This window comes from Cibotium barometz, chromosome 9 (genome assembly GCF_041138505.1).
Source record: "Cibotium barometz isolate CiBa-2024 chromosome 9, ASM4113850v1, whole genome shotgun sequence".
NCBI classification, from domain to species: Eukaryota; Viridiplantae; Streptophyta; class Polypodiopsida; order Cyatheales; family Cibotiaceae; genus Cibotium; species Cibotium barometz.
In genome coordinates this window covers 59,709,021-59,831,606 of record NC_141054.1, presented here as the reverse complement: position 1 = coordinate 59,831,606, position 122,586 = coordinate 59,709,021, and the positions used below count along the sequence as shown (strand labels likewise).

Here is a 122,586-nt window from a genome sequence, read left to right as displayed (position 1 = left end):
GTGGGGTTGTCCTTAATCCTGTATAGATAGAGAAGAGATGAGAATATGGTCTTTACCCGTGTGTGTGGTCTGAAATGTTGACATTTATGAAAATATATCTATATATCTCATGAAAAATGGGGTTAAATGCAACTAAAATGCTGATAATTTTACAGGTTTTGAAATTCAATGAAAACACAAACTTAGGCTTGGTTCAGGCACCATTGGTAGAAACCTATACATATACATCATGTGGATACCTTTTTACCATTCATTCACTTGAGCATAGTTGGGTCTTAATCTATTCTACGTACGTGTCATTTAGTTTCTGATTCACCGTTTCGATTATTTTCATAATCCATACTTTCTTCTAGATTAAATAAAATTTAAAAAATATTTCATTAATATATTTCTTAATGATGTACAGTATGGATAACGAGGGGGAAATTGTGAGGTGTTCCATGGACGTTCAGGATAGAGGCCATTGTGCAGAGTATTCAAGACCTCAACAATCTGAGGTAAGAGAAGATAATGAGAAGACTCAACGAATAATGCATGCTTTTAAGCAATGCCAGAGGAAACTAAAAACCTCTACTAAGTGGGTGCGACGTAACCATGGTAAGAAGACTCGAAATGGAAAGAAGACAATAAATGTAACATCAGAGAATATACTCCATTTGGTCAACGACACAAACTCCCATGTGTTAAATGTGGAGAGCTTGATTGCTGGTCTTGGTCAGTGCATAAGAAATCATGGAAGTGGGGAGAGCAGTTCAACTCGAGAATCAGTTTCTGCCATTATAAGTAACAATCACGAGATTAAGGATATTGTCGAAGCTACCTACCTCCGCGTAATGGATACATGTGGTGCTTTTGGAGCACACCTATGTGATATTGGTTGTCGAAAGACAATTGATGCTATAAAAGAGCAACAAGACAAGTTAAGTGCCCATGTTGATAGGCTTGGAATGGAAGTATCAAGCCTTAAAGTAACATTGAATAGGTTTGGGGCTTTGCTTACCCAAATGAGTTGTAGATTGCAAACACGTGGAATGTAATTACTCAATTGGTTCACCAATTAGGAGTTGATCTTATGATCCTTTTGTAACACTTATGACACTATTATTTTTTTGTAAGTTTGGGCTCTAAGTACTCTAATGATAATGATGGTCGTTTACTTACCAAAATGAGTTATAGATTGTAAACAGGTGGAATGTAATTATTCATTTGGTTCACCGATAAGAAGTTTTTGTTATGATCCTTTTGTAATGCTTATGACAGTATTTTCTTTTTGTAACTTTGGGCTCTAAGTACTCGAATGATAATGATGGTTCTTTTTGTCTCTCAGATATCATTGAGAGAGAGAGAGAGAGAGAGAGAGAGAGAGAGATTGATTTATATATGTGGATATAATCTCTTAGTATTTATATGGAGATTATAGAGAATGTCTCTTTTAATGGTTTTTTATAGAAAATTCTCTTTTTATGGCTTTTTGTCTCTTATATGTACATGGGGGGAAGAGAGAGAGAGAGAGAGAGAGAGAGAGAGAGAGAGAGAGAGAGAGAGAGAGATTTCTAAGCTTGGTTTGGTCATTGGAAGACATTGGATGTTGATTTTATAATGTTTTTGTAATATTTGTGACATTGTTATTATCTTTTTATAAGTATATATGTAATGTTTTATGATTATAGATTTTGTCTGTTATTTTTATAAATGTAAGTTTAAAGGAAAACTCTGAAATGAAGTTAAGGGGATGGAAAGAGCTCTCATCTGTTCTACTTTGTGGATCAATGTAGGTACATTAGCTTTTCATAGGACTGCCATATTGTTGATTTGTCATATAGTTTGGGTCTTCCTTAGTCTTTTGAGGTAAGCTGCCAAAACTTTACTTTATTTTTGTTTTTCTTCTTAATTCTATGTTTATTTTTAGAATTTATGATTTTTAAATACGAATAGCTCGATATAGTTTGATAAGAGCATAAGGATTTTAATGCTCATGAGAAAAGATGAAACTTGGCAAAGATCAAATAAGTTTATGACATTTATTTACCTACATATAAGCACAATCTAGCTTGAGTCAAAGGGATGGATATATATATATATATATATATATATATATATACATGTATATATATATATGCATATATATATATATATATATATATATATATATATATATATATATATATACATGTATATATATATATATATATGCATGTATATATATATATATGCATGTATATATATATATGCATATATATATATATATATGCATATATATATATATATGTATATATATATATATATATTCATGTATATACATGTATATATTCATGTATATACATATATATATATACATGTATATATAGATGTATATATATACATGTATATACACATGAATATATAGATGTATATATATATATGTATATATATGTGTGTGTGTGTGTGTATATATATATATACATGTATATATATATATATGTATAGATATATATATACATGTATATATATATGTATAGATATATATACACATGAATATATAGATGTATATATATATATATATATATATATATATATGTATATATATATGTGTGTGTGTATATATATATATATGTATATACATGTATATATATACACATGTATATATGTATAGATATATATATATATATATATATATATATATATATATATATATATATATATACATGTATATATATATATACATGTATATATATATATATATATATATATATATATACATGTATATATATATATATATATATATATATATACATGTATATATATATATATATATATATATATATATATCTATACATATATATATACATGTATATATATACATGGATATACATCTATATATACACGTATATATATATATACACGTATATATATATTCATGTATATACATGTATATACACATGTATATATAGATGTGTATATATACATATATATATATCTATCTATACATGTGTATATACATGTATATATATATATCTGTATATACATGAATATATATATATATATATATATATATATATATATATACATATATATATGTATGGTGTGTGTGTGTATATATATATATATACATATACATGTGTATATACCCACTTGAGACTAGACCGCTTAACGTCGACTTAGAGGGTTATTTCTACCCAATCGATGGGGAGACTTGAACCCAGGTGGGTAAATGTCATCCCGAGAGAGAGAGAGAGAGAGAGAGAGAGAGAGAGAGAGAGAGAGAGAGCTTTTTAATCTTTTAGTATGTATGTGAAGATTGGAGAAAATCTCATAAGGGATTGTATATTATGTGTATACACAAATATTATAGAAAAAAAATTGCTATTTTTATTCAATGTTTACTATTTTATAATAAAGAAACTGACTTTACTATTTTATAATAAAGAAACTGACTTTACTATTTTATGATGGAATTAGGTTTATAGCAAGAATGGTAGAGACACGTAGTTTGAGGCGTCCTCTTCAGACCATTTCCTTGAATGCTCCAAGGAAAAGAAGAAGAAATGAAAAAATAAAATGTGCACAGGAGTCAAGGGATAGTGAACCTCATTGTTGTGATGCAAGGATGCATAATGTTAGCTGTAATACCGGTGATGTATTGATGCAAGAGACTCATAGGATTCTTGCAGAAAACGATACCTTTTGTGCACAAAGACAAGTAGCAAAAGAAACTTTGATGTGTTTACCTCAATCTAGCACTAAGAGGTCTCAGGTGGAGATAAAAGGATATCTAACAAGAGTGCTAGAAGTGTTCGCCGTGAAATTGCTAGGAATAGGACTCTTTTGAAAGAAATAACAAGGGAAATGGCAAGTGGAGTTTATTCAGGGATATCACTGGTTGAAAGTTTGAGACTTACAAGAAGGTACCGTCGCTTCATCGCTAGAAATAGGACCTCTTATAATGCAGCTAGAAGAGTAAATGAGGGTAATGCAATTACAATGTGTTCCTTTTTTGCCCATGAAGAGAGAGAAGTAGAATTTGCTAATACAATAAGAAGGGAGAGTATCGAAGAAATTCCCTCTTATGTATTTGAAAAAAGAAAGGGAGGGATTTTGTCTATCCTCCATGAACTCCCGCCCGTACAAGGTACACATGCAGCTACTTGGCCTTTGGTATATTCGTGCACTTTAAGTCACTCATTAGGAGAGATGACACATGAGTGTCGGTTTTGTGGAGCACAGTTATGGGCAAGTGAAAAGAAGATGAGTTGTGGACAGGTTCTTGGCAAATATTGTTGTAAACATGGGCGTGTGTCTGTTCCTTCACTTGCTGAACCACCTGAGCCATTAAGATCTCTTTTGATTGGTAGTGACACTACAAGTAAAAAATTTCGAGAAAACATCAGGGCTTATAATAGTGTGTTGGCTTTTTCATCATTGGGTGCACAAATAGATGACTCTCTCTTTCACAATAGTAGTGTCTATACTTTCAAGGTGCATGGGACTGTTTATCATCGGATTGGGTCCTTGGTCCCCAATAATATGTACAATCCTAAGCCACAGTTTGCACAGTTGTATGTGTTTGATACTGAGCACGAATTACAAAATCGACTAGGTGTCATGAATGATTGGAATCCACAACCCTAGAAGCACTTCAATCGATGATGCACACTTCTAATCCATTTGCACAAGCTTTTAAGTATGTGGGAAGAATGTTGAGTGACAATCCAAGTTTGGATTTGAAAATGACTATATGTGAGACGAAATCCACATCTAGGCAGTACTCAATGCCAGCAGCTTCCGAGATTGCTGGTATCATGATTGGTCAAGGTGATGATCATAATGTTGGTCGTCGTGATATTTTATTGCATACTCGAGAAGGCACATGCAAACACATCTCTAATTTGCATAGGTGCTATATGCCTCTTTTGTACGTCATGTTATTTCCAAGAGGGGAGGATGGATGGCACTTGAGAATCCCTTATGCTGATGCACAAGTGAGTGCATTGAGAAATGGTCATTGTGTGACTCAACGACGATACTATGCTTATCGATTGCAAATTCGCCCAGATACAAATGCATGCTTGCTACCTGGTGGAAGGTTGTTGCAACAGTTTATGGTTGATGCCTATTGCAGTGTTGAAGAGTCACGATTATCTTGGCTACGCCATAATCAAAAAAGTTTGCGTTCAGAGGTTTATAGTGGTTTAGCAGACATGCTTCATGTGGAAGGAAGTGGAAGTGGTATTGCAGGAAGGACAGTGGGAAGTAGAATAGTGTTACCTTCCAGTTTTACTGGTGGGCCACGACAAATGTATCAACTTTATCAGGATGCCATGGCAATTGTTCGTTCAAAGGGCAAGCCCGATTTATTCATTACTTTCACCTGTAACCCAAAGTGGCCAGAGGTATTAGATGCTTTACTCCGGGGGCAAAGTGCATGTGACCGGCCTGATTTGACTACTAGAGTATTTCACCAAAAACATTCAGATATGATGAAAAATATCGTGAAGAAGGACCTCTTTGGTAAGGTGATTGGATATGTGAGTGTCATTGAGTTCCAAAAAAGAGGATTGCCTCATTCACACACGTTATTGATCTTGGATAGTGCCCATAAACCTAAGACTCTCCAAGACTATGACAGATTAGTATGTGCCGAATTGCCTGACAAGCAAATGTTTCCTGCTCCGCATGATGTCGTGTTGCATTGCAATATCCATGGGCCCTGTGGGCCATTCAATCCAAGTGCAATTTGTATGGATAAAGGGAAATGCACAAGGAACTATCCACGAGCTTTTGCACAAGAGACTACTGTGGATGAGAGTGGTTACCCCGTGTATATGCGTCAAAATGATGGAAGAACTGTGGCATTGAAAAAGTGTAATGTTGATAATAGATGGGTTGTGCCATATAACCCTTATCTTTCAATCACATATAATGCTCATGTAAATGTGGAAATATGCTCAACAATATCAGCAGTGAAATATCTTTACAAGTACATATACAAGGGGCATGACAGAGCAACAATAAGATTTAGCACTGTACAAGGTGGGGATGTTAATGCTGCTTGCGTAGTCGATGAGATTCAGAGGTATTTGGATGCACGTTACGTCTCTGCATCAGAGGCATGTTGGAGACTCTTTGAGTATGATTTACACAATGAGAAGCCTGATGTGCAACGGTTGCAGGTACACTTAGATGGGGGTCATAATGTTATCTTCAGAGATGATGATAATATTGCAGATGTTTTTCAGAGGGAAAATGTAGGCAAGACTACTATGACTGAATGGTTCACCTGTAATCAACAACATCCTGAAGCAAACAATACATTGTATAGTGATTTCCCTCAACAATGGGTTTGGAACTCCAGGTTGAAGAAATGGACCAAAAGAAAGATTGGAAACACTATAGGGCGCATGTACTTTGTAGCTCCTTTGGCAGGTGAGGCATACTATGTTCGCCTACTTCTTACAATATGTAAAGGATCTAAGTCATTTGAAGATTTGCGTTCGCTCAATGGTCACATCTATCCTTCTTTCAAGGCAGCTTGCATTGCCAGAGGGATACTGGAAGATGATTCTGAATGGGTTGCATGTATGGAGGAAGCATCATCTATGCAAAATGCCTTGCAGTTGAGATGTCTTTTTGGTACTATATTGCTATTTTGTGAGCCTTCCTGTCCAGGAATATTGTGGAAGAGATTTCGAGAAGAAATGATAGAAGATTTTCTATACCAGTTATCGAGAAGCAGGGGTCAGTTTATTGGTATTGAAAAATTAGCTGAAACTCATGCACTACTACATTTGGAAGAAATTCTTCGTGCTCAAAGACGGACATTGGCAGATTTTGAAGGGATGCCTGAACTAAACAGAACTGATTTGGAAGTCTTGGGTGAAAATACATTGCTTTTGGAAGAGAGATCTTTTGATACTGTGGAACAATATAACCTGTCAAGTGCTATGGAGTCAACTTTAACAGATAGCCAGCGTTTGCTTTCGATGCTGTAATGCATGCAATTGCGACAGATGCAGGTGACATTTTTTTCCTGGATGGTCCCGGGGGGATCGGGCAAGACCTATTTGTATAATTGCTTGCTTGCGCGAGTACGTGGACAAGGGTATGTTGCTTTGGCCACTGCATCGTCAGGTATTGCTTCTCTACTCTTGGCGAATGGACGTACTGCACATTCTAGATTCAAGATACCTCTGGAGCTAAACAATTCTTCAACTTGCAAAATCCCTGTACATGGACAACTTGCTGAGGTTTTGAGAGTTTGTAAGCTCATTATTTGGGATGAGGCTCCAATGATTCATCGTTATGCTTTTGAAGCATTGGATAGGAGCTTACAAGATGTATTATTCTCAGATAAGCCATTTGGTGGAAAGGTTGTATTAATGGGAGGAGATTTTAGACAAATCTTGCCTGTTATTATGAAGGGAAGACGTGAGGATATTGTTAATGCAGCATTGTGTCCTTCCTTTCTATGGAACTCTATCAAAGTTCTAAAGTTAGCTGGAAATATGCGTATTCAATCAAGCAATACTAATGGATGCAATGAGTTTAAACAGTGGGTCATGAATATTGGGAATGGAGTGGATTGTAGCAATGATAATACGATGGTGACACTACCAAGTAATATGGTCTTGCAAAGATCGAGTCTTAAAGACTTGGTACATTGGGTATACTCTGAATTGGCTATCACTACGACATATGCTTCATACTTTAGTGAGCGTGCTATTCTTGCTCTGATAAACAGTCAAGTGGATATTGTGAATAAGACAGCTTTGGATGCAATGCCTGGTGAGCCTAAGGAATATTTCAGTGCAGATTCAATTCTTGAAAATGATGAAAATTCATTCCTGTATTCCACAGAATTTTTGAACACAATCGACCTTCGGGGCGGATATCCACCTCACTGCTTGGTTTTAAAGTTAGAAGCTCCTGTTATTTTGCTTCGTAACTTGGATCCAAGACGTGGACTCTGTAATGGTACGCGGACGATATGTAAGGCCTTTCACTCTAAAGTCTTGGAGACTGAAATCATCACTGGTACTAAAGTTGGTGAAAGAGTATTTCTTCCACGGATTACCTTTATATGCAGTGAGGCCCAACTACCATTCACCATGAGGAGGAGACAGTTTCCCGTGCGGCTGGCATTTGGCATGTCAATAAACAAATCACAAGGCCAAACCCTAAATGTCTTGGGGTTGTATTTGGTGACTCCAGTGTTTACTCATGGACAACTGTATGTTGCGTTGTCACGAGCACGGTCTCCTCATGCTGTTAAGGTGTTACTTGAGGATAACGCTAATGTGGAGTGTTCATTTGATGATCTTCAAAGTTATACACCTACAACAAACAATATTGTTTATAAGGAGATCTTAATGACTTCAGAGTGACAAGTCAGGTTTCTTATTTAAGTTCTACAATTTGATTAATTTTGTTGTGATTTCTTTTTTTATACATATTTGTCCATGGTAAAAGTACCTATTTTTGTTGTTTATGTTTTGACAGACATGTCTAAGATTACCTTTACATTGGACATGCCTTTGTCGAGGATAGTACGTGAGTTTTTCTCTATATTTGCTTAACTTTTCTTGATTACAAAGTATGGAACATGACATTCTATACTAATGTCTATCTGTATACAGAGCCACCGCTATGGTCAGCTCCTATTACTGCAGGTCACGTAGCAGGGATTATGATTGATGCTTATAGGGATGGGTAAGTATAAGTGTAATTGTTAGGCATTGTATGAATATTTTTTGAACCTATATATAAATAATTGTATAACCTATTTGTTATGCTTTGATTTTAGGATATTACATGACATTGATACGTTTATGGTAAGAGTTGTCGACGAAGGCATCGAGATGTACGGGATTGGTGTTCCTGATGAGGAGTGGGGTGTGTATTTGTTTTGGAGAGAGATGGACAGATGCTTTGCATCATTTGAGGGGTATTCAGTACCCGATGAGTGGTTGTTTCTTACATCCATCATGGCCATTGGTATTCGTTATGCGTTTTATACTAGAGCTCCTCATGTACCATCGACTCGATGTTCTATTGTACGAGGTAATTTTGATTATGTTTTTCTATTATAAGATTTTTTTGAGATTTTATTTATCGATGTGTCGTTATGTGCAGATTTGATTTATCATTGTTTCGTTTGTGCAGGTCCTTTGCATTCATCGATAGTAGAGCATGTGCGGGATGGATCACCGCTTTACAATAGAGAGCGTATTGTGATGAGGAGACAATTGAATGATCCTTCTCACAAGAGAAGAATTCAATTTGTTGATTCTGACATTACTGACTAAGAATACGTATTTTGTGGTGCATTTTGAGAATATGTAATATTGGTCCTTTTTTGCATCTTTGTATGCTACATTACTATGATATTTTTGTTTTCGCCATAAATCTACGAGACATGGATGTTATTTTGAGATATGTATATATAAAGTCACTTGAAATAATGTATTGTGTTTACTTAAAACATGACCTAAATTGGAGAAACTGAGTTTATTTTTTCTAGAACTCTACCTGTCGGCCGCAGCAACGCGCGGGTCCAATACTAGTATTATCTTAAGGAAGAGTTTCACAAAGCTACCACGTGGCAAGAATTTGGAGGTTCTAGAAGAGGAAGAGGAGGTTTGGGTAGCATTTGATTTTGGAAGCTTCAAAAGAAGTGAGAAGCACAGATTCCGATGTATATTGTCATAATAGTTGTGGGGGTGGCAAGTACTATCTGCGAGGGGTCTTAAATGAAGCCTAGGGGGTGGCAACATTTCAAACCACATGTTGGGAGAGCGTAAAGACCATATTCAAAAATAGGTAGAACACGGGGTTCTGTGCATTCAATGAATTTGGGGCTTTTACGCAAGGGACAAGTTAATTAGGGTTCCTTGGCAACTCCTTCAAGTGCAACGCAATTAACGGTTCAAAACTACCAAACGTCCCCTACCTCTCTTGAGCGCCCTCTTTTCATCACGTTTTCGGAACCCAGAAACCCGATTGTGCTCTTCTGATGGGAAATCTTGCTCGGCAGGCCTTTAATGCATGGCAAATCCATCGCCGCTTCAATTTGATGTGAGGTAAGCTCATATCCCCTCCTTCAAACAGCTCATGATCATGAAGGCTTTTGATCCTGGTGGAGTTCCCGGACAACTTTCCGGCCAGTTTCCCGGCGAGTTTAGCTCGGTGCAGGTGTGGTCTCAAAGAAAATTGTTTTGTTTGAGAGGTTTGAAAGAAGAAATTCTCCTGGAAATTTTGGAGAAGAGGGTTTTGCATTCTACTTGCAGGGCCACCCACCACTTCATTGCCAGAGCAGCACCCCCTCTACCCCTCAAGGATCAAACAGAAAGAACCCACTTCTCCCATGTGATTAACAAAGCAGAGCATGTGAACTATTCAGGAAAAAATCTCAACTTGCCACATGGGTCGCTCTGCTCTCAAGAAAATGATGATAGTAGCATTGAGCAGCTTGGGGCAATACTGGTCGAACCCTCATGTATGAAGAATGATTTGGACAACATTCAATCCAACACGAGCCCTAGCTCTAATGAGCCTGTTATGTTAAGAAGTCGTCATCAAGAGGCCTCTTTTCCGTTTTCAAGCAAATCGATGCCAGATCACCATGAACCCACAACATCAAATTCTAGCACAACACGTGTAATCCTGGGACCATCCGAACTGCGTCCTCATGAAGACCTTGAAGCTCCTTCTACTCCAGATCTGCAACCAGAAGTTAGGTTTTGGGATTGTGAGCTCCCTTGCAGTAGTCATGCTGATGAAATGCCTCCTTCCATCAGCCTTCTCCCGGAAGAAGAGGACATCATGGCTACGTGCTTGATCCAATGTCCAAGGAATCCACCTCAAATGCCTGAAGCTATTATTTCTGCCCAAGAGGAGGGATCCCATGTTTTGATGAAGCAAGGTGAATGTACTGGCCAACATGCTGAACGGCCATCTCAATTATCATATTCTTGCCATGTTTACGGGGGGGACATAAACAGCAAACACCTTTTGCACTCTGCAATGAAGTTAAACCCCACTCGTTGCAGGCGGCGGATGGTTCAGAAAATGGTTTATTCATTGAAAATTTTTGCTCTAAAGATTCGTGCAGCAACCAAGAAGAAGCAACTACATTCACAATCCATGCATCTACTGCGGGCCAGGCCAGTGGTGCAGAGACTCCTTAGGATGGTAGAATCAAAAAGGTGTAATTTGCAGGGTGAGGGCCTAAGGGAGCAGGCATGGGCAGGCATCCAAGCTTACCTGCAGAGTTATAAAGCAAGGTTCATGCTGGAGCAAGGGCACAGGGTAGCTGCAAAGATACAGGTTAGCTCCGCCGCAGGTTTTCTAAGACGATTAGAATGTAGAAAAGTGTATGCAGTAAAGAAGGCATGTACTGAGAAAAAATGTGTTTCTGAGAAGGTGAACATAGAAATGAGTATGCAAGCGCAAGCAGCAATTGTACTTCAGGCATTCACACGAGGGTACCTTGCAAGGAAAAGTTTTTCATGCAGAGGGCATTCTCTGTCTAAAAGCCATTCCATTGAGCATTCTGATCTAAGAACTTGCAAATATGATCAATGTAGCAGTGTAGTATCTTCATTGGGGGATGTTAATGCTGCCTTAGAGTTGCCTGGGCCATTGGAAAACAAAGATGGTGAGTTGCTAGACAGTGCAGAGCCATTGAACAAGGTCATAGAGGATTTGGAAGAGGTTTTTACCAAGTCACATGGGCCATTGAACAAGGTCATAGAGGATTTGGAAGAGGTTTTTACCAAGTCACAAGGGCCTCTGCCTTGGAAAGAACAAACTCATCCAATTAGCAGTGAAAGAAAGGTGGACGATTGGAATAACATACCAATTGATCACGTGGATGAATGTCTTGACACCTGCCTGCTGCGTTTATGTCCTCTTCCGCCCTCTTTCCCTTCTGAATCTACTGCAGAGCCCATGCTTTTAGACCTTGCCGTGAATAATTCTATGAGAGAGCATTGCAAGATTTCAAACATGACATGTTCCAACAGTAACCGAATCAATGAAGGTCGCCAAGATTATTTTGATGTGCACATCAATAGAAATAGAAATGAAGCAGTTCATATGCCAACGTCTGCAGCACATGGGCAGACTAAAGTAGACTACAATCATGCTCCATCTCAAAGTGTTTCAGAAGCTCATCCAGCATGCTTGAGCATTGGAATTGAGGTAAGGTTGTGACCATTTAAAAGTTATGCCGAAAGCTCGTGTGTTGCTGTATGAGTTTGTAATGGTACTCAATGGTTTTAATACTTCACTGATTGGCAACCTGATTGGTGTGTAGGAGCTTAGGCCTTCCACGGTAATTGGAAGGGTGCATGAGAGGCAAAGCAAAGAAAAACTTGAACACTTTTCAGAGGTTTTCTTACTGCGGCGCCACATTGCACAGCAGCAGCGAAAGGCTCAACAGGCTCCTCCGTACCCCTCTCAAGTGTTGATCAAGCCTGCTGGTGATGGTGAAGGTTCAGGCACCAAAGTGGTTGCAGATGTGGAAGCTATCCCATGCACATGCTCACCAATGGAGTCAAGCATGAAGAACATCAAGCATGCAAATCATGAGCCTTCCCTGAACTCTAGCTCTCCTGTAACTGAGGTGTCTGAGTCGTCATCAAACAGATGCGATTACAGTCGTTTAGTTGGTGCTGATGTGGTAGTTGATGTTGTAGGACTGCTGAAATATGTGGATATACATTCTAGCCAGGTGGGAACATTCATAGATGCAGCTGCAAAATCAGACGGCTGTACACGCATGCCCACTACACGTGGGCAATTAGTCTCTCTAAATGTTACTGCTGTAATAGTTACCATTGTTGCAATGGTGGTTTATACAAGGATCCTTTGCCAAGGGGCTTTGGCCTGGGTAGGAGCACGGCCACACAGCAAAGAAAAAGACTAAGGGCCGTTACAGATGATCCCCAACCCATCATACGGATGGGGACTAGGTTAGAGGAGATTGGCTGTTGAAGCTCTACAGGTGGTCAAAACTCCCATATATGACAGGTGGAAAGGGTAATCTGAAAAATTCCCTAATCTGTTCAAAGATGTACTGGGAGTCTTCAAGGGTATCAATGTAAATCACCAAAGAGCTTATCTAAAGTAAGATAGATGAGCATGGTTTCTAATTCACTGCAACTGGCCCTGGTGAAGATATATATTGTGTTTCCTAATTCAATGTGTAGGCGTGCTGTGAAAAACGTGTTATGATATACTGAATATCAATCACAAAAAGACTTGATGTTTGACTGGTTCTGAAGTCATGTACTTGGGAAATGCAAAGGTACTTGATGATTGGCTGTGTAAACTGTTGCAGGTGTAGGTGTGTCGGAACAAGCAACCATCTACGTTGTCTCGGAAGTTCTACTTGAATATGTCAAAAAAGAGAAGGAAACCCTAGAGTTAGTACTGTCTCTTGTGACGAGGAAAATTATCATCCATCAAAGGTTGACAAGGTTACAAATTCGTTTGACAATCTCCCATGGAGGCCCAATGATGTCCTTTGTGTTGGTGGGCTTTGATCGGGATATTTGATAGTGTGTCTCTCGAGGATCTCATATAAGGAGTTTTAGTTGCACCTAGAGGTAACAATGTATTGGATGTCACAATGAATGTGCCTTGTGGTCTTTGCGCTTGCTCTACTCATGAGCAAATTTATGGTTTATCCTCATTCTCCTCATGTGTCTCGCTAACATTGAGTTGACAAGTTGAGAAAGGAGGTGAGATGTGTAGGAGTTTAATCTCTTGCTCCGCTAGTAAGTCTCGTGAGTTCGTCTCCATGTCTTTGTAGTTCATGCAAATGCATCTTCAATCCTCGTACTCCATGACTTATTGAGGACCAAATCTCTCTTGGAATGACAAATTCCTTGAATCTCTAGCCTCTCAACCTATGAAGAAGACAAAATTAGCAAGATTTTGACTCCAAGGATGTACTATTGAAACACCATAGAGAAAATTTTATTCTCTACTCAAACTATAGGTAGAGACATGGTACTAGTGGCTAGGTTGTAGAAATCGCACCTAAAAGAAAGCCCCTTAAAACCTATTGCTTCAACCAAGCTATCATCACTATCATAGCACTCTTAGAGAGAACAAAGAAGTTATTCCTTAAAAGAGAAAAGTGATTGTTTCATTCTTGGCAGTCATAGCAATAGCCACAAGCTAGTGGTGTTGACGGGCACATCAATTTTGACTTCTCTTCGTGGGCTCATTTCCACAATGTTCTCTTTGGATTTTCTCTATGCTAGATCCAATGGCAAGTGATAATTGTGATATTGTGGCTCTTTTACCCCATGGCAATAGTAGAGTATCAATCATTGCTATTTCATGCATATGATTGATATGCTTGGTCTATGTGTATCTATACAACTCTACCATGACATCTTTTCTTTATTCAAACTCTGCCATCTAACTAAAACATTAAAGTCTCCATGGGCCACTTACTTGGACACCCAAGTGTGTGGATCAATCTTTATTGTCCTTTGTTTTTTTATAATTGCACCTTTATTTCTCCCCAATCTTGCAACACTCTTCCTAGTATAGCAACAAAAGAGGGTGGGTTTTATGACTTTGGTAAGATTAGTAGCACGGTTGTATATCTTAGGTATGTAGTACAAATTGACACACAAAAACCACTTACATAAAGGTTACATCCTTTTCTGGCTCATGGTCAAGAGACTCTTTGCTCATATTGGCGGCACGTACAAAGGTTACAATTTTTTGGTGAAAAGATTGGTCGATGATGATCGAGCAAATTAAAGACCGCGTTTGTGATGCCCAATCAAATGATGTCCACGTGAATGAGAATCTCACTTTTGGAAGCCCATGAAGTACCCATGGTAGAATAAATGCACATTTTTGTCGGAATTAGAGGAGGTTTGATATGCATTAGGTATGGATGTTTGTGAAAACATGTGTAAGGCCATGCACTCAACGGAGGTCTCTAGGGTCTTCTTTTCATCATGCATGGAAAGCAAAAAGCTTCCTTGGCCATATTTTATAACTTTTGTCGTGGTACACCCCCTACTAATAGTTTTAGGTGTTGGTTGGTCTTAGCTTGGAATTGTCAAAATCCATCCAGAATACATATACTTGTAAATCATAACTACTAGAAGGTCTTCATACAATCATACTAGAATTTGATGATATACCAAAATTTTCTGAAGTTGTTGGGTGAACTTTTGGGTTTTTGAGCCAAGGTTTACAAATTTGTGTCAAGAGGTCACTTTTAGCCTTCAAAAAATAATGCATATGATGTCAAAAATACTTTGATAGTACGCATGAAGTCTAGATATCATCATGGAACCCTTGTATGAGAGCATGTAGGAAATTAACCCTTATAGATTCCTTTTTGAAGCAGGCATCGAAAGAAAAAACCCTAGCTCACCACACTGGGCCCTCGAACCTACCCTCTACTACCTAAACTATTATTTAATTAGTCGTACTGGATTTGAATTGGACAAAAACTAATTTAGGGCTGATTCACTATTGGAAGAAGACTCCTACAAAAGTATGCTATGAATTGATAAGCCCTTCTTCAGACCTGGCTCAAAAATTCTTAGTTTTCTATGTCCACTTTTGATGATCTTTGCTGGGTTGCCACTTTGAGCGGTCTAATGACCTCGAATTTGTCTTAGGTTTGATCCACACCAAGAGGTAAAATTTGACTTGCATATGACTCTATGCATAGCAAACATAGGCTAGGAGGCCCCCCCTTTTTAGTAGGCATGGAAAAGAAAATGCCCAGATGTGCTTTTGAAATTGCTCTTTTTCCAGTGCATAGAATCTTTAATCAGCCCATTGTGGTTGGAAATAGCTAATATTACATACACCTAATTTTTATGATATGTAGACTGTATCCATGAAAGAATATGGTGCACACATCAACTCTTCCAGAGCAATAGAAACCTTCTTATTGTTACTCTGAATTTTGATTGTCCCCCCCCACATTGGCCTACCTAGTGCACAACCTTCTTCTACTATTCCTTTTAAGTTCAAACTTGGTAAGCTTCAAGATCCTGACGTGTTTAACATGTATGAAAAGCCTTGCCAAATTTTTCCTTCAGTAGGGCCTACACTGGTATGCCGGGATACACATGGGGAATATATAGGGTACTCCATGTGCCCTTACCACCACCAATATTACCCCACCACAACCTGCCCTACCACTCGATGTGCCCTTTCTACCATCTTTCCTACCCCACCATAACACCTCCACCAAATATTGCACCAATCAATCAAGTCTTAATCGAAGAGCCACTGGAAGAAAGTGAATGCCAGTGTGAGTCTGAACTAAATCATGACTATGAGGAGCCACACGATATTATGCCTAACTTTTATGTTATAGAAGGAGCGATGCTAGTTCCCTATTTCAAAACTTCTATCCAATGGAAGGGGAGAGACATGAATGCAAAAACTCAAAGGCCCCCAATATTGAAATTTTCAATTAGGTCCTCGGGCTCACTCAGCCACTCTAGCTTGTGCAAACACCTATTCCACAAATAGTACTCTTTAACTAAGATCCCGTGGTGCACCTTTAATAGATAAGCGGTGAGCACACACATAAAATATACAATGCATGGCTTTCAAGTGAATTTCAGCCATTCTAGTGCCTATGGTGTGGCTGAAAGGAGGTAAAATTGATGTACGGTGGTCGGCATCTATGCCATAGAGGTCTCTAGCAAGGGTTAACATACCCCCCTTCCCGATGCAAATCATGTCCTGAGTGTATGTCGATGAATATGCATGGAGGTTGTATGTTGGATACATATTGGCGTTGTAAATGCCGGAGGTCTTGTCAGGTCTACAAGGCAACATGGTATAACTAGTAAGGTGTTCCTGTGGAAAATAATTGAAATTTAAGTACAATGTAAGCAGTGAGGAAATTCTCTTATGATGGCTAGACAAATGTTTCTAGTTAAGACAAGGGTAATATTAAGTTTGGTCCATATGCAATCTAAACCAAGAAGAAGCAAAGAACATGCCTTGGGTTATGACCCTAGTCTCTACACACTATCACTTTTGTGAAACCATCTCTAGCTATTATCTACGGAACGATGCAAGCAAGCACTCAAATAAACATTGAATGGAAAATTTATTTAAAAATTTTAAAATTGAAAATAAATTCAACAGTTGAGGATGGGTTTGGAATACACCTAGTTAGTGGTATGGTTGGGAAGTTGTCCTTGTAGAAATGTAGTTGTAATGTTGAGAACTTCCATTATTGCTTCTTATGAACCTTTTTAAAAAATATTCAAAATCATCGCAAAACAGGTCGTCATCACATAGCCACAACTAATACACTGGGTCAAAATCAGTGCCACTAAGCTCGTCATCCTCACAGTTTGATTCTAATAGAAATGCCTCCTTTGGTGTACGAGGCAATGGTCTAAATGCATCATCGCTGTGACATGGCATGGGTACTACAGGTAAGTGAGCTAAGTAGATACCGCTAGCTAAGCTATCTAGAAAATTTCCCACCATGCTGCTCCAGAAGGGACAAGGAGTCATTATTTCATAGAATGATGGTGTAAGTGTGCAAGCTCTTGCCCTCCTCCCTTTCTCTACAAGTTGTTCCTATGTATTCCTTACTTGATAGGGTCCTCCACTAGGTAAAGTACACTCACGTCATCATGTCGTTGTGGTGTCTCTCCTACTATAGACTGCAAGATTCCTATCCCATATCACCTAAAATAAGTTCTACAGTGCCAACATAAGTAGGATGTGCGGAAAACTTGCAATGCTCACACCGCTAAGACATAGTGCAACGGGATGAAACTATAGGTAGAACGGGCCCACAAAGGTGGCTCCACAACATCGCTCCCCTAATGGTGCATAAAAGTATCGAGAGTGGGTTTGAAAAGGAGGAATAATTAGCTTCCCTTGATAGTACCAAGCCAAATAATCTAGTTCCAAGATAGGGTCACTCGTATCAATCCACAAAATTCCATGGTCATGACCTGTAGTAACAGTTGAGTCTCACGTAAAGTCCATGGTCATGTCCTGTAGTAATACTCTCTATGAGTCACAAATGGTTGCATCCTCTGTAATTAATGCATCACCCATGGCATCTTGATCAAAGTGTGGCTGATTTGGAGTAAAGCTGCTAAATGAGCTCATTGTCAGCAGTGGAAGACTGATTTGGAGCCAAAGGAGGCTTACACGGATTTAGCACACCGATACCAAATAATGGCATGAATATGTAAGCACCATGGACAATGTGCTATGGGAAAATTTCCAATAGCAATGCAGAAGCTATCAAGAGCCAATGAATGCCAATAGACATCAATAAAGAAACCTTAGTCAATGGTCAAGCCGACGAGGTGATAATCAGCAATGGGAATGGGATGATATGTAACAAATTTTCAGCATTGTTAAGTGGGCTGAAAATACTAAAAATAAAGGGAGATAGTAATCCCAAATGAAAGAATCTGGCAAGTGGGGGCAACAAGGCATACATCTAGCCATTACTATGAGAGTATAAAGCAACCTCTTAGTAACACCATGTGTGGTGGTGTGTATGGAAAAATAAAAGAGATGTGTAATCCCATACAGATTAATGTAAAGAAACCCTGAATTATGCAGTGACAAGGCAACAAAGCTGAAAACAATGTAACAATTTGACACCAGCGGCATCCATGTAAATGAGCTGCAGAGGGGAGGCAACTCGAACAAGAATCTAGGAAAGAAAGTAGTACATCTCGGCAAGTAAACAGTACTACATAAAGGTATGTCTCAAAGGCTAAGAGGTCAAATGCATAAGTGACCAAGGACATCACCAATAGCAATACAAAACATGTGGCCCCCCTCAAATGCAACAGCCATAGAGAAGACTCAGGTGACAAGTGCTATAAAGCATAATCATCAGAGTATGGATGATCACTAGAATCTATGACTGGTAGGGCAACATCATGCAATTAAGATGTAGTGACTCAGGCACAATCATCCTGAGCCCAATTAGTCTTCCTTTGCATCAAATGAACCAACCCGACCGATTGCTGCTGAATGCTAAAAGAAGCTGACTTCTGAATGCGAAAGCTGTAGTCGAATGTTGAATGTTTGAATGCTGAATGTGGAAAGCCAACTATTGAATAGCTAACTGGGCAACGCCGATGGATGTAGCTGATGGCTGACCATGCAAAATAGACAAGCACAGAAGTCCGATGCTGAAAGCTGAAAGCCGAATGTTAAGTGACTGACCGACAAAACTGATGAACGTAGCTAAATGGCTGACTAGACAAAATCGACGATCAGGGGATGCAAAAGTTGACAATTAGTACTTAAACAGTAGTAGCAATAGCAAAACCTTTAGAAATCGAAGGACACGGAAGTTCGACGCGCGTCGCAAAGCTTCTTACTTGGACTAAGTGTAGTGTGAGGGCATGTCTAGAATGTATGGTAGCATAAATGAATGACACCAATGTATAGAAGGGGGTAGAAACCCTAAAACTATATAAAGTGCAAGATTTGAGAGTGTATCTAGGATGTACGATGATGACAACTAATGACACCATAGCAATGTAGAGAAGGAGGTAGAAATCCTAGATCTGTGTGAGAAGTGCGAGAGCTTACCCAGGATGTATGGTGGCCTAAAATAATGATACTATTGTACCACTTGCTTTGCCACTTCAGAGAATAATGGTGTGGAGCTATTGGCTCTAAAAACAAGCTCTGAAACCAGGCTCTTATACCAATGTTGGATGAGGGAGTAGATGCTCTGCACACACGCACACATAGTCACACACACAGCCGTATCAAGCTCAAAGAGAAAGAGAGACAAGATGTGATAGCTGGAAGTACTTGATACAATGATGAGAAATGAGTGGAGCACAAGATACTTGTAGTCCTAGGGCTAACGTGCCCAACACACTAGAGTGTGTTCACATGAGGAAAAACCCATATTTAGCACAGGGTAAAAAGTGCTCGTGAGTAAGATTGTTCACACCAGGACTTCTCGAAGGCTAGAGGCTTACAAAAAGGATAACCAAAGTGGGTAATGATATTCTCATAAAGAAACTTAGTTGTAGCCACAACATCCACTTTTCATGAAGCTCTTACTTTAGCACATTTTGTGACATAGTTTGTAGCTATTAAAATGTACCTTGCTTGGGTGCTACCTGCAGTCGGACTGATGGGTCCCACAAAATCAATTCCCCATTTCATAAAGGGTTTTAGAACTTTAAGAGGATGCAAGGGCATCATCTCCTTCTTTTGTGTTTTAGCACATCATTGGCACTCGTCACATCTCATAAACCTTTGGACTCCCTTGTAGTTTGTTGGTGGGGGTAATTCCAAGATAATTTTTATTTTACTCTCATATGTGGAAATCCCATTTTTGGACACTATATGTCCTAAGACAACTCCGTGTTTAACCCAAAATTGGCATTTGAATGAGTTTAAAGATATGGGATAAAATCTACATCATTCAAATACCTTTTGCAGGATAAATGCTCCTTCCATGACAAATGAATGCACAAATCATCTAAGAAAGCTTCATAGAACATCTCTAAAGACACTGTTCATAAGCCATTGGAATGTGGCTGGTGCATTTGTCAATCCAAATGGCATAACTCTATAAACATAAACTCCGTGTTCTATAACAAAATCAGTTTTTGCTTGATCCTCTGCAGCAGCAATGGAAATTTGATTATATCCTAAATACCCATCTAAGAAGTTGTATGCTTCCTTGCCAGCCACTCGTTTGAGTACGTGTTCTGAATACAGCAAGGGGTAATGATCTCATCTTGTTATTGCATCATTGATCTTTTTGAGATCAACACATACTCGTAATTTTTTATTCTTTTTCGGCACAACCACAATGGGTGAAACCTAGTCTGAATGTTCAATCTCATAGATGAATCCACATTCGATGAGGTTATCTATATCTTCTTTAACAATTTTACAATACTTTGGATTCATTGGATAAGACCACCAATGGATAGGTTTAGCATTTGGTTCCATGGGAATTGTGTGTTGCACAACCTCAGCAGAGGTACTCCCTTTATATCATGGTAAGTCCATGCAAAGCAATCCTTATATTCCTAAGGAGATCAATGAGTTCAGCTTCTTGATTCAGGGTGAGGTATTTTGCTATGAAGATTGACTTAGGATTTTCCCTAGGTTCAACCAAGTCTACTTATTTTAGTTCAGCATGACCATCATAGACTCCTTTTGCCTCACTTCAGTGTTGGTTTTTGTGTGGCATTATCAAACACTAACTTGTGGTCCCCAATTGTAAAATATTTATAGTGCTTTGGGGCGGCAGGGTGCAAGTTAGGTGTTGGCTCTCCTGATTTTCTTCAGCTGGCCTTAGCTAATAGCTTTCGCTTCCTTCTCTTTTTGGGCCAACTCTTTGTTCTTCTTCTGCTTTGTAGAACGATTAAACTCTGGTTCATTTTTGCGACATCAATTTTGGCTATCAACTCAATTGGAGGAGGTTACAACACATAACCTTTTGTAATTTCTCTCCCCAGTTGTCAATAAACTTGCGATGCGAATGCACCAACATATTGTAGCCATTGGGCAGTAGTTATCCTCTCTTGTAGCCTTCTATGATAATTGGTCGCATAGCATTTACATCTCTGCCATTTTCAGAGATGCTCCTTGTGGTGGTCAATCTAACGGACAAGATAGTCATTGGTTGAAAATAGAACTATCAATGCTTAAGCCCAATGGGTTTGGAACTCACAGAGTGATCAGATAACATAAAAAGACATAGATATCCACTCTCTCACTCACTCAAACGATACACAATGAACATAGCTGGCACTAGCCACCAAAGAGAAAGAACCAGCACAACAACTGGAGCCCATCAAGAAAATAATAGTTGCCATCTACTATTGGTCTGCGTTCGAAGGCCAGTTCCTTAGGTCCCACTAGTCCGTAGCTTCCATCAGATAGTCAACACCTAGTAGCTTGGTGGCTCTACACCTGCAAAGGCTGATCAGAAAGATTTATGGATGGGGGTGGGGGGTGGCATAGTGCTGTCTGACTAAAGCCACTCTTTATTCTTTTGCCTGTGCCTTTCTGGTATTTGGGGATCACATCCTAAGCCTGCTTTATTATCATGGGGCTATATTGTATTAAAAATCCTCTTTGCATCATGTGTGGCTTGATAATTCAAAGAACAAAAGAATAATTTGGCAGATATTTATATCTGCCTATTGCATTCTAACTGTTGTAGTATATCTTTATATTCATCTTGGATGTTTGATTCAGCTTTGAATGAATCTTGTCCTACAACAGTTGCGCAATGTCATTTTGGATCCGATGATGAGGATCCATGGATTTGGGATGTTTATTTTTCCTCTGGTTTATATTTATGAAATTCATCCAGCTTGTAGGGGTTTACAGGCAGGTCCCATCCCTATTCATCATGCTGATGTTTGAGTTTAGAAAGGGTGTAGGGAGCATACTCCAAATTTTTTGCTCTTGCCTTCAGCTATTCTGCTGCATGTGTTTACTATCTCTGCTTGGCCTCTTGTAGATTCACCAGCTGCCTAGTGGAGGATTTTGACTTAATTGCTTGTAGTAGCAGAGCTGGCGGAGTTGATGATCTTATCTAGTGCTTGACTGCTACCTAAATTTCTCTATGTAATTCTACTAGTGTTTTTTGAACTGACTCCATCAGCTGTTCTAGTTTTTCTTGTTGTGGTTTTCCGGCTTTTTCCTTGATGGCTGTCAGCTCCTATTGGGTTTTTTGCAAATAAATGGGAGGTCAGCTTAGAGTTTTCTTCTTTTAATCTACGCATCTGCTGCAATTTCTTTGCAGTGATGGTCTCCTACTACATTGTTGCCGTGTTTGTCATCTTGCATTGGGACCTTGTCTTTGGGGAGGTTTTCTTTTCCGTGTGGCTGTTCTAGCTAAATCAGCTTGGCTTTTTGTTTATCTAGCTTTGCATAATCCTTTGTGAGTGCCTTGTCCGTGGTTTTGAACTCTTCCTTGAGCTCCTGTATGGCTATCTGTCTGGCCTTGTTTTCATCTTATTGTATAGCCATTTGTTGTTCTACGATAAGGATTTGTTCTTTCATCTGAGTTGGTGTCATCTAATCCATGGCATATGTAGTCCCAACTTTTATTTTCTTGATGGGCTCTAGCTGTTGTGCAGGTTCTTTCTCTTTGGCTAGTGCCTGTTCATTTCTACTCATTTTCCAACTGCCTCTTTTGAGTGTGGCTATCTACTTTTGTTGGTCCAACAACAGGTGTGTTGATCTGCTAAGCCTTCCCCTGTAGTGCCTTTGGGACTGACAGCAGCTGTTTTTCTAGTAATTCTATCTTGATTTCTAGCTCCTTTTTCTCATTCAGCTGCTCTATTAGCTTTTGTATTTTTTTTGCATCTCTGACTTGTCTCTACATTGCCTCCAGTGCTAGTGACTACTGTTGAGATGGTGGTGGTTGCTGCAGTTTAGCTTTGTTGCGACTGTGTGGCTGCTAACCCTCCAGCTCCACCTTGGTCATGGGGTGGAATTGGTAGGAGAGGCAGACGGCATGTGGGAGTTGGCAGCACGATGCATTCTTTCATCAACTATAAATTGTCCTCCCCAACATGCTTTATGAATTGTTGTCAATTCCTCTTCCCACTTCTCCATCACTTCCAGACTACAAGGAGTTCTTCATCAGCTTCTATGGCCTCCTGTATCTACAGCTTGCCCTTCGTGAGGAGTAATTCCTTGCAGTCTTTTTTCGCCTGCTATACCAACTCCACATTATAGAAGCATCTGGGTGGCATGGTCCACAATGCGGGCAACTTTATTAGCAGCTCAGTCTCAGCAATTTTATCAGTTGTGCGCTGTGAACTGAGCATCTTTATTAATGGCTTAGTCAGCAGCTTTATCAACTATGCTGTTGAACTGAGCCACCTATTCCGCCTACTGATGCAGCTTGCTTTGGATCTCATTGTTTGTTGCTCTGAGCTCAGAGCCCACCATTTCCAATTCATCTTCTTTTCTCTGCAGTCTTGTTGCTTCCTCTTGTAATCTGCTAATGGTGTCGTGCTTTTGCTGCTGCCTTAGGAAGTCCTATGCAAGCATCTTGTTGATGCTGTTGCAAGACTGGAGCTGATAGCTTCTGGATGATCTACCCTGGCCATTTTATCTTCATTCTCCAGCTTTTCCACCACACAATTTGCTATGTTTTCCAATGTTGTGAGAGTATTCTCAATGGCCAAGTTAGTTCTTTGCATCATTCTATTCAGCCTATCACTCAATTTTGATGGTGGTGGTGATTGTTGGATTTCCTTGTGTTGTCTCTTCTATTGGTTCTTCCCTAATAGGAGATAATCCTGTTGCCATATATATAGGCAGTGATGTGTGTGAACACACTTAGGACCGTCGGGGCGCTTTTTCCCTCTTTAGGAGGTTTTTTTCCCCAGCTTGTATATACGCCCATTATTCTAGGACTAACTTATCTTTTGTACATTGACACAATCTAATACACTTTGTGTTGTGTGCATTCTTGCTTCTTCTTCTCCAAGCTTTGTGTGCTTTCCTGCAACCCTAATTCCAACAATTGGTATTAGAGTAAGCATCGGCTCCCAGGGCTACGCCGTCGGCACCCTCCGACTCACATTCTCCGATTGAGGTGAGCTTTCATGAGCACTTGCAGGTCCCTATACTCTGCAAATAAGCATCTGAGGTCGTTTCGGGCTTTGTTTTTGCATTTCAAGTTTTGCACAGGTGTTTTCGTCATTTTGTGCAGAAATTTTGACAGTGCAGTTTTCTGCAAAACAGGCATACGTATTCTATTGTGGACCGTGCTACATAGCACAAGTTGTTTTCTGTTCAGTCTTTGCTTCATTACAGGTAGCTTTTGCATCAATTTCAGTCAGTGGCCATGGCTGATAACAGCAATGATGTATTTCGCATGTTGTCTGCTGATGACAAACTGGATGGAGACAACAACTACCCACTTTGGGCATCCATGATGCAGCATGTTTTGGTTGCAAAAGGAGTGTGGAACATTGTGCAGGGTATGGATGTACGTCTAGGTTCTGTGGATGTAGGATCTGTTGAGGATGTTGCAAGTTCTAGCAACTCTACTATTGCTGCTGTTTTACCCACTACTGAACAAGCTCGTTGGGATGGTAAAGATACACAAGCTCATGCCTTGATTGCACTTTCGGTCAAACATAACATCATCCCACATATTTGTTCAGCTAAAACAGCAAAATAGGCTTGGGATATTCTAGCTGGTTTGTATGCAGGTCGTAACGAGGTAAAAATCTCTTACCTGCGTAAAGAGCTAGAATCAAAGATTATGCAGGAAGATGATGACATGAATGTTTTTCTTGCTGAGATTAAAGATCTCAAGGAACATTTGATTTCTGCAGGTGAGATTATTCCTGATCATTCTCTTGTGCAGACTGTTCTTGATGCTTTACCTGAGTCATATCAGACTTTTACTTCCATGTGGAGACTTGTTACTGAGGACAGACCTGATGTTGTCAAGTATGATAATTTAGTCAACAAGCTCTTGCAAGAAGTGCAATCCAGGCAAAACAGGGCTAGGCAGCGTGCAGTTGATCAGGCATTTATTGCTGCCCAGCAGAGAAGAAGTGGTAAGGCAGCCCCTTCCACTGTTTCTTCTCCTATTAATAGGTCTGCAACTTCTTCTCCTTCCACAGGTAGCAACAATAAGTCTGAGAAGGCTCTTGATGATAAAGGCAAGAAAAAGATCAGGTGCAACTATTGTAAGGCAAATGATCATGTCATTAAGAATTGCCCTAAGCTAAAGGCTAAAGAGGCAAAGAAGAAAGAGTCAAATGCAGCCACAATAGCGGATGCTTCTACAAATGCAGATTCTGCAAATGTTTTGCAGGATACAGAATGGGCGTTTAGCGTGTATTGCCAATATGACCCATCTGTACATGATGCATGTTTGGCAGTTTCTGTTGACTCTCATGTATGGTATTTTGACAGTGGTGTTACAAAGCACATTACCTCGCATCGTGATATGTTCACTTGTCTTGAGGCTGTCTCCCTAATGGGAATACTGTCACATGTGCCAATAATGCTTCTTACCCAGTGAAGGGCATTGGTAAAATCATGCTTACTGCTATAAATGGCAGCGCTTTCACACTTTCAGATGCTTTGTATATGCCAGGGATAAAGAAGAATCTATTGTCTATCTCTGCGCCGCTTGCTAGACTTGGACTTGTAGTCAAATTTGTGGATGACAGATGTACTGTTCATGATTTGACTTCTGGTGATACGATTATTGTATCTGGCACCTTGTTTCGTGGGCTGTATAGGCTCAATTCTTATGACAAGTGTGTGGAAGATTCAGCAAATGCAGTTTCTGATGAAAAGGCAGTTTTAGATGCAAAACTATGGCATGCTCGTTTTGGTCATCTAAACTTTGCTAGTTTGCTGCGTTTGCAGAAATTTGATATGGTTGCTTCATTGCCCCCTCTTGAGGCACCATTGAAACATGTTTGTGAAGGCTGTATTTTGGGCAAAATGCAGCATTCTGCGTTTTCAAAGGATGGTTCTGTGCGGGCCACTCGCAAATTGCAACTTGTACATAGTGATGTATGTGGGGCTATGCAAACTCCGTCATTTGGTAAACACTTGTACTTCGTGACTTTCATTGATGATTACTCAAGGCATGCATGGGTATATCCACTGAAGGCAAAGTCCGAAGTGTTTTTGTGCTTCAAACAGTTTTTGCTTATGGTTGAAAATGTATCCAATTGTAATGTGGGCACCCTCCGTTCTAATCGAGGGGGGGGTACATGTCTAAAGAGTTTGATGCATTTCTGGCTAGTCATGGGATAAAACACCAATGTACATTGCCGTATACCCCTCAGCAAAATGGTGTTGCTGAGAGAAAAAACAGGTCACTTATGGAGATGGCACGATGTATGGTCAAGAGCCAAGCTTTACCACATGCATTTTGGCTTGAGGCTGTCATGTGTGCTGCATATGTACTCAACAGGTGTCCCACTAAGGCCTTGCAGTCTGTTACTCCATACGAAGCTTGGCATGGGGGCAGGAAGCCTTCTATTGGTCACTTGCGTGTCTTTGGTTGCTTGGCCTATGCTTTAGTGCCTATGCAACAACGCAGAAAATTGGATGATAAGACTGTCAAATGCATTTTTGTTGGTTACAGTGCTGAGAGCAAGGGTTACAGATTGTATCATCCGCAGTCAAAGCGTATCTTGATTAGTCGAGATGTTGTTTTTGTGGAAGATGTTGTGCAGCCTTTGTTATCATGTACCAAAGAGACAGGTGTGAGCTCACGGGATGTATTTGATACGTTGTTGCCTCTATTTACAGGTGGGAATTCAAATGTAAGTCCTAATGAGGCAAATACTCAGCCTATGCAGATTTCAAACGACATCATAGATCGGCCTATTTCTGATGCAGATTTACAGGATGTAATCTATGAGGATAGGGCTGAAAATGAGTAGGCTAGAGGTATGCCTAAATGGCTGGTGCAAACCTTGCGTGATAGTAAAATTGATGCACCTATGTCTAGTCGTACTCGTTCAGGTTTTCAGCATGCCTCTTATGCATCAGATTGTTATGCTTTGGCTGTGTCTAGTATGTGTGAAGAGGAAGAACCTCTTTCATTTGATGAGGCACAAAAATCAGAAAATTGGTTGGCTGTAATGCAAAGTGAATATGATGCTATAATGAAGAATGGTACATGGTCTTTGTGTGATTTGCCTATTGGTAAAAAGGCCATTGGATGTAAGTGGGTTTTTAAGTTGAAACAAAAGCCAGATGGCAGTGTTGATCGCCATAAAGCTAGACTTGTTGCAAAGGGTTATGCTCAAGAAAAGGGCATTGATTTCGATGAGATCTTTGCTCCCACTTGTTGTATGACTACCATTCGTAGCATTTGTGCATTGGCAGCTCATAATGGTTGGAATGTACATCAGTTGGACATAAAGACTACGTTCTTGAATGGCGATTTGCATGAGGAGGTGTATCTATCGCAGCCTCGTGGTTTTGTTCAAAGAGGGCAGGAAACAAAGTGTGCAGGTTGAAAAAGGCTTTATATGGTTTAAAGCAAGCTCCATGAGCTTGGTATGAAAAGATACATGCATATTTGACAGCACATGGTTTTCAGAATAGTCCAACAGAAAGCACTTTGTATGCTAAACGTGTGGATGATGTACATCTAATCATTGCTCTCTATGTCGATGACATACTGCTCATAGGACCAAATGAGAGTCATATTTCTGATTTTAAGGCTGATTTGAATGCCTCTTTTGAGATGTCAGATTTGGGGCATTTGCATCATTATTTGGGGATACAGTTTAAGCAGTGTGATGGAGGTATTGCTTTGTGTCAAACAAAGTATATTGAGACATTGTTGCGGAGATTCGGCCTTGAAGACTGCAAGCCTATTGCTACTCCAATGGAGACAGGTTTGAAGTTGAGTCTTCATGATGCTGGAGATCACTTTGATGTCACACTCTATCAGACAACTATTGGTTGCCTCATCTATGTATGCATTACGAGGCCGGACAATCAGTTTGCAGTCTCACAGGTGAGCAGGTTTATGCATAGCCTAGGGTCTCAGCATTGCAAGGCAGTTAAACGCATCTTTCGCTACTTGAGTGGCACCATACATCTTGGGTTGTTTTATCCCAAGGGGGGATCGTTGCCGCCAAATTTGCATGCTTTTTCGGACTCAGATTGGGCTGGTTGCTATGACACAAGAGTGTCCACAAGTGGTTTTTGTTTCATGCTCGGTAGCTCATGCATATCTTGGTTGAGCAAGAAGCAACCTATTGTGGCCACTTCGAGTTGTGAAGCTGAGTACAGGGCAGCTTTCACAGCTACGATTGAGTGTGTGTGGCTCAGACGGCTTATGGCTGACGGGTGTTGGACAGGAGTCTGCCACCTCTATCTTCACTGACAGTCAGAGCGCATTGGCAATTTGCGAGAAACCCAATTTTTCATGCTCGTACAAAGCACATTGAGGTGCATTATCACTATGTCAGGGAGAGACTCTCAGCAAGAGAGATCAACTTGGCCTATGTGCTAACACAGGACAACCTCGCCGATCTTTTCACAAAGGCGCTTCCTCGTGAGAAGCTCGAAGCTTTCCGCAAAGCTTTGGGCTTGCTCCCCTTTGTGGATTGATCTACTTCGGGCATGGCACTCCCCTATACATGAGTGCCAGCTCTCGTTCACACCATCACTCCCAGGGAAGATTTGTTGCCATATATATAGGCAGTGATGTGTGTGAAGACACTTAGGACCGCTGGGGCACTTTTTCCCTCTTTAGGAGGTTTTTTTCCCCGACTTGTATATACGCCCATTATTCTAGGGCTAACTTATCTTTTGTACATTGACACAATCTAATACACTTTGTGTTGTGTGCATTCTTGCTTCTTCTTCTCCAAGCTTTGTGTGCTTTCCTGCAACCCTAATTCCAACAAATCCTCTTATGACCAACGTGTTACCTATGTCTTTAAGTTTCTGCTTCTTTTGTTCTTTTTTTGCTTTGGCCTCCATCTTTTTTACTTTGACAGTGGTGATGTGCTGAGACCAATCAAACTTTCTTTTGATCGAGACTGCTTCCCGAGCCTTCTGTACTGATTTTGCTTTACACTTGTTTGCCTCCTCTAGTTCTCCTCTGTCTCTTTTCTAACACGAGCATCTTCATGTTTAGTAGATTCGGCTTCAAGGAAATTTCTCTCTGCCTCCTCTACTAGCTTTTGTTGATTTTGCCTCTTGGACTCATCCTCTTGTATCTTCTTGGATGCTTCCTCTTCCTATTGCTTTTCCAATCTCTCTTGTTCCTTAGTGGAGTCATCATTCTCCAAATCACCTAGCTGTGCCAAATCTCTTAAGTGACCTACCATCTTTGTGTGACCTCCTGATAGTGTAAGCTTCTAAGCTTGTTGCATGTTCTTGGTTACCACTACTGCGTAATTCACCTTTTGTTCGTGTTTTGCTAATACCAACATCTTGTAGTTGGTTTTGCTAATGTTGGTGTTCTTGGCGAACAAACAGAACATGTCTAGATAAAATTTGAATTGCCTTTGCCTATTTGCATCAAAGCAAGTGGAGACATAATATTCTTTACCAACTTTGGAGAGATCCTCTTCAATGTCAGCATTATAAGAGTTGGCGTTGATGATGCCTTCAACAGGAAGGTTGAATGCTTTGGCAATATTATGTGGTGTTGTCGGCATTGCCTTGTTCCCTTTCATCTTCATTGTGTTGTTCTTTGTCAAATCTGCTAGCTGCACCTCTCCTTCTAGGTTTGCTTGCAGATTTTTCCAGTTCATTAATGAGGCATACATTCCGACCTTCTACATCCATTCTTGCTAAAATAGAGGGTCCAACATTGTGTAGTTGGGGTCAAACTCCACTTGCTAGCCACGGCTAATTTTGATTGTTGGGGTTTGCAAGAAGGAGGAAAGGCAGGAGATAGCAAGAGAGCGAGGCACAAATAATTCCACGAGAGTGAGGGTAGCATGTGTAGGATTCTACGGTTTTAGGTTTTCTTGATTAGGGTTGTAATTTTGAGGCTCTTGCTCCTTTCCATGATTATTTTCCCAAAAGCGAGGTAACCGCCTTAAAATGTCATGATTCCTACGTGTTTACATTGTTTTGCATGTCATGTTTACACCCCCTTTCTCATCATCATGCCTTTTCTCTCCATTTTGATGTTTTCGGTTGGAGTGCTCCACACGTCTTCATTTGGTTGGACTATGTAGATGGGGATCATTACCACCATGCAATGTTCCACTATCTCTGCCTCTGTGTCTGCCTGACTTGTTATTTGTTGTCCTATGTCATTTCCTTCTTTGTAGGGCCTAAATCGAAATCTATTTAGAGGCTTCGGAGTTTTACACCACCTACTAATGTTTGCAGCTTGAATGTGCCTAAGCTTAATGGTTTTGCTATATCTGATATAGGGACCCATCCAACAGATTTTGAGCTTACTTGGGTGTGGTCCGAGCTTTGAATTGAATACCAGCACTTTGTCTCCTTCCTTAAAGATTTTATATTTATTGTTCCTGTCTACCCATTGCTTTCTTCTTTTTTGAGTAATGTCTACCACCCATGCACTATGTAGCCTGCTTTCTTCCAGCTGCATGTAATGTTGCATCCGCTGGTTGACTAATTCTTCTGGGCTGAGCCTTTCAATCAGGGATATTTTGAGGATGGGACAACATATTCCATCGGCACTACTGCCTCTAAACCATAGACCCTATGCTTACCTTGTGTGCTGTAAGGAATGCCTAGAGTGTGGAACACAGCTTTTCATCCTAGTCTGCTCTGTTCTAATTGATTGTCTTTTGGAGGATCCACCGCTTTAGCGCCTGATTTGTTGATTCTACCTAACCATTTGCTTGTGGATACTAGATAATCGATTTCTTGTACACGATCATGCTACTGAGTCAGCTTCTGAATCACTTTATTAATGAAGTGTCCTCCTTGATCACTTATACCAGCTCCAACGGACATACAAACCTTGTCAATGATATTCTCATACAAGAATTTGGCTACTGATGCAGAGCTAAATTATCCTTGAGGGCTTTTGCCTCGACCCATTTAGTGCAGTAGTTTGTTGCTATGTAGATATATTTATTATTAGTTCTCCTTGCTGAGGGGTTAAATGGTTTGACAAAATCTAATCCCCACTTTTGAGGACTCTAGTGGGAGGACTGGCTGCTCTGCTGATGAGGCATCTAACCAAAGAATGGCTGCTGATGACAGATCCTCTGATCACATTGCTTTGCATGATTCCATGCATTTTGTATTGCGGGCCACCATATGCAGGACATTAGTACTTTTCTGCCTATTGTTTCACCAGAGTAGTGTCTGCCTGACACTCCCTTTCTGCTGATGTGTTTCTGTCAGCACAGTTTTTTATTCATGGTTTGGCACACAATGGCGAACGAGTTGGTCGATGCCTTCTTTGTACAGAGCCTTTGTAATTTCGAGGAAACTCTTCCTTTTGAGAGTTGGTCTTTCCTCTGATCTCTTCTCATTCCATCAGGTAATGTCCCTTTTGTGATGAGTTATAACATATCAAAGTACCAATTTCTTTCCACTGGTATACAGAGAACTGAACAGCAAACAGGCGTACATCCAAGAACTGATCAGCTATCCCTGTAGGCTTCTCTCCTCCCTCAATTTTGCTGAGGAAATCCACTATTGCATTCTGATTGTTGGGAGTGTGCACAATGGTGAAATGAAATTCTTGTAATAATAATATAAAAGCATCCACCTTGCTAACTTCCCTGTCAATCTGGCTTATTTACCAAACACAATAGTGCCTGATGATCTACATGAAACAAAAATTGATCTCCCAAAACAGATAATGATGAAATTTGTTGATTGAGTAAATCAGTCATAGAGCTTCCCTTTCAGTGTGGTGTTGTAATTCTTTTCAGCATTCAACTAGCTTAGTACATTCGTATGTACCACCCTTCTTCTGTCTACTGCATGAGTACAATTTTGATGGCTATGTCTGATGAGTCCACAAACACATGGAACTTCTTGTCCCATTATGGTGGTTGAATTATTGGTGCACTAGAGAGCATTTTGGAATTATTGGTGCTCTTGGAAGCATTTTCTTTAGATTTTGGAATGCCCCCCTACGTTCTTCTCTGACTAGAGGAATTCCATCCCCTTCTTTGTGAAACTATATACTGGTTGTGCCACATCAGCAAGATATCTGAGAAATCTCTTATACCATTTTATTTGACTGAGGAATCTGTTGAGCTCCTTCAGGTTTTGAGGTGGACCTAGCTTGACTATCGTCCTAACCTTTACCGATTCCATCTTTGGACACCATGTGTCCGAGTAGTGATCTGCTCCCCTGAGAGCAAATGCACATTTCATCGGGTTCAACTTCATGTTGGTTTGTCTACATCTTTCCAAGAATAGGAGTAGCTGATGTAGATGCTCCATGCTGCATTTCCCAAAGACACTAAAGGCATCCACAAACACACACATGAATTTTGTTAAGCGGCTGCGAGGCTTGGCGAGAGATGCTCCCAGTGGAAAACTCGTAGAAATATAGTAGGAGCTACAACGAAGGAACACGGCAAACTTTACTGGAGTCCGAAGGTCATGACATTTAAAGCGAATGCTCCCCATTCTATGATGAATGCAATTCTTTCCTTGTCCTCAGGTGCCATCCTCACCTGATTGTTATCCATTGAATCCATCTATGAAAGAATACATCTCATGGCCGGCTACAACATCTAGCATTGAGTTTGTGAAAGGCAATGGAAATGGATTTGGTATGGCAGCTATATTCAGCTTTCTATAATCTACAGAGACTCTTAGCTTCCCATTTTTCTTTGGCATAATCACTATTGGGCACAGCCAAGTTGCTTTCTCAATTGGGTGGATGAATCCTACTATGCCAACAATTTGTCAATCTTCTCCTTGACTTGCTTGGCATAGTTGGGATTCATTATGTACCTTTGCTGCCTGATTGGAACTGCATCTTCCTTCAGATTTATCTTGTGTTGGTAGAAACTTGGGTCAATGATAGGCATATCTGTATAGCTCCAAGCAAAGACATCTTTGTATTGGGTTAGCTATTCTTGAAGTTTATTTTTCATTGTCTCTTCTAGCTCCCATTTGAGGGTGCTCCTTAGTTCCCAAATTGAGCTTCATGAGCTCCTCCTCTTGCACTATGATGCATTGATGCTACCCCCTATCTCCCTCCATTCTCTTCGTAGCGCATTTCCTCCCTTGATTCTCTTATCCCTTTGGCTGATTGGTCTTCTTCTTCATTCTCTGAGAGTCAGCTTTTTATATCTGCTCCTCCAATATTCCTTCTATGTTTGTTCCAACACAGTTGAGGTCTCTCCCTCTCTTTGTTGCAGCATGGCTTCAAACAAAGAGGTATAGTCTATGGCTACAGGGTTGCCTTGGATATCCATATGAATCTTAATGCTCATATAACTCATAGTTCTCATATTCTAAACTCTTTGAGGCCATTAGTGATGTCATTGATTATTGTTGTATTCGTGTGATTCTAAGAGAAACCAATTAGGGTGGTAATAATAAAGGTGGGTGTGTGACATTGGTGTGGTAGTCTGTACATACCTCTTAGTGTAGGGTTCTAATAAATGGTTGTTGGATTATGCGCCAAGGGTTGAGAAGCATTTTGTATGGGTAGTAGGGCTTTGGTGTTGAGAGCATAGATTCTCGTGTCGAGTTTCCCTGGTACCAACATAGATTGTGTAGTACCAAACTATATCTCTTTGTGGAAATAGGTGTGTGTGTCCTGTTTGAGGTGACAGCTAGCCCTGCCACACTACTAGTCTAAATGGTTTAACACATTTTTTTCCAACTCATCCATGCTCATGTCCTTGACTAGGACTCTAGCTGGTGCTAGTGGGGAACCCTTAGCCGTTGACTATTTGGATGATGCATCTCCTATCTCTCTTGGTAGGTGGACAACTTCGACATCTTTATTTATAGATTATCTACTAGGTCTATTGGCTCACACAACCACATTCATCGACCTATAGTAGAGATGGTTGTGAAGCCTCTTGCTCTTAAGACCGATCATTAATTGATCGATGAGCAATAAGGCATCTTTCCCAAGGGTTGCCTATGTAGAGATACTTGGTTCTAGATATGTAGTTCTTAGACCTATAGACATGGTTGTGAAGCCTCTTATTCTTAAGACCAATCATGAATTGATTGATCAAATGTAGTGCTTAGATCTGTAGAGGTGGTCGTGAAGCCTCTTACTCTTAAGACCGATCATGAATTGATCGATGTGAGTGATAAGTCATCTAGTCTTTCCTGGGACTACATATGTGGAGATTCTTGGTTCTATAGCAATGTAGTCACACATTGTTTCACCCTCCTCTCACTTGAGGTATAGATATGTGCGATGAGGCTCCATCTACCTCTACTGGGCAAGAATCTCACAATGACTACGTGTCTCAAAACCTCATAGTAACCTTTTCATTTGGGTTAAGAGACCTAAACCACTTGCATGCTTTGACCTCATGGTAAAGTTCAAACAAATAGATCTTGGTGGGATCATCAATCCTTCCCATGGCCTCACAAGTTTGATCAAACTTCTCTAAAAACTTAATGGGAAATTCGGTCATCATCCTTGAGATGTGGATTGTCTCTATTTTGCCCATCTCTGAGCCTATGGGCGGCTATCATGTTTATGGCAACCTCTCTTCCCATTTCAAACGCTATCCTAAGTATATCTTCTTCATATTCACGTGGCAATGGAACGTAAGGGAGTGGTTGCACAAAACCCTCTATTTTAGGCTTTTGGATTTCTTGCCCCATGTGATTGGGCTCTACAGTTTCCTTTCCCCATGGGGTTGGGCTCTACAGTTTTCAATGGCATTAGCTATTTACCCTTTCATGTGTTCTGTTCCTCGTTCAAACGTCCGAACAAAGTAGAACTCAAACTTGGTTTCATGGTAAAGATTCTTTGGTAATGAGCTCCAAATGGAAAGTGGGATTCTTGATTACATTAGGTGTGCTTACTGCTGCTGTGTGTTTTGAGGAACACTTATTTCTAATGATATAGCAAAGAATACATGTCTCAATTTTCATAAATCGTGTTGTTGAGTTGCTTGGTGGTTAGTTTCGGAGAATCCCAGTTTAAGATCGAGACCAAATGTTTAAAGCATTATGGCATCCGACATGTTTTGACCACTTCTTGAGGGAGCGAACCTCGAGGTTCCTAGTCCTTCTCTCGCTCCTTTAGTAGAGCTTCGCCCAAAAATAGGGTGGATTAATGCTCTTTTCATGAAGTCTATGGGTGTGGCGATGTTTACAGAGCCAAATGGTGAATCTAGGACTCGAAGGACCATGGCGGATCCTGCTTCTAGGTGTTTTGTTATTTCTTTGTTAATGTTTACATTTCATTGGCTCATTTTGTCCTAAAGCTTCTCGCTTGAGGTGGATCTAAACAAGTTTTACCTTCTTAACAAAGCAGCGCTCTATTAAGTGTTGATCATTTTGTTGGGATCAAAGGCTGAGTTGGTTTGATAAAGTGTGATTTGATGCACTATAATTGAATTTATCACAATTTATAACAAGTAGTCCACATTGGGTTCGTATCAGCATCAAAGGTTGCACTCTAATGAAACAATCTCTAATGAAATGGTCTCTAGCACTCTATTGAGTCCTGATCATTTGCTCAAACCAAAGGCTAGGTAGATTTGAGGAGGTTTTGCTTTATGCACTATAGTCAATTGTATTGTCATTTCCAATTGTTCGTCTAGATCGAATTTGCATCAAAGGTTTCACTTTGGTGAAGCGGTCTTTACTTCCTAAAGCAGGTCTAAAATTGTTTTTCTCAAGCTACAAAAATACATTTTTCAATTAAAAATTTTATAAGTTTAAAGATTTTTTGGTTTTTTATTTATATTTTTAGATTCACGTGACTCATGCCTCCAAACTCATGTTTCTAGGCTCACGTTTGTAGGTTCGCACTTTTTTTGTAGGCTTAGGTACTTTATTTTTATAAAATAGGCCTACCTAAGGTACAAAATTTTATGTACTAGGTGTATGACAGGGTTAGTGATCAGTTATTAGAGTAATAATTATACTCTAATACCCTAATAATTACAAAGGACAAGAATTTTCCTTGGAAATTATAGCTGGTACTACAGATTGTATGACAAGAAAATCTTCAAAGGACATGAGTAGTATGTCCTTTAAAGTTTTTTAAGGCACTAATAATTGGTTTATAGGACATGAGTAGGTATGTCCTTTAAAGTCTTTTAAGGCACTAATAATTGGTTTATACTATTAGGTATACCTACCTCTATACTCACGTCTAGTTGACTTACGTATGTTCACACGGCTCACATGTCGAAACTCACGGCTCATGGCTCACATGTGTTGACTTGTGTTTGACCCCCGTCTTTTTTTGCAGGACTATGGACTCATGTCTACTAACCCGAGAGCTTGTTTGGCCTAGTTTTTTAAGGTGTTTTAAACTTGATGAGGAGTAATTAAGAGTCTTCATCACTCTTAGTTAATGAGCAATGATTAAGAGTCTTAATCACTCTTAGTTAATGAGGAGTGTTTTAAACTTGATGAGGATAGATTGAGAGTCTTAATCCTAGTTAATAGTTGTTATATAAGTAATTAAGTATTTTTTATTATTTTTTTAATTATTTTCATTGATTTTGCATGCTTCTAAGCTACTAATTCAAACAATGCATGATAAAAATTAACTATCCCACTCCAATCCACACCTAATAGAGTTAATGCTCATGTTTTGGGAGTGGATTCCACTCTTAATCACAATTGCTAAGCTATTCCTTGGCTCACTGTAATGAAATCTAAGCCTCTTGGGCTCCAAAATCATGCGAATCACTAAGAAACCAGGGTTTTTTCCTTCCAATAGATGAAAATAGAATGCCTTAATGCAAATAAAGCAAAAAACAAACACATCTAATGGCTCATAATTTGTATGATGAGTGTGAACTCCTAATTAACACTAGGTAATATATGGTAATCCCAATCTCTTGGAACGGATGGATAAAGAAAGTTAAGGCCTAGGCTAGTCTTTAGGAGCGAGCGCAGCAAATATGTTCAAGTCAAGATCTTACCTTAGCCTTGCCGAAGCATGTGCTGTTGGGCCTACACTAGCTCGTCCATCATCACATCCTCACTCCGTTGTCAAACCGAAATACTCCTTGTTGCTGATGAGGAGAAGGGAGAGCTCTCTTCACCATGATGGAGGCAAATAGAGATGGTCCTTTTTGCAATGCTTCTCTCTCACAAAATGCAGTGGAAGAAGAAGCTAATGGAAGTGGGAAACCTACAAGCAAACCTATTCAAGCAAGAATCCATCTAGTATGCATGAATCCAATAGCATACAAGCAAGAAAGTGTAGAGAAGAGAAGAGATTACAAGTACTCTATTGCAAGGAAATGATTGTGTATTGCTTATTGTTAAAAATAACATAAACAAGTGACTAGTTTTCACACTAGGCCGACAAAACTTAAAAATGATCCGACCTCTATTACTAGTCTTAAGCACCCTATTTGACACTAAGCACATGGTGGTAAGGCCACTTTATATGTTCCAGCACCACCTTACAAAAAAGATAAGTGCACATTTAAGTAGGTAAGATGTCCAAGCATCATACTGTAGGTCGGGCGAGTGAAACCATGTTAACCTAGGGAATGGTTAACTTCTCAGAGAATTCCTCTTTTGTGCTTCAATGTTTCTCAACCAGTGAACATCAATTGGTTTTCTCTATAGAGTGTCATTGCACCTATCTCTATAGCACTTTTTTTCAACCATTTCGTGAGATACGAATCTTTCAGGTGCTTCTCATTGTTAGCGCTATTTTTGCTCAAATGAAACACTTTCAGAGTCATTACCGAAGGTTCTAACACACCTTACATGAATTCCGAAGTCGAGGTTAAGGACTAGGTAGAAGAGGTACTCCTTCATAACCAAGAGGTCATCAAGAAAGAGATGTACCGCAATATAACAATGAAGGCGTAGCCTACTCCAATCAAGGAAGAATGGTAGTGTTCCGAGCTATATATAAATCTGTGGTAAATCAACTAGCTTGCTATTACACAAGTCTTGAGACTAATGCCATCATTCCAATCCACCATGAACGGATCCAATCGTAAAAATGGTAGATGGAATATCAACAAGACCCATGGGGGTTTTGTAAAAGCTAAGGATGCAAGCCTTCAAGCTCCATTACTATCATACATTTGTGGTAATTAAATTCTTGTCCCATCCATATTTATATGATGTTATTCTGGGCAGACCTTACATGAGGGAAGCCAACTTGGTGCAGGATTGAGTGTTGGACTACATTTCTTTGAGAAAAGATACCCAAGTTCTAAAGGTAAACCTGCAAACCTAGAAAACACATCCAATGGATGGCAACTTGTTCAGCAAAAAATCTGATTAGTAGTCTATAATGTATGTGATTTTGGTGAGAATTGGATGCATGTGCTAGTAGCCACACCATTGATGTGCTAACTACAAGAGGAGCAAAGTACAGCAAGAATACTTTGCCAATGACCCTATTGGCATGTTAAGCTGTGATGATAGGAACGACATAAGAGTAGCCATATCCATTGGCCACTTCGCAATTTTGTTGTTACATGGTGGGGTTTTTAATGTAATCTGAAACAAGGATCTTGAAGAGAAAATTTCATCTTCATTCACAAATATCCATGCCATGAGATCATCACCTAAGTCATGGTCATAGCTAAGCTCTTCCGCCCTTTGTTCAATCAAGAATGGGCTTAGGTACATTTAATCATCTTCCTTTGGCATCGATATAATGTGTTCAGTGCCTTGTTATCCCTTAATTTCTCCTCAAATATCATTTGACAATTTCCTACTAAGGCTTTAGTTGTTTCCACCACCTAAATTTCTTCTTCATCGTTGATTTGTTAATCTTTCATTAGGTTGTCTATTCCATACTTGGACCTTGTATAAGCTTGTGATTAAGCTCGCAGAGGTGGCTACGATGGTAAAACCCGACGGTGAGATAGGCAACTTGGGTACTCTATACATACCCCTAGGACAAGTTTGCACATTTTGTAGGGAGCTAGTAACCACATTAGCATGAACAGGTGACGCTAGTAAACCCAAAAGTGTTGGCTATCGACTCAACTTTCCTTAGCTCATTAGTGTGATTTCATATATTCTTAGTTAACAAATCAATCATTGCTTTGAATTTAATCCATTGTAAGGCATACTTGCAAGACATAGGCAATCAAGATAACTTAACGTCCAAGGTAATATATTGACACATATTTGCACCTTTTCATTGAGACGAAATATTTTTAAAAGTTGGAGAGAGAGAGAGAGAGAGAGAGAGAGAGAGAGAGAGAGAGAGGATCCACTCATGCAGTAAGATTTTTCTAATTTTAAGAGCATTGGCTTATCCCAAATTCCACTACATACACCTTATACACCTTTTGCAAAGGCAAGCAAAAGAGAGCAAATATGGGTGCCAAATTTTCCATGGCATTAATTAATTACTCGAGAGAAGAGAATCTTAGAAAAAAAACTAGAGTGGATATGGGGGCCAAAACCTTAGAAATTAGAGTGAATATTGGTTGGACGTGTGGCAGTGAGCAAATTTTCTCAAATGAATTGCAAAACATGTAGGAAAGGGAGAAAGAGAGACGTGAATTTTCAGAGAGGGGAGATGAGCGCGAGGCTAAGAGAGAGGGAGGAGCGAGCTCGCGTGTAAGCCTGAGACAAAGGGACAGCGCACGCAAACTTGAGATGCTGGGAGAGATGTTGTGCGAGCTTGAGACGGGTAGTTGAGAGAAAAGAGAGCATGGAGAGAGGGTAGGTGAGCCAGACAGGCGCGCCTGAGAGAGAGGGGGAGAGACGGCGGCCAACGTGCCTGAGAGAGGGGGAGTGAAGACGCGCGAAGAGTGCCTGAATCTTGCCTTCAACAAAGGCAAGCGAAAAAACTATGCAATCCCAAACCAAGTTTTCATTCTATGTACACTTATGCACATTCATTCAACTCCACATTCATAGACCTACTTTCGGTAACAGATTCATAGTCGCAGGCAGGAGTTGGTGAACTGGAGGATGCCCACACATTTTGCAAGTGCCAATATATATCTGAGTCCTCATTGTCAATAATCTTGTTTGTTCTAATCCACACATCAAACAACCACCGCCTATCCTACTTCAACCCCTAAAATCTTCCCACAAACTTCAACAAGCTTGCTCCAGTATAAGTTCAGGCAGACCCCCCCTTAAGTTCCCATTGTCGGCAAGACCAAACCCATACACAACCGGATCCGAACAGAAGCTGAAGTCTACTCAAACCCCTGATCGCATCCATTAAAAAGCTGCAAGGGTTGTAGACTACTGCACGAGTTCCTTAAACTCGTGTACAGCAAAGTACTCATCATGATAAGGTACAGTAGTGCACTTTCTTTTCAATGAAAAAGTAGTAGTACAAGTATGCTCCATCACATGGGTGCAGGCTGCACAGAAAAGCATACAGGCTGCATAGAGGTAAATAAGGTCCAAGGTGAACCAAGCCTCAAAACTTGTATAGAAGCTTTTGCACCAAGATATCACAAAATTTGTCACCTTTCAGCAAGAGCAAATAGGGTTTATTTCTCTGGAGGCAAGGAACAATGCTGTTATACAAAAGTAACAGCATCATCTCTTTTCACCCACAGGCTGCCCACTTATGTGTAAAGGCTTGACATTATTCTCACTATCAAAAAATATCATGCCACCAATTGCATAGCCGCCAAGACCTCATTTTCTCATTTCGTCTTCACAGTAATACCCTCAGTACCTGCAATAATGACAGCAGTTGCCATATCAAGAAACAATCCGTGGTCCACTACCCCCTGGAGTGACGAGATGGCCTTTGCAGCTGCTCTGGCATCCTTGATTGGTGTCTGTTTCAAAAAGCTTAAAAAGCATTAGTAAAGATGAAACTTGACTCCATAATCTGTTTTTGAGCACTGAGCATTCCTTGGGCAGCCGCCCTGGTGAACCTTGGACGACAGCCTGGGTGAAAGGAGAGGAGTGAGAGCTCTCTTCCTTGCTGAAACAAGATTAGGCCAAGAGTAGACCTTAAAGTAGAGATCCACGATGTAGTTCGAATTGTCCGTAACATAAGGTTTGTCACCGTCCAACCGCAATTTAGCCTGCATGGTTACCGAGACCCAGTTTGAAGATTACAAAAACAGCAGCAAGAACTCCATAAAATCACTGTACTCACAACAAACTTTGCTCACCTCACAACCAGCTACCTCTGGTAGGTTCTTCAGTCGCTCCGCATTGTACTTCCAGCAAAACTGCACTATTTCAACCGGCATTGCAAGCTGGCTGCCACCTAGACCATCAACCAACTGCTTTCACAAAACTCATAAGTCTGGATACCAAAAATATGAGACGTTTTGCTTCAGCTGCAAAAAATTGTTTTACAAATCACCTTGGTCTCATCGACGACTACGACGAACTTTGCTGATGCCGCTTCCACCATCTAGCACATACAAGCTAGGATTTCAAAAATGACAAACCGTTTTTGGACTTGCACCAAACCATGAATGAAGAGAAGAAATAAAAAGGTATCCTTGTCTAAGACCATGAAAACTGGAGGGCAGGCTATGGACAGCCTTGATCACACGTCCATGATAAGTGCCCCCCCGCCAGGGGGGAAAATCCGTCCAATGACAATAGGGACAAGAGGGGTGTGTAAGGGGCCTTGGTAGAAGCCTCTCCTGTGACCCATACTTACTGAAAAAAGAAAGATTACCTCATCTCCAAAAAGCACCCAAACAGTATAATATTCAGCACGGTGGATATGATACGAGCATATAAATCAGCGTAACTAACCTTCTCGCGTAGAAGAGCTCCTCCCCTCCCCTTCACCAGATTAAGATCTGGATCTACTTCATCAGCACCATCAATGGAAAGATCAATCTATTACCAGAAGTTTAATAAAGGTTTGTTAGATATTCCACAACACATGGCCTAAGACGAGCAACTAGCTTTAGATTATTCAAAATATAGTTGTCAAAATGTCCCAACCTAATGAAAACAGAAACCCTCTAAATGTTGAAAACAGAACACAAACAAATTTCAACACCACATTGGCATGCCATGACATAATAGGATACATTTCATCTGTCTTTGTAAGGAAAATAAATGCACTTTCAATACAACATTTCAAGAACTGCATAAGGTTATTATCTAGATGCACTTCTAAAGAAAGCAAAGACTAGTGTCAAATGCATTCCAAGGCTTGCGCAGAGCTTTTTTTTCACATTTTCTTGGATTTCAGGAGAACTCTTGCAAGTTGCATGCTAACGGCCTTGGGAACTATTGGGAACACCCTTGACAACAGGAAGTTGTCTTGTGATCAGCCTTGGGACAACAAATACGGGCTGTTTTGACAACTATATAAACCAATGAAAAATTCCAGTTCTCTCCCAAACTTAACAAAACCCTATGGTGCATTGTTTCCTATTCGGCTCTCTCCCACTCATGCATCACACACATCTAAAGGCTTATCCATAACTTCTTGTGCTCCAACCGAAGGGCAACATGTCCGTGACAACTCACTCCCGAAGGGTGTCCGCTAACCACATGGGTACTCAAACAGAACATGGAGCCTCCTGCTGCTGCGGGGGCTCATCTCCAGCTGCGGGCTCAACCTCCTGAACTGACTGAGATTGTCCAGCTGGAACAATAGACTGGGAATCATCATCAGAATCCTCTGGGTCTCCAAGACGTGGCGGTTCATTGACAGTGGAAACCAAAACATGCTCATCAAAGACCACATCCCTGCTAACAACAACCTCGTTCCTCTCTGGATCATATAACCTGTATCCCTTGGAAAGAGAGTTATATCCCACAAAGATAAGCTTTTGGGACTTTGAGTCGAGCTTCTCCCTCTGCTTCTTCAGAATGTGAACATATGCATCGCTCCCAAACACACGGAAATAGGAGACATCAAGTTTCCTGCCAAAATATGCCTCAAAGGGAGTCATGTTCAGTACTGAAGTCGTCGGAGACTGGTTGAGGATATGGGCAGCCATAGCCACAGCCTCTCCCCAAAGTGGACGAGGAAGATCACAATGCTCCAGCATCGTCCTCGCCATCTCCACCACAGTCCTGTTCTTTCATTCTACTACTCCATTCTCTGACGGCGCACCTGTATTGGCCAGCTCCCTCTTGATGCCATGTTCCGCACAAAATTTAACGAAAGCATTAGAAGAAAATTCACCTCCTTTGTCAGCCCGGAGAGTCTTCACCTGCAAGCCAGACTCTTTCTCCACCATCACATGTCACTCCTTGAACCGAGCAAAAGCTTGGTCCTTCTGAGAAAGAAAATAAACCCATGTGAATCTGGAACAATCATCAAGCAGCATGAAGTACAAAGAACCTCCCAAGGATGCTGTCTGCATAGGTCCACACAAGTCGGTGTGTACCAACTCCAATGGTTTCGAAGCCCACCTAGAAGCCTGCTTCGGAAAGGATTCCCTGTGCTACTTACCACGTACGCGAGAACTGAAGCGTCCTTGCCTACTGCCAACATCTGGCAAGCCAACCACCATCTGGTCGCGTGAAACCGATCCCGTCAAGTGGGAATAGACTCCGTTGGACACCCACACGCGTAATAGCACAACTTAATACCACAATTTGAAATGGACAACTTAATAATAACTTGAAATTGAAATGAAATGAAATGAGATAGATGGACACCAGCACTGGGGCCGGAACAGGCCGACCCCCCCCCTCTCAATATATGATATATTTATTGGGAGTATTTAACAAATACAATGCTCCATGGGTTCCAAGAACCAGATGACGTCCATGTACAAATGAATACAGTACCAAACAAAAAAAACTCGAAGTAGAAATTCGAAGTAGAACGACCACTAGCGTGGCCCAATCTCTACGGTCCTGTGCTCTCACTGGACTCCGTGGAGAGCGCTCCACTGGTGTTCCAAGACCACGCACAAACAGGCGCTCTCGTACTAACGCCTGGCTCTCCCGATCTCAGCACCTTTGGACCGTGGTTCTCCAATAGCTTGGACTACCCGGCACTGAACGCGTGTTGCCGTGGAGAGAGTCCCTTGTCAGATTTATCACAAAATACTTTACTTAAATCTGAAATTCACTTACTTGTGGATGGTAGTTGGAAGACCAAAATTTATGGTGTCAGTACGCAGTTACTTGAGAGAAACACCATGATGCAACATGTCGAGAGGAGTAGCTGCCTGAAAAAAGGTATGGCCTCTTGGCTGCAGAAGCACAGCCACGTAGCCCGCACAGTCTGTATGGAGGATGGAACATAGCCTAAGGGGAAAGGCCGCCTGCTGTAGAGTGAACAGTCGCCCAAATGAGAACTAGTGTAGCCGCCTAAGCCAGTACAACCGCCTGCAGAGGGTACAGAAGCACAGGCTGATGAAAGGAAGAGGCGCAGCAGTACTGAAGTGGAGGAGGCGTCAGTATGCAGAACACAGCCCCATACAAAGGCCACAGCCGCCTGCTGTGAGAGGAGGAGCACCCACTTGCAAGGGAGAAGACGCCTGGCTGCAGCCTGAAGAGGCGTGGAGGAACCGACTGGTTGTATGAGCAGCCGCCTGTAGATAGTGGGCAGCCCTGCTGAATAGCCAGCGCAGCCACCAGCCGTCTGAAACAGAGGCGCCTCGCTGCAGTCTGATTGGAACAGAAACGTGGCCTTCCGCCTGCTGAAGAGAGAGCAGTCTGTGCAGCCTATAGGGAAGAGCACATAGCCACTTGTGGGGTTGCAGCCGACCTGAGCATGCACCAGAGATGGTCGCCGGCTTGTTTTCTCTTACGAAAGGATGTTGGAAGCGATTGCCGGTGGTCTACGATGGAGGTGGTGGCTTCTTTTTATAAAAATTAGAGTGGAGTTTAAACTATTGTGTTTGGCTGGTCCCCATGTTTGCATGTGGGCGGCCAGTTCCATGGGGGTGTGGGTAGGTGACCATGCACCCACCCCCACACACACACAAGTCAAGTGTGGCTCCCCACCTTGGCCCCTAAGTGGGTGCCCACTTTCAAGTGTATGTGAACATACAACCTTATAAATCAAAAGGTTAGAGATTAAAGTATTAAACTAACATGTGCAATATACTTACCACCTGTTCACATGCACCGAAACTCGTCAGAAGACAGAGCAAACTTCACGACTCACTGGCAAGCGTCCCCGCTCGGTAAGTGACGCGTCAAGCAGGCAAACACAAAAATACAAGTCATGCGAAAACAATTTCAAACATGCAGAACATGAGTGCATGTGCAAATAGTATCACCCGTTCATGGAACAAGTACAAAATATTTGTCGGCACAAAAATGGCACGACGTAAAACATAAATCCTGGTCTTCCTATGGAGTGACAGTCCCATAGGTAAGACACAGTTCCAGGCACGAGCCTCCCTATGGAGTGACAATCCCATAGGCAAGACACGGCACGAATACTGGCTCTTCCATGGCGTGACAATCCCATGGATCGAACACAGTCCAGGGCATACACGGGTGGCACCAGTCTGGCTCCCATCCATACAACACCATCCTGCTAACACACGGGTGGCACCAGTCTGACTCCCGTCCATGTTAGCAAAATACTGGCCTCTTCACATGAGACATCGGCCTGGCCTCAAGTGAACGAGACACAAAAACTGGAGATGGACCAAATGGTTGGCTAATTGGTGACATCCCCCCGGGCTTCTAATGAGTTGTCCTCAACTGAAAAGCCTCAAGATATGCCTGCAACAACTGTGGGTAGTCAACAAAATAGTCCTCATTTACTCATTTTGCATCAATAGGCAAATAATTCTTTGTCATGTGCATCACAGATGCCATGGACATTTCTAGGGCTAAATCCAGAAGGGGCAAGCAGATAAAGATTATGAACCCAGTAGAAGAACCAGGATGATGGAGCACAGAGCACAGAGCACCTCTGCAGTGTAGACTGAAGCAAGGCTTGAAGAAGAACCAAAGGGGATGCTGTCGGCTGCTCACAGAAACAGTCGGCTGAGTCAGAGGACATGGGCAGCATCAGGCGCATCATAAACCAAGCAGCAGATCTAGTCGGGCAGGTTTGATCATCAGTCGGGCAGCGCTGCATATATGTATGGACATGGAACTGGCCGACCAGCAGTCGGCCAGCATAAAGGGGGTCAAAGACCCATATAAAAAGGGACAAGTGCTCATGATTTCAATCATTCAACCCACTAGGGGTTTGAGTCAGTAGGATCCTAGTCTAGGGCAGATTTTAGGTGTGTTATCACCTTTTCAAGGAGGCAGCCAAGGGCTGCAAAGACATGTACCTTTTTGTACCATAGTATATACTGAAATTCCAGCACTTCTCACGCTCTCTCTCTACTCTCTCTCTACCTGCGTTTTTGCATCAGATGGTGCGTTTTTGCATCAGAAGGTTTCCAAGAGTGTTTAGGGCTGAAAGAAGACTACCAAGAGCTTCCGCGCGTTACATTGGTATCAGAGCATCAGGCTCAGCAAAGCAGAGGGGGATGTCATGTGCATCACAGATGCCATGGACATTTCTAGGGCTAAATCCAGAAGGGGCAAGCAGATAAAGATTATGAACCCAGTAGAAGAACCAAGATGATGGAGCACAGAGCACAGAGCACCTCTGCAGTGTAGACTGAAGCAAGGCTTGGAGAAGAACCAAAGGGGATGCTGTCGGCTGCTCACAGAAACAGTCAGCTGAGTCAGAGGACATGGGCAGCATCAGGCGCATCATAAACCAAGCAGCAGATCTAGTCGGGCAGGTTTGATCATCAATCGGGCAGCGCTGCATATATGTATGGACATGGAACTGGCCGACCAGCAGTCGGCCAGCATAAAGGGGGTCAAAGACCCATATAAAAAGGGACAAGTGCTCATGATTTCAATCATTCAACCCACTAGGGGTTTGAGTCAGTAGGATCCTAGTCTAGGGCAGATTTTAGGTGTGTTATCACCTTTTCAAGGAGGCAGCCAAGGGCTGCAAAGACATGTACCTTTTTGTACCATAGTATATACTGAAATTCCAGCACTTCTCACTCTCTCTCTCTACTCTCTCTCTACCTGCGTTTTTGCATCAGATGGTGCGTTTTTGCATCACAAGGTTTCCAAGAGTGTTTAGGGCTGAAAGAAGACTACCAAGAGCTTCCGCGTGTTACATTGGTATCAGAGCATCAGGCTCAGCAAAGCTAAACACCGATTCAGTCCCAGATGATGGTGTACAGGTCCAAGGTACAGGAAAGTACACGGATTCGAAGCCCAAGGCGGGAACACAGATTGGGAAGAACTCCCAGGAGGTTTGTTGGTGGTGTTCCACAGTGCCAGATGGGGATGGCAGTTCCGTGAGCCAGATAGGTTCTAAGGGAACGGTCCCAAGGGAGGTTGATCCTCCAAGGGTGATGTGAGAGTGCCAGACTCAGTTCCAAGAACGAAGACCAAGACGGTGTTCAGAGTCAGGGCAGGAATGGATTGTGGACTAGAGGAAGACCAGATGCATAGATCTTCATCAGAGACAGAGTGGTTTGGAGAACAGATCGGATTTTCAGAGAAAAAGGTTTGCCAGGGATGGAAGATGACAGAGGGACTTCGGAACAGGATGGGGATGATGACAGTCATCCAAGAGCAGGTTGGATTCCCGTCATCAAGTTTAGCAGAGGAGAATGTCATGTGCATCACAGATGCCATGGACATTTCTAGGGCTAAATCCAGAAGGGGCAAGCAGATAAAGATTATGAACCCAGTAGAAGAACCAGGATGATGGAGCACAGAGCACAGAGCACCTCTGCAGTGTAGACTGAAGCAAGGCTTGGAGAAGAACCAAAGGGGATGCTGTCAGCTGCTCACAGAAACAGTCGGCTGAGTCAGAGGACATGGGCAGCATCAGGCGCATCATAAACCAAGCAGCAAATCTAGTCGGGCAGGTTTGATCATCAGTCGGGCAGCGCTGCATATATGTATGGACATGGAACTGGCCGACCAGCAGTCGGCCAGTATAAAGGGGGTCAAAGACCCATATAAAAAGGGACAAGTGCTCATGATTTCAATCATTCAACCCACTAGGGGTTTGAGTCAGTAGGATCCTAGTCTAGGGCAGATTTTAGGTGTGTTATCACCTTTTCAAGGAGGCAGCCAAGGGCTGCAAAGACATGTACCTTTTTGTACCATAGTATATACTGAAATTCCAACACTTCTCACTCTCTCTCTCTACTCTCTCTCTACCTGCGTTTTTGCATCAGATGGTGCGTTTTTGCATTAGAAGGTTTCCAAGAGTGTTTAGGGCTGAAAGAAGACTACCAAGAGCTTCCGCGCGTTACATTCTTAAACTTCACAAGGTATCTCCTGGAAAGCTTTCCTGCAGGTAGCTTTCTCTCCTTGTGAAAAACAATCTGTTCTGGCTGGAGGATCTCCTCAAGCTCATCAATCTCTAGCGGATTTTCTGTGACAGGCTCATCAGGATGATCTGGCCCCACATATTTCCGAAATAGACTCACATGAAAAGCATTGTGAATCTTCCAGTGACTAGGTAAAGCAAGCCTGTAGGACACTTCATTGATCTTCTGAATCACCTTGAAGGGTCCATAATAGCGAGGAGAAAACTTAGGATATAATCCTTCTCGTCCTAACCTCTTCCGAAGCCTAGCCTTCTCAAATTTCAACAAAACCTAATCACCTTCTTTGACTTGCTTGTCCCTTCTATGCTTGTCAGCAACCATTTTATGCTTATCTTGTGACCTTGCAATGGCTGTCCGCACCTGACCAAAGGCTACATCCAAATCACGAACATATTCATCAGGTGCAAAAATCTCATCCTTTGTACGAAGGATGGGTGGCAATACCACTCTGCCATAGATAATCTCAAACGGAGCCTTTCCAGTGGAGGCATGGATTGTATTGTTGTAGGCAAACTTAATAAGTGGAAGATACTTCTCCCCTGCAGTCTTTTGTTCTGCCACATAACATTTCAACAAATCCAACACAGCTAAATTTGCAGCTTCACTTTGGCCATCAGTTTGGGGATGATAAGCTGATGAAAACTTAAGTTTAGTATCCATATTATCAAATAAAGCCCTCCAAAAGAGGCTTGTAGTCCTAGGATCTCTATCCCCAACAATGGATTTAGGCATACCATGATGCTTGAAAATATTAGCAAGAAAAAGCTTTACCGTATGATCAGCTTTAATGGTTTTCTTGACGGGCAAGAAATGAGCTTGCTTGCTAAACCTGTCCACAATGGTCCAAATAGCATCATTCTCATGCTGGGATCGAGGCAAATCCATAGTAATACTTTCCCAAGGTTGCGAGGGAATAGGCAATGGTTGAAGCAAACTTGGAGGTTTTTGCCTGTCAAATTTCACCTTTTGGCAAGTAATACATGCACGCACATAAGCCTCAATGTCTTTACGCATGGTTGGCCAAAAGAAATATCTCTGAATCATGCGTGTAGTAGGCATGATACCTCTATGACCAGCATAAGGTGGAGCGTGACATTCGTCCATAACCTTTGAACGCAAATCCTTCACCACACATAGGCAATTATCCTTCATAAGATAACCCTCGTCGATAACATAATCTCCATAAGAGGCTACTGAGACTGCAGCTACATAAGGTCTCCTGGAAAATGCATCGGCCACCACATTTTTCTTTCCTGGAGTATGCACAATCTGAAAATGAAACATGGAAAGAAAGTTTGCCATTCTCATCTGCTTCTCCGAAAGCTTTGTTTGAGATAGAAAGTATCTCAAGCTTTGATGATCTGTCTGTTAGAAGTCATCTCCTATCTAGTTTTATACACCAGGGCCTTTGTTGTGGGTGTGCCCGCCCTTATGAGGTGTTTTATCATTTTTCCCCACTCTCCGCATTTTTCCCTTATTTTTCCCATTTTTTCTGTGGCTTGGGAGACAGCCCTGAGTTGACAGGAGGATCCATTTGCTGGCCGACTACATCAGATGTGTGTACTGGAGCTGGCCGACTGTACTTGATGCAGTCGTGGACCCTCAGTGCTGGCCGACTGGCTGCATGGTGCTGGCCGACTGATGATGCAATCGTGGAGCCTTTTTCAGCAGGCCGACTGCTCATGTGGGGGCATATATATAGGCCCTCAGCCCCCATACCACTTGTGTATCATACCCGGGATCTTCTTGTGTATATAGAGCAGAGTTATACGCCTACATCTCTCTCTCTCTTGTGCTGTATTTTTCTGCATGCATTTTTGCTCTTGTGTTCCCAGATCTGGTCATCATCTCCGCTGCGTATTCTGACATGGTATCAGAGCCTAGGCTCTAGATAGTTTTTTTGGGATTTGTGTGAGCAAGAGGGGGACTGTTTTGTGGCTGATTGGTGGACTGTTTTGGACTGTTCGGGAAGAGGAGAAGCAACAGGACGGCGGGCTGATTTGCTGGACAGCCACTTGCAGATATTAGTTCTTCTTTGTTCCGACCCACCCACCCTTTTCAGAGGACATCCCCGCAATGGCAGATCTATTTGAGATGGCCGAGGCCCGAGAGGCATGTGAAGATCCCGACACTCCCCACATTCCCAGTGGACCGTCAGTTGGACAGGAGCAACTACGGCATATGGAAGGTTATGATGGAATCTGTTCTGGAGTCTTACGACCTCGCAGATTTCGTCGTTGTTGGTGTTTCACGGCCGGAAGTAGAGGAAGGGGAGTTACCGTCAACCCGAAAGGACCGGGAGGCTCAGACACAGATGTGGGATCGTGTCAACACCAAGGTCCGTTTGTTAATTTTCATCAACTGCACACCACAGGTAATCAATCATGTAAAGCATATGACATTGGCCAGAGGTATATCGCAGCATTTGGCTTCTCTTTACAACAAGGTATCGCCCATGAAGAGGATTTCCTTGGAAGTACAGATGCGGGTTATGAGCCCTGCAAAGTAATCGACGATGCGGGAGCATATTAACAAGCTGCAGGCTCTTCAGCAGGAAGTTCTTCAGGCTAGGAAGGAGATATCGTCAAAGGACATGGCCATAACGTTGCTGTCACATTTGCCCTCTTCGTACTCAGCATTTTACTCGTCTTTGATTACCAGTGGCAGGCTCAGCACCATCACGTGGGAGGAGCTTGTGCCCATGGTCCTGGACCAGGAGGAACGATTCACGAACCCTCCTCAGGGTGGAGGTTCGGAGGCCTTAACTGGCCAACGGTCGAAAGGCCATAACTCGGGCAAAGGAAAGGCTTCATCGGAGAAGTCTTCTGAGAAGAAGTCCGACGCTGACCGCGAGAAACTAAAGGCAGAGAGGACCTGGAATGATTGTGGCGAGAAAGACCACTATTGGAGGCAGTGTCCCAAGCGGAAGACCGAGAAGGGTGAAGATTCCTCAGCAGCAATCATGAAGACTCCGGCTTTTGGGCACCTGGAGGTGATGGACACCGATGTTTCATTTTCTTCAGACAGGGAGGAGATTGGAGGACTCTCCGCAATGGATACTCGGGAGTGGATTCTAGATAGTGGTACTTCCAGGCACATGACTCCTTCCCAGTCCGGTTTACAGGATCTCTGCAGGCTTTCTGGTCACATTCTTACTGGGGATACGTCCACTATCCCAGTTCACAGTGAGGGCAGGATGGAGATAGTTCCCGATGGCAGAGGAGGGAAGCATTCCTCCCAGGTGTTGTATGTTCCGTCACTTGGTTTTCATCTGTTGTCAGTGCATCAGGTTTGCAAGACTAGCGTACGGGTGGAGTTTGATGAGCATTTTGTTGCTCTCCGGGACAAAGCAATAGACCAAGTGGTTTGGGAAGGTGGAGTGGAGAATGGAGTTTACAGGCTTTCAGCACTCTATCTCCCAGGTCCTCAGGTTTGTGATGAGTGGCAGTCTGGTGATGGCCACTCAAGCGTGGATACGCTGCAGGTACAGGCTTTCCGGGACCAGATGGTGGATAGCTTACCAGTAGATGGCAGCAGTTGGCAAGAACTTTCCAGTACTGATGTTGGTAGTTCTTGTGTTCGTCAGTCAAAGGAAACTGAACATGTAACTTATGCTCTGATGTCTCGTAGTATTCGGGACAACGAACCTCCAGTAGATGAGAATGTTCTTTCCACGGGGACCTTTCGGAAAGCCAGGCAGGTGGCAGGTGATTACTTGCAGAAGGAGGTGGTTTCTCCAGGCTTTGTGGTTCCGGATTCAGAGGGGGTGGTTGACAGGTTTCAGAAGGCCTTGCGTGGTCTTCAGGAGGTTTCCAGGACTTGTTTTTGCACCGTAACAGGTGTTGATTCTTGTGAGCAGTGTGATGCCTTTTTGACTCAGAAGCAGTACGGTTCATGGATCTGGTTGATGGACAGGAGCTTCCTGATGAGGCGGTTGAGCTCATGGTTGCAGATGACTCTTTGGGAGGCAGGATTGCCCTTCCTGTGGTTTCTGCGGCATGCGAAGGATCACGGACTCTTGTACACAGGAGGGGGATTGTTGGATGGAGTCCGACTCCACAGTTGAAGTGACTCAGTTTGGGGAGGAGATCCGGACACGAGGCGATCTACTTCAGGCCTAGGAGCAGTTTTATGGAGCAGTAAGAAGCAGTCATCTTTTGCCTTGTCGAGCACAGAGGCAGAGTACCAGGCTGCTTGTGAGGTGGTGAGGATGCAGAGGTTGCATTGCAGGTTTGGGCTTCCACTGGAGGAACCCATGGTCATCCAGAGGCATTTTGTTCGTAAACAGATCGTTGCTGATGACATCGTGCTAGAGTTCTGTTCGACGGAGGACAGTACGGTGGACCGCTTCACGAAGTCGCTCTCTCAGGATTTGCTCAGGCGGCACCCCAGCTCCCTGTGGTTGGTTTCACAGCCAGGAGCTGAGAGGGGGTGTTAGAAGTCATCTCCAGTCTAGTTTTATACACCAAGACCTTTGTTGTGGGTGTGCCCGCCCTTATGAGGTGTTTTATCATTTTTCCCCACTCTCCGCATTTTTCCCTTATTTTTCCCATTTTTTTTGTGGCTTGGGAGGCAGCCCTGAGTTCGCAAGAGGATCCATTTGCTGGCCGACTACATCAGATGTGTGTACTACAGCTGGCCGACTCTACTTGATACAGTCGTGGACCCTCAGTGTTGGCCGACTGGCTGCATGGTGCTGGCCGACTGATGATGCAATCGTGGAGCCTTTTTCAGCAAGCCGACTGCTCATGTGGGGGCATATATATAGGCCCCCAGCCCCCATACCACTTGTGTACCATACCCGGGATCTTCTTGTGTATATAGAGCAGAGTTACACGCCTACATCTCTCTCTCTCTTGTGCTGTATTTTTCTGCATGCGTTTTTGCTCTTGTGTTCCCAGATCTGGTCATCATCTCCGCTCCGTATTCTGACACTGTCTTGACTACAAATTCAGCCCCAAGAAGATAATGTTTCCATATCTTTAAAGCATGAATTACAACCAAGAGCTCTTTCTCATAGATGTCCATATGAAGCTCAGCATCATGCAAACGACGGCTCTCGTATGCAACTGCATGCCCTTCTTGATTTAGGACAGCTCCTATACAATCACCACAAGCATCACATTCAACTACGAATGACTTGTGTAAGTCAGGAACAATCAATACTGGACCACATATGATAGCATGCTTGAGCTGCAAGAAAGCATCCTGTTCTTTTGAAGTCCATTTGAAAGTGATTTTCTTCTTTGTGAGATCATGTAGAGGAGTGGCAATCATAGCAAAATGCCTTATGAAACGCCTGTAATACGAACATAATCCCAGAAAACTACGTATTTGATGTACGTTTTGCAATTCGGGCCAATTCCGAATGGTCTCTATCTTTGCAGGATCCATTGTTACTCCATCTTTGGATACAATATGTCACAAATAATGAATCTTTGAAAGGAAGAACTCACTTTTCTTGGCATTAATGAAAAGTTTATGCTTCCGCGACTCTTCGAACACTGTGACCAAATGAGTTCTGTGTTCCTGCTCGTTCTTGGAGAAAACCAAGATATCATCAAAAAATACTCCTGTGAATTTGCGATGGGGTTGGAATATCCTATCCATCATACGATTAAACGTAGCAGGAGCATTGGTGAGACCAAAAGGCATTACCAAAAATTCATATAATCCGAAGGCTGTCCAGAAAGCAGTTTTATGGACATCTTGTGGTACCACTCGTATTTGGTGATAACCACTCTTCAAATCAAGTCTGCTAAAACAAGTTGAGCCATCAAGCTTATCCAAAATATCATCAATTCGCGGAATTGGGAATCTGTTCCTGATGGTAAGCGCTCTATAGTCCACGCACATGCGGAATGAACCGTCCTCCTTTTGAACAAGAAGCACAGGGGAGCAGTAAGGTGAGGAACTCGGCTGAACCAAACCTTTCTCTAAAAGCTCGTTTACCTGCTTCATGATCTCTTCTTGTTGAGCAGCACTCACTCGGTATGCGGGTTTGTTAGGTGGAGAGCTACCTGGCACAAGATCTATACGATGATCTTCGGGCCTTTGGGAAGGTAATTCACCTGGCAATGAATCAGCAAAACAGTCGTTGAATGCATGAAGAAAATTCAGCCTATCATTAGACATAGCATCCACATTTTGATGATTTGGCACAAGGCTATCACGAACAAAAACCAAGTACGCAGAAAGACTCTTTTTGATTGCTTTATTAATTTGGATGTGTGATACAAGTGGGATGGAATCCCCTTCTTTGCCAGCATCAATAAAATGCATGCGGCCTTTATGCATAAAAGAAATCATATTAGTCTTGTATTCTTTGCGGGGCTCAAGCCTATGATGCCACGGCTTGCCCAACAATACATCACATCCATTTAGTGGAGCAACTAGAAAATGTTCATTATCAAGGTAGCCCTGGATATGTATGCGCAACTTCCTTATCAATGGGGTAACCTGCTCCTCTTTGCCAACAAATGCAGCTTCGGCTTCAATCTGAGAAGGCGGGCTGATCCTTGATTTGCCCCCAAGCCTTGCATACCATTCGCTCTTTTGCATCATGATTTGTATTTCCTTGCACATCAAGAACTGCATGTACATTAGCCTTGGTCTGCTTTTCCTCGTGCTTAGGATTGCGGTCAGGGCACTGTCTAAACATGTGCTCTTTGCTACCACAAGAAAAACATTTTCCATCCTTGGCATATTGCTCTCTTTGCTCCGGGGTCAAGCCGAGTTTGTTCTTCCTTGGGCCTTGATCTTTAGATGTGGTATTTTTAGCTTTACCACCCTTGTAGGTCTCTCGAAAGTTCTTTTTAGGTGGCTGTCCACCCTTTTGCAGATTTGGGACAGCCTTGTCTTTCCCCTTTGAACCGCCTTGATCCTGCTTAATTTTGAGCACCAATTGCTCCGTAGCAAGAGCAGAAGCTGTGAGCTGTTGCAAAGTATGTTTCGGGTGCAATTCAATGCCCGAACGATATGCTGGTTGCAATCCAGAGCGAAACTTCCTTTTTCTTTCATCCTTAGTGATTTGCATAAAGGGAGTTACTTCCAGCAACACTTTCCAAAACTTGTTGACATACTGTTGCACGCTTTCATTATCTCTTTGCTCCAGCCTGTCCCACTTTTGGGTGAGAGTTTGCTCCGCATTTGGTGGCAAAAACTGAGCATAGAATCTATCCTTAAATTCCTTCCAGGTGCAAATGGGATCCTTGGTGATCTTATGATCCACCAATGAGCAGCGGTTCCTTTCAAAAACATGCTAGCATGGCGTACTTTTGACTTCTTAGTGAAGTCCTCATCGCTAAAAGCAATGTCGCACTGTGCCACAAATGCTAACACTTTAGAAGCATCATGTTCTCCATGAAAAACATCAAACTTGATAGATTTATCACCTGCTTTAAATTCCTTGAGCTTTCTGGCATGAGACTCATGTTCTTCTCTTTTTCTTTTCCCCTTATCCAACGGGGCAGCCCTATCTACATGGGCTCCATGGGCCGTCATAGAAGTTTCATGAGGCACAGTGGCATGTGCTCCACGAACTTGAAACTCAGATGCATGTGACTTTCCTGCATAAGGCATTGTCTCTCCATGAGACAACTCAGAAGGCAAAATTCTAGTAGCAGACCTGTCACCCCTACCATGGGATACAAGTCTTGAATGCATGTGACCTTCATGCCCTCCAAGAGCACTAGCATACATATACCTGTTAGGTTTTGTGCCTTGTGGAGAAGATGCTGTCAGAATACGCAGCGGAGATGATGACCAGATCTGGGAACACAAGAGCAAAAAACGCACGCAGAAAAACAGCACAAGAGAGAGAGAGATGTAGGCGTGTAACTCTGCTCTGATATACACAAGAAGATCTCGAATATGATACAAATAGTGGTATGGGACTGGGGGCCTATATATATGCCCCCACATCAGCAATCGGCCTGCTGTAGGGCAGCCGACTGGACACAGGAACCTCACGACTGGATAAAACACAGTCGGCCAGCATCAAGATAAGTCGGCCAGCAGCCGCAAGAGAGTCCCACGACTCATGAGGTGCAGTCGGCTATCTCACAGATGCAGTCGGCTAAGCTCAGTGTCCACCTACCACTACAGGGCTGCCTCCCAAGCCACAGAAAAATGGAAAAAAATAGGGGAAAAATGCGGGGAGTGAGGAAAAATGATAAAACACCTAATAAGGGCGGGCACACCCACAACAAAGGCCCTGGTGTATAAATCTAGACAGGAGATGACTTCTAACACCCCCTCTCAGCTCCTGGCTGTGTAACCAACCACTGGGAGCTGGGGTGCCGCCTGAGCAAATCCTAAGAGCGACTTCGTGAAGAGGTCCACCGTACTGTCCTCCGTCAAACAGAACTCTAGCAAGATGTCATCAGCAACGATCTGTTCATGAACAAAGTGCCTCGGTATGACCATGGGTTCCTCCAGTGGAAGCCCAAACCTGCAATGTAACCTCCTCCTGCTCTGTAAAACTGCTCCTGGGCTTGAAGTAGATCCCCTCGTGTATGGATCTCCTCCCCAAACCGAGTCACTCCAACCGTGGAGTCGGACTTCATCCAACAATCCCCCTCCTGTGTACAAGAGTCCATGATCCTTCGCATGCCGCAGAAACCACAGGAAACGCAATCCTGCCTCGCAAAGAGACATCTGCAACCATGAGCTCAACTGCCTCATCAGGAAGCTCTCGTCCAATCTGGTGTCCATCAACCAGATCCATGAACCATACAGCTTCTGAGTCACAGACATCACACTGCTCACAAGGATCACCACCTGTTACGGTGCACAAACAAGTCCTGGAAACCTGATGAAACCTGTCAACCACCCCCTCTGAATCCGGAACCACAAAGCCTGGAGAAACCACCTCCTTCTACAAGTAAGCACCTGCCACCTGCCTGGCTTTCCGAAAGGTCCCCGTAGAAAGAACATCCTCAACTCCTGGAAGTTCTATATCCCGAACACTACGAGACATCAGAGCATAAGTGACCTGTTCAGCTTCCTCTGACTAACGAACACAAGAACTACCAACATCAATACTGGAAAGTTCCTGCCAACTGCTGCCATCTACTGGTAAGCTATCCACCATCTGGTCCCGGAAAGCCTGCACCTACAGCGTATCCACACTAGAGTGGCTATTACAAGACTGCCACTCATCACAAACCTGAGGACCTGGGAGATAGAGTGCTGAAAGCCTGTAAACTCCATTCTCCACTCCGCCTTCCCAAACCACTTGGCCTGTTGCTTTGTCCCAGAGAGCAACAAAATGCTCATCAAACTCCACCCGTACGCCAGTCTTGCAAACCTGATGCACTGACAATAGATGAAAACCAAGTGCCGGAACATACAACACCTGGGAGGAATGCTTCCCCCCTCTGCCATCGGGAACTATCTCCATCCTGCCCTCACTGTGAACTGGGATAGTGGACGTATCCCCAGTAAGAATATGACCAAAAAGCCTGCAGAGATCCTGTAAACCGGAACGGGAAGGAGTCATGTGCCTAGAAGCACCACTATCGAGAATCCACTCCCGAGTATCCGTTGCGGAGAGTCCTCCAATCTCCTCCCTGCCCGAAGAAAATGAAGCATCGGTGTCCATCACCTCTAGGTGCACAAAAGCCGGAGTCTTCATGATTGCTGCTGAGGAGTCTTCACCCTTCTCGGTCTTCCGCTTGGGACACTGCCTCCAGTAGTGGCCTTTCTCGCCACAATCATTACAGGTCCTCTCTGCCTTCAGTTTCTCGCGGTCAGCGTCGGACTTCTTCTCAGAAGACTTCTCCGATGAAGCCTTTCCTTTGCCGGAGTTACGGCCTTTCGACCGTTGGCCAGTTAAGGCCTCCGAACCTCCACCCTGAGGAGGGTTCGTGAATCGTTCCTCCTGGTCTAGGACCATGGGCACAAGCTCCTCCCACGTGATGGTGCTGAGCCTGCCACTGGTAATCAAAGAGGAGTAAAATGCTGAGTACGAAGAGGGCAAATGTGACAGCAACGTGATGGCCATGACCTCTAACGATATCTCCTTCCCAGCCTGAAGAACTTCCTGCTGAAAAGCCTGCAGCTTGTTAATATGCTCCCGCATCGTCGACGACTTTGCAGGGCTCATAACCCGCATCTGTACTTCCAAGGAAATCCTCTTCATGGGCGATACCCTGTTGTAAAGTGAGGCCAAATGCTGCCATATACCTCTGGCCAGCGTCATTTGCTTTACATAATTTATTACCTGTGGTGTGCAGTTGAGGAAAATAAACAAATGGACCCTGGCGTTGACACGATCCCACATCTGTGTCTGGGCCTCCCGATCCTTCCGGATCGACGGTAACTCCCCTTCCTCTACTTCCGGCCGTGGAACACCAACAACGACGAAATCGGCGAGGTCGTAAGACTCCAAAACAGATGTTGGGGTAAAGGCGTTATGCCCACCCTTATAGTGTGTACAAGCCCATAAGTTATAGTACATAGTACACTTAGTACTTTTAATGTACTAAGTGCACTATGTGTACTAGTGCAATATACATGTGTGATAGGGGAGTCACACTCTCATGCTTTTCATGAGTTGACTTATCCCCACAACTCTCTCTCTCTCTCTCCCTTGCTTCTCTGTGTATGTCTCCCATGAATGAACTCTAAACCCTAATTCAGGTTTCTCCCCATCAACTGGTATCAGAGCATAGGTTCCCTCCCTCTTGCACCTTCATGATGGCTGCACCATGCTCATATTCTACTGCACCTGTTTTGCTTGCCCTAATCTGATTTGTGAGCTGCTCCGTCATTCAATTGCTGATTTCTGTGAGCCCTCCATAGAGCTGGTCGTTTTGCTGGTCGCCTGTGTATGCACAGCTGCTGGTCGTTTTGCTGGTCACCAATAACTGGTCGTTTATGCTGGTCGCCTTGCCCTGTTCACGTCGCCTGCAGCCCATAAGGCAGCCACGTGGACTGCCACGCTGCCATTAGGCAGCCACGTGGGCTGCCACGCTGCCAGTAGGCAGCCACGCTGCCCAACTAGGCAGCGCAGGGGCTGCCCAGCAGCAGCAGCAGCAGCCACACGGGCTGCACAGGAGCCCTACGGGACAGCAAATCAGCACGTACGCAATCAGCCAGAGCATCCCGTATCTGCCCAGGTCGTGCGTAACCAGCCAAGCGCCTTCTGTCATACAAACACGTGTCAGCACAGCCAGTACAGCAGGAAAGAGGCAGCCCGACTTCTTTTTTTTTGGAAGAGACTCGTGGTGCAGCAGCAACAGAACAGTGCCCCCCCTTTTCACCTGCAAGGATCAGAAATCAACACACACAGGAAGCATCAACAATCAACAAATCTTGCAACTGCAACAGCATCAATTGCCCTTTTTCAAATTCAGCCCGAAAAAATCAGAAATTTCAGAGGAAATTGGTCAAATCAGGATCAATTTGCAGGAAATTGGATGTCGAAATTTGGGGCTTTTGATGTAATTGTGCAATTAAGCATTCATACATGCTGTATGATGTGAGAAATCGCACATTTGGGCAAAATTGCAACAAACTGCAGTGCAAATCAAGGGGCTTTTGTGCCGATTGGATCGATTTGCATGCAGGCAATACCATTTGATGCTGTGGATAATGTGTTGATGCCTGTGAAGCACTCAATGTGCCTGTGAATCAAGGGGCTTTCATGTATTTGATGTATATGTGGCCAGGGGGAAGCATTGTGAACACTCTGGATGCCTTCATGTGCGTCAATGTACCATGTATGATCAGAAATTGATCTTAAATCAAAGGGCTTTTCAAGTTTGTATGCTTGTTGAGCTTGGCAAAGCAGCAGGCAAGACATTTATGCCTTGAATCCTCAAAAATCAGCTTGCAGTCAAGGGGCTTTTGCCCAATTTCTGTTCGGGACTGTTTTATGCAGTATTCGAGACTGTAAAAGTCTGATTTTTACTCATTTGGACAGCCAGGAGAGCATTTATTGCTACTGTACCTGCTGGTACAGATTTGGCACAGCTTTGTGCATGTTTTGGCATGGCTGTACACTGTTTTGAGTGATCAAAAGGTTCAAATTCAGCTGCTGAAATTGCCGGTACAGGTTTGGTACATCATTGGTGAGCGCTTAGTACTGCTGTACAGTACTTTGGAAGGGCAAAAGAGCACATTCAAGGTGCTGTCCAAAATCTGCAGCAACCAGATTTTGGTGTTTTCATCACAAAAAGTGGGAGAAAAGTTGCATTCTTGCTTCCGCAGTGGGAGATAAAGCTTGGGAGAACATTTGTGAGCACTTTGTGTGCTTTGGGTGCAGTGTTTGCACATCTTGGGTGCAGTGTTTGCACATTTGCAGGGAGTCAGGCATTAAAGGTTGCATATTGCTATGGCAACCACAGGTGAGAGCTCTTCATTGCTTCACATCAAGAAGCTTGAAGGCTCGCATAACTATGATATTTGGCAAACCCAGTGCTACAATGTGTTGCTCCAGAAAAAGCAGCACAAGCCTATCAAAGAAAGGGGTGTGATGCCCGCTTCTCTTACAGCTGAAAAGTGGGAAGATATGGATGAGCTGGCAAGATCTACTATCATGTTGTCTGTGTCAGACTCATTACTTTTCAGCATTCGTGAAGAGAAGACAGCTTGGGGAATGTGGCAGAGATTGCAGGACTTGTATGCCCAACAAAGTGCCTCAAGCAAAGTGTATTGGTTGAAGAAACTCATAGGTCTTCAGATGAAGGAAGGGGCTTCTATGACAGCCCATCTAAATGAGTTTAATGGTATTGTCAGCCAGGTCATCAATCAAAAGTTGGCAATGGACGATGAGTTCAAAGCCACTTTTCTTTTATGCACTTTGCCAGAGAGTTGGGACACATTCAGGACAGCCACTAGTAATTCGCATGCTATGCTGTCATATGCAGATGTTGAGGGTGCTCTTCTTCAAGAAGAGATGAACAGGAAAAACAACTCTGTGGGAAAGTCCAATGCAATGAATGCACGTGGGAGATCCCAGCAAAGGGGGAAAAGCCAAGAAAGGGGAAGGAGCAAGTCTCGCTCCAAAAAGGATTTGGAATGCCATTATTGTGGCAAAAAGGGACACATCAAAAAGCAATGCTACAAATGGAAAAATGATCAAAAGGAAAAGGGAAAAGGCAAAGACAAAGAGAAGGATGAAGCCAAAGATGTAAAGCCAAAGGGCAAAAGTGGAGTCAAGATCGAAGAAATCAATGTGTCACATGCAGGTGGCAGTGAGGATGAGGTCCTCTTTACGTCTTCACTTGATGCCCATTCACTTCTTACAGGTGGTCATGGTATGCACTCATGGATCATTGATTCAGGTGCCTCCTTTCATGTCACAGGTTGCAGAGACTTGTTTGTCAGGTACACTGCTGGCAATGAAGGAGTAGTTTATTTGGGTGATAACCATGCATGCAAAATTCTTGGCAGAGGTGATGTGAGGCTTGTATTTTCAGATGGCTCACAGCTTATGCTCCATGATGTCAGGCATGTGCCTGAGATCAAGAAGAATCTGCTTTCTACTGGACAGCTTGATGATGCTGATTATGTTACCACATTTGGTAGTGGAAAGTGGAAGATTAGTAAGGGCTCACTGGTTGTTGCCAGAGGCTCTAAGGTGGACACTCTTTATTTCATGCATGCAGGTGTTTGTCACCATGCAAATGTAAATGCAACCGAGCTGCCGGAAATCTCTATGTGGCATAGCCGGTTGGGACACATGAGTGTCAAAGGAATGGAGCAATTGTCTCGTTTGGGTTACTTGCCTTCTCTAAAGTTTTCAAGTTTTCAGTTTTGTGAGCATTGTATATATGGTAGGCAACTACAGTGCCCCCACAAGAAAGCTCTTGGACAGAAAGATGCTCAGTTAGAGCTTGTGCATACAGATGTATGTGAGATGCCTCAGCTTTCTTTGGGAGGGGCAAAGTACTTTGTGTCTTTTATTGATGATGCTACACGCAAGGTGTGGGTCTATCCTCTTCGTTTGAAGAGTGATACATTCTCAGTGTTTGAGAAGTTTGTTGCTCTTGTTGAGAATCAAACTGGCAAAACACTGAAGGCTTTGCGTTCCGACAATGGTGGAGAGTATACGTCCAAACAGTTTCAGGACTTTTGTGATGCTAAAGGCATCAAGAGGGAGCTCTCTACTCCTTATGATCCTCCACAAAACGGGACAGCAGAGAGGATGAACAGGACCATACAGGAGAAGGTCCGTTCTATGTTGTCGCATGCTGCATTACCTCATGGTTTTTGGGCTGAAGCTGTTATGACAGCCGTTCACCTTATAAACAGGTCACCTAACACGAGGCTTGGTGGGAAAGTGCCAGAGGAAGTATGGACAGGGAAGCCTCCGTCATACAAGCACTTGAGAGTGTTTGGTTGCGTTGCGTACGTGCACATACGCAGGGAAATGCGCACCAAACTTGATCCTAAGTCTCACAAATGCATATTCCTAGGATATGGTGACAGAGGTGAAATGGGGTATAGACTTTGGGATCCCGTGAATAGAAAGATTATACGCAGCAATGATGTCATTTTTGATGAAACATGCATGTATAAGGAGCCTGCAAGGCAACATGAGCCTGGCAGAGTCATCTTTGACGATGATGGACATCATGGACAACAACAAAGGGCTGTAAATCAGCCATTACAGCAGGAAAACCAGCCCTTAAATGGTGCTGAAAATGGTCCAAATGGACAGCCAGACATGGCAGAAGATATCCCTATGGATATACCACAGTTGGAGGATATACCGGGCATGATTTTTCAGCCTTATGGCATGGAACAGGAGCCACCAATGGGTGATATGCAGGCTGGACAGCAACCTGCAAATGATGGTCATTGGGTACGGAGGTCCACTAGACCCTCCAGAGCCCCTGACAGGTTTGTTCCAGGGGTTGACTACTTGATGCTAACTGACTGTGGGGAGCCCTCATGTTATAAAGAGGCTTTACAGAGGGCAGACAAGGCTCTATGGGAGCGTGCCATGAAGTCAGAGATGGATTCTCTGCATAAAAATGGAACATGGAAATTGGTGCCTTTGCCTGCAGGCAAGAAGGTTTTGCCATGCAAGTGGGTATACAGGCTCAAAGTTGCACCAGATGCAAAGCCAAGATACAAAGCCAGGTTAGTGGCTAAGGGCTTCAAGCAGGAATATGGTGTGGACTTTGAGGAGATCTTCTCTCCAGTGGTCAAAATGACCACACTTAGAGCTGTGTTGGCTTTGGTTGCGCATGATGATCTGGACTTGATTCAGATGGATGTGAAGACTGCTTTTCTTCACGGTGATCTCCATGAGGAGATATATATGCAGCAGCCAGAGGGTTATGCAGTGAGTGGAAAGGAGAAGCTTGTATGCAAGCTGAAAAAGAGTCTTTATGGGCTCAAACAGGCACCAAGAGAATGGTATCATAAATTTGATACATTCATGAAAACTCAGAAATTCAGGAGAAGTGACATAGATCACTGCTTGTACACCAAGAAAGCTTTGGATGGCAGTCTCTTGATTCTCATTTTGTATGTTGATGATATGTTGATTGCCGGGAAATCTCGTAAAGAGATGGATGCCTTGAAGCAGAGGCTGCATCAAACCTTTGATATGAAGGATTTGGGTGATGCAAATCACATCTTGGGTATGCGGATACTTCGGGACAGAAATCAGCATGTGTTGTATTTGTCTCAGAAGGAATACATTGGCAAAGTCTTGCAGAGGTTCAATATGGACGGGGGGAAGAAAGCTAGTACTCCTTTGCCTCCATATGTGAAACTCAGTGCTATGGACAGCCCACAGTCAGATAGAGACAGGGCTGATATGGCCAAGATTCCGTATGCTTCAGCTTGTGGCAGTCTCATGTATGCCATGGTTGCTACTAGGCCGGACATTGCATTTGCAGTGGGAGTGGTTTCTAGATACATGGCCAACCCTGGCAAGAAACATTGGGAAGCAGTGAAAGGTGTCATGAGATACCTGAAGGGCACACAGGATTTGTGCATTTGCTTTGGCAAACAGGATGCATTAGTGCATGGTTATACGGACTCGGATTATGCCGGTCATCCAGATAACCGGAAGTCTACTACCGGTTATGTATTTACATTCACAGGAGGTGCTGTGTCATGGATATCCAGGATGCAGAAGTGCACAGCCTTATCTACTACAGAGGCCGAGTATATTGCAGCCACAGAGGCTTGCAAGGAGGCATTATGGCTATCTCGGTTAGTGGTTGATTTGGGTTATACAGGGGATATTCCATTGTTGCATTGTGACAGTCAGAGTGCCATCCAGTTGGCAAAGAACCCTGTCTTTCATGCAAAGACGAAGCATGTGGATGTGAAGTATCACTTCATCAGAGAAGTGATAGAGAACAAGCAAATTCAGCTTGTTAAGATTCATACGGATGACAACCCGGCTGATCTGTTGACGAAGAGTTTGCCTCCGGAGCGGTTTGCTCATTGCAGACACTTGATGGGCATTGGATGAGGCCAGTTTCAGCCTTGATATGGCCTTGTATATTATCATGTACATGCTGATTTTTTCTTTTCCTTTACTTAAGGGCATTTTGCCTTTAAGTGGGAGGTTGTTGGGGTAAAGGCGTTATGCCCACCCTTATAGTGTGTACAAGCCCATAAGTTATAGTACATAGTACACTTAGTACTTTTAATGTACTAAGTGCACTATGTGTACTAGTGCAATATACATGTGTGATAGGGGAGTCACACTCTCATGCTTTTCATGAGTTGACTTATCCCCACAACTCTCTCTCTCTCTCTCCCTTGCTTCTCTGTGTATGTCTCCCATGAATGATCTCTAAACCCTAATTACAGGTTTCTCCCCATCAACAGATTCCATCATCACCTTCCATATGCCGTAGTTGCTCCCGTCCAACTGACGGTCCACCGGGAACGTGGGGAGTGTCGGGATCTTCACATGTCTCTCGGCCATCTCAAACAGATCTGCCATAGCGGGGATGTACTCTGAAAAGGGTGGCTGGGTGGGAACAAAGAAGAACTAAGACCTGCAAGTGGCTGTCCAGCAAATCAGCCTGCCTTCCTCTTGCTTCTCCTCTTCCCGAGCAGCCCAAAACAGTCCACCAATCAGCCACAAAACAGTCCCCCTCTTGCTCACACAAATCCCAAGACCTATCTAGAGCCTAGGGCTCTGATACCATGTCAGAATACGCAGCGGAGATGATGACCAGATCTGGGAACACGAGCAAAAAACGGGGGCAGAAAAACAGCACAAGAGAGAGAGAGATGTAGGCGTGTAACTCTGCTCTGATATACACAAGAAGATCCCGAATATGATACAAATAGTGGTATGGGGCTGGGGGCCTATATATATGCCCCCACATCAGCAATCGGCTTGTTGTAGGGCAGCCGACTGGACACACGAACCTCACGACTGGATAAAACACAGTCAGCCAGCATCAAGATAAGTCGGCCAGCAGTAGGAGAGTCCCAGGACTCATGAGGTGCAGTCGGCTATCTCACAAATGCAGTCGGCCAGGCTCAGTGTCCACCTACCACTACAGGGCTGCCTCCCAAGCCACAGAAAAATGGGAAAAAATAGGGGAAAAATGCGGGGAGTGAGGAAAAATGATAAAACACCTGATAAGGGCGGGCACACCCACAACAAAGGCCCTGGTGTATAAATCTAGACAGGAGATGACTTCTAACAGATGCATGTCGAGAGGTGACTGTCACCTCTTCCTTTTGCATAAAAGACTTCAACCTTTGTGATGCGGGATCTCCATGCTTCAAGCGGGGTGGATTTCTGAATTTCAGCTCTCCGTCGTCCCCCTCTTTGATGTCACCTTTGCGGAGGAGGTAGGCAAGTGCCAACTCCCTTGGCTTCTTGCCCACTTCCCGTGCCATGGACTCAAAAGTTACATCTACCATTGCATCAGCTTTCCTAGCTTCAATGGCACTTTGCACATGGGAAAGTTACATCTACCATTGCATCAGCTTTCCTAGCTTCAATGGCACTTTGCACATGGGGATCTTCATGCAAAAATTTTAACTCTCGCTCTTGTGCCTGCAAAAGTTTTCTCATATGTTCCATTTCAGCCCTCATTGCATCAGGCTCTTGTTCAAGCATGACTGTCTTCCTCGAGACAGTTGACCCTTTGATTCACTATCATTAACCCTTTCAAGGGGCTTGTGCCTTCCTTGCAGAGCATCAGACCCACGAGAGGCACTAGACGGACCCCTCGAATTTGGCACTTCCAAAGGGTTGCCTTGGCTGTCCATTGTGTTAAGTGTGCTAGAAGCAGGGTGTCCAATACACAGGTTCATTTCCCCACTAGGAAGAGGGAAACAACCGTGCTCTGATACCAATGAAACCGATCCCGTCAAGTGGGAATAGACTCCGTTGGACACCCACACGCGTAATAGCACAACTTAATATCACAATTTGAAATGGACAACTTAATAATAACTTGAAATTGAAATGAAATGAAATGAGATAGATGGACACCAGCACTGGGGCCGCAACGGGCCGACCCCCCCCCCCTCAATATATGATATATTTATTGGGAGTATTTAACAAATACAATGCTGCATGGGTTCCAAGAACCAGATGATGTCCATGTACAAATGAATACAGTACCAAACAAAAAAAACTCGAAGTAGAAATTCGAAGTAGAACGACCACTAGCGTGGCCCAATCTCTACGGTCCTATGCTTTCACTGGACTCCGCGGAGAGCACGCCACTGGTGTTCCAAGACCACGCACAAACAGGCGCTCTCATACTAACGCCTGGCTCTCCCGATCTCAGCACCTTTGGACCATGGTTCTCCAATAGCTTGGACTACCTGGCACCGAACGGGTGTTGCCGTGGAGAGAGTCTCTTATCAGATTTATCACAAAATACTTTACTTAAATCTGAAATTCACTTACTTGTGGATGGTAGTTGGAAGACCAAAATTTATGGTGTCAGTACGCAGTTACTTGAGAGAAACACCATGATGCAACAACATGTCGAGAGGAGTAGCTCCCTGAAGAAAGGTATGGCCTCCTGGCTGCAGAATCACAGCCACGTAGCCTGCACAGTCTGTATGGAGGATGGAACATAGCCTAAAGGGAAAGGCCGCCTGCTGTAGGTGAACAGTCGCCCAAATGAGAACTAGTGTAGCCGCCTAAGCCAGTACAACCGCCTACAGAGGGTACAGAAGCGCAGGCTGATGAGAGGAAGAGGCGCAGCAGTACTGAAGTGGAGGAGGCGTAAGTATGCAGAACACAGCCCCATACAAAGGCCACAGCCGCCTACTGTGACAGGAGGAGCACCCGCTTGCAAGGGAGAAGACGCCTGGCTGCAGCCTGAAGAGGCGTGGAGGAACCGACTGGTTGTATGAGCAGCCGCCTGTAGATAGTGGGCAGCCCTGCTGAATAGCCAGTGCAGCCACCAGCCGTCTGAAACAGAGGCGCCTGGCTGCAGTCTGATTGGAACAGAAACGTGGCCTTCTGCCTGCTGAAGAGAGAGCAGTCTGTGCAGCCTATATGGAAGAGCACATAGCCACTTGTGGGGTTGCAGCCGACCTGAGCATGCACCAGAGATGGTCGCCGGCTTGTTTTCTCTTACGAAAGGATGTTGGAAGCGATCGCCGGTGGTCTATGATGGTGGTGGTGGCTTCTTTTTATAAAAATTAGAGTGGAGTTTAAACTATTGTGTTTGGCTGGTCCCCACGTTTGCATGTGGGCGGCCAGTTCCATGGGGGTGTGGGTTAGTGACCATGCACGCACCCCCACACACACACAAGTCAAGTGTGGCTCCCCACCTTGGCCCCTAAGTGGGTGCCCACTTTTAAGTGTATGTGAACATACAACCTTATAAATCAAAAGGTTCGAGATTAAAGTATTAAACTAACATGTGCAATATACTTACCACCTGTTCACATGCACCAAAACTCGTCAGAAGACAGAGCAAACTTCACGACTCACTGGCAGGTGTCCCCGCTCAGTAAGTGACACGTCAAGCAAGCAAACACAAAAATACAAGTCATGCGAAAACAATTTCAAACATGCAGAACATGAGTGCATGTGCAAATAGTATCATGGACATATCTCCCATTCATGGAACAAGTACAAAATATCTGTCGGCACAAAAATGGCACGACGTAAAACATAAATCCCGGTCTTCCTATGGAGTGACAAGACACAGTTCCAGGCACGAGCCTCCCTATGGAGTGACAATCCCATAGGCAAGACACGGCACGAATACTGGCTCTTCCATGGCGTGACAATCCCATGGATCGAACACAGTCCAGGTCATACACGAGTGGCACCAGTCTGGCTCCCGTCCATACGACACCATCCTGCTAACAAACGGGTGGCACCAGTCTGGCTCCCGTCCATGTCAGCAAAATACTGGCCTCTTCACATGAGACACCGGCCTGGCCTCAAGTGAACGAGATACAAAAACTGGAGATGGACCAAATGGTCGGCCAATTGGTGACATCCCGAGAAGATCGCCACAGTGCGTCCACATTTAAGTGGCCAAACCGAAAGTGCTACAAGTCACCAACCTGAGAACCTATCAAAGAGGAGAGTGCGGAGAGTTTGTATATACCATTATCCATGCGGCCTTCCCAAACAACCTGGCCAGTCTCGCAGTCCCGTAGAGCAACAGAATGCTCCTCAAACTCCACCCGAAAGCCAGTCTTGAATACCTCATGCACTGACAATAGATGAAAACCAAGAGCTGGGACATAAAGAACACGAGAGGAATGCTTCCCCCCTCTGCCATCGGGAATGATCTCCATCCGGCCCTCACTGTGTATTGGAATTGTGGAATTGTGGCCAATAAAAATGCGACCTGACTGCCGTTTCAGATCCAAAAAGAAGTCACGGGAAGAAGTCATGTACCGGGAAACACCACTGTCAAGAATCCATTCCCGAGTATCCTTTGCAGTGAAGCCAACCGCCTTCTCACTCGAAGAAGATGAAGCATCCGTGTCCATCATCTCTAAGAGCACAAAGGCTGGAGTCTTTACAGCTGAAGCTGAAGAATCAGCACTCTTCCGAGTCCGCTTGGGACACTTCCTCCAATAGTGGCGGCCTTTCTTGTTGCCACAGTCATTACAGGTCCTCTCGGCCTTCAGTTTCTTTTGGTTTGAGTCGGGCTTCTTCTCAGAGGACTTCTTCGATGAAGCCTTCCCTTTGCCCTTGATGTTGTTATTCCGGTCTTTCGACCATTGGCCAATAAAGGCCTCGGAACCTCCGCCCTGTGGAGGGTTCGTGAATCTTTCCTCTTGGTCCAAGACCATGGGCACAAGCTCCTCCCATGTGATGGTACTGAGCCTGCCACTGGTAATCAACGAAGAGTAAAAAGCTAAGTACGGAGAGGACAAATGTGACAGCAACGTTATGGCCATATCCTCCGATGATATCTCTTTTCCAGCCTGGAGAACTTCTTGCTGAAGAGCCTGCAGCTTGTTGATGTGCCCCCGCATCATCGACGACTTTGCAGGATTCATCACCCACATCTGAACTTCCAAGGAGATCCTCTTCATGGACGATACCCTGTTGTAAAGAGAAGCCAAATGCTGCCAAATACATCTGGCCAACGTCATATGCTTTATGTGGTTGATCACCTGTGGTGTGCAATTGAGGAAGATGAAAGAACGGACTCTGGCATTGACACGATCCCATAACTGTGCCTGTGCTGCCTGTGCATGTGCCTGTGCCTCCCGTTCCTTCCGAATAGAGGGTAACTTCCCTTCCTCTAACTCCGGCCGCGGAACCCCAACAACAATGAAATCAGCAAGGTCGTAAGACTCCAAAACAAATTCCATCATTACCTTCCATATGCTGTAGTTGTTCCCATCCAAATGACGGTCCACTGGGAACGTGGGGAGTGTTGGGATCTTCACGTGCTTCTCAACCATCTCAAGTAAATCTGCCATTGCAAGGGTGTAATTAAAAAGGGAGGCTGGGTGGGAAAAAATGAAGAACTAAACCTGCAAGTGGCTGTCCAGCAACAAGGCCCGCCTTTCGCTTGCTTCTCCTCTTCTCGTACGGCCCAAAACAGTCCTCCAATCAGCAACACAAACAGCCCCCCTCTTGCTCATATAGTTCCCAAGATCTTTCAAGAGCCTAGAGCTCTGATACCATGTCAGAATATGCAACGGAGATGAAGACAAGATCTGGAAACACTAGAGCAAGTGCACAGCAGAAAAACGCAGAAATGAGAGAGAGAGAGAGAGAGAGAGAGAGAGAGAGAGAGAGAGAAGCATATAACTCTACTATATACACAAGAAAATCCCAAATGAAGAATGGGGGGCAAGGGGCCATTTTATATGGCCCTAGACGACAAATCGGCCTGCTGAAAAACAGCCGACTGCCCCCTGAATGTACCCGACCAGCAGCACTCTAGTCAACTTCTATAAACCCTGTCGGCCAGCACCAACTGAGTCGGCCAGCTCCTAACAGTCATATCGGATACCACACACAGGCAGGCGGGCAGCCGACAGCCCTCCACACAACAGAAAAATGGAAAAAAAATAGGGAAAAAATATGGAGAGTAGGGAAAAATAAGAAAACACCTAAATCGGGCACACCCACATCAGAGGCCCTGGTGTAAATATACAGACAGGAGATGATTGCTAACAGAGACAGCTTCAACATCAACAGTTTTTGTGTCCTGCTTTTGTGTATTACTATCTCCGGTCTTGGTCTCCCTAGCAAAATCACGTGCTTGGAGCTCACAGATACTGTTTATGCATGTTAGGTATCATATACTCTAAAACATATTTAAAAAGGAGATGGCTCCTCAAGGGCACTAAACAACGGTTTGATCCAGTTTTGAAGAGCATTTGGAAAAATCTAATGTATTGGAGCTCAATTAGATTCAATATTGAACTAGAAATGGTGTGAACCAATTTGTCCTTGCCATAGTTAGTGTAGAAGCATCTTTTTGGATCTTTGATCAGGCTTCAATGGTACTTTGGACTCAAGGACACAAGTCACCTGGACACCACCATAGTTTGAAAGCAACAAGGCTAGAATAAAGTTAAAAAAGGTTTCTACAACAAATTTGGATTCACCCAAAAATGTACCATCATTGGCTGTATCAATCAAACTGTTATGATGTTATGTGCTAATGATTGCAATCATGTGGTTATACTATAACTTCTGAAAGAGTACATGAAGAGCTGGCAGCTGACCTTCGGGTGGTCATCTAAGACTGACAGAGGGATTCCAAGTGAGGCTGCTTGCTCTGCTGTTCGCTGCAAAAAATACAGCACATTCAAAAACAAACCATTGGGGGTCAACAAAATACAGCTGGTCATGGACACAAACATGGGTTGAATGATACTGACACATAGGACTGACCTTAGAAGTAGGGACACCCACAATGTTGGTAAGCTTTCCTTCCTGCAACTCCCAAGAAAGCCACACAAGAAAAAATTCCATGAGAACCCTGCACGTGCGTGTGTGCGCGTGTTTCCTTGACTGAATTAGGCAAAAAAAAAATTAAAATGATTTGAATAACACCTTGAGAAGTTGCCCAATTTTGGCAACAACAAATGCGGCAGTGGATCCAGTGCCCAGCCCCAGCACCATTCCGCTCTCCACATACTCCACGGCCTGCACAAGAGGGCCAAAAAAAAGTAACCAAAGAGTGCATTTTGTCTATGGTAAGTTTCGTTGTATGAGATGGCCTACCTTATCAGCTGCCAGCTTCTTCAACTCGTCCTGGGTGAGAACCTTAGAAACTGCATTAGGAAAATTGGGAGAAAAAAAAAGGAAAATGGCCACTTCAGCACATTTCTCATCCAGATCCATCACGTCTCGGAATAGCTCATGCTATAAAATGTAGAATTAACATCATAAAAAGGAAGAATTTCACAGAAATCCCGCATTAAGAACATGGTTTCTCCTTATTTCTCTCCTGAACAATTAATTTCTCTCAAAAAATATATATAATTTCTCTCGTTAAAAAAAGCACAATTCACCTCATGAAAAATGCAGAAACTTTTCTTGCACAATTCTCAACCAGACAGACCAAATCAAAACAAAAATGATGGCGGCAAAATCAATCGTGTGTGTATGTGTGCGGGGGGGGGGGGGGGGATGTTGTGGAAAATGTAGAAAATATGGAATAACCTGAGGCACGCACAGCCATGGGAAGGTAGGAGGGGACGATGGAGAGTCGTGCTTTGGAAGATCGAGGGAAGCACAGGAAAGAAGAAGAAGAAGACCGCACGGAGGCTAACTGGCTATGGAGAAGGCAAGCAGACGATGATGATGATGTTGTTGATGCAACCATCGCCATGGCTAAAGAGCCTGCTGCTTTTTTTTCTGTTCGCTCACTTGATGCGTGGCTTCGCCTACCATCGAGTTTGCAGTTTATGCACTAGTAATTTATGCCAATTAACGTCATGAAAAGATAAGGCTTGGCTAGCCACACACACTTGCTTTAAAACTTATGTCTTATAAATGGTCAATTTTGACTCACCTTAAGTGAAGGGGTTGAAAGGAGGTTAATGTGCTCACAATTTTTTTTGGTTTACTATTGAACTATTAGAATGTTTTACAATCGTATCATCTTCTATTGCTTAGGAATCGGATTTTCAGTACGCGTTAGCCTAGGAGCTAGTAGGCGTGAGCTAACAAGCCGTAACTGTAGAAAATCCATTTTAGGCCCGCTTAGTCAAGAAGTGGGGATACAAGATGATATTACTAGCAATCTCATTGCCATCTGTTTGTTCAATCTTAATCATCGGTCTCTACCTAGCTTATGATCTAATTGCAATGTTTCCCAGAGGGCCTCCCTTGTGTCTTGAGAGAGATTGAAGGAGTGAGAGGTGCGAGCGACTCTACGGTGACAGCATGAAGGTGGAGCTTGGAGGTTAGAGCTTAACAAGTGAGCTTGGAGGCCTCAAGGGACTCAAGTTCGAAGTATTGGTAAGTGCCCTATGACAGTTGTGATCTATTGTTCATCCTTTAGGTGAATGTGTTGAGTTCCCTCTTGGAGGTGTGGTAGCCCATAACATTTTTGGTGCCGCTACTGGGGGGAAACACCTTTGTTTCTTCCATCCTCTTGGAGTTTCAGCTCCCATTGCATAAGATTCATGATTGCCCTTGCATTCTAGTAGTGCATTGTGTGGAAAATGAATGGATAAGATGTGTGTGAAAAATGAATGGATAAAATGTGTGTGGTAGGAAGAAATCGTAAGAAATTGGTTGTGATGTTGTGTATAATTGTGGTGGAGTGGTCTTAGGATACAGCTTCACTGTTTTTTCTTGTTAATCTTGATATTTGCATCATTGAAAGCACCAACGTGAATGAGCAGGTTGGTGTTCTTTATTTTCTCCTTTTTCATAAATTCACAAAATCAAAAACATAAGGAGCCATTGATTGTGCCAAGAACTTGCATTCCTTTCCTTAGGCATGGCACAATCAATTTTGGGGTCAATTGGATAAGTATTACACACCCAAAATCATAACTTTCAACGCGGGAAGTTCCACGTGAAACTGCATAAAAACGTTTACACCGTGAACATTTTTTATAACTTCATGCCACGAATCGCTCGTGATATCAGTGCCACAAATTATGGGATTGCCTTGCCAAAAATAGACAACCTTATCCTGACACCTCGGACACCACAAAGTCTACCAAAATTTTTGATCACATGAAAGTTCAGCAAAACGTTCACGACGTGAAACCTTTTTGAAGCTGTTCACGGCCTTTTTTGTTCACGACGTGAAACCTTTTGAAATTGTTCACGACGTGAACCCTTTTTTGTTCATGATGTGAACTTTCTCTATAGACTCACAGGTTGGCCAAATCCAACAAATAGTCAGACCAAGGCCATAAAGGTCGCTAAGGGAGGGCAGCCTATATTAAAGAGAGGGGATTTGACCCGAAAGGCAAAAATCTTTGAGCACGTGAGAGTGCAGAATAACGTTCACGCTGCCGCGTGAAGCCGTGAACCTTTTCTAACTTTTCACGCCGCGAACCATTCTCTACAGTTTCACAGCTTCAGAAACAGAGTGATAGGAAGCAAAATCAAATTGGGTCGACAAGTAGCTTATCAAATCGTACATACATGTACTTAAGTTCTAGAAAACTCATCATCAAAAGACGATCTTACACCTGACGATAGTGCATCAAATCACCCAGGATCTTCCTATCAAAGAAGTGTGGGATCAAGACATTCCGCAAGCATTACCTGAGTGTTTTAAGAAACCTGACCACCGCTAAAACTAGTAGCGAAGAGTCTATGGAAGATGGGCTGAGATACGCTGGGTTTGGGGAAGAGGAGAAACCACCCTCCCCAACTAGGTCCAGTGGTATCATTGATATCGCCTGGGGATTTTTTGGTCTCCAAACCAGTCATGATGATGAAGAAGCGCAATCTACGGGCATGGGTCCATCAACCAGCGCTGGACTCGATCCACGACAAGAAGTGCCCATTCAAACGTCTAATTCTAGGTTGTCGAATACCGGCACCCCCCAATTGTCCAAAAATTCTATGGGGACGGGGATCGTATCCAACATGTAGAGATTTTTGAATCCACATGTGAAACCTGTGGGCCAGTCAGTGATGTAAACTTTACAAGACTCAAGAACGTTTTTGTTCCCAGTTTTGCCCGAAGGGGTGACAGATGGAGCCCGTGTGGCACATTTACATAATATCAAACAAAAGGAAGTTGAATCGATGAGAGACTATGTGTCCCGTCTTAAGCACTTAAATTCAAGGTGCAAACTTAGGGAGAGGTTAACTGATGATCAGTTATTGCTGATCAGTTATTGCCTTGCTTCCGGAGAGGGGTTAGAAACCACAAAATGTATGATTACATAGTACTAGCCCGACCTGCTACTCTCGATGCATGTTCTTGGTGCATGTTGCAAACTGGCAATCAAATATGAAGATAATATGTTATAATTGCCACAATCGGAAGATGTCAAAACATCTTCAGCAAACTACAACTTCGTTTGTCTCGAGCCACCAAGAAATTGGAACTCAAAGCAAGCAAGTCAGAAACATGACGGTGGATGAGCTCAGTAATGCCATATTAGAGAAATTGAAAGTAAAAGAGGGAAGAGAAATATCTGGTCATCATGGGCATAATCATCTTTACCCCCGTAGGGAATTGGTGTGATGCTCTATGTGTAGATTAAATCACACTACCACCAAGTGTCCACGGTTAAGAGCAAGGCCATTACTCCACTGTGTAAAATTAGGAAATCATGACACTTCAATGTGCAGATATCCAAGATTTCAAAATGTTGCACAGCTACCAGTACTAAGAGCCCCATTGGCTTTACTTGCGCCACCTGTACAAATCACCGCTATTGCTGAACAACCCAACTCTTCCTACTTACCTAGGGGGATGTTTCAGGTATAAGACGCTTCACCTTTGCCACCACTAGTTCTACCACCACAACCACCACAGGCTAAAATAAATCAAGTATTGATTGAAGAGCCATCAAAAGATGTTGACATAGTGTGGGAAGTAGAACTTAGTAGAGAGTACTACGAAGAAACGATGGAGGTCACGCCGGAATATTATGTCCTATAGAATAACACGCCAGTACCTATGTTTCAAACCACGGTACAATAGAAGGGCAAGGACATGAATTCAAACCTGAGAAGAGAACCGCTACAATGCTTTGGCTGCTTCTGCGAAGGGCCGCATCGAGTTGCCGAGTGCCCCGACAAGAATATGGTTCATACACCCCAACCCCAACAAGTGGCAGCTCTGCCCAATGACATGCCAGTACTCACCTGTACTAAATGTGGAATTGATCATTTGATCAAGGATTGTCCATATCGCGCAAGTGGTTCGACTTCTACTGCCAATCAGGCCACCAACCAGCCAGGCACTAGCTATCCTGGATGGTGGGGCGGGGGTTAGTATCATTGCAAACATTGCTGGGAAAACCGGGGGAAACCTGATCTAAAAAAAGTAAATCTAATCGTTAAAATGGCTAACGGAACGTATTCAAGGCCCATTGGGAATCTGGAGAATGTTAAATTCAAACTCTTTACGTTTCGCTACCATTATACATTTGTGGTCATGGACTTCCTACGCCAACCAGATTCATATGACATAATATTAGGGAGACCCTTCATGAGGGAATCCAAATTGGTGCATGATTGGGCCTTAGATTACGTGTATGTACGTAGGGATTCGTAAATCTTAAAGATTGATCTAAGAACATGGAAAGCACACCCCATGGGAGGAAATGGAAATGTATGTGTCACTTCCTCCTCCGGACTTTAGTGAAAACTGGATGTGCATGTGTTGGCCACCATTGATGTGATACAACCCAGGGGAACCTAGTATGTGGAATCTGGAACCATCCCCACCACGACCTCTATCTGTATGGTTAATTGGCATACCATTGATGAGGAATCAGAAGGGAAGCCATCAAGTACAGAAGGTACCATAGCACAAAGCCTTACCAGTGCTCAACGCCTCAGACGGTGGCGAAAGTAGAAATGATATATAGCCTAACGAAATGCGTGTTTATACAAAGAAAAATCACGGATGCCCAGTGGCTGAGATACCTTGAGGCCACTAAGGTACACGATGAGTTCTCAAAGGATTGGGGTGAGGAGTTGAGTAAGATATCGCTGGAGGGAAGGCACAAGGAGAAAGTCATTCTTCAACAGCTAGAAACACCCAAGCTTACTAAAGCTGGGCGCCGAAAACATAATAAAGCCTTGGCAGAAGCAAAACGTGAGGCGAGAAAGATCATGGCTAAAACCAAAAGTGAAAATGAGGACAAACCAGACTTCCTCTCAGTACTACCCGACCACTTCAAAACCTATATTGTTGGCAAACGAAAAGTGGTCTGATTGATAGCAACAAGGGTGAAGGAGAATGGACTGTCCACATCATATGATGGCCCGACAGAAGTCAAGGAAGTGGATATTGTGGGACCAGGGAAGGAAGCTCGACCCGTATACATTGCTATAAGGACTTGACTTCGGCTAAAGAAAATGAGCTCATTGCTCTCCTTAAGGAATTTAAGGATTGTTTCGCTTGGAATTACAAAGAGATGAAGGGGGTACCACTTGAGGTAGTACAGCATACGATTCCAATCATGGAAGGGTCAAGACTAACCAGACAGAAACCATACCAAATGAATCCTAAGTATGCGGCAATTGTAAAGGAGGAAATTGATAAGCTCATTGCTGTGGATTTCATCTATGAAATCGAATATACAGATTGGTTGTCTCACCAATCGTGATAGTGCCAAAAAAGAATAGAAAACTTAGGGTATGTGTTGATCTTAAAAAGGTCAACGCAACCACTAGGAAAAACAATTATCAATGCCTTACACAGAACATGTTTTAGAAAGAGTGGTTGGGAGAGAAGCTTACAGCTTCTTAGATGGGTTCTCCGGTTACAATCACGTGTCCATAGCACCAGAGGACCAGCACAAGATAGCTTTTAATACAATGTGGGGGACATTTGCATACAAGGTTATGCCATTCAGCCTCACCAACGTCCCAGCAACCTTTCAAAGGTTGATGTGCACATCCTTCAAGGAGGACTACTTACAAAAGTGGTTGGAGGTATTCATTGATGATATGTGTGCACACTCTTGATGGGTAGACCATCTTGCCTGCTTGAGGAAAGTGTTTGAGCGATGTCGATTATATCATATATCCCTGAACCCCTTTAAATGTCAGTTTTGAGTCAAGCATGGTGTGATATTGGGACACATTGTCTTAAAGAATGGTATATCCACGGACGAAAGCAAGGTCAAGCTGATATTGGAGCTGCCACCGCCTACCAACTACAAGGGTGTGCAAAGATTTATGGGCCATGTGGGGTATTATTGCCGCTTCATAATTTTCTATGCTGAAATAGCTAGACCCTATACAAGCTCCTCATTGTCTTTGAGTGGACTGAGGAGTGTCAGGAAGCATGTGATCGATTGAAGTAAGCGTTGGCTAGCGCGCCAATTCTACGGCCTCCCAATTGGGATCTCATATTTCACGTGCATATTGATGCATCAAATTTTGCTATTGGTTGCGTACTAGCTCAGCCCTGGGGTGAGTTCAAATTGGACTATCTGGTTTGCTTCACTAGTTGTCAGCTAAATGATGCGGAGGTGAACTACACCACCACACAGAGAGGGAGGGATTGGCCATGGTTTATGCCATTAAGAAATATCGACATTACCTTTTATCCAATAAATTCATATTTTTCGTGGACCATCAAGCCTTACTATACCTAGTGAACAAACCTTGCACCACGGGGGGAATCACATGATGGTTGCTATTGTTGTTGGAATTCGACTTTACAGTCACGCGATAAGAAAGGGAAGCATGTGTTAGCTAATCACATGTCAAGAATTCCAAATGGGGAACCGGCCAACTGGTGTGTTGATGATGATCTCCCTGATGCTTGTTTATTCAAGTTGGACATGGTACCCGAATGTAGTGAGGAAATCTTAGAGTATCTAGCTTATAGTTTTTCGCAGGTAATACCTTTCAACAAAGGTAAAATGCGGCGGCGGCTTATCAAGCTTGCTGCACCTTATCAATTGAATTGCGGGAGAACTATATAAGCTGGGAAAAGATAGTGTACTCGAAAGGTGCGTTAGAGAAGATAAGTTCGTCACCATACTGGAAGAAGCTCATTCAGGAATAGTAGGCGGGCATTTTGCTGGGGAAATCACAACTCGAAAAGTGCTTCAAGGAGGACTATGGTGGCCTACGGTATTCGGAGATGCCATAGAATTTGTCAAAAGATTCAAAGAATGTCAACGTGTTGCTATTCCACAACAAAAGGACAAGATGCTACTCACCCCTATTATTGTAAGACAATCGTTCAAGAAATGGGGGATAGATTTTGTGGGACCTATTAGTCAAGCGGCACATCCATATCCCAAGCGCGATACGTGATCGTGGGGCCATGGACTATTTCACAAAATGGGCAAAAGCCAGAGCCTCAAAGAGAGCTGATGCACGAACAACAAAAGCCAGAGCCTCAAAGAGAGCTGATGCACGAACAACTGTAAAAATTTTAGACGAGGAAATCATCTCGAGGTTTGGCTCCCCATTAGAATTGGGTAGTGATCGCGGCTCACATTTTATCAATGAGGTGATTGATCATTTACTTGCGGGATTCTTAGTGATTCATCGAAAATCATCACCTTATTATCCACGGGCCAATGGTCAAGCAGAGAGTACAAACAAGATTTTGTGTATTATCTTGACAAAAACCTTGGTCGAACAGACTGGGAACATAAGCTGATAGCGGCCTATCAAACATCATATAAGGTAGCGACAGGTTACGCTCCCTTCCATTTAGCTTATGGTGTTGAAGCAATTATGCCCATGGAATACCTAGTCCCAAGCTTAAGGATTGCCATACAAGAGCGTCTAACGGAGAATGCATTAGCTAAAAGGCTAATTGACTTAGAGAAGCTGGATGAGACCAGACTAATAGCATCACATGGACTCATGGTTAAAAAACTACGCAAGAAACATTGGCTCGACAAAAACCTTAAGCAAAAAGAACTGGAAACGGGAGACCTTGTCCTCATGTATGGTGTCGGAAGCACTAGGAAAAAGAAACTCAAATAGCGAGGCCTGGGACCATTTCAAGTATCGAAAATCACACCTCAGGGGTTTGTTCGAATTGAGACAATTGATGGCATCCAGATGGAGGGTTATGTCAATGGAAGCAAATTAAAAAAATATTTTCGACCACTGACCCAAGAGATGCTCTTGCAAGAACATCTCTTAAAACAACAAAAACAGCTTGCAAGACTAATACATGTCAACATGACTTCTGTGACTCTTTTGGATGAAGGGGAACTAAACATTGAGCCAGCACGACTCAAGGTGGGACTTATTATGGCTAAAGACCATGTAAAAAGCATTGCATTAATAGATACGGGGTCAAGTCATAACTTGATCTCGTATGACACCTAGGTAAGCATTAGATAGACCACACCTTGGTAAGCATTAGATAGACCACACCTAGGTAAGCATTAGATAGACCACACCTTGAACCCACTAATGCGCAAGCTCGTAGTGTTCACTTGATAACCACAAAAGACAAAGGATTTTTAAATGTTAACATTTCCATCAGAAATAATTCCTTGGTTGGGGAAGGTGTCATCACCAGCATCGAAGAAGCCAAGAATGTCACCCTCCGTGTGCCAAACTCGGCCAGAACCGAGATCACGAACCTGTTGCAAAATGATTCGCGGCTCCAGGGAAAACTCACCCAAACCTTCGATGGTGATGGTTGTTACTACCTCCAGATCCTCATGCCGACATCATCATAGCCAATCTACCCGAAGCCCGCGCTTGGAGGAGGAATGAATGCCTTTCTGCGATAGCATGGCCTCAATGCCCAAACCCTTCCTAACCTCGCCCCTAACCCAAACCACCCCAACCAACCTCTCGACAATGATGATGATGAGCTCAGAGGAACGAAGACTAAAGCTATCTGACCCAGGAGATCGATGGCGATGGTGGGTACCTCGGCCAACCCAATGCAGCAAGAGGTTGTTGGGTTTGACCATATTGGCATTAGTGTTCCTCAACTCAAACTTGAGGAAGTCATCCTTCATCTACTAGATCCATTCTTCCATATCACCATCACAAATGTGCCTGTCATTGGGTTCAAGAGTCTGGGAGCTAAGGTTGTAGAGGTGGATTCTTCTCCATGTTGTCCTCTTGTATCATCTCTGTGCATCTCTGTGTCTATTTGTCTTGTGCGCAATCCATATCCGACTAGTGTATGTTGCGTGCATAACCAAAGTCACTCAGCATGTTGCTCGAGACAGCAATCAGTCCCCAACAAGAGCCAGTCAAGGATACCACTTGGATAGGACAACAACAAGGAAGAAGGACAAAACAGACCATACATTCCACATGGTCTACATAATAGGTGACTATCATAAAAATTAATTGATCTATAGTACCAAACAACACAAATAGATAACCAACGTGAACACAATCATTACATATAGGTGGCATGAACCATGTAGAGAACCTTCATAAGCTTAGGAGAACTCCACTAGCCGATATCTTCTCACCATCATCATCACCATCTTGTCGACATCTTCAGCAATCCTCTTTGCAAACACCTTCAAGGCATTGGTAGCCATATCCAAACACATTGCAGCATAAGGTGCATAGAATGCATTCAACCACCACTAATTTGTTTGAGGCTGTGCTAATAGGATGACAAAGAATGTTGAAGAGCTGCACTTGGGAGCACATAGTCGAGTGTGGCTGAAGTCAGGGCCTCTAGAAGATGGTGGCATTTGTGTGCAAGAAGACTTCACATAAGCTACAAAAAGTGTGATGGCAAGCTAGGGAGAGTAGTTGTGGTCGCGAGTGAGCACAGACTAGTCGGGAATGGGGTCTCAAACAGGAACATTGGCCTGAATACGTCAAGCATGACAAACTTGGTAGGAGCTGTTAGGCGAAAGTTGGAATTGTGATGAGGAGCTTGAGCAAGCACTTTGAGCTATGGCTCCCTTCGTTACCGGCATTCTGACCACCTGCATGTAGATGGCAGAAGGTGGGTGGTGCAAAGCAAGTGATAGGAGTGGCCTATATGAGATGCACAGCTGATGAACGGCGACGTTGACACAACAACAAGGAGGTGTTGGCCGGCAAATGTATACCACCACTTTGGAGGTAGGTACAACTCTGGACACCTGAGCGTGGATAGACAAAGCAAGGCAAAGGGCGGCTAAACCTAGACACCGACCACAGTGGTGTCATCATGAGTGCAGATGATGGGGCGATGGTGGGAGCTGCAAAAAAGAAATAGAAAGAAGTCTTGGGGGTTGGCGCGTGCTGCAAAAAGAAAGGAAATAGAAAGGTCCGAAAGCAAAATTTAAAAAAAACTCCAAAAGGATAATAAATAGAAGATTCCAAGCTGAAAATTCCAAAATAGAAGTCTACTCTAGAATACTCCAAAATAGAAGTCTCCTATGCTTTGATACCATTTTAAAATTTAAGGGGGAAAGAAAAGTGAGCCATTCATAATGAAAATAGACTTGATTGCATTGTTCCAAATGATCTTGTACATAGTGCTTATATAGCCATAAGAGGTACACTCAATGTGATTGGATATATTTCTAGGATGACATCATTGCTTATGGAATTTGGTGGTGGATTACATATTTTATCGTAGACTAAAAGATATCCTATGCATAATAGTTAAAAAGGCTAGGGACTACAAGTTGGGCTTATTTCCAACAACTTACTCTCATGCTAGAGTGCTTTGCCTTGGCCAATTTGTTATCGGCACAAACAAGCCGTAATCATTTTGCGTAAGAAACCATGACCCTCAATGAAAGGCCCTAACATCCCACCATGCTAGCCAAGTTGCCAAGCAAGGAATCTCTCCCTTCATGGCATGATTATTTCTCCAAAATGTTTACAATTCTTGCTTGCACTATTTCGGCTGCCAACTCTGTGGGGGATTCTTTCCATTTTCTGCACAAAATCTTGTGGTCCTCCTTAGAGGATGCACATATACATTTATTTGTATGATTGAGCATGCTATGTTCCCCAATGGAAAACACAAGATCTCTTCTTGCCCTGCATGATCTTTAGCACCGCCGTTATACACAGACCACACAGCTAACCAATTATCACTAGCCTCATCGACCATGAACCCTCGAAACTCTAGAGTTCCAAAGCCACACTTCTTAACCACAACATTCAGCATTTTTTAAAACTCAATCTGGGCATATCTATCCTCCACCTTGAACTCACATGTGGCTATTGTCAACAACTCATGGATGAACGGGTCATACACATGGGCACCCATTGTAGACAGCCTTGAACATGGTCAAATTGAATCCACATCTCTTGCAGATTGCCACCAGGACACATTCTATTCACAAGGTCCAAGCCACTTCATGTTCCAATAGTTGACATTTTAAATACATGCGGTTGGTGTGTGGTCTCTAGTTGATTAGGAAACAGAATGCTGTGAATAAATGGATATCTACATCTATTTTTTAGATTCAACACTGCATCCAATCCTTTTAAACTAACTAGGCTTGCTCTCTTTGCATCCTCTACACACTTTTGAATCCTCCTCTCAAAAAGTGGAGTGACTACATCCAAAAACTCTTTAAGGGCTCCATCTCCAAACTCAGCAGTATTTATAACAAGATCACCAACCAACAACATTTCTATAACAATGTCTAGGGCCACATTAACCCCTAATTATTTTGGAGTAGCGAAAGGATTGAATTGTGCATGCCTCTTCTCCTCCACACGTTTTTTTTTTTTGCCTAGATGAACCCTCTTCATAAGGGTGTTCATGAAAACTTAAAGGAATAGCACATCTTGTAGTTGAGAAATGGTCACTAGGTATGTAGTAGTATATAACTACTAGACAAGTCCCTATACACTTTAGCATTTGACCACAATGTTTGCAAGAGAGACTTCCATAATCACGAGCGACCAACAATTCCTATTGAGCATGTTCTTTTAAGTCTTCCTTTCCATTGTGCCAAGTTAGCGCTCATCATTCTTTCCAAGTATGGGCAATCAAGATTCAAGCATTGCAAATGACCACCACACCTACACTTAAAGCTTGAGTTGAGTGTAGTGATAATAAATAGGGTTGGCCAGAATGTACGGTAGTATAGAGAAAATCTGGCCAATCTACAGAGTAGGTAGAAATCCTAGATCTGTGTAAAGTGAGAAGTGTAAGAGCTTACCCACGCTTGTGGCAACGAAGATGAATGGATGTATGACGGCATAGATGTAAAACGCCATCAATGTACACCTAGCTTCACCACTTTAGAGACTAATGGCAAGGAGCTAATGGTTGTGCAGAGCCAAGCTCTGAAAAGCCAACAGGTGGCCATGCCAACGAGGAGAGTGTCAAGGCCAATGTGGCAAGAAGTCAAGGCAGGAGGAGGCATGAATGTCAATTGGTAGGTGCCTATAGTGAAATGCACAGGCTCCAAAACCAAGGCTGTAACCATTAGCTTTAATACCCATGTTAGATGAGGGAGAAGATGCTCTACACACTCACACACACGCAGTGATAGAGAAGCTCGGGGAGCGAGAGAGACAAATCTCAATGCTACAAAGTACTCAATAATAATGATGATGAATGAATGGAGTACAAGAGTACAAATAGAAGCCTTAGCCCTACGGCTAATGTTGCTAACATAGAAGTGTGTGTTCACACGGGGAAAAATCCCATGCTAGCACAAGGTAAAAAGTGTTCGTGTGTAGGGCTATTCACACCAAGGACTTCTAGGCTAACCAGGCTAACAAAAGTAACTATTGTTGCTATTTACATTATGAATAAGACCCCCACTAAAACAGTTCATGGTATTACACTTGAACATAAGGTTACATGCATAAAACCAGATGTGTCCAACTTCTTCAAAGTGTTTGTACATATTGCATATGTGCATGTTCTTGATGAAGTGAGATCAAAAGTCAAATCCAAAGGCAGAGAAATACATCTTCATTAATTATGCTTTGAAGCAAAAAGGTTATAAATGACACGAGGACGTAGACATGAAGTGAGATCAAAAGTCAGATCCAAAGGCAGAGAAATACATCTTCATTAGTTATGCTTTGAAGCAAAAAGGTTATAAATGACACAAGGACATAGAGATGTTGTCTCTTTGATGAGATGAGTAGATGGTATACACTAGTGAAGACAATTGAAGATGAAGATGTAAGAAGTAATGATATTGTTCCACATGTAGAGAAATAATCACAGGTGCTTAGTGGACCTAGAGAGTCCGCTAGCAATGAATCCAGTGTTAGTCTATGGTCAAGCAAGTCGAGGAAAAATTCAAGGAACGTAGATGCATCACCTCGTGGAATACAGGTGTTGGTACACATATACATGTAAAGGGAATGAAAAGGTAGATCAACATTTGTCCTTGATCTGTCAACACATCACTCATATGTGGATGGTGACTCTAGTGGCTTCGAGAAAAACCTTGATGAGAAGCTTACCATTCCATCAATGGTTACCCTTGGTGCATGAGGGTGTTTTGAGCACACCCCATTGAAAATGATCCAGGTTTACACAGGTCTACTCGGGTAAGATATCCTACTTGTTGACAGGATGAGATATGAGATAGAAATACCTCCCATCTCTATGCTCACATGGCTTAAGCAATACATAAGATAGACCCCACTTATTTTGAGTAGGCACTTGAAATTCAAAAATGGATAGATATCATGGATGAGTGGCAGTATTGGATACATATGCAACATGGGAATTAGCACCTTTTCGATGTAAGTGGGTGTACAAGATCAAGAATAACTCAAATGGATCTATAAACATGTATGCAAAAAGAGTGGTTGTTGCCAAGGGTAATGGTGGGAAGACATATGGCATTGACTATGAGGAGACATTAAACCTAGTTGTGAGAATGGCAACCCGTGAGAGCTATCATTACTATGGCTACAATAAGACATTTGGTCTTTACATTTGATGGTGGATGTAAAGAATATGTTTTTGCATGGTGATTTATAATAAGAAGTTTACATGATGCAACCACCAGAGCATACAGGTTATGAGAGCGATGCATATCTAGATTTTGTGTGTAGGTTCTATAATGCTTTATATGGTTTAAAGGAGGCACCCATAGCATGGTCGAACAAGATCAAGGAGTATCTTGTTACCATTGGATTTCAAATATCTTTTCACTTTATGTGAAAAAGAATAATAGAGAGATCATGTTGTTAGTCATTTATGTGGATAACTTAATTATCACTAGATGATAGTGATGCTGATATACATGATGTCAGTATACTTTTGAAGCAAAAGTTTGAGATAAAAGAGAGAGAGAGATTAAACATGGTTTGTAAGAATTGCAAGTTCCTTGGATGAAGCTCTCTTTTCTTTCTATGTTCTTTTTTCTCCTCTGATGAGAAGATGTTGTTACCATATTATAGTAGTGATGTGTGTGAACACACTTAGGACCGCCGGGGCACTTTTTCCCTCACTAGGAGGTTTTTTCCCCCGTGCATTGTATATACGCCCATTATCTTCTAGGGCTTGTTATCTTTCCTTTTTGGCACTCATAATACACTACTGTGTTGTGCTCAAGCTTCCTAATCTTCTTGAAGTTGTGTGTGCATTCCTGCAACCCTAATTCCAACAATTGGTATCAGAGCAGGCTTCCTCCTCCCGGGCAGCATCACCGGCACCTGCCGCTTCATCTCCTCCGATTGCGACGAGGTTTCACGAGCGTCTGCAGGTTAGTATATGCCGTGGGAGAGCCCGTAGGGCTTGGTCATTTCAGAATTTTGATCTGAAGTCATTTCGCCCTCCGTTTTTGCATTCCAAGTACTGCACAGGCAAAATCGTCCTACTGTGCAGATTTTCTGTCAAGATTGAAATCTGCAGGACAGGTGCCCATTCGTCTGTTTTGGGCTGTGCTACATAGCACAGGTCGATTTTATACAGGTTTTCCTCTTGCAGACAGCATTTACATCTAGTAGTACAGTCATTGGCCATGGCTGACAACAATGATGTATTCCGCATGTTGGCTGCTGAGGATAAGTTGGATGGCACCAACTATCCATTGTGGGCATATATGATGCGACATGTATTGGTAGCAAAGGGGTTATGGAACATTGTGCAGGGAATTGATGCACGTCCTATTGTGGCTGGGAATGCTGCAAACACATCAGAAACAGGTACTGTTGATGATGGTGCAGGCACAAGTGCTGTAGCAGCTGTTCGAGAACCACCACTTTCAGCAGAGCAGATTCGTTGGGATGGTAGAGATGCGCAGGCTCATGCCTTGATTGCGCTGTCTGTCAAACGTACCATTATCCCACATATTCGCTCCTGCAGGACTTCTAAGGATGCTTGGGATGTACTTGCCACATTGTATCAGGCAAGAAATGAGGCTCGTGTTGCTTACCTCCGAAAACAGTTGGAGAGTGAGCATATGAACGAAGGTGATTCTATGGATAGCTTTTTGACAAAGATCAAGGATTTCAAAGAGCAGCTCATTTCTGCAGATGAAATCCTGTCTGACAGTTCACTTGTGCAGACTGTTTTGAATGGTCTACCAGATTCTTATCAGGGTTTTGCTTCCACTCTTCGCTTGATGATGAAAGGCAATCCCAATGCCTTATCATTTGAGGAGTTAGTTTCTGTTTTGCTGCAAGAAGACCAGTCAAGGCAAAACAGGAATATTATGCGTGTCGCAGATCAAGCTTTCGTTGCTAGTCAGAGAAGCGGGAAAGGTAAAGCTGGCTTTTCTTCTAGTAAGCAGAAATCTGCAAATGCTGCGCAACCAAAGAAGGAAGACAAAGATGAGAAGAAGGGTGACAAACAGAAGACATTTTGCAAGTACTGTAAGGGAAATGATCATGTCATCAAAGCGTGTCCTAAGCTGGCTGCGAAAGAGGCTAAGAAGAAAGAGGCTGGTATGGCTGTTGTTGCAGATGCCTCTCCTTCTAACAATGAATCTGCTAATGTTGTTCAAGATACAGAATGGGCATTCAATGCGCAGTGCAGTTATGACCCATCTTTGCATGACACATGTATGTCTGCAGTAGATTCAGATGTATGGTACTTTGACAGTGGTGCCACTAAGCATATCACCTCGCAGCGCAGTTTATTCACTTTCCTTGAGTCTGCTCCCACAGGGAATACTGTCACTTGTGCCAATAACTCCTCTTATCCGGTTAAAGGAGTTGGACAGATTGTGCTGAATGTTGCAAATTGCAACACCTTTACACTTTTTGATGCATTGTATGTGCCAGGGATCAAAAAGAATCTGCTGTCAGTCTCCGCATTTGCCAAAACAGGTTTGGTTGTAAAATTTGTGGATGACAGATGTACTGTTCATGATCTCTCTTGTGGTGACATCATTGTAGCATCTGGTTCACTATGTCGAGGGCTGTATAAGCTCAATATGGATGGCAAATGTGTAGAGGATTCAGCATGTGCTATTATGGATACGCAGGCTATTTCAAATGCAAAACTGTGGCATGCACGTTTTGGTCATCTGAATTTTGCAAGTTTGCTGCGCCTGCAGAAATCTGAAATGGTGTCTTCTTTGCCTAAGCTTGAGGCACCTGTCAAGCATGTTTGTGAGGGCTGCATATTGGGTAAAATGCAGCGTGCTTCCTTTCCCAAAGATGGATCAGTGAGAGCTGAACGCAGATTGCAGCTTGTTCACAGTGATGTTTGTGGTCCCATGCAAACTCCATCATTTGGAAACTACCTTTACTTCGTGACTTTCATTGATGATTTTACCAGGCATGCATGGGTATATCCTTTGAAGGCAAAGTCCGAAGTGTTTTTGTGCTTCAAACAGTTTTTGGTTATGGCTGAAAATGTGTCAGAAAGTAAGATGGGCACCCTCCGTTCAGATCGAGGGGGGGAGTATATGTCTTCAGAATTTAATGCATTTCTGGCTGAGCGTGGGATAAAACACCAATGTACAGTGCCGTATACACCACAGCAAAATGGTGTGGCTGAGAGAAAAAACAGGTCTCTCATGGAAATGGCAAGATGTATGGTTAAGAGTCAAAGTCTACCACATGGTTTTTGGCTTGAGGCTGTCATGTGTGCCACTTATGTACTAAACAGGTGTCCCACCAAAGCATTACAGGTTGTCACTCCATATGAGGCTTGGCATAGCCGCAAGCCATCTGTTGGCCATTTACGTGTTTTTGGTTGCCTGGCATATGCATTAGTGCCTGTGCAACATCGCAGAAAATTGGATGACAAAGCTGTCAAATGTATTTTTGTTGGATATAGTGCTGAGAGCAAAGGCTATCGTTTGTATCATCCACAAACAAAGCGCATTTTGGTTAGCCGTGATGTTGTATTTGTGGAAGATGCAGTTCAGCCCTTGGTTTCATGTACTAAGGAGACAGATATCAGCTCACGTGATGTCTATGATACATTGTTGCCTCTTTTCAGTGGTGCACAGTCAAGTGCAATACCTCATGAGGCAGTTTTTCAGCCTATGCAGGTTTTAAATGATGGCACAGATCAGCCTATATCTGATGCAGATGTGCATGATGCACTTGAGGATGAGAGACAAGAGATTGAGGGCTCTAGGAATATGCCTAGATGGCTGGTGCAGACTTTGCGTGACAGCAAGTTGGATGCCCCTTTGTCTAGTCGCACTCGTTCTGGCTCTCATGATGCCTCTTATGCGTCAGATTGTTATGCATTGGTTGTTTCTAGTATGTGCGATGAAAGTGAGCCTGTTTCATTTGATGAGGCACAAAGTTCAGAAAATTGGATGGCTGCTATGCAAGCAGAATACGATGCTATTATGAAGAATGGTACATGGTCTTTATGTGACTTGCCCCCTGGCAAGAAGGCCATTGGCACTAAGTGGGTATACAAATTGAAGCGTAAGCCTGATGGCACAGTGGATCGCCATAAGGCTAGGCTTGTTGCAAAAGGTTATGCTCAAGAGAAGGGCATTGATTTTGATGAGACTTTTGCTCCCACATGTCGTATGACCACTGTTCGTAGCATCTGTGCATTAGCAGCTCATAATGGTTGGAATGTACATCAGCTGGACATAAAGACTGCGTTCTTAAATGGAGATTTGCATGAGGAGGTGTATGTATCGCAGCCTCGTGGTTTTGTTCAAAGAGGGCAGGAAAACAAAGTGTGCACGTTAAAAAAGGCTTTATATGGTTTAAAGCAAGCTCCACGAGCTTGGTATGAAAAAATACATGCATATTTGACTGCACATGGGTTTCAGAATAGTCCAACAGAAAGCACTTTGTATGCTAAACGTGTGGATGGTGTACATCTAATCATTGCTCTCTATGTCGATGACATGCTGCTCACAGGACCAAATGAGAGTCATATTGCTGATTTTAAGGCTGATTTGAATGCCTCTTTTGAGATGTCAGATTTGGGGCATTTGCATCATTATTTGGGGATACAATTTAAGCAGTGTGATGGAGGTATTGCTTTGTGTCAAACAAAGTATATTGAAACATTGTTGCGGAGATTTGGCCTTGAAGACTGCAAGCCTATTGCTACTCCAATGGAGACAGGTTTGAAGTTGAGTCTTCATGATGCTGGAGATCACTTTGATGTCACACTCTATCAGACAGCTGTTGGTTGCCTCATTTATGTATGCATTACGAGGCCAGACATTCAGTTTGCAGTCTCACAGGTGAGCAGATTTATGCATAGCCCAGGCATTAAGCATTGGCAGGCCGTGAAGCGTATCTTTCGCTATTTGAGTGGTACTCGGCATCTTGGGTTGTTTTATCCCAAGGGGGGATCATTGCCGCCAGATTTACATGCTTTTTCAGATTCTGACTGGGCTGGTTGTTATGACACACGCGTGTCCACGAGTGGTTTTTGCTTCATGCTTGGAAGCTCATGCATATCATGGTTGAGCAAGAAGCAGCCTACTGTGGCCACTTCTAGTTGTGAAGCTGAGTACAGGGCAGCTTTCACAGCTACGGTTGAGTGTGTGTGGCTCAGACGCCTTATGGCTGATTTGGGTGTTGGGCAGCCATCTGCCACCACCATCTTCACTGACAGTCAGAGCGCATTGGCAGTTGCGCGGAACCCAGTGTTCCATGCTCGTACGAAGCACATTGAGGTGCACTACCATTATGTCAGGGAGAGACTCTCTGCAGGAGAGATCAGTTTGGCTTATGTGCCAACACAGGATAACCTTGCAGACCTTTTCACAAAGGCTCTGCCTCGTGAGAAGTTCGAAGCTTTTCGCAAAGCTTTGGGCTTACTCCCTTTTGTGGATTCGTCCACATAGCTAGACACTTCCCTATACATGAGTGCTAGCTCTTGTTCACCGCATCACTCCAGGGGGGATTTGTTACCATATTATAGTAGTGATGTGTGTGAACACACTTAGGACCGCCGGGGCACTTTTTCCCTCACTAGGAGGTTTTTTCCCCCGTGCATTGTATATACGCCCATTATCTTCTAGGGCTTGTTATCTTTCCTTTTTGGCACTCATAATACACTACTGTGTTGTGCTCAAGCTTCCTAATCTTCTTGAAGTTGTGTGTGCATTCCTGCAACCCTAATTCCAACAGATGTATGATTGTATCAAATTTCTTCATACCTTAATAAATCATTGAAATACTCATATGTGAGACCGCGGGTTTTACATCTGGGAGGGCAGATTGGACCCAATGCTTTTGTCTTGTGTGTTCATAAATATTTTTTCGTTTAAGTTTTCCATTTAATTCTTCTTCTAAGGTTAATGTATTTAACTTGTAGTTAACTTATTTTTAAAGTAATTTGTAAAATTTGTTGAAATATTTTACTTGGAGAAAAGGTCTTGTAATAGTGGTATCAGAGCTACATGCCAAGTACAAGATCTTTTCACATGCTTAGGGGAAGAAAATCAAACATGTGGGTTATGGCCTAGCCTATTAATAATTAGACTTAATAATCAACTCATCCACATAAATGGCCAATAGCATAATCCCTCTATCTTTTTCACATAAAGTGAAAAATATGCATTGGATATCTAAAGTCCAATGGTAACAAGATACTCTTTGATCGTGTTTGACCATGCCATGGGTGCCTGCTTGAGGCCATACAAGTTTTTGTGTAACCTTCACATAAAATCTGGGTGTGCATCACTCTCATAACCTGGTGGCTACATCATGTATATTTCTTCTTACAAATCACCATGTAAGAAAGAACTCTTTATATCCATTTGATGTAAAGACCAACCCTTTGTGCTAACCGCAGCAATGAGGGCTCTCACGGTTGCCATTCTTGCAACCTGGCTAAATGTCTCCTCATAATCAATGCCATAGGTCTGCACATAGACCTTGGCAACCAATCTTGCCTTATACTTGCTCATCATTGAACCATCTGCCTTATGCTTATGTTTGACCTTATACACCCACTTATATCCAATTTCCCTCTTTTCCTTAGACAAACGCACTAACTCCCATGTTGTATTTGCATTTAATGTTGCCATCTCCTCATTCATGGCATCTTCTTTTTTTATTTGCAAGTGCTTGCGCAAAACAAGTGGGCTCCAAATCTTGTATTGCTTTAACCTTGTAAGCATAATGATGGATTGTATATCCATTATATCGTAACCTGTCAACAGGTTACTTAACCCTCGTAGACGTGCATACACCTAGATCACTGCCAATTGTCCTCAAAATAGCCCTGGTTCTCCTTACACCAAGAGTTACCATAGACGGAATGCCAAGCTCCTTTAGCAAGGCTCTGCTCTCACAGCCACTAAAGTCACCATCCACATATGAGTGACTTGATAGATCATGCACAAAAGGTTGATATACCTTTTTCTTCCCTTTGCGTGATACATGTGTACTTGCATTTTTCCTCTACCTTCGTGACTATGGACTAACACACTAGAGGACTCTCCAGTTCCACTAAGAACTTGTTGACTATTGCTCTACATGTGGTACAGCATTAGCACTTCTTATATTTGCATCTTCTATTCCCTTCACTGCTAGTGCATACCAACTACTCATCTTATAAAAAAAAACAACATCCTCACAACATCTCTACTTACTCGCATCTCACAAGTGGTAGGGTTATAACGTCTATAAACTTTCTACTCCAAAGCATAACCACAATGAAGATGCTTTTCTCTTCCTTTGGATCCAACTTTTTTCTCTCTTCAATCGTCAGGAACATGCACATATGCTACACCCAAACACTTTCAAGTGAGACGCATCCGATTTTATGCCTGTAAACTTATTATGTTCACGCGTCATCCCATGAGCAGATGCAATAAGGGTCCTGTTCATAATGTACATAGCAGTTTCTACTACTTCTGACCAAAAATATTGTGGCATATTCTTTTTAGACATAAAAGCATGTGCCACTTTTGCAATGTGCCTATTGTTTTCTTTCTGCAACACCATTCTGTTGCTAAGTGTACATGCATGTAAACTCTCTTAATTCTGTGCTTTCTCAAGAAATCACTGAACTCATTTGAGAAATACTCTCCCCCACCATCTGATCTCAAGCATTTTATTTGTATGCCTTTTTCCTTTCTTGACCAAGAATTTATAACTCTAAAAGTGAGCAAACACCTCACTTTTCTCCTTCAAGAAATAAACCCACACTTTCCTAGTGTGATCCATCAATGCATGTAACATAATACCTACAACTTGCAATTGTTGTAGTCTTGGCTAGTCCCCATACATCTTGCAACTTGTAGTCTTGGCTGGTCCCCATACATCTTTCAACTTGCAATTGTTGTAGTCTTGGCTGGTCCCCATACATATGAATGGACATGTGTCTAAGTATAAGGCCCACTCATGTGAATTTTTGGGATGAACCTCTCCCAATATTCATCTCCTCATGGATGAGGAGACCAATCAGTTCCTAAAAATTCAAAAAAGTTCTCTCGAACTCCAATAGAGGTCTGAAACTGACTGTATTATTTGCCAAGACTATTCAAGGCCATCGATACCATATCATCATCATTTATTGGTGATCCAATAGAAGCAAGAGCATCTACAAACCCTTTATTCTTTCATGAAGTAATCATTTATAACTAGCTTTCATTTTTTCACATTGTGTAGCTCCTACTTTAGTACGATATATCGTCACCAAGGTGTCCTAAGCCTCCTTAGGCATTTATGCATCCTGTATATGCACAATCATAGAGTTTATCACACTAACAGACAACTATTGCAGCACCTTCCTATCTCTTTCATGCCATGCTTTATATATCTACACACATGCTATGGGGTGGTATTTTCTTCAGTAAACTCTCGATCCTTTTAATTACATGTGATAAGCTCCCAATATTCTTTTTCATAAGGAAATTGAATCCAAGTCTGGAAATTATTCTTGTCCCCAGCTCCTTGCTCACAATTTATGACAAGTCAGACATCTTTACCTGTAGCCACTTACTAAATAGAACTTGTAAAAGCTTATGCACTAACACAACCACCCTGCAATCTCCAACATAGTGGTGTCGTAAACATGTTATATTGTAACTATGTATGATGGAACAATCACACAAACATACATCCACCAACAATTTGTAAATCTCATATTCTCAACACAAACTATCCTAGAACCGAATTTATGCTGCAACTTTGCACCAAACTAGAAATTGGACGTACATAGTCAAAATCAACACTTTCATAGAGTACCTGCGAAAAACTTTCTAAAAGTGCCTTTAGAAAACTTGTAGAGCCAAAACGGGATCCAAAAGTATCTGAATTGCCTCAAAATGCACCAAATATTAATTAACGAAGTCACCACTTTGCGTATATTTTCCTTATATAAAAGGAGCCTACCTAGGATAAAAAAATCTAAGAACTGGGCCCATGACAAGGTTGGTGTGAACTTATTGAGTAGTAAGTGTACTGAATTATCTAATAATTACAAAAGATAAGAATTTTTCTTGAAATTTGTATAGCTGGTACAGATTGTATGACACAAAAATCTTCCAAGTATATGGGTAGGTGTATCCGTGCGAGTCTTTATGGTAATAATAATTAATCCGTACTATATTAAACATACTTACCTCCAAACTCACGTCTCCATGCTCACGTCTGTAGGTTCACGTATCCAAACTCATGCCTCACATGTCTAGGCTTACAACTCACGTTTCCAGACTCATAGCTCATGTGTCCAAGCTCACGTCTATAGACTCGCATCTTTTTGCATGACTATGGACAACTTCTACCCTAGAGTTGATTTAGCCTAATTTTGTGATTTTTGAGAGATTTTGAACCTAATAAATGTGATTAATGTTTTTAATCCTAATTATTGATTATGATACAGCTAATTCAATTTTTTATTATTATTTTATGATTTAACATGCTTCTAATCTACCAATAGAAATAATTAAGTTTTTTTTATTTATTTTTAAGTTATTTAACATGCTTCTAATCTACCAAATAATATCTACAATGCATGAACAATTATAAAAAATTATAAAATGCATGAATAAAAATTAAACAATCCCACTCTAATTCAACCTAATAGAGCTCAATGCTCATGTTTTTGGACTTCTAATCATAATTGCTAAGCTAATCCATGGATCAAAGCAATGAAATCTAAGCCTCTTTGGACTCCAATTTCAACCTAATGGAGCTCAATGCTCATGTTTTTCGAGTAAATTTCACTTCTAATCACAATTGCAAAGCTAATCCTTGGATCGAAGTAATGAAATCTAACCTCTTGGACTCCAATTTCATGCAAAACACCAAAAAACCAAAGTTTTACCTTACCAATAGATGAAAATAAAATATCCTAATGCAACATAAACTTCAAATCAAAATCAAAATCAATAAACAAACAAATATAATGCTTCAAAACCATATGTTTTTCAGAGCTAATCAACATCAAGCAATATTGGATATTCCAAACAGCTTGGAATGGACAACAAAATGGAGCTAAGCCCTAGGCTAGTCCCCAATAACAATACTAAATATGTTTAAGCCAAGAGCTTACCTAAGCTTTGTTAAATCATGTGTCCTTGGGTCTTGCCTTTGAGCCGCATATGTAACTTCCCATTGTGGATGCACTAGCTCATCTATCGCATCCTCTCTTCGTTGTCACACCGAAATCCTCCCTATCAAAGGGATGCAGGGAAAGCTCTCAACGCCTAGATGGAGACATGAAGAGATGATCCTTCGATGGTTCTCTCTCTCACAAAACGCGAAAGAAGAAGAAGAAGAAGCTAATGCAAGAGAAAACCCACAATCAAACATATCTAGCATGCATTCTTCAAGCAAGAAAGATTCAAAAGATTACAAGCAAGCAAGAAGAGGAAAGAAGGAGAGCTCACAAGTAAACTATTACAATGAAATGATTGTGTATTGCTTATTGTTAAAAATGAATTTCATACAAAGGACTAGTTTTCACACTAAACCGACCAAACTTCAAAATGGTTCGATCCGTATTACTAGTCTTAAACAAGTATGTATACTAAGTCTGTAGACTTTCCCTATTTAACATTAAGCACATGGTTAAGCTACTTTATATGTTCTAGTATCATCTTGCAAAAGTTAAGTGCTCGCTCTCACACAAATAAGGCAAAATGCCTTATGGTAGGTCAAACGAGCAAAACCATGTTAACCAATGAAGTGGGTTAACACCTCACATAACAACCTTCATGGCGTGTCCTAGACCACACCTTTCCGCCTCAACAGTAACTTCACCACCAAGCTCATAAGTATTCTATTGCAAGAAAATGATTATGCATTTGTTTAGTGTAAAAAATGACATATATAAGTGACTAAGATCAACTAAACTTCAAAATGGTCCGACCTCTATTACTAGTCTCAAGTAAGCATATATATGAAGTCCTTAGATTTTTCGTTTTTGACATTAGGCTCATAAGGTTGTTTTATATATTCCAGTGTCATCTTACAAAAATAAAGTGTTTGTTCGAACAAGTAAGATGGCAAATCATCTTATGCTAGGTCGAACATGTGAAACCATGTTAACTTACCGAGGAATTAACATACTCCTCTTCCTAACGGTGATTGCATCCTTGTGTAACCCAAGTCTCCTCCTTCTATACTCTTATTTGCTTGTGCTCCATTGAATCTTGCATGCTTTGTGAATGCTCACTAGATAGGATTGGTTATAGGTTTTTTGCTTGCGTTAGCTTCCTCTTCATTATGCATCTTTTGTGAGCGAACCATCTCTATTTGTCTCCATCTAGGCGAAGAGAGCTCTCCCTTCACCCCATCAATAAGGAGTGTGACAATGGAGTGAGGATGAGACGCACGAGCTAGCACACATAGCCACATCGAAAAGTTGGAATTTCAGCTCTAAGGCAATGCCTAACGACACATGCTTCGACAAGGCTAAGGTAAGTTCTTGACTTGAACAATGGCTCAAGATCGAAGGGCTAGGTAGTGAAACTATTGAAGGAGACCTAACAATGCGAGCTGAAAAGGAGAGATTTGACCCTACACAGCTCAAAAAGGCAATCACATGCCTCTGCTGTGATTAAAGAAAAGCATTAAAAGGCTAGCTACAAACCATGTTCACTTCAAGGTTAATGGAGGCAAGACAGGAAAGAAGGTGAGGATGGTACATGCAATAGGGGATGGCTCGAGGACAAGTCTCTGACCTCTCTAGATAATGCACAAGGATAGGGAAAAGGTTTGAATGAGCCATTATGACCTTTGTTTTGCCTATCTTATTGTGTAAAATGCAAGAAAAAACGACACAGTTTGCATGGATATGCATGTACATATCTTGAAACAAAACTCACAAGAATCAAGGAGCAGAGTTCTCTCACATTGAATATGAAACTAATATCACCACTTCTTGCCACCTCATCACCCTTAACAATGACATCAAAGGCATCCTCCTTTGAAATTGTCTTGGACATTTCCAATCAATTTAAAAGCCTATATCATAGGCCTGATTCAAATTTCTTGTTGCCATCCCACAGTAGCGCAAAATTACAAAGGAAGCTCCCCACTGCTAGCAATAGTCACCGTTCGCTTGGGAGTTCCACTTTGTGTACCCTCTGCTTCCACCTCATAGACTATGTCCATGCCACTTATCACCTTCCCAAACACCACATGCCTGCCATCCAACCTGCACGTGCAGATGAAAGATTGACGTGTCAAACAGTTATGTACCTAGCATGCCATATTAGCACGGGTATAGAGACAGCTGAAACCAATGCAATCTAGAAACTGCATTGGGCACCCACCAACTAGTTTTTACAGTGGTTATGAAAAATTGAGACCCATTGGTGTTAGAACCAGCAGCATTTGCCATGGATAGAACACCTGTAGTCGCAAGTCAGAAACACCATTAAAATATCAACTAAGAGGGAGGGAATGAGCAGGGGGTGGAGTTGGGGGGGGATGCCCACCAGTTATGGGAAGCAAGAGAGAGAAACGCAAGTATGCTTGACCTGGGCCTGTATGCTTGATCTTGAAATTCTCATCAGCAAACTTTGTGCCATAGATGGACTCCCCGCCTCTTCCATTACCAAGGGTGAAGTCCCCACCCTGGATCATGAAGCTCGGAATGATGCGGTGGAACTTGGAGCCCTCGAAATGAAGAGCTTTACCGCTGGTTCCAGTTCCTTTTTCTCCAGTGCAGAGGGCCCGGAAATTCTCTGGGTAGGCCGCCTCTCCTGCTTTCATGCACCTTTCTCCTCCTCAGCACCTGGAGAGCTGCCATGCAAGATAGAAAGGGCACTTCCATAGCCGCCACGCCGAGCAAGTGCACTCCCTGTAATGCTCTACAGATGGACTCCTACATTCTCTTTCTCTAACACGCGTAAAACTCTCCATCTCTTGGGAGCATCAGACGGCATCTCCGGCGCCATCTGTGCGGAGCTACCGCTGACCAAGTGCGCTCTCCATCATCAAAGGCTCAATATCTCACGCGCCATCTCTGCGGGGCTACTGTTAGTCGAGATGTGCAGCTTGTCCTCCTCTCTGCAGAGCCGGGATACGTCGAGAAGTTATTGTGAGATATTTGTTTTGAGAGAGTACACAGCATATTCTAGTTTAATGTTAGGAGTTTTGGAAAGAGGGTGAAGGAGTTGTTGTATATGAAATCACAAATCAACTCACAAGAGATACATAAACTCACAGATAGGCCTAAGTAGAGAATTAACACAGGAGTGAACTCACAAAGATAGATAAACTCACAATTGATTCAATTTCAAGGCCTAGTTAGCGAATTAACATAGGAGTGAACTCTAAAGAAAATTGCTTATGATAATGATCAAGATAGATGATAAATCACATGAACAAGGGAGATTAACTCAATCAGAGATGTGGAGGCCTTCTATACACACTACCCATTGCACTCTAAACAATGCTTCATCACTTCCTTGTTACAATGGGCGTATAGTGAAGTCGTGATGCACTACAGTGTTAATTTGCAGGTGTCTTATCTCATCAACCCCTAATCTGATGGAGATGAGACTTTGTGGACAAGAGCATCTCATAATCCTTTACAACTTCATAAATGAAATTTTGCACAACAAGCTATTCTTTACGTGTGCCAGTTATGTACCACTGTGAGCAATGTAAAAGTTTGGGCAACTTGCACACATAGCTTTAGCTCCACATGTCATTAGCTCTCTAATCATTGTAAGACAATTGCCCACATAAAATTGTGTGCTTGAAGGTCACTTTAGATTACTTTTCCACCAGTGTATGCTTCTTCATGTAAAGAATTTGCCAACAACTCCATGTCCACCGTCACTTTTACTGTCTGCCACCACTGGAACTAGCCTTTTACATGAGCACAAGGGCATATGCAAAAACAAGCAAAAGCATACATGCATATGTTTAACCTTAGGTTTTCTATTGAACCAAGCTTCATAAAAGGAGTGATAGTTTTCAAAGCTTTATTAGTGAGGCACCTGTCTAGCACATAGGTAGCACAAAGAACTACTTCCATCCAAAATGTATGTGGACATTACTCAACCTTAACCATGCATCTAACCATATCCATGAGAGTCTTATTTCTTCTCTCAACAAGACCATTTTATTGTGGTGTATAAGGAGTTGCTGACCCTTAACCATACATCTAATCATCTCCATAAGAGTCTTATTTCTTCTCTCATCAACACCATTTTTTAAAGGTGTATAAGGAGCTGTGCATTGATGCTTAATGCCTTTTTGTACCAAAAGTCTTTGAAAGCATTAGACAAATATTGCTCCCCTCTATTTGTATGGAGGGTTGGACTTTTATACCGGCTTTATACTCAACCAAAGCAAGAAAGTGTTAAAAATGAGAAAATACCTCTGATATTGCTTTCATGAAGAAAGACCAACTGAATTTGTTGTAATCATCGATGAAGGTCACAAAGTAAAGATTTCCTCCCAAAATCTTCTTTGGTTTCTTGGAATCATCCTTAGCTCAGAAGATTTGCCTGAAGAATTGTTCTTATGTTGGAACTTCTTGCCTTTGTCCTTTGTGATAATAGCTCAATCACTACTAGAACTCTCAGATGCATTCTTTCTAGATTTCTCCTCTTGCTAACAAGCTCCTGGTAGGTAAGAGGGGTTGTATTGCCTCTCAAAGAAAGCTAGAGAGAAGTATTGAAACCTGGATAAGATTCATACAAAGAGTTAAGGGTGATGTTGACCATTTTCTTGTCAAGACTAATCTCATCAATGTTGAGAAGTTTTTCTCTTAAGTCCTACAACTTGGTTAAGTGTTCATTCATTAACCCGTTCTCTTGTATTTTTTCATTATCAAGATTCCTTTTTTCATTCATTAACCCGTTCTCTTGTATTTTTTCATTATCAAGATGCCTTTTGAGAAAAGAAACTCGAGCATCGTTTTTAGCCCTAATACATGGTCTCTAAAGTATCCCAAGCAAGTTTAGAAGTTTTACAAGAACGAATAAGCAGCACAATAGCTCTTTTAATAGACAATGCAATTAATACCAAAGCAGTCGTCTAGCCATGAGGACCCCAAAGGCCAAGGGAGCTGCTGCCAGCAGAGCGTCACCTTCAACATGCAAACCGAAAGCGAAGGCAAAGGAGGGCATGGTGCCTCCTGGCAGCAGCAACAAGAAGGGTGCTTCCACCACACCCCCCCAACAAACAAAGCCAGAGCACATAGCCAGTCCCAACACAAGGGCAAGTGCAAAACAGTGCAAGGTCGACTCCGAACGGACCTCACTCCTCTTCGACAACGATGAATCAAAATCTACCAGCAAGTCAAGACGTGGTACGCTATTCATTGGCATATGCATGTGCTAAGTAAATGGTGCATGTTTAATCCCTGCACTGACGTTTGAAGTTAAATGAACAGTACTATATTTGGGAGCGTCACCTACAACATGCAAACCGAAAGCGAAGGCAAAGGAGGGCATGGTGCCTCCTGGCAGCAGCAACAAGAAGGGTGCTTCCACCACACCCCCCCAACAAACAAAGCCGGAGCACATAGCCAGTCCCAACACAAGGGCAAGTGCAAAACAGTGCAAGGTCGACCTCACTCCTCTTCGACTCCGAACGGACCTCACTCCTCTTCGACGACGACGAATCAAAATCTACCAGCAAGTCAAGACGTGGTACGCTATTCATTGGCATATGCATGTGCTAAGTAAATGGTGCATGTTCACTCCCTGCACTGACATTTGAAGTTAAATGAACAGTACTATATTTGGTACTTTGCAGTAGCAAATTTGGTACTCTTTGAGTACCACAAATGGTTCTGTAGGGCATCACCTCACATTAGACATAATGTCGGGCACCACATTTAATCTATAGGAGTCAGCAATTCTCTGATTTGTTTTGAACACATTTTAGGTAAGAACAAAATGGAGGAGTACCCTCAACAAACCAGGTTCTGTTACACAGCACGGGACCTGCATGAAGAGTACGGTCTCAGTCTTGAGGGCAAACTCTTCAAGGACTTGACTGATGAGGACATGCCACCCGACCAATGGTTAACTGTATTCAAGTTCAAGTACCAAAAGAACAGCAAGATCTATTTAAACCATTTGCAACCACAACTGGTGGAAGACTGCAGACTTCTATTCTCCAAAGTTTATCAGGGGCCCCCTTCATGTGGTGAATTGACCAACAAATTTGCTACGTGCTACGCTTTTGAGAAATGCCATGCAGCGAAAAAAGACCCAGCAGGGCATAAAGTAGCATGGGCCCGGTTTGGGGAAGGAGTGTTGCAGATGATATCATCTAGGAGTGGCGGGCTTGAGCGTAAAATTGAGGCATGGAGGAGGCAAAATGCTTCCTCTCTTGGCAGTGTCTTGCATTCAGATAAGAAGGCCCGGATGACTCAAAGTGGTAGTAATATCTGCACAGAACCAGATAATGCTTGCAGAGGAGTAATTGCTGACTACCTACCTGATTTAGAGGCATTGCTGCAAAGACTGGCAGACCCAGTGTCACATCCAGGATGGTCAAACCTCAGAAGCCTGAAGGCCTCTATTCAAGCAAACAAGGACCAACTACTGGTATATGAAGGTAGAAAGGACGTGGCGAAGAGTTTGATGGAAGACATCGATACCCTGGAAGCACGCATTGTTCAGCTTCAGCAACAAATCCCTGTTCCGGATGAAGAGATCAGAGAGGTGGAGGCTGAGCTGGGAGCAAGTCGGCGCTTGTTGCGACGACACGGGGTTTTCGAAAATATCCAAAAGCTCCAAGCGGAGGTTGAACAGCAGGAGGTATTGTATTTCTGGCCTATTGCATTGTGTTTGACTGTTGATAGTGTTTAATTTGCAGGTTTGGCAATTTGGCATGTTTCACTCCTTGATTGGTTTATCTGCTGACATTTTTGGTGGTTTTGGAACTTCTTGAACTGTTTTGGTACTTTCTTTACTTGTTTTGGTATTTTTTATAACACTTGGTGTTGTGCTACTGCCTTTCTTGGTACTTAATGGTGCTTCTTTATTTCATTTGGTACTCTATTGAACTATTTTTGTGCTGTTTTGGTACTTTCAGGTTACTGAGTTTAGTCTAATAGGGCACCTTTGGTTGTCTTGGATAATTGGTTACACCCATGACTGGTACTTTTGGTGCTTTGCTGTTCATTTGAAACTCTTCTGACCTATTATGATACTGCTTTGGGACTTTCTAGCTACAAGTTTTAGAGTCTTTAAGGTATTGCAGTTACATCTTGGGTTCAATGTTGGCACTAACTTTGGTACTTTTTGTGCTTCTTTGCTTCATGTGGTACTCTTTTGAAGTGTTTTGGTACTGAAGTTGAGCTTTTATTTGGTCTTATATGGTAGTGCTAAATATGTCTTGGGTGCTATCTAGGTATTATCTTTGGTATTTTTTGTTTTCTTTGATTCGTTTGGTACTTTTTGTGCTATTTTGGTACTAGTTTGGAATTTCACTGTGACAAGTTTTTGGGTCTTTTGGGTATTTTTGGGAGTCTTGTGTGTTTTTGGTACTTAATTGTACCAAATTATTGCTGTTTACAACTGTTTTGGCATAATTTACATGTTTTGGTACTGTTTAGTTACCTTTTGGTACTTTTTTGAGACTGATTTGTTAACCTTTTGGTACTGTTTTGGTTTGTCATTGGTTTGTATTGGTACTATTTTGTTACGTATTTTGGTACTATTTTGCTACTTTTTGGTTTTGTTTTGGTACTGTTTTGTTTCCTATTTGGTGCTATTTTGCTACTGTTTGCTACTATTTTGGTACTGATTTGCTACCTTTTTAGCACTGTCTGTAACCTATTTGGTACTATTTTAGTAGTATTTGGTACTATTCTGCTACTATTTGATATTATTTTGGTACTGCTTTGCTACATTTTTGGTACTGTTCTGGTAGTTTTTGGTACTTCATGTACCAATTTTGTGTTGTTTAAAACTATTTTGGTACTGTTCTGGTAGTTTTTGATATTATTTTGGTACTGTTCTGGTAGTTTTTGGTACTTCATGTACCAATTTTGTGTTGTTTAAAACTATTTTGGTACAATCCAACCTTTTTTAGTACTGTTCTGGTAGTTTTTGGTACTTCATGTACCAATTTAGTGTTGTTTAAAACTATTTTGGTGCAATCTGACCCTTTTTAGTACTGTTTTTATTCTGCTTGGGTTTGGCTTGGGAGTTGTTGAAACTTCATTGTACCCATTTAGTGCTGTTTAGAACTGTTATGGTACAATTTACCTATTCTGGTTCAGTTTTTGTACTGTTTTTGTACTTCCTTGCTAATTGTTTGTTTTGGTGGATAAGTAGATAGAGTATGTCTGTTTTGCAGATGGAGTATGTGAAGCTCCACAATGAATGCTTGGAGACCCAAGACCATCAAGAATTTGTACATAAGTTGTGTGCTGATGTGAAGAGGGGGATGAAATATACATTGACTCCAAGGCCTCATGTTGTGGACCCTGCCAACACAATTCATGTGTTTGGTACTTGTGTTGCCTGTGGGGAGGCTTTGGAGGCTTCTTACGTGGTTGGTACCTTCATGCTTCCCTGCAGGCATCAGTACCATCCATTGTGTTTTGCAGCTGTGTTGAGAACAAGAGATATGTGCGTGAAGGCACGTTGCAACACCGCAATCCCTTCGGAGGCAAAGGCCTGGGTGTCAGGGAGGTCATTATTGAAGAGTAAGTGGGGTGTTTGTGTTGGACACTGTATGTTTATATTGTTTGAACTGATGATCTGATCTTGTCTTTCATCTTTGTGCATATGTAGGTAGAGAATCTTTCGGTGCGGACACCCATGACACCACCCCAAAGGATAGGAAGGATCTTCCTGGTCACAGTAAGTCAGATGCCACTTACATGTTTAAAGAATATCCTGACAAGTCAGTGCAGAAAATACTGCAAGACCTTGATGCCAACACAAGGGAAGGGAAAGGGGCTGTAGACTCAAGCATGGGGGAAGATCGACTAAAAGCGGAAGTGCAGGAGAGAGACAAAGACGAAAAGGGACCGGAGGAGAAAGAACAGGGGGGAAGTGATCTGATTGAGGAGGTTGCTGAGCAAGAGACTGACCAAGGCGAGAAGAACAATGAAGAGATGCCGGCTGTTGAGGAGGTGACAGTTGAAGTTCTCTCAGAGGCAGAGGTTTTGGCTACGGCATCAACATCTGCAAAGGACAAGGCAGGTAGAAAGAGGAGGAAGAACGGAAATAGGGCAGCGGAAGCTACTCAAAGTGCACAGGAGGCTGCAGGTGCAGAGGAGCCCAAAGACACTGAGGAGGCTAAAAGCAATGAGGAGGCCAGAGCGGCGGGGGAAGCTACTGAAAGTGCTGAGGAGGCTAAAGGTGCAGAGGGGGCTGAAGGTGTAGAGGAGGCTAAAAGCGCGAAGGAGGCCAAAGAGGCTAAAGGTGCAGAGGGGGGGCTGAAGGTGTAGAGGAGGCTAAAAGCGCGAAGGAGGCCAAAGAGGCGGGGGAAGCTACTGAAAGTGCAGAGCAGGTTAAAGGTGCAGAGAAGGGTGAAGGTGTAGAGTTGCCTAAAGGCACGGAGGATACAAAAGGTGTGGGGAAGGACAGAGCTACAGAGGAGACACCTGATGCAACACCCTTAGAAACAGGTGATAGCAATGATTCAGCCACCCTCTTCGAGCTCTTCGCTATGAAATGTAGAAAGCGCCCCGTTGGTGGTGGTCTCAAGCCGCAAGGCTGCAAAAATTAGCTGATGTTACAGCATTTTGTACTTGCTTCTGGACTAATTTGAAATACCAGCCCATTTTGCTTTTGTCGATGCGTTTTGTGTCATGCTGCTCTACTCTTGAAAGGTGTCAATGTGTTTGTAAACTGTCATGTCCTACTGTCACTGTTTTGTAACCTTTTATTGGTGCCCAATGTCTAACTTTGCTTTTGCGAAAAAGCTGTGTTCTTCTACTCATATAGTTTAGTGGTACTACAACAGGGGACCATTGGTGGCTACATGAACAACCACCGGATACATCACTGCCGATACATGTAATGGCAAGCAATAGGCGCCTTGTTGTTTTGGATGTCAATGGAGTGCTACTGAAGGATTATGTTGAAGCACCCAAGGATTTGTGGCAGCTCCCGTTCCCAGATGGAGTTAGGCCCCGAGGTGTGCAAGTGTCTCAATACAAATATTGTGTCGTCAGACCTGATGCGGAGGACTTCATTGTCAACTTGAGGAAGCGATGCGACGTGATGCTCTGGTCATGTAGCCAAAGGAAGAACCTGATGGCCATAATGAATGCTTGCTTCCCTCGGTTGATGAAGATGAAAGGCCTCTTTTTAGGTATTTATCCCTAAACTTTCACAACTGGTTTTATTGATTTTGATACTGTTTGGCTAGCTTTGCTACTGTTCTGTACACAATCTGGTACTATTTTGTAGTTTGGTACTTTTGGCACTGCTAACACAATTTGGTACTTTTTGGAACTTTGGTACTCTGGTGCTATGCTGCTTTAGACTAGGTTTGTTCATGTGTACACAATTTGGCACTGTTTTGTACATAATTTGGTACTCTTTGGTACTCTTTGGTACTTTGGTACTCTGATGCTATGGTAGTTTGAAATTGTGTTTTTTATTTTGTACACAATTTGGTACTGTTTGGTGCTTTGATACTATGGTACTTGGTTCTGTGCTTGGTAACATTTGTGTAGACCATTTTATAATGTTTGGTACTTTGGTTATTTGGTACTTTGGTACTGTGTTGTACCAAGTTTGGTACCTTTTCACTGTTATGTACTGTTTGTTAGCTTTGGTACTCTTATTTGTGCTGCTATTCTAATTGCTTGGTTTACCTGTTTTACAGATATTTTTGACCAGTCTCATTGTGAGAGGTGGGCTACCAAACTCAGAGATGTGCCAGTCCTTGCGAAGGAGTTCGGTAACAAGCCTATTTTTCTGAAGCTCCTAAGAACAGTGTGGCGCAAGTATCCGCAATTCAATGAAACGAACACCCTCCTTGTGGACGACACGAGATACAAGTCCTTGAAGAATGATTACGACTCGTGCTGCTGCATCCGGTCATATGAGCCTAAGTATTATGACCCCCACAAGCCGAAGTATCTTATGGATGTCATTTTCCCGTGGATCTCCGGGTGGCTAGCTGATAAGTTCCCCACTGCTTACAGCCACCGGAATCCCTTGTTTGATGTTGAGGATGACATTTCCTCGTTTGTTGTCAACTACTTTGTATCTATGGAGGGGTATTCGTACCGCTTTGACCCCCCTGATGTGTAAAAGATTCTGTATGCTTGTACATTGCCTTTGGCATTTAATGATAATTATCTTTTTGTACATGTACTTTTCTTGGCTACTGCTTTTGTACTTTTCTGTTACTACTTGGTGAAAACAAAAAGGAACAGTACCAAAATTTGGTACTGCAAAAACACAGCAGAGCTAAAAACAATAAAGCACAGTACCAAATTGATAACACAGCAATAGCATTAGACAATATTGATCACAAGTAAGATTCTAATCAAGAGAATTAGACAGTACTGATCACAAGCAAGATTCTATTCAAGAGAATTACAACTGTTGCCAGTGGTTAGAATTGTAGTTGGGGTAAACACTGTATGGCTCCCGTCCTGGTCACTTCCGTCTTCATATGGCATACTGTTGTAGATATTTTCATATATCTCTGAGGATAGTTTAAAGTGGTGATGGAGGCCAGGGATAGCCTCCATGGGGAACCGTATGGCTCTAACAAGATGCGAGTAGATCATCACCGGTGGTGTCTGATCTAATAGGGTATAGGTATCAACTTTGCCCTCAACCTGGGCATAGTACAAGCCCTCAACTAGCAATCCACCTCTTACGATCTTGTTATGCCAAAGGTCCTTCAGTACTCTTGGTGCTACATAAACGGTTTTTGTGCACTTAAGAAGGTAGAAGTCCTCCTTCTCCTCGGCTGCGTTCACTGCAAAGTTATCCCCAATGGACAATAATTGGCTCAACACCTCGGGGTCTCCTTCATACATAGGCATGCTTAAATCCTCACTCACATGGGAGGAAAACAAATCATTGTAGTTCTCCTCATCATCGTCGTCCTCATCACTATTTGTAGGTTGTACTGACTCTATCAATGGCTCGATGGAGACATATTTCCATTCTTCAATGTGCTGTTTATTATTGCATCTCCTCCACTGCCCATTCACACATGGATCACAGAAGCATGACAGCGTACGAAAACGCACATCACATGGATTGTGCGTTGAGTAGCCGTCAACACAATGGAATGAGCGAGAGCTTGCAATTGGTTTACAGTCCCACAACGGAAAACGCAGCACATCATTCGGTGAAACCAACCAGAACACCCTCCTTGTGCTGGCGCTTCCACCTTCCGTTGTCGGTTGAAACCTCGCGTTCAAAAAATTGACCACATCAGCCGCACACTTCATGGGCCAGCCATCAGGTTTTAGCTCTTCGTGCGTCAGGGTTCTCTTGATAATAGCACTTGCACCATCATGCTCTCCTTTTCCATGCCCTGAAGCAAAGAAGTTATGCATCATAAGCAATCCTGTCAACTGATAATACCTGGCTATGAAATAGTGTGGTCTTCGTGCCTTGAACTGTGAAGCGGCACCATCTGACCATACCCAATGATAACGCAAACAATGTCCTTGCTGTTTCATCCAGTTGTCATGCAGCATAAAACAATGCTGAACAAAGAGCGTGTCGTGGAGCTTATCATCTGATATGTAAAAATGCACAGTCTTCTCAATAGCTCCTACTGAATTTCTGATATAAGAGATGTGTACCAGTATTGTTACCTGTGTTGACCACCAATGCATGGACTGGATCTCATTTTGCACTTTAAAGCTGTAATTCTCTGCAAAATCAACAACAGATACCACAACATCTCTGGGAAACTTAAGCAAGCAGTCTTTGAATTGTTGGGCCTGCCACCTAAACATAAAGTTGTGCTTAACGAAGCTTTTCAGATGATCTGAAAAGAGATGAATGAAAGTTGCACTTTTCATCCTTTCCACGACCAAGTCCTTTCGCTTCTTCTCTTTTCCATCACCATTAACCTGTCTAGTGCCCACATCCTGGAATATCTTAACAGTCACCTCCTTGCTATCTGTTGCAATCTCGGCTGGGCAGAATGACAACTTTCGTACACCACATTTGGGGCACTCTCCAAGCAAGCATCTCTTTGCATGATATTCACCCTCCTTAGGGCGAGGGCACAATATAAAATCCAGCAAGTTACTTATGTGTTGAAAAACAGCCTGGTTTGCAGAACATTGGCCTGCCTCACTACGTGTACCACAAACGGAGCATGTACATGGATGTTCTTTGCCGTGATGCCCAAACTTGTTCTGGCGCATTTGATTGAAAGCATCCTTGAAGTATACCATCTGGATATGGTAAATACAGCAGCAAGTATAGCGCTCTTTCAATCTTCGGACAAAAAAAGGCTTGAGTGTCTCAAAGGACCTAAGTGACAACTTCACCCCGCAGGATACATGCTCTTGAATCTTTTGTAGAGCTCCACCTTTAAACGAAAAATGAACCACGTTAGAGCTCAGAATACTATCAAACAAGAGTAAAGCACCAAAGCTATTTACAGTACAAAATTTGGTACTGTAAACCACCAACTCATTCTAAAGTACCAAATTTGGAACTGTAGTGCCAGATAACAGACTATAGTGCCAAATTTGATGCAGAAAAGCACCACTGACTAGACCCCATAAAACCTTAAATATTAGGACATTTCTTAACATTAAAATCTAGAAGGAGTGATTGGACCCATTTTTGTCTTCTTTTGCAAGAATCCCAAACAAGTAATTGGTTGGCCATATCTGACTGCTAGTCGTCGTGAGCAAGAAAGAAGCTTGAAAATTTGGAGAGTTGACCTGACAGAGTATAGAGAGCTTTAAAAACTTAAGCGAGATCTCACAATCTCTTGATCGAGAGGTCAAAAATTTGAGGCTGAAGGATAAAAAATTGGAGGTCAAGAGAATGTGAGCTCACAAGTGACTAGGAGGCGGCACCGAGTGTGTGAGGCTGGGATATCAAGAGATGGAAGGCAGACAGAGAGGTCATGAGGTCAATTGATGGGGACTATGACCTCACACAGAAAGTTGAGAGGTCACTTTAGGTGACCGGGAGGTCAATTGGTAGTGACCAGGATGTCACACTTAAATTTTGATTTTTGAACATGAGGGGAAGCTCACATAAATTGAGTGAAGGGTGAGCATGAGACCTCTAGTAGACAAAGTTAGCTCCTAACAAGATGGAAGCGATGAGACGGCTAGATTGTCACCATAAGGTCACCTGAGCGAGAGGTTGAGGTCAAGGAGAGCTCCACAAGACATGATGGCTGCTCTGCGAGCTCAAAGAGTAAGATGGTCAGGAGCTATGTGAGCTCACAAGGCCCATGTGTGAGGTGGTGAAGTAGCTTGAATGTAACGTAGGCACCCATGAGGTCAAAGGGCATGACCTCACAAAGATGCAATGATGGTTGGGAGTCACAAGAAGAAGACACATGGTTGATCAAAGTTGAAAAGTGAAAGCTTTGGAAAAAGTTGTGGAAACTTAATAGCAAGCTTAAGGGCCGTGAGATCACAACGTAAAGAGACTTGAAAGATGCATGAGATGAGTGAGGTGGGATCCCGTGAAGGCAAGAAGGCACATGAGATGCGTGAGCTCAGATTCGTGAGTGGGCGAGCTCACAATCGTGAGGTGGTAGGATGCACAGTTGGGAGTCGTGAGAGCTCAAGGTTGTGTGGTGTGCAAGTCTTTATGATATCAAAAAGCCAACAAAAAAAAAGAGCTTATCTTAATAGTTGTCAAAAGTTGTTGAAGCGGTGGATAAATCTAACAAGATTAATAACACACACATAAACACATACAGTGAAGAAAAGGAGTGGAGGTGTGGAGAATGGCTAGCTTGATGAGAGAGAGAGAGAGAGAGAGAGAGAGAGAGAGAGAGAGAGAGAGAGAGATGTGAAGCCCTCAACTAGTACAAATGAGCAGCCCTTCTACACACCTTCACCCCTTTGCTTCATGCTAGATAGGCTTGGCTAGCCCTCAACTAGTACAAATAAGCAGCCCTTCTACACACCTTCACCCCTTTGCTTCATGCTAGATAGGCTTGGCTAGCCTAATGTAAAAACTAGTCATTTGTATATAAGGCATTTTTTATAATAAGCAATGGACAATCATTCCCTTGCAATAGTTTACTTATAAGCTCTCCTTCTTCACTCTTATTTCTTGCTTATATGCTATTGAATATTGCTTTCTTCATGGATGCATGCTAGATAGGCTTGGCTAGCCTAGTGTGAAAACTAGTCATTTGTATATAAGTCATTTTGAAGCATGGACAATAGTTCCCTTTGCAATAGTTACTTGTGAGCGCTCCTCTTCTCTCTTCGTGCTTTCTTGTATGCAATTGAATCTTGCTTGTTTGATGGATGCATGCTAGATAGGTTTGGTAGTAGGTTGTTTTTTTTGCATTAGCATCCCCTTCACTTCCTACCTTTTTTGTGAGAGAGAATCATCACAAAGGACCATATCTTTTTGCTTCCAAGTGGCATAGAGAGTGCTGAGAGGTAATCCTCAACGTGAGATTTGGATAAAAATAAATATACTTGGAGATCCATGAACCATTTTATTAGTAATCCTCAACGTGAGATTTGGATAAAAAGAAATATACTTAGAGATATGTGAACCATTTTATTGCTTGTGTTGCTCATACATGAGAGGGGAGATGTTATGGTTAAGATATGAAAAGGTACAAAGTGTATGCCCATCCTTCATGAAGTTTCACTCGATTTCACCCACCTGACCTACTATAAGGCACTTTGCCATCTTACCCGTATAAACGTACACTTATCCTTTGTAAGAAGATGCTGCTTAAGACTAGTAATAGAGGCCGAGCCATTTCTAAGTTTTGTTGGCCTAGTGTCAAACCAGTTATTTTTGTATATAATGAATTTTTTATAATAAGCAAGACAATCATTCCCTTGCAATCATTTACTTATGAGCTCTCCTCTTCCCTCTTCTTGCTTACTTATATGCCATTGAATCTTTCTTGTTTTCATGGATGCATGTTACATAGGAATTTGACAACTGAGGTTGCCTTACAATCCCACATTGCCTTTTATCTACCCATTTGGTGCAATAATACCAAGATATACTTGTTTCCTATTTTTTGGGTTGTAGGTTTAAAAGGTCCCAAAAAGTCTAAGCCCCACTCTCGAATGGTTCCAAAGGTAATATGGGTCGGTGGTGCATCATGTCTGTTGCATTGCGTTGTCCCACACTCTAACACATATTAAACTCTTTTGCAAAGTTGTGAGCATCCTTGAAGGGCGGTGTCCCACACTCTAACACATATTAAACTCTTTTGCAAAGTTGTGAGCATCCTTGAAGGGCGGTGGGCCACCACAGTTTGGCTTTGGCTTAAAACGACTTTTTCCTGTTTTATCCTCTAAGAAGTGACCTCCACTTACACCATGATGTGCTTCAGCCAAGGTAGGTTGTTGTTCATGATCTAGCACACATCTTAATATTTGATCGGGACATTTTTTTGGCGAGCATTTTCAAGCGAGCACTTTTTGGGAATCGGGCAAGCGGATTCCAAAAAGATTCCCCCCTCCCCCAAGACAAAGAGGGCCTACAATTGAGGTTATTGGTTTGAACTGAGAATAAAACCTAGTTTTTTAACGTACATCTTCCAATTATAGAAATTTGAAGCCCCCCTCCATGAAGAGAGGGGCGAAGCAAGTTAGAGAGAGCAACATGACATAATTACTTCGGCGAGAGTGAACACATAAACACATGTCAACATCACATCCTCCACATTGGGGTTATTGGTTCAAACTGAAAATAAAACCAAGTTCATTCACGTATACCTTCCAAATACAGAAATGCAAAAACCATTATCACATCCTCTACATTGGGGTTATTGGTTCAAACTGAAAATAAAACCAAGTTCATTCACGTACACCTTCCAAATACAGAAATGTGAAAACCGACATCTTTACTACTATGGGCCTTGCTTGTTCTCCGGGGTGTAGGCACAAAGTAAGTGAACGGTGTTCATACCCTTCCGTACTTCCTCTAGCAAGACACGCTCAGATGATTCATCACAATAAAACCATGGACTCGCCAAATTGCAATTAAGCCCACCACTTTATCCTTAACTTGAGAAATTTTTTCATCATTTTCAGGGAGTGGGAAGGATGTGAGACCTTTCCATGCTTGTGCACCATCTATGGTCTTTTGCTTGATCTCCACATCAGTGGCCTCCCTCTCGATACGCGTAGCAACAACTTCAATGCTAACATTTGATGAGGCCATCACAAACAAAAAGGAGGAGGTTTTGGGTTGTTTTACTCTTCTATCAAGGCTTAGTTGGCAATGTTGTATAACAAATTGATTTGGAGCTTGCCTCTATATTTATAGTAGTGGGAGAGGTTCAACACTCAAAATAAAAAACTATATTTGTTTTTTTATTGTTATTTATAAAGGTTTCTTTCCTCGAATTTTGGCACCACAATAAAAAATGAATATTTTGAACTTGTTTGGGAAAGAGCGAGCATGTATTTGAAGGAGATAGACATTGCACAATAGAACCCTCTACAATGAGGTAACATCCACAAAGGTTAAGCTCAATTGATTATCCTTGCATTCAAATTTCTAAATTAGGGTATGTTCTCCTACGAGACAAGGCATTGTAAAGCTCCAGGTCAGATAGGATAGGTTGGTGGATGAACATATTCTCGCTCTGGCTTAAGCCTAGCATATGTAAATAAATGAAGTACAAGTGCTTGCATGCAAGGTACGGCTTCTTCTTGGCGTCTCTATCTACAAAATTTGGACTTGTACAAGACAGTTCGTCTTTCACATGCACATCATATTTTCCCACGTGTGCATCATCTCCGTGCGATTCGATCTTGAAAACTTCATACTTGTGCTCCACTTCTACAACCATAGCTTTCAGTTTCAAAGTAGCCTTTATTTTCTTGGCTACTTCCTGTGATATTGACATACGGTACATGACTCTTATGCCATTTTGCATGCTTAACCCACCAGCCTCTATGTTAGTAGTAGACCCATATGGCGGATCTTTTGAAGTTGCTGTTGTAAAAAACCTTGAAGCCCCGCTGCTACTACACGATGGGGTGGGCAGCACAACACCTTCTGTATTCTTGCACTCCACCTGGTATCCACCTTCCCACAATGAATATACCTCCTCGTTTGTGAGGTTCGTTCCTAAAGCAACTAGGCATATCTTGGTGGTGGAGTGGGCTTTGGGTCTATGTTGTTGTTCACTATATAGCAATGAAGCACCTGGTCATCAATGCGCGCAGAACCACATCCATTGTCTAATGAGACCATTAGGGTGCTTGCGATAGCTTGCAAAGGAAGGTGCATGCACACCCTTAGCAGATCTAACTATGTGTTGCCCACACCACAACTCTTACCCCCACGAGGCGTTCCGCTGCATGTGACCTACCAATGCATGTCCTTCAGATTGCCTACATTGCTTCATTCACCTTTCAATGGCATTACCCTGTATGACTTCTACAGTTCTTTATGGAGTTTTGCTTATATCATGTTCTTTGAAATTGATCTTCCGTGGCCTCCTAGAATACTTGCGATCTCTTACATGTGTGTTGTACTCTGGTCGATGCGTGGCCTCATCATCAATATCAATTACCACCCTTGACGATATCTTGTGACGTGCACTCTCTTTGTTACTAGTGAGAGGGGTAGGCGCCATGTACATGGGTGTTCCTTCTCAGTTCCCTGATTAACTGTTTTGGACCACTTGGGTAGGGCTTGTAGAGCACCGTTCTTTTAGTTTATCCAAGCTTGGGCCTCTCCCTATGTGATAGCCTTGATTGTAAGAGACTGCCTTTGTACTTTGCAAAATTGCATTCACCATATCGGTAGTACATGCATCGTAAAGAGAAATCTTGCATCTATATCCTTCCCCTGCTAGCTAACTTCCATTGCTTTCTGCTAGGTTTGTTCTTGGGGTATTTAGACCATCATTACTTCTCTCTATCGTTGTCTCATGATGATTGAACCCCAATGTGCTATGCGCACTTTCCACCAGCTCAACCAAGAGTCCATTGACAAATTCATATCCATCACATGACCACTATGCCACCATTGACGTATCAATCGAGCCTCCACTGATGCAGTTTCACAGGTAGGAGCCATGCACCACTTCTCACACATTGCTTTGTGCTCTCCTTGAGACGTAACACACATACTTTGTTGTGTGGGCAACCATGTTTTGCTCCCAATGAAATAGGCAAGACCTCTCCCTATCTGTCAAGACATTTTTTCCACCATTGAACACATGTGAACTGCATTCTAGTTTACCTGAGCCTCGTCTGCCATGAAACCATAGAAATCTTCCCTCTCACAACCATAGTTGTCCATCACTTCATTAATGCATTCACATAACAGACATTGGGCATCCATATCCTCCTCTTTCATTTCACATGTTGCAATGGTGAGAAGATCCTACATGCTACGTGAAAACGATAGTCATTTAAGAGGTTGTACAATTAGCTTGCTCTAACCACCTAAATACTCTACATTGGTAATTTTCTACCTTGGATCATATACATGACAAGCCATGGTCACCCAATTTGATGTTCGTCCGGTGTGGTCCAACTGTATTCACGCATGTTGCAGGTCAGAGCCGGTCCGTCACATTCTATTCACCAAATCCAACCCTGAAGTGGGTCCAATGGTGGACATCTTGAAAACATAGCACTTCTTGCCTAAGGACCCTTGACTTGGGAACCTGCTTCCATGAAAGAAGTCGTAAGTGCACTCTCGCTTTAGCTTCAGAAGTGCATCCAAGCCAAAACTCTCCTTTGAAGGGCCTTGCTAGGCTATAGGGACTGACCTTCGAAACCTAAAAAATAAATTGTTCAAATATTACAATGCATGTTATCAAGATTTTAATAACTATTTAACACCTACCAAATTTACCAACCAGATTAGCCTACCCGTTGTCTCCCACTAGTGGTCCCATCTCCTCTACAATGTTGATGAACTCTTGTTCCCCAATGAAATGAGAGGAACCACCTTCTTGCACTAGTGCTGCCATCATAATTTCTTTTGCCACACACATTTGAACCTTCCTTACCCCAACATTGTGATCCACCCCTAGCACCCTTGACACCATTTGCCTGGTCCTATCAGTTAGTGCCTTTGATGTGCCTGCACGTATATTATGTTGATGGGTGCCGATGTGTATCATTAATCTACTCATCGTCTCGTCGGAGGGCATCACATCATAGATGTAGCAATGCGCATCACTGGAACTGAGCAGTAATGGCATAAGAGCTTCCCAGACGCATTGCTGCACTCCCCTCCAGTTGTTGGTGCCTTTAGCATGTTTCCAGTAAAATGTGATGTATTTGACACCCTGTGGTTCTTTAAACGCGAGCAAAGTTCTTTAACACACTTCAAATTACCTAGATAATGGCTTCATCAACATACTCTAGGGAAGGCAATGTTGGAGGTTTGTGGCTTTGACCACCAGTGGGGATCATACTTATGCTCCATGGAGTCCATTCCTGGGCGTGTTCCCATGGTGGGAACTTAAATGCAATATCACCATTGTATTGTCTAGGAATCTCCACGGCCTTGATAACGTCTTTGACATTTAGCAAAATCTTTGTTAATGTGTTTCCCTTCTTCATGATAAAAAGGTATTCTAAAATGCTCTTACCTTGTCCTCTTGCAACACTAGATGAGCCTGATGCATCGGTATCCTTGTTATCTTGAAAGGGATTGCATAAATCTATCACATTCTTTAGAGTTGGAAAACCTCTGGGAGGGCTGTCTAAGATGGCTATTAGTTATGGGTTTAACTTCAATGAAGAATCAACTATTGCCGAGTAGTTGGCTGATAGAGAGACCTCAAGTATGTAGAACTCCTCTCCCTCATGATTAGAGGTTGCCTCGAGAGGGATGTGCAACTCTTGGGTCCCAATACTTACTAAGGCTTGCAATCCACAAAATAATCGGGGAGTTTGCTCATGTAAAAACTTTGCACTCACCCCACAACCCATCCATTGATGAAACTCGGTTCTTTCTTAGAAGATGGGAATGTGATTGTGCAACTCATTGTAAAGAGGAGCAAAAATGAAGTACATGAGAACAAAAAAGAATGGTACAATAGGAAGGGAGTACACAAGTACTGAATGGTGATTAAGACCCTTAAGCAAGTTGATCGTTTTTTATCAGACCGTTATAATCTAATTATATTTTTTATTATTTTAATAAATAAATTTAAAAAATCTAAAAATAAATATATATATATTTTTTACTTTTTTCGAAATTAGCATCCAATCATCTCTCTCCTATTTCTCTCCGTACTCTCCTTCATCATGGTTTACAAGATGAACATCAAAAAACATAACCATCTAAAAAACTCGACAAATACATTAAAGAAGCTGGCACTATGAAGTTGTATTATGAAGTTTCTACATCAAATAAGTTGCATTATGAAGTAATGCCAACATTATTACAAACCTCAAAACTTAGTAGAAAAGACACTCATATGTTTCTATGATGGGAAACCATTGATTGGGTTGTATTCCTAATTAATTGCTCGTTCTCATCGTTAATGACTCTATATGTCCTCCAATAAGCAACTGCACTTTATTTTGAGCTCAAACATATCTATTATTGCCAAGTCGTCCTCCTTTCCTTGGATTATTTACTTCAATTCCAATAATAAACTCCTCGAGATCTCTCTAGCTTGGTACAAGTCGAGATTGATTGGGTCATTCCTATACATCTCATCGAGCACCATGTATCCTTGCAAGATGATACACTCCATGGTAAGTTCCTCTAATGATGGCACGGTCATGATGCATAAATAAACACAGAAGTGGGCACCTAGCAGGAGCTGAAGGGGTGCTTGAAGAGGGAGCGCTTGATAGAGATTCAAAGTGGAGGGGACGCTTAAGGAGGGCGCGAGAGTGGAGTGGAGGGCACGAGAGGAAGATCGAGAGGAGGGCCGAGAGGGCACAAGAGGAGGGCCAAGAGGGCACGAGAGGAGGGCCGAGAGATCGTGAGAGGAGGGCCAAGAGGGTTGAGAGGGTTCAAGAGGGCTGAAATAGCCATGCATGGCCATGCACATGCCCACGCATGGCTACCACACGTTGGGCCCACGATCGTGGGCTGCCACGTGTTGGGCCCACGATCGTGGGCTGCCACGTGTGAGGCCCACGATCGTGGGCTGCCACATGTGAGGCCCACGATCCGGGGCCTCACACATGGCTACATGGCAACGCACATGCACACGCATGGCGGCCACGTGTTGGCCCCACGATCATGGGCCTAACACTTGGCTGCCACGTGTGAGGCCCAAGATCGTGGGCCTCACACGTTCCAGCCACGTGTAATGCCCGGTGGCCCAGTCCACGTGGGCGCCACGCTAGGCACACATGGCACACCATAGTGTGCCACGTGGTATGCACAGTCCACGTGGTAGTGCCACATGTGATGCCCGAGTGCGTGCATTACATGTGACAAAGCCTAAACCTAAGATACCAACAAAGCCATCCTAATCTAAACCCATCTAGGAGAATTCATAAATAATAAGAAATGTGGGAATATTAAATTCCATTAATCTACTCCTCATAACATGCTCTGAGGGTAAGAACCAACTGTCCTTAGTTATTACAAAATCTAAAATAATCATGGGCGAGTATGAATATAAGATGTAATCAAGGATGGATACGCAGAGAGGGCATGATCACACAGAGCCATTGTGCACAGGGTTTGCTTTCCTCCACCTGCAGAAACAGTAGAGCTGATCATAAATGTAACAATCCGTATCTCCAGAGCAGATCAGCTAACTGAGGATTTCCTAGCTTTGTGTGCTTTGCCACATTCACCCATAATGTACCCTCTCTAGCCAATGGAAGTAGTTCTTCTAAGTCAGGGCGTGGAGCACTGAGAGGATATGGTACATTATGCTGTTTTGTTGGAGTGATTTCTGAATAAGCTTCTAGCATGATTCGTTTTGTGGGCTCAAATGGAATTATCTGCATAAGGACTTTAAACATTATCTTTGGCTTCAACAGAGGGTTGCCCGCACGAATGAACCCCTTGTACTCTGCAACTGATAAAGAATCCAAAATGGTATCATCAATAAATGCTTCAAGATTATCTTGCAGGATAGGATGTCGTACCTCTTGAGAGTGCCGTGGTAGAGATGGGTGAGGTGCCAGTACCTCCTCGAGGGCGAGAGAATTAGTGGGAAAATCTATATCGGGAATGAAAAGATGAGAAAATGCAATCAGCTTGAGAGGTATTAGTAGGTGGTGTGTTAGGATATGGGTTAAGTAGCTTACTAGCGACATTAGAATAGATAGGATAAGTTGATGTTGAAAATGAAGAAGAGGATTCTTCTTGACCCTGACTTGTGCTAGGGGGTGGGTGGCTAGGTTTATGAGACTTAATAAACACTTGTAAGTCTGGAATTTCTTTGGCATTGATAGTGGGATATTCTATGTGGGTAGCATCAAAATTGTATTATACATTTGTTAGCATTGCTTCTAAATGTTTGTAAATATTAGAGTAGAGTTTTAGAATGCCAAAAGGATGATATAGAGTGGACTCACATAAATTTAGATGTTGGTGAGTGTTATAGACCTCTAGCCACCCATGACTTATAACCCATTGGTAACTATGTGCTACTACCTCATAGTTGAGTGTTATAGACCTCTAGCCACCCATGACTTATAACCCATTGGTAACTATGTGCTACTACCTCATAGTTGGCGGGCGTCTCTGGAATGTCATTTGGGACAAACATGTCTAATTTTTCAACACTGTTGTCCAACATTTTTAAATTTTGGAGAACGCGACACCAACTATGAAGGTTTAGCACTATAGGATGTAGAGGGTAGAAAAAGATGTCTTGGGATTAGTTAATATTAAGTCTCTCCTCAAAATTCTCATTATTTTGGTTGGATCAGCATCTCTTTCAGTATTTTGTTTGATTAATGTTAGTTCTCCTAGGCCTATATCTTCAGATAGATTTATGTCATATTGAAGTAGAGAGAGTGTTAGTGGAGACAAAAACAAGGAAAGAGTTTGAGGAGGGGCCCGAGGAGTTACTGGCACAGCAGAGCTGACCCAACTCAGAGGCATGCTCAAGGAGGAGACATAGATCATCGCTAGGCTCCATCCGGCTGACTTCTTTCTTGGACTGCAAGCTGAGGCTCTAACACTTGGAGGCGAGAGTCTATGTTGCTAAGGAGGTTTGAAATTGACGTTTCTCTGACCATTCATGTAGCATCTAATTCTTAGAATCTTCTTGTTGATGCGTCTTCTTGGGCTCGCTGGGCCATTGCTTCCCTGTCGTGAGCTTGGGTAATCTGTTGAAGCCTTTGAGCAGCCAGCCTTTGAGTGTCGGGTAGTTGTTGTGTAAGCTGCATCACTGCCTCTTGGTGTGCCAACTCTTTTCTTTGTGCTTTGGCCTGGCTTGCACTTATTATTTCATTAAGTGCTTTGATCTTCTCTGCATGAGCCTTGTTTGTTTGTTCCCTTTCATGTTGTAAATGGTTTGCCCTTTTCTCCTCTGTTTTTAGCTGTGTTGTTAGCTGTGCTGGATTTGGCATTGCATTTCTTCTTCTTTGGCCTAGGCATTGGCTTCTTGGAATTCTTGTATTTGTTGTGCATGAAGTATAGTGAGCTCCTTTGTGTGGGTGACTTCTTTTTGGATCTCCTCCTTTGCTTGTTCCAATTTGGCGTTGAGGTCAACATTCTCCTTGATTCTTTTCTTTATTATTTGGCTTAAAAACAATGTTATTATTTTCTAGGACATTGTACCTTTTCTCCTGCTCCTCCGTAGCTTTCAAACTCTTCGTGATGATGACATCTTTGTGGGTAGCCTCAGCTACCCACAAGTTGGCTTTTAACCTTTGTACTTGTGTGGATGCATCTTTTACCTGCTTCCAGAGGGCGGTGTTATGGTCGTGGAGCATATGTGTTGTCAAGAGGTGACATCGCCAAACCTTTTGTTCTTGTTCCCACATTGCATTTGTGCTTGATTTGGCTTCTAGCCCAGTCTATGGTTGGTTGAGTAGCTCGTCAAGTCCTTCCATGGTCTCCTACAAGAATTGTTGATAGTCTATGTTCTGTAGGGAGGCCAGCTGAGGTAGTCTTTCTTCATCTTCTAATCTTCTTCTCTTGCTTGGACTGGATGGCTCTAGAGTTCTTTGTCTTTTGCCTACGTCCATTGGGGCCTCTGGTTCTTGCATTAGAGCTATGGCCTTCTCAACACCTTATCGTTCTTCAACCTATTATTGGTGTTACCTGTTCGAGAGCTGTCTCTGTTGGCATGTCCACTAGATTTGATTCTTTGAGAGGAGAGATATTTGTAAATATGAGTTGTGCTAGGCTTGTTGGAGGAGTGATTTGTTGCAGGGGCTCCTGCGTTGTATGACTGAGAATGTTCTCTTGAAGGGCTTCTTGGCAAGTGTGGATTTCCTTGGCCACTTCTGCCTCTAATCTCTGTGACTCAGTATAGCCACATTCGGAAGCACTCCCCTCATCTTCTTATCGGTTTTCTTCTTGTGATCTTTCTTCATCTGCTTTATTATATCCTTAGTCTCCATCAAGATAGCTTGCCCTTCTTGCACATCTTCAGCTGTTAACTTGGGCTGGTCTGGTGTAGCAGTGCCAAGTGCATATGTTTCGGTGGTTTGGGCTCCTTGAGAGGTCTTTTTGCTATGTGATTGAGAACTTGTGTGAGAAGGTATGGGTTACATATTTTAGATTGGTGGGCTTTCAAGTAGTTCTCCATCTCCTTACGTAGATAGTATGCCCAATTGTCTGCTTTCTCTTCATGTACTTTTGCAATCCTGTTGAGACCGACCCTATTGTATTTGTTTGCTGGCTTTACTTGCATCATCAAGGCATGGGCCTGTAAGCTTTTTCTATAGCCTCATCTTGGATATTTTCATACTCGGCCCCATTCAAATTGTATGAACTTTTCTTGAGCATGGTATCTAGAGGCATCTTGTTAATGGTATGTATGTGGACCCTGATGGCGGCAGGAAGTTGCAGTGCCTCTTGAATCAGTTCCTCTGTGAAGAGTTGCTCAGTAGTGCCGTCTGCTTTGGTGATTATTCCTCTTTTGGTCCCCTTGTGGTAGGTATTGAGGTACTCTGCGCATAGGTCTGTGTCGATACTTCATGGGAGTATCTACGCCATCTTACCTAGACCCACTTTGTCTAGTTTTGCCTTAACTTCAGCCTCTTTTAGTATTTGTAGGCATTCCGGGCTATGGTACTAGAGGGCTACCTTTCCATGGGCCATGTGAGCCTCCTTGCTGATGATGGTCCTATGGAAGGCTTGGCATAAGGACCCAAAAAATTCATCTTGGGCCACTGTGTTGTCCTTGCTGTGGGGATCCAGTAGCACTCCTGGCTTGAGTTGTAGCTGGGGTCTCGTG

General features: G+C 42.6%; 2 protein-coding genes across 3 annotated transcripts; one reads left to right on the top strand and one right to left on the bottom strand.

The window, feature by feature from the left end:
- The first annotated feature begins 9,505 nt into the window (after positions 1 to 9,505).
- On the top strand, positions 9,506 to 13,265 carry LOC147635780 (uncharacterized). Of its 2 annotated transcripts, XM_086803185.1 has the most exons (3): positions 9,506 to 11,688; positions 11,743 to 12,177; positions 12,293 to 13,265. In XM_086803185.1, the coding sequence occupies exons 1-3, from the start codon at positions 10,087 to 10,089 to the stop codon at positions 12,902 to 12,904; spliced, it is 2,649 nt and encodes an 882-aa protein (XP_086659311.1). In that variant the 5' UTR covers positions 9,506 to 10,086; the 3' UTR covers positions 12,905 to 13,265. The 2 variants fall into 2 exon arrangements, with proteins under 2 accessions (XP_086659311.1, XP_086659310.1); XM_086803184.1 differs by having other exon boundaries at positions 9,625 to 12,177.
- A 27,590-nt stretch (positions 13,266 to 40,855) lies between these two features.
- On the bottom strand, positions 40,856 to 73,208 carry LOC147635779 (putative ribose-5-phosphate isomerase 3, chloroplastic). Its single transcript, XM_086803183.1, has 10 exons — positions 72,928 to 73,208; positions 72,487 to 72,536; positions 72,316 to 72,408; positions 72,154 to 72,195; positions 71,985 to 72,047; positions 42,301 to 42,387; positions 41,897 to 41,947; positions 41,700 to 41,813; positions 41,535 to 41,609; positions 40,856 to 41,357 (listed from the first exon to the last, which is right to left on the bottom strand). The coding sequence occupies exons 1-10, from the start codon at positions 73,094 to 73,096 to the stop codon at positions 41,220 to 41,222; spliced, it is 882 nt and encodes a 293-aa protein (XP_086659309.1). The 5' UTR covers positions 73,097 to 73,208; the 3' UTR covers positions 40,856 to 41,219.
- Between the last annotated feature and the right edge of the window lie 49,378 nt (positions 73,209 to 122,586).

Bases quoted from the DNA above. Each gene is read 5' to 3' on its own strand.
- LOC147635780 (XM_086803184.1), top strand. From the start codon at position 10,087: ATGATCATGAAGGCTTTTGATCCTGGTGGAGTTCCCGGACAACTTTCC. The intron at 12,178-12,292 runs GTAAGGTTGTGA...ATTGGTGTGTAG, and splicing joins GCTTGAGCATTGGAATTGAG to GAGCTTAGGCCTTCCACGGT.
- LOC147635779 (XM_086803183.1), bottom strand. From the start codon at position 73,096: ATGGCGATGGTTGCATCAACAACATCATCATCATCGTCTGCTTGCCTT. The intron at 72,409-72,486 runs GTAGGCCATCTC...CCTCTTGTGCAG, and splicing joins AGAAGCTGGCAGCTGATAAG to GCCGTGGAGTATGTGGAGAG. The intron at 72,048-72,153 runs GTCAGTCCTATG...TATTTTTTGCAG, and splicing joins TGGGTGTCCCTACTTCTAAG to CGAACAGCAGAGCAAGCAGC.